This window comes from Manacus vitellinus, unplaced genomic scaffold (assembly GCF_001715985.3).
Source record: "Manacus vitellinus isolate BGI_N305 unplaced genomic scaffold, ASM171598v3 scaffold_1_pilon, whole genome shotgun sequence".
NCBI lineage: Eukaryota > Metazoa > Chordata > Aves > Passeriformes > Pipridae > Manacus > Manacus vitellinus.
The window spans coordinates 36014236-36158414 of record NW_021939396.1 but is presented as its reverse complement, the minus strand read 5'-3'; the positions used below and the strand labels follow the sequence as shown (position 1 = coordinate 36158414).

General features: G+C 39.9%; 1 protein-coding gene across 2 annotated transcripts; it reads left to right on the top strand.

Annotated features, from left to right (window-relative positions):
• The first annotated feature begins 41234 nt into the window (after window positions 1–41234).
• Window positions 41235–141534, top strand: CLVS1 (clavesin 1). 2 transcript variants are annotated; one of them, XM_029959460.1, is made up of 6 exons: window positions 41235–41391; window positions 51483–52101; window positions 75143–75317; window positions 124376–124486; window positions 125614–125849; window positions 140255–141534. In XM_029959460.1, exons 2-6 carry the CDS (start codon window positions 51713–51715, stop codon window positions 140340–140342), a joined length of 999 nt encoding a protein of 332 aa, XP_029815320.1. In that variant the 5' UTR covers window positions 41235–41391; window positions 51483–51712; the 3' UTR covers window positions 140343–141534. The 2 variants fall into 2 exon arrangements, with proteins under 2 accessions (XP_029815320.1, XP_029815319.1); XM_029959459.1 differs by having other exon boundaries at window positions 51480–52101.
• The last annotated feature ends 2645 nt before the right edge of the window (window positions 141535–144179 follow it).

The following is a 144179-nucleotide window of genomic DNA, read 5'->3' as shown; positions in this document are numbered from 1 at the left end:
AGTGAGGTGGGGGGAGGAATTAAGGGCAGATGAAGTCACAGAATCCATTATAGCAGCTAAACTAAGGCTCTTCACTGAATGGCCAGTGGTCCCTCACGTCACTGCCTAGAGTTTTGCCAGATCCCCCAGTGGACTCCTTCAGTTGCCCAATGGAGATGGCCACCTGGGACAGAGATGGGTGTGGATGCACAACCCTACTGTGCTGCTGCTGCAGCAGGACAGTGTTTAGGGCCAAAGTGGATGGCTTATGTGGCTGTTGTTTTCTGCTGGGGCCAAACTACATGGAGTGAGTTTATCTTTAGCACTATAGCATTGTGTACGCACTGAGAACAGATCCTCCTGCTGACTGCAGCGGCTGTCCAATGTGCTGGAACGCGGACAGCCGTCCTGGTGATTCTTGGATGCAGTGGGGAGCTTTACAGCCCGGGTATGCAGAGGGTCTGTGTGTAAGGTGGACTCAAGCAACACCAGTGTAGTGGTGTAGTTTCCCCCTTTCCTTCTTGTTCAACTCCTGCTTACATGCAGAGCACTGAAAATCCCTTCATGCTTTGGGTCAATTAGGTTTCCCAGGTTATTCAGTTTTCCCCCATAAAATACCAGTGTGGAGTCTTGCACTAGGACCCATGATAGGCAGCCAGAATATTTCTCTCAACTACCTTTGAGTTATTTTAATTGATATTAAACTAAGCTTGTGTAAACAAGGGACTTGTACAGTTAAATTATCCTCTGTGAGGTAGGTGTTAGCTCTTTCATACGTCTCTTTTTGAATCTGCTCTTACTAGCTAATGTTACAAATCTGCAACTTTTCCTTCACTGACATGATAACACCAATTTGTATGTCCTGCTTTTTCTCAGCTGCTGTCTTTCACAAAGCTTGTGAGAACATAAATATATTTGAGACTTCTACCCTTCTTTTAAATTGGCTTGAAACTAGTCAAGGGTTTCGACAGCCTTTAGGAGGGCAAAGTACAAAGAGATAATAGGACCTCTTAAATTTCACTTTCTAGGAAGACAGGCTAAAAGTGGTATTTCTTTTTCTTAGCAATCCTTAAGGGATTTCACGATGAAAGGACAGCCATGGAAAACTAAATAATGGGAAAGCCACTATGAAAAGCAATAGCATTTTTTAGAAAAAACAAGGTGAAAAAATTCTTTCAATTCTCTTCCATCTGATTGGTGATGTGTCATATTTATGCAGTGAAATAGGTCTCTGAAAAAGGCCACAGCCACACATATGAACCATTTTTTATAACCAGCTTCTTCTCTACAGCCTTTATGAGTAGATTATTAACTCTCTACATACCATAAAGAGAAGAAGATCTTGTATCTCCTAGGGAATCTCTCAAAGAAGGGACAGACCAGGAGACAAGCAGAGCCTGTCTGTATAAATTGTCCCCAAGCCTTAAATTTACAGTATTAACCCCTGACTGAAAGCATGTGAACACCAAAACCAGGCAAATGATTGAACCTTGGATCTGTCAGATATTTTTGGAAGATTTTTGACCAAACATTGTGTTTGCGGGTAATTATGTTGCATATTGCACAGTCCTCTCTGGTTGTGAAGGGAACAGCTGCTTGCTTTGGGTTAATTTCCTCCCTGATAGGGCTCTGGCTGGGGGGCCTTGCACTAAAGGATGTGTTCACATCACACCACACCAGTGGTTAGTGCCCCTGATCTAGGGCTTTGCAAACAGATCAGCCCTGGCATTCATTTTTGTTGATCAGGAAATTCAATCTCAAACCCAGAAGGTTTTCTTATATAGCTTGGTGTCTGTGTGCAGAAGTAAGGAATTTTGCTTGCCAGTGCATGTGACTATCCATGCCCCTGGGCAGATCAGTGTAGTCAGAGTAAGGGTACACTATCAAATTCTGGCACCACTCTAAGCTTTCATGCCAACGAAAAACTGCCCAGGAATATTGAACAACTAACTACAAGAGAAGAAAATAGATGTAAATAAAAATTCAGTGCTCAGCCATAGTAATTCAATTTGACCTATCCACAGCTTTCTCTTCTGGGATTTTTCCAGTTACCCCAGGACCACATCTTCCACTGCCTCTGCTTTTGAAACAACGTTTTGTGAGCAATTTGGTGCTGTAGGCTCACTCTGATTGCGCCCATAGGCAGGGCAATGCTCCTGGGGTTGGTGGGATTTGCCTACAAAATTGTTTCTAAACCAGAAGTAACATAAGAGCTTCCAAGCTGCTGAATCTGGATATAACTTGGGCAATAGGAGGAGAACAAAAAAACAACCCCCAAAAAACAACAAACACACAAACAAATAAAACAAAACCAAACAAACCCAAACCAAACCCAAACAAAAATAAAACCAAAAAAACTTCCTTCTTTTGCTCTTCAAGGGAAGAAAATGGTCTGAATAAGCCCAGCAGAGTCTGTGAGGTCTTCTGACTGAACCCACTGGATCCCAGGGATCAACAGTCCATTTCAGCTGCAGACGAAGGGCTGTCAGCTGTGGCAGCAGTGAACACTGGTGACTTCGCCCAAGGGTGGTCTTAGAGTTTAGCCTGACAGCAGCAACCACACCTCTGTCCTGCTGCCTGTGGTGACTTGGATAGCATATGACTCGTCCCCAAGATTCCTGTCTTCTATTGAAGCACCCAGACCAACTTCCCCAATTTTTCTGTAATATCTTGCTGTAAACATATATAGAAAATATAAAGGAATTACCTATGCCAGTACAGCTGCCATGGACCCTGAAGGGCCAGATGTAGCTCTGCATGCTGTGTCAGAATGTGTTTCAGACCTGTTAAAGAAAGTGACTGAAGTAGAGATAGGATGACCTACTCTTCATAGCAGGCTTCATGTTGGTCCCTGGTACTTTGTATAACTCCTAATTTTTAGCACTGATCTTTCCAATTAATTGGACAAGAGAGGACTTAGGGCAATGCTGAGGACCTGTTAAAAATCTACCTACAGCATTGTCAGGAACTGACCATTCAGTAGGAATTAGAGAAAGAAGGGATGACTTGAAATCTTATAGCTTAAATCCTATTAAGATATAACAATTCACTTTTCCTGTGCAGCTTAAGAAGATAAGAAAGATAGGCTGTAGATAGCAAAATATGTCTTGAAGTATTTTATCCTTTCCTTTGTTGATGCCATTTTACAAGGTCTAGAGAGAAAGACCCAGGAAAGCCCAAGGGGACAATCTTGACAGAACTCCAGCTACTAATTCTTTTAGGCTTTATACTTCAGTCCTGTTCTCCAGTGTTATCTCTGCACAGAGGCTGGGGAATTATTCCTCTTTCTTCAAATTTTACTTTTGCCATTTAGATGTATTGATTTTCTTCTCTGCTCTTCCATGTGTTTGAAATTATCATTGCATTCTTACCCCAAATCCCAGCACCATTTTCTTCCACACTTGCCAGGTTAGGGTTTACAGCACCACACTTTCTTTAATCTTGTCAGAGGTTACAGAAACGCTGGAACAACAGTCACTGATCTATAAGTAGCCATAGAGGTCAAGAGGGAGGGAGGAAAATATTGCAAGACCTCTCTTGTGGGGTCTGTATTTGGGGTGCAGCTGTAGGAGGCACAGAGTCTGACCTGCAGGGATCTGATGGCTGCTTTCAGGAGGGCTCACCCCCACACTGACACTCCACAGCAAACACTCAATAATCCTGTGGTGGCTGATGAGCTGCAACTGCTGCTAGTGACACCACTCATTATTAACTCCCTCTTACCATCTGCTGGTTTTATGGAGAGCTTGCCTTTTGCTTTCCACTTAGGATAGGGGTTTGGGGACCCTAATTCTTCTTTGGAACCATTCTCTTTAGCACCAGTGGAGACAACAAATATTGATAGTGCTTTTGTGGAAGGACACTCCTCTGATTTCCATGAGATCTTTGCCAGAGCACAAACATTACCATTTGACTGTTCTTCCTCAGGTTTGACCAGAGATCTGAAAGTTAGGAAGAGTCTTCTGCAAAGTGTGGCACTAATGCAAATCTCCAGGATGGTCTGTCCAGGACAGACTGCCCTGCCAGAATGGCTCTTTTTCCCTTACAGCTGGAGAGCTGCAGGCAGTAGCAGTTTTGTGTAGTATACATAGTATTATATATAGCAGGCACAATACAAAATGAATGAGTGTTTCTCTTAGAGTGAACAAATGAATTGTAATACCAGATCCAGAAAATTTGGACCTGGGGATCGTGCTATGAAACTGTTAATAAAGAAATATGTTTGTTGCAAATGGCATAATTGCCTTTCTTTAAAATAAAATGTTTGACAGATTTGGGGTTTAATCTGATTTCACAGACAGAATATATATCACAGCTTATCCTGTAAAAGCAGCTGTTAAGCCTGGCCACATGCATACATAGATACTGATTTTACAACACATGCAGTGAAAGGCACCTGAGAAACTGAGATCAGTGAAAAACTGATAATGTGTTCTTGACACTGCAGAGTGTGAAAGGAATTTACAGTGAATAGAGACAAAGTAAAAATGTAAGTGAATGCAGGGCTCTGAATTAACAGCCACAGCGTCTTCTGTCCTTTATTCCTCCGAAAGTAAGCAGGTAAGGGAGCAACAATGCAATGTTTGCCGTAGAGCTCATTAGCACTAATGGTATTATGATATCAAGCAGAGCTGAAAGGTGAACTTCAAAAAAAAGTCACAAGTGAAGGTGACCAGGAAGTAGTTTTATTTTCTGGAAGTAGAAAAATAAATGAAAATTCAAAACTGTTCTCAGACTAGAAATGCCAAGATATTTCCTTCTGGAAAGACAGGAACCTGTCTTTTCCAAATTAAAATGTGTGCACTGGGATCTCAACCACTTCATCTGTATGAGTGAAATAGAGCCAGGCAACCCAGAAGCTCCTGTTGGAAACTGTGTGGCATCAGTCATTTCAGTGTGCCACCAGCAGAACTATGGTGGATAAAAGGCATCCTCACCCACCCCATCCTTCTCCTGTCAACTCAGCAGGGGACAGGAGGGGTTCAATACAGAGCTGTCAGGCCTCCAGACCCCCAGGTCCTCCAGGACAGGGAATGGCTGTGAATGCAGAGACCCAGACACCATGGCATCCTTGGTGAAGGCATCTGGGCTCTAAGTGTTACAAGCTCACAGGATTTAGACACAGCTGCAAGTGGCTAGACAAGTAGAAGAAATCTAGAAAATGCCCTCTCTTTGGCCTGCCTATCCTTCAAAGCCTGTTGGAGGTTGGTTAAAATAATGCACGTTGATTTTGGTGAACTAGCTAATTCCAGTGAATAACAGGGTCGAGAACTGTGCTTGCCAGCTCTGCATTCCAGTTCAGTTTGAAGGCCCTAGGTGTGGTGCTCTGATAGCCCTCAGGAGTTTGCAATCAAATAAGATTAATGACTCTTTTTTTGTAATATTTTATTTAGGACAGGTGCATTCAGGGTAAAAATAGAAGCTTTCAGGATTTTTAGGGTAAAAATTAGAAAAGTATTTAGAATAGATTCTTGGATCTATAGGTTTAGAGATTTATAAGTTACAGGATCTGTGGGTCTAGAGATACTACAGGTGATATTTTCATTTTTGCAAAGCAATACACCCATAAAAAACAGTGCAAGGCTCAACTGAAGCAATACTAGAGACCTTAAAAGATAATTTAAGTACCAGAATGGCACTGGAATACTGGCTAGCTAGATATTGGAATACCTCTGAAAATCCAGGATTGAGAATGTGTAGGAAATTTTTAGTAGCAGTTTTTTGCTAAGAAAGGCAGCATCATGGATTAAAGGTATAACTCTGGTTTTTGTGGGTTGCTAGCTAGACTGAATTATTAAGGGCATTGAACTCCAGAGAAGAATGAAAATTACTTTGGAGTAAAGGTGATCTAAATGGAGAGCTTTAATTTTAAACCTTTTGAACTACAGGAGTGGAATAAGGTCATGTTTGAAAGATTAGATTCTGCTGCCTCAGTTTTGGCTTTGTTTCAACTGACAAACCCAAGTGCAGATAACTTTCAGCTCTGTGGTCCTCTAAGAAAGACAAGTGTGAGGTCAGACTCAGTGACTGACTGTAGCACATGCTGAAGAAAGGATGGACTGGCTGGCTCATCTCTGACCATGGCTAACAGGCAGTACTGGCCACCAATCAGTCCCCAGTATGGGGATGAACTCAGGTTTTTCTACCAGGCTGTTGTTTATAAAATGTTAAATAAATATATTTAATAGCTTCAGCATAAGCTGAAAACAACTGAAACAACCCAAACTTGCACATACTTAATTTACTGAAAAGAGAACAGGGAACAGTCCATGTTCTACGCTCTGCCTACAACCCCCATACCTCCCACCTTTCTCAAAGAGATGACAGAAAGAAATTCACCTTTGCATACTTGCCTTTGGCTCCAGGAAGTCATCAGACATCAGACTTTATGTTTCTATCATCTTCTGTAAATTCAGAAGGTTTTTGTGATGATTGTGTTTGTTTGCTTTCACTGGTATTTCCCAGTGTTAGGACTTTTTATCGAGTTTTGTGCTAGAGCTAGTGCCATGAACTCTTCCTTTTTTTTTTTTGACAATTGAAGATGTTGATTTTTATTATTTTAAGGAATGAGCTGGCCACTTTTAACTCCTGATTTTAATACTTCTGATTTGGTCTCCAGTAACAAGTTATCTTGAATGAAGTTTCTGGGGGTTACTTAGTCCCTTACTATGAAGGAAGTTTTCTAAAATATGAGTTAACAGTTAAGAGTTGGACTGTATGATCTTAGACATCTTTTTCAACCTAAATGACTCTATGATTCTATGAGTTGCTGTTCTGATTGAAACCCACTTATATTTGTTTCAATTTTGGTTTGTTGTTTTGTGTTGGTTTTTTCCCCACACCTTGGGAAAACTGGGTAAATTGACTTTGCTTAAATATATGATAACCCTTACAGATAAGCAGTTTTCTCTCAACTATGAAGAAAAATCTGAGTCTCTTTCAACCCTCTTGAATATGTGAACTAATGCATTTGATAACAGGATTGGATTTTAGGTGCTGAGACTTTGTACTTAGTTACTGTGTTGAAAAGGAAGCCATATTTGTTGGGGACAGAGAAAGGGACCTTTCTTCCAGACTCCTGCAAAGCCAGGGAAAGAAAGCACCTATCTGAAAAAGAAAGGAAATTCCCTTTCAGAGCATTTTAAAGTTTTTAGGCAATTTAAGAAAATATAGCAACCCTTAGGTACACACTAACAAGTTCTAAATGCTGCTAGAGACTATGTTCTGTCACCTTATCTGTGTGGTCTTTTGGCGGAATAGGGTGAGGAAGCATCTGTGTAAAGGGATAAAGTTTTTCTGTGCTACAACAATGCTTCGTGGGAGAGCTCTGGAGCCATCACCTGCTGAACTGAAATGAAAGAGCTCCCCAGCCCGGGAGGAGGAGGCAGGGAGGCAGTTTCCTTCTTAAGACATAGTAATCTGTAGTGATATATGTATTGGAGTTGAATTTCCTTTTTCAATGAGAAAAAAATTACTTGAAAGTCACATTGCCAGGACTATATGTAGAAGAACAATCTGTTTTTCCTTTCTGAACCTTTCCTCAGAAATCCTCTGTACCTCTACTGGCCTGAAAGTGAAGAAGGAATCCATTTCTTTTCAAGAAGTAGGGAAGAAATAAAACAAGATTATACAGGAAAGAAAAGAAAATTCTCAAGCATCCTACACTCATTCTTTTTCAATCCCTAGCACAGTTCTGAAGCCCATTCCAGCTCAGCGATACTTGTGCTTTGCTGATCCGCAAAATACTCTGTGTCCTTCCCACAGTCTTCTCCTTCACACTTCATTTGCTGTGAATGCTGATGCAACACAGCAGGCATCACCACGGGTACTTCTGTACCCAGCTCTGGATTTAGGGTGTGGCAATAAGGATATACAGGTCCCCTTGCATCCTTGATCAAGCAAATAACCAAAAGCCAAGCAAATTTTGGTGCTCTCTAGTCACACATGAGAACACACCTGTGCAGCCACATGCAGGCAGACCCCTCAGCTGCACACTGAGCTGGCTGCTTGGTTCCCCAAGCAGAAACGCCTCATACCTGGCCTTGGCAGAGAAGGGCAGAACAAGTTCTGTTGTATTAGCCTTGAACTGCTCACAATTTAGGTTCCTTCTGTTGCAGGTTCTGGAGTTCCTCTTCTAGTAGTTGTTACTTTTGTGGACCAGCCATTCAGCCCAGGGAATTCTGTACAGCCTTGCAATTCATTAACATACTGTGAGTTTTCTAAACAAATGCCACTGCTGTGTTCAAAACTGTCAATATTTCAAAGGGATATATACAAATGATTAGACTCATGGGCTCCATTTTTTTGTGGTGCATAATATGCAAATCCTTTCAGGTTTAGAAACTAAGGTGATATTCCTAATGCACTGTCTCTCAGGACATATGAGAGAATGTAACATCATTCAGCCAGTTCAATAAAAATCAACTGATGAAGTATTGAAATAAATATTGAACCTCGTTCCTAAATAGTCCATGAGGCTGTGCCTTAAAAGAAACTAATAATAATGCAGATATGCTGGACTTTAGTCAAGTGAATTGATTTTTACCTTAAAAATAACAAGTAGTTTGACTTGTGCTGCCTTAGTACAGCTGGAAAACTCATCAATATTACATGATCAATATCATATGCATAAATTAATTTTGGAATGCAAATGTGTTAAGTAAGCATGATATATAATGTAAATATTTATATTTATTGGACATGTTAGGAAATGTCATCAGGTAAGAGCATCTAGAGATACAATAAAGAGAGCAGCCCTGTATGCAAATATAAGAATAATTGAAACCTTGACTATATGTAACTATTCATGTTCCCCTAATGAGCTAAATTCTAGAAATTACTATTAGCTGTAGGACATAGATAAATCTTCATAGCCACATACAATTATCGGAATGTCAACACCATTTTTCTAGTACAGAGGATATGGAGTACGTAATAACTATCTCTCATTGTGACCTGTATCCTCAAATAGTTTTGGAAACAAAGCAAGGTGAATATACTCCTTTTCCCCTACAAAATAAACAGTATTGAAAAGAATTAGCAAAAAAACAGGATATATGTGCACGAAAAGGCTGCATTTTAAGGCAGAGTCTGACTTTAAATGCATGGACCATCCCTGCTAGGAGAGCACCAGCAGCAGCTTGAACGCAGCAGCTTTGCTCAGTCTGAGCTGAAGAGGCTGAAGCCTGTCTGGCAGCATCTGCTATTTCTGACCTTGATAAAGTTTGTCCACTTTCTACAGTCTAAGAGAAAAATTATTTCATTGGTAGCAGCTCTAAAACCTCGTGTTCCTGACACTGGTAATCTGACTTTTTTTCCCTACTTCTAATGTAATTAGAGAGAAGACAAGGCAGACATTCTTTGGAGGGCTGCTGAAGGATCAGAGCCCAGTGGGGTCACTTATAGGGTATGCTGGCAAAACAGATGCTCAATGGCCTCCTGAACCAGCTTTGAAATTTTTTTCTCAGTTTTTCATATCTTTATGATTCTAAAAAATATTTAAATTAACATCACAAAAAGAATGAGGGAGCGAAGTCTCCTGCATCCAAGTTAAGATATACTTGGATGAGGATGCATTCAGTTAGTCAAAGGCTCCTCCAAAACATAGTCCACACAGACACTTCTTTGGAAGTAGGGAGGCTTTTCTCTGTTGCAAACAGGATGCTGTGCTAGATGGACCATGTGTCTCATCCACCATGGCACTTTTGCGCTCTTGTCTGCTCCAGGGATGCCTCAGTAACTGTGTCATGAATCTGCAGCCAAAAATGACAATGAATCCTAAAAAAAAATATTCTGCATGGATATGCTACAGAATTTGCCTGTGGTCAGCAACACTGACCATGTTTCCTAACATGAAAAAGATGAACACTGGCAGTATATTAGAGAAAGAGGCTGATAGGGCTTGCAGAAGAAGCATCCTGAATAAAAGAAGCATGTGTGACATCTAAAGAGAATAAAAAAAGGAGAATGAGTCTGAGCAGAATTGAATTAGTAACAACAAAAGCTAAAACCTCTATTTTTAAAAAGATGTTAAAATGTCTGAGTGCTTAATGCATTTCAGACCTTTCTAATCTGTTTCCTTAGCTGAGTTTGAATGTTTTAGGTAAGTTATGTTGCCTCTGTTAATAGGGAGATGATGAAGTCCTATGTTCAAATCAAATTTTAAATTATTTTTTAACTGGTAGATGGCTCCAAATATAGATTATGCTTTCACATGTATTAATCTTAGGCTAACATTCACAGCAACTGACAGTATTTAACCCTTGCAAACAGCCTAGCCTAGTGCTCTTTATGCACTCTGGCCCTTCCCAAACTTTAGAAAATGGAATGTATCTTCAGGAAAACAAATCCAAACCACACTTTTCACCTCTGAATCTCCCATGTTGTATTTAAAACCTGCCCTCTCTCTTTTTAGATATAGTATGCTACAAGCAGTGGGAATCCCCGCTGTTACCCCTACAGCACTGTTCTGCAATAGGGATAAATATCCAGGTTCCCAATACAGTAGCCTATATGTTGTTTACTCTTGCCATTTTTTGCAAGTGGGGTAACCCCACACTACCTGGTATTATAGAAAAAGTCCTAGCTCCTGGATCCACATGGTTGTGCTTTAGCTACCATTTCGGACATAGAGAAAATATTCTCTCTCTCCTAGTCAGACAGCAAAGTTTCAAATTATGATTAAGTGTGTTTGGAAATCAAAAGGATTCAATAAATATAATAGGCATAAAATGTAGACCTCCTGAAATTTGAAGCACTCTCATGCTTATACATAATGGATGGTTGATAATTTTTAGACTGGTGATACCATATATGTCTAAGGATTATAGACAGTTTTTTTCCTTTGCCCTTTTTTCTGCACAATGTGACATTCCAAAATGTACTACATGCATGATTTTGGTGTTGCTGTGTACATTACCCTTAGTCTCTTACCCTGACTGATGATACATGGGATGGTGACTGAATTGCCCCAAGCATCTTCTCATGTGTGACTATCATGTGGGGAAAAAAAAAAAGTCTGTAAGACTTAATCTGTCAATAATGAGGCTCAACAGGATGTATTATGGAAAACTGGATGTGCCCATAACTATCTTCAGTGATCCTGCTGCCATGCACTAGACAACAGCTTCTTTGCTGAAAAAGCCACTTGGCACAATTAGCATGTTCAAAATTTTACTTAGTAAGAGTACCACAGCAAACTGACCTCAATTACATTTATTGTTAGTGAAACCATCACAAAACTACACTGTGGTGAGGAATGCACAGTATCTTGAATATGATTAGAGGGGGGAAACCCCCTTTTTTCACCATTCACTTTACCCTTTCCATGATCATTTGGTATTCTACCTCAGTCATCTGAGATTCCTCGTATGTGATGAGGTGGCACCATGCCCAGAAAGGCAGTAGCTCTTGTTTAGTCTTTTCCTTACATGTTTTGGAATGAGTCCACTAATGAAGCTTGCTAATTTGCATTTTGATATTTTACCTTCCCCCATCCCTTTCTCCCCCTCCATTCCTCTTCTACATTTCTTCCTTACTCCAAGAATTTCAAGATAGCTTTTCAGGGGGGGATTGTTATCCATGCTTTCGTCCCTACCTCCCTCAGCTGCACCATTGTAAATGGCTTTGTTTTTCTTTAATGGATTTTCTTGTAGTGGTGAATAATTGTTTGGTTCACTGCTTCATTTTTCATGCTTCATTTGCCTCATGTTCAAACTTTTGCACTCCCTTGAGCAATTCACTTTTGTTGCCTCTGCTTTGCTCTGCAGCCTGTGGCTAAGAAGAGTGCTCAGGCTGGAGTTCATGCTCAGGCTTCTCAAGGCTGCAGCTGTGCCATTCTTTAGTTCTGGTTTGCTGATTTCTGTAGCGTGAAAACATAATTTTCCTAGTGGTGTTTTGTACAGATAGCTGGTGAGAAGGAACATGGAGCAGGTGGGTCAGCAGGGATGGGTAGCTGGTAGCAGGAGAACAGGCAGAAATTTCTTACCTTTGTGACAAAAGCCAGGGCATGTACTCAGAAGACAGGTAAGACCTATGTGCTGATTGGGTCTTTCTTCAGCTTGTCTTTAGACATTATTTCATTCAGGTGTTACTCAGTACTTGCAGGTCCTTTCTAACATAAATGACCTAAAGTAGTATGTTGCCATAGGCATTACCGAACATGTGACAATTTCTACTTAAAAATGTTTTAGAACAGGAAAATATCTAAAATCATGCAGTAGTAGGGATCTCGACTTTCTTGATGAATTGAAAGGTTACATCTAGTTGGAGTGTTGGGAATGCATGCTCTTTCTGGCCTCCTCAAAGTGACCACATCACGGTCCTGGCTGGAGTTTGCACCTCCAATTCCTTCCAGACCATTTACTGAGCACATCTTCACATGAAAACCAGGGCAGATGAGTGGGTAAGAGTCGCCTATGTGCTTTGGTCTGATAAAGAGGTAGGGCTGGACCCCTGATGTCCACAGTCACCTGCGTCTTGGAAGGGTTTCACCAGGGGTAAGCAGTGTTGAGCAAATGTAGCATATCATGCCTTCTCTGAATTACAGTATTTTTTCATAAGGTCACTGACTACTTGAAGAATTTGGTCAGGTACTGCAAAACCAGTTACGGAATCATGACACGTCAATGCTTACTTTTGCCCTTTTCTCCACAGTGTTTCTTGTAGCAGATGCCAGCTCCAGGGAGTATACATGGATGTCAAAATTGCAGGCACATTTTGTATTTGCTTCTTTTCCAGATACCACAGATTAAATTATTGCAGTTTAATCATTCTGAAGGGAAACAAAATAAGAACAATAAGATTCCAGATGAACTTAGGCAAAAAGATCCAGTTACTTGACTAGTAATGTACACAATGTGCCTATGCATCACTAGCATGTGTGTTCACATCAGATTATATTCTTATACCTGTTCACTGTGCAACACAGAGATTAATATTTTCATTTTGTGAGAAATACTTTTATTTGAGCATTTGAATTCAATGTATATATACAGCTGAAAAACACAGTATTATAGTACTTGGAAAAAAATCTCTAATAAAAAAATCTCGTAAACTGAGCAGTTGACTTAGACTTGCTTGTTATAATTTCTACATTTCAAAGTAATGCTTTGGTTGGTTTTATTTCATACAAAATATAAAAAACTTCCCTCTGGCAATGGTGCTCCAAGCAAAACATCATGTTTTCAGTCTTCCAGAAACAAATGAAGACAACCTAGAGCTGGCCACAGCCTGGGTCTCACTGAGCTAGTAGAGCCAGCAGAGAAGTGCAGATGGTAGAGAGATCTCTGGATATTTACAGGACTGTGAACTGCAGGTGACTTTGGGCTGCTAGAAGGTAGATGGAAAGAAGAAAGACTAAGTAACTCTTCAGTCGCCGTTGTGAAATATATGGTTGACTAGAGAGTTTAAATTGGTGTGGTGGTTTGGCCTAGGCCTTCCTTGGGGACCAGTTTGTAACCAAGGAAGGGTCCAGATGTACCCAGTATTCCCTATGATTTTTACGTAAGCCAGATTATAAGAAGAAAGGAGGAGAGGCCTTCGCTCTCTTTCCTTCCGGCGGCTTGGAGGTGCAGGTTCCCTGCTGATGAGTCTGCCGTGTTGGGGAGCGAGGCCTGGTTAGGCCTTGCCGACCTTGGGAGACGGAGGTTGCTGGCGATCGTTCCAGAGCGACTCTCGGTTGTCCCAGGAGAGTAGTGAGATATTTTCTTTGCTAATTCTTTTAGTTGTTAGATATTGGGTCACTAATTGGAATATATATATATTTTATTTTAGTTTTGTTCCCTTTTCCCTTCCCTCTTCCCTTTCCCTTGTGAAATTGTATATTTTAATTGTATATAAGTGTAAATATATTTATATATCTCACTTTGGTTGTCTCTCTCTTGTTTTGGGTTTTCTTAGGTTTTTTTTCTCCCTCTTCTCCCTGAGGTTTTTTTGGGGGGGGAACTTCTGGTGGTAAGGTTTGGAGACTTGGCAGGGAGCCAGCTTCAAACCATATCAGTTGGCCAGGTTGTATGTGGCTTTAAACAACCCAGTCTAGTGGGCAGCATCCCTGCTTATTGCAGGGGAGTTGGACGTAGATGATCTCTCAAGTCCCTTCCAACCTGTTCTCTGGATTTCCCATTCCCATCTTGAGACATGGTCCATATTAAGCTGAACAGTGCCAAGAACCTTTTTCTGACCCTGAGAACAACTGCACAGGTCATAACTATGTAGCTTGCCCTCCTTCTTCCACCTCAAACCTAAAACAGGGAAGCTGCAGGGAATCTTCATCTGTATATAAATATGGAGTATCCCGTAGTCTGTGCCACATTTTGAAGCATTTCAGTATTGTATGAAGACCACAGTTCTCATGGGCCAAAGCCATATGTGGCAAGGAGAATCCTATTAAACAGTACAGATTAACATTGACACAGCTTGAGTCTGTGCCCTGACTTTTTTCCATTTCCCAGTATACACAAACCTATATGTCCCTGGCCAGTTTAAGTGGGTGCTTCCAGTCAGGATCAAGGAAACTCTGCAACACCCAGCTCTGACAGTGCATTGTGCCTCATAAGAGATTTGGTGAGAGGTGTAACCTTCAGGACAGTCCTCAGAGATGGCAGTGAGACAGTGGGTCTTCAGGAGGCTTTGCATGGAGCTGGTGAACATACTCTAAATTGATATATGAGACATTCAAGATAAAATGAAAGATAAAATAAAAAAAGCTAAGGTGAGATTGAAACAAATACCCAAACAAGGTTTAAGTATCACTTTAAATTAGGATATAGGCACATGATTGATTTAGAATAGGGCAAATTTACTATCTCTTGCTACAACTGCCCACCCCAACAATCACTATAGCTCTGCCAATACACCCTCTGGCTGTAACTCAGTTACGTATGTGCCTAAACTCCAAAACTGAGTTAGCAGAAGCAAGAACCCATGTATAACACTACCTATCTTCAGGGCTGGAGTTCTTTGAGATGAGCTTTATTTCCCCCAGCAGCATAATGCATAGAAGTTAAAGCCATTGAAAGGTTTCCTTTCCAACTCTCCTTTCCTGGTTTGTTTGGTTTGGGTATTTTTCCATGTTTTGCTGTAGAAAGTAGAAGATGAAAGGGAGGGGAGGGGAAGGACAGAAGCAAGAAGGAAGCCACTCTTATGGTTCCCAGAGTAAAGCAGCTGCAAGTCTTCTTGACCTTCACGTGGACTGTACAAAAGAAAGACAAAATTGCTCCCCCTACTCCACGCCCTTTCAATATTGTCGAGGCGCCGGTCCAATTAGTGCTGTGTGCTAGGCATACAGAATGGCAGGGTTTTATTTAGTCACAAACATCTTCATCTCTGCTGAATGAACAGCAGCTAATTCAGACTTCCTTAGACTGAACAACCAGGTCCTATTAACAGTAATTAGAGTGAAGTCTGTGCATTAAGGGAAAACAGATGTACATGATGAAGAGATGGCAAGCCTGGTCTCAATTCCTCCAAATAGTTATCTTCACCTTAGAGCTTGAAATATCTGCCTGCAAAATGTCTTCAAAAGGGTTTAGAACTTGCCTTTGAGGGGTACGAACTTAAATTACACCACTGCTGTTGTAGGACATTCAAACTGACCAGCTATATTAGGTCCAGGAGAACCTCTAGAATATGTCAACATAAGTAAACAAACAAAAAGAAAAAGCCCCTGAATAGCAGAAAAATCCATTTTTATAAGCCACAAAATAGGATCACGAAGTTCATTTAAGTAACCAAGACTGCATAGTTTCAAAAGTAACAGGATGGGAACTTAATTTTTTGGGGAACTTTTAGAAGTTACACTATGAAGCTCTCAATTAGTGGCTATCTTTAAAAGTCAATTCCAGTAAAAAAACTACTAAAATTCCTATTGCTATCGTTAGGACTAGTCAATGTTATCCAAATAATAAAAAGGTTGGATAATCTTCGCTAATTTATGACATGGTATGACAGAAAACATACTATTTTACTTTTTCTCTTCCCAGAGCACTAAAAAACTATCTTATTCCCTTATTCCAAACTCAAAGAAAAATTTCTACATCAGTGAGTAAAAAATTGTATTCAAGGCCACCATGTGATGTGGAAGATAGCAGCAAGGAACAGGAAAGCTGCTGGAGGTTTCACAGAAGGATTCTCAAGATACTTTCTTGTCCTCTCCACACTTCCATCCTCTTCTCAAACCCCAGCTCTTCTCAACTTACAAGAAAATGTTTAGAAAAGAGAGGATACTTACATGATGGAGAATACCTAGCACACAGACAGCAAAGTTCTCTCTTTTTCAGCTTTTTAACAACATGTTTTCTATTGGTTCTATTTATGACAATGTCTTACAACTCTGAAAATAGAGGAAAATTACTTGTCACACAAAATGTCCATGATACCTGCACAAATACAAATTTTAAAGGAGACATCAGTAAGTATTTTCATCAGATTTTTTCCCCCACATTACTGCTTCTGTTACCAAAAAGATTACGTAAAAAACAGTAGGGTAAGCAAAACTTCCTACCTTCCTATAACAGGATTAGCTTATTTCACAAGGTGTCTGTAAAAAGCTGAAAAATTGAATTAAAAAGTCAGCTTAATATTAACCAGCTAATTAAAAAAAAAACAGTCATAGATGTGTTTTCATGTCAACATAAGTTACGATAAGGATAAAGATAATCCCACCATGGAAGGATAAATCATCCTCTGGACATGGGAACTCAGAATTCATTCAACTTAGCTTTTAGTTGCTACCATTGCTTCAGACAAAACTCAGCCTAAATTTTTGGAAGTTGGTGTCACAGGATGTGCACATGTTTGACTTTACCCTTGACGAGTCTTTCACTTTGATTTTGGTTAACTTTTTGGGCATAGTCTTTGAAGGTCAGAGCCTCTGCATGGTCACTCACCTTGGAGACCACCAAGAAGACAATCTGACTGAAATACTAGCTGTATATTACCACAGAGATTCTTCTTGTCCTTTTGAAGTAAATTATCATATCCATTAATGTCAACAGGGTCAAGATTTTGTCCTAATCCTTTATGATGCTGTACCTTTTCAGGGTTAGCTTCTTCTTAAAAAAAAGAGGAACCAGCTGGTCCTGAGCCCATTTCTTCCATGCCTGAACAAGAAGGGAACATAAGCAGCTGTGCCAGACGACTGCACATGAATAGTTTTGAAGGGCACCATCTTACCTTGAGTAATCATGTGAGGTACTTGGATATCGTGTAGTTTTATAGATATCTGTTTCTAACCCAGTACGGAGGAGGTAATTTATAGATTAAATTTGCACTCACCTAACACTTGAATAAGAACACAGTCTTATATGAAAAAGTAAAACTCAGACCCGTTTTTGAAAAAAACCCAACAAAACACCATTGGGCTTGTTCTTAGCTATTGCTCTCTTCTCCCAAGTACTGTAATTGAACAATCTGTATTTTTACAAAAGTGCTGTTCCACACAAGCTCTTAGTGCTTGAGGATCAATGAGAGATGCTGGAAGGTGAAATTTAGACTGACAGAGGAAAAAAGGGCTTTTGCAGCACATTCCATTATTTTTAAATAAATGACCTTAATGCATGCGTTAAGCAGGAGCTAGCCTTGAAGAATGGCAATGGTAAAAGCACTGCCAGCTGGACTGGAACATGGGCTCTTTGTTCCAAATATTACGTATTTATTCTGGATCTAAATGAATATGGGATTTTTTTCCATGCTTTAATAATGAAATGAATGCCTGCCCTCCCCCAGGGAACTGACACTGACCAAGACGCAAGCAGTTGTCAGACACTGCCTGCAGCAAAGCTTACAGCTGCTCCAGATCAAGCTACACTGAAGAAAAGACTATTAGGTCTCTGGGGATGCAGATAATAGACAAAAATGATAATGTATGTGGACAAAAGTAGACGACAGTAGTGCTTTCTGGGATTAAGAAGCAGGCAAAAAAATGGTTTTGTTACACCCTGAAAAATGATTGCTGACTCTCATTTTAGGATGACCCCTGACCTGAAGGAAAATAATGGATGGCCCATCTGCTTGATACACAGGAATCCTCAGGCACCATTTTGTCCTATTATGTCAAAAGTGGTGCTAGAATTATGAGCGTGTTACCATTTGTCTTTCCTTTGTTACATGAAACAAAGGTACCAGATACTTAAAAAAACTCCCCCCCAAAAGTATCATTCCTTCTGAATAGGGATGAGATAGAAGCAGGTCTTCCTCATGCAGCCTTACTTCTCCCTCTGTTTTCATTACGGAGGAAGCTATCCATCTCAGCTCAGAGCAAGCATTTCTTCAATGAACTATGGATGGCCTGAGAACTGCTAATAGGATATGGAGGCTTTCATTGCTGTGCTAGTCATCTGAAGCTGGGCCAGCTGGAGAGAGACTGAAGGGCATTACTGTTTGTCAGCTGTGTGAAATAGATGAGGGAATCTGTTCCACTGTCCACTTCATATCACCAACAATGTTTCCAGCTCTCTCAGCATTTGAGCAAATGATTTATGAAAATCTGAACTATTTTCCTCTCAGTAGCTGCACTGTTCAGGCTGAGGTTGAACCAGGTTGAACAAGGAGATTGTGCTGGAGTTCCTATGTTATAACTGTTGTGCTAGATGCAATTCCATGCCTATCAATCCTGGAGCTTGCACAAGATATTGGAACAAAAATTTGAAATTGGTGCTTACGTCTGACATTTCTTTCACAAATTGGAGTAGGGTATCTATAACTCCGAGTATGCTGATGCTCACAAGGGGTGATTGGTTTATTTTTGCGGACATGAAAAGAGGAGCCTAGCAGTAAAAAAAACAATACTCCTTGGATCATAACATTCACAAAAAACAGGAAGCAGCTCTTGTATCTGTGTTGTTTTCCATGCATTTTTATTAGTTCTTTCACCTGTTGTGGGAAAGATCTTTCTCTTAGGCCTGATCCAGGACACCAGGAGGTGGCATAGAGAATGGCACAGTGATCTGTAGTTGCAGGCATCAAGTCACCATGCGCATTGCCTGAAGTATCCCTGTGTTTATACTTTCTACACAATCTGTTCCTCATGGTACTGTTGCTAGGAGCATTTATTCTGATTATCTCTTGCATGCAACCTTCAACCCATCCTTGAGCCTGCAGCAAGTCTGGGCAGCTAGAAGTAAATTGGCTCCCAGCTGTAATACCAAGCCGTGTGAGATTCCTCCTCATTGCCCAAATGCACCCTCCAGCATCAACCAGCCCCTGTAAGGAGGCAGGCAAAAATTTCTGTATAAGGAGATAAAGAGCCAGCATGGATGCAAAAGGAATGGCATAATCAAATCTGCCAAGTAGCACCAAGGATTATTATTTCAACTCCATTTTTTGTAATTGGTAGCAGACATGTTGCAGAACACCTTTGTGTGATGTACACTGATAAAATCATCAGCACTCATGTAATATCCCTCACTATTAAGGAGCTGCATTGGCTATTGTTGGGAAGGGAAGGCAGCGTAGGAATGCAGCTGCTGACCTGAGTTCAATTGGCATCCATGGTGCTGCTTCATGCAATGTGAAAACAGCAACTTGTTTTTGTGCTGTTTACTGTGTAAAAACAGTGACTGGCCCAGTGATCCCTGAGAACTGTTTCTAGATGGCCCAAGAGAAAGATATTAAGAAAGAGATAGGCAGAATAAACCCCAAACAAACAGAGCTTAAGAGAACAGTCCACCATAACTCCCACTATAAACCTGGATAAGTATGCCAGGCTGTATCTGGGATACCAGGCAACAGCTCTTTAGAATTTCACTCAAATAAATGTCCCTAGCTATGATGTCACTCTATAATTACATTTATTTGTCATGGGGTGACAGCTAGAGGAATCTGACTCATTTGTAGGAGCTTCAGAACAAAGCTCAGTAATAACATTTTGCATTTCCATAAAGTTTTCATGTCTGGAACACAGAATGCCCCTAATGATTCAGCAGCATCTTCATTACCCAGATCCATTTTGCAGGTGTAGGGAAGTTTAGATACATAGAAGTTTAATAACTTGTCTGAATTCACACAAGAGTTCTGACTCAGAGCTGAGAATATAATTTAGAATAACCAAGTCCTCATCTTCTTTTTAACCACTAACCAACAACCTGTTTTAAAATAGTTTTTGCTTTTAGATTAAAAGATAAAAATACAATTTAACTTGTGATACATAGCTAACTTGATTTCAATGCAAAATCTTCAGTGCCATTCAGTTGTTCTACTGCCTGAGATAAATAAAAAGCTAAAAATATTCCCATCATTCTAGTCATTTATAGGACTATGAATCACAAGCATTAAGAAGGCATGACATGCATGCTGACATTTTAATATAACATTTCTCAGTAAATACCAAATCCTGTCCTCCAGATTTGTGAAACCAGTAACAAAAGCTATGATGCCATTACAAAGCAGCAGTTCTTCTGTTGTAACATCTGCCCTTCTACCGTAGTGCTTCTGCTCCCTTCTCTATTGGGCCATGAAAGATCTTTTCCCCCATGACCCAGCTGGCCCTGGTTTGATACCTCAAAGCATGAGGACTTATAGTTCTTATCCCATGGTCATCTCAGGCTGAGCTGCAGGTGCTGGTCTTTTCAGGAATTTACTAGACTTTTTCTTTCTGTGGAATCTTGTGGCAACAATCCACACAAATTAACTATAAAAGGTAGAAAATGGAGAACTTGCAGTATTTTATGTCTGTTGCCTTTCAATATGAATTTTTTTTGTCTTTGTCATAATCTATAGGCCAAACCAGGTTCAAACATCTGGTTTTCATGTTATCTTTTATTATTTCATACACTTAGTACATTGACTCTTTCAATTGTAGCTTTTCCTTATAAACTGTGCCTGGTCCTCCTCATAGCTTTAACCTTTTTATTATTCTACCATAGACCTTTTCAGGATTTGCTAGGATCTTTTTGAAACAAAAGTGATCAATGGGGATTATGGTATTTGCTATAAAGCTCTATTCATACAATACTGTTCTAAAAACTGCCATTGATTTCAACAGAACTTTGACAGAAGTAATTGTGTTCATTGAAACTGAATTTCTCTGCTTTAATCATATCTGATTATTTATTTTATATTTAATTTTCTTTCGTAACTGTCCTTGCTAATTTAAATAATGACCAATATTTGTTAAATTTCTCTTTCTGCATTTATTGGTCCTCATTCTAAAGATGTTTAACAATGAACTCACAGATCCGGTCTACCGAACATCACAAATGAACTCTGGATCAAAAATGGTTATTGATTCTTACTCCAGTGCTTCGTAACCTTTAAGCAAACATGTCTTTTTCTTTCCAAAATAGTAGAAATCTTTGAACTTTGTGTGTAGGTGCCTTAAACATCAGCTAGTATTCAGCCAGCTCTATCCAATAGAACACAAATGTAAAAACGCAGAAAACTGATGACATCTTTATGTGACAGCATGCATCTGTTCTTCACTGTGTTCAAGATGCAACATTCACTTACCCAAAAGTAAAGCCTTTCTTGTGTCTTTTCAAATCTTGGCATAGGGTTCCTGTTGTGGATTATTGGCTGACTGGGATAAGTGACCTTTGCCTCAAGTATCAACTCTTCCCAGTTCTCCATCAATCCACTGAACCTGTCCTGCACTTCCTATATTATTATAAGTAGTAGTGATTCTTTTAGATATAAATATATATGACTACTCATTTACGATGTACTAAATTTATGACATGAGGCATACTTCAATTACTGTTTCTAATAACCTCACCATGAAAGTGATCTTTCCATAATAATTAATGGCTGAATAATTTCTATAATAAGAGATAAATATTGGTGTGGTAACATAAAGTAATATGTCTCCCTTTCTCTTTAAACATAAAGATTCTGCAAGTAACCGGTATGAGAAAATGGAACAGACATTCCCACCTTTCTGTTACCATTCACTACAGATTTGTGATCAAATCAGTCAGCCACAAGTGTAAAACTAGAACAACAGAGAAAAGAATTGACCTGAAATATTCAGGTTCCTCTTTTCTCATTTGCTTGTGTTTGTTTTGTTTTGAAATTATTTCCATCACCCCAAAAAGCAAAATTGCATAATGAAATCAGTTTGGTTTAATGCTTGCAAGAAATCAAGTTCCGTTAAGCAGTTTTATAGAAAAGAAGAAAACTGATATCTCTCAACATAAGTAGATTAATGAATGCAAAGAAAAATTGTTTTTTAAACCTCATTTCTATATTCAGTTCTTCTTGTACATTTGATACAATGTACTGTGCTTTAAGGGTTTGTGCCTTTTCCTGTGAAACTGTTCATAGCAGCCACTCTGAAACCCAGGGAAAAGGGTGTTCACTGCTGTTAAAATCAATTGGGAAGTTCTTTTGAATAGCCTGTGGGAAGTATTTTCTTCGTCCACTTCTCCCTGGCTGTGAAGCTACCAGTAATAACACACTGTGTTGAATACAGTCCTGCACAAGGATATTTTAGTACAACACATCAGAACATTTCTTATTGTAGCAGTTGAAAGATTGATAGCACTTGCTCTTTGGTTATCATTTATGGTGACTGAGGATGGAAAAGTAGCATTCAGAGGGTTGTAATTTATCTCAACTTAAGTGTGTCCTCAGTTTTTAGTGTCTCAGCTGATGCCCGGTTTTGTGTGCACAGTGACACACATCCCTGATCAGTACTCTTCTGGGGGTTATGTAAGTTTACACCATATTGAACAAGCATCCGGTTATTTGACTATTATGAAATAACTAAAACTATGTCATGAAATAGTTGTGACTATTTCCTACAGTAAATTTGGGGTTAGTTAACCCAAACTGGCAGCAAGCTTCTCATACTGGATTTTACTAACAAGATTTAACATAGAAGCAAACTGAGAATAGACAGAATAAATCTGGAACAGTTAATAAGGTGCTAACATGCCTATATGTTTAATATAAGATAGAAATTTCTAGTCTTCTTCCCATCAGACTTAACTCGTGGAATGTGTCAGAACTCATTAGGTTTGATTTTCCTGTATTTAAGACAGAGGTAGAGTAGTTCCATCTAATCATGGTGTTTATTTCTGTAGCTAGTATGCTCACCTTTCCATCATGGCTTCTGCTAAGGTGTATATGTTTGAATCTCCTGAATTACACATCAATTATTACATCACCCTGACCAGTAGGTTTAGTCAACCCAGTATTTGCCAACACAGCCATCTGAAATGTTTTCAATAGTTATACACAGCAGATACAGGGAGATGCAGCTGCTCTTTGGCTGTTATGAATAAGGATGTGGGACAGGCATTAGGTGGGGAGCAGCACATTAATGTGTGGTGTGTTCTAGTCTTAACAAAGCAAAGCCTTTTGAGGCAGACAGGAAGGGAACAAAGTATTTCTTCTTTGTCCAATCCATTCTGCGACAATGTCAGGAAAGTAGTGGGATTAAGTACATATTTTTGTAACAGAGGGAAGCAGCCCAAAGCTGCTTATCTGATCCAGTTTTTAATGTGTTCATGTCCTACAGTTCATTTGATCAAATGACACTGCAGTGACTGGTGCTGTGGCTGTTTTTAATGGCACCTCGCAGGAAATTTCTGAGCTGAAAGCTCATCGCCCAGTTTAATTTCAGAATGTGCTGTTCCCTTTGTGAATACACTGTCAAATTCTCCTCACATATTTTTTGCATGGAGGTATGTTCTTCCAAGAATAGATCTTAAAATGATCTAATAGATTTTATCAGCCCGTTCCTGTTTGTCCCTCACTACATTGGATCCTAAGAGGCCTTAAAGGGTATGTCTTAATTGAATGATTCCCCAGATATTTCAGAAATGTAGAATTCAGTCACAATTTTTAAAGTGAGTTGTGAGGGCACTTTACTGAGCAGCCTCCATCTGAAATCTCATGTTTTATCCATTCAGACTTCCAAACTAAGACAGTGCCTGCAGAGAGACCAGCCAGCTTTCAAAACCATCATTGATTCTTAAGGGTCTGTAGAACCCACAGATGATATCTTGTCTCCATTTTGGAGACTTAAATAAGCTGCATTGTTTCCATGAATTTATCATTTATAAGGATCTTTATCTCTTGTACCAGCTGCTATAGCAATAAAATAAAATAATCCTGAGGCAAGATTCCAGCTCTATTGACATTTAAGCAAAGACTTGTTTGATAAACACAGGTAGTAAATTCAAATACATGAGTGTAAGCAGAACGTTGTCAGTGCCCTGAGACACAGAGCCCTTATCAATCAATGAATCTCATTTTGTTTTATTTTGTTTTCAGGAAAAAAAAAAAGAGAATCTTCTAAGGTTTTTACTGTGGTCTTTTAAAAGATGTAGTTTTCTTTTTCTTTTTTTTTTTTTAATTGAATACTTCTGTGCATTATTGTACATCCATTGTTTTGCATGTTGGTAATGTTATGCTAACCAAATTATAGATGCTAAAGTCTTCAAACTCCTTTTAAATATGAGGATTTGATTAATAATCCTTCCATCTTGTGTAGTGCTATGTTCTTCAAGTTGTTTAACCATTGGTGTGCTCAGGAAGATTCTCAACCACTTCCTCTTTAATTTACATTATCTAGGCTTCTTTGACATGTCCTTTATCCAGCATATCATATTGGATGGAAACATGTGCCTGCTTTATTCCAAATGCAGAAGAGAACAGCTATCAAGCACTTCCTATCTCTCTGAGTCAGTGTTTATGATTCATTGAGTGCAAGAAATAAAGTAGAAACTCAATGTGCTTGTCTGAAAGGAACACAGCCTACATTTGGGAAACCCAGTGATAATATTAATCGTAAATGTCTATTATATAAGATTTTTAACAGTTTCTCACTCTTAGCAACAGTCTGACTGTCATAGTCTGAAGCACTCAATACTGTGTTTCTGCAGTAGCATTTTTTCTCTTCCCCTTCCACACTTGCTGTTTGATATTCAGTGCTGGTTTGATATTCAGTGCTGCCAGAACCTAGAGTTTGATAAGAATTGCCACTAGCCCCCCATGAGTGGTTTGCCTGGTATTCTCCAAAGCAGTGGAGTCTCCTCCTGAAAAAGCAGTTGTAAGCTTGATAACTGCCTTGAGAGTCCCTCATCAGGTTTTTCAGGTATGTTGATGAGGTCCTACAATTTCAACAAAAGCCATCTCTGCGTTATCAAAATCTGTCACAAAGTTTTCAGGAAGAAAGTAGCATGGAGAGCCCTACTCCGAATTTTTGCATGAGAAATACTGCATGGGAACACATCCACTGTTTTTCCCTTTCACTATTTTTCCCATGCTCCAAAACTCAGTCATACCAGTCTGCAGTAAGCCCTCATCAAAAGTAAACTCTGCAGTTCTCTGATCCCATCTGATTTCAAAGGAATAATCAGCATTATGGTATTTCTTTTACTAAATGTTTAATGGAGTATTTGAGCAAAATACTGCAATGACAAATTGGCAAAGTATGCCTAAAGTGTCACATGACAGAAATACAAGTGACACTTGGCCAATGCAGTCTTTTCACTCACCAAGAGATGTCAATCAAGATGTCTTGCTCCCTGACAGACTGTCCATCTAGTGGAAACACTTAAGAAGATTTGGATCACTCTTTTCCCTGTGTTAACAGCATCAATAATGAGCTCTTTATCTAAGGGTCAGCAGGTCACTAGCCAGTCAGCTTGGATTACTCGTTGTTTCACTCCAGGGTCCCGTTTCCCTGGTCAGCAGCACAGCATGCAGACTAGATTTGTCCTGGAATATATTCTGGAGGGGAACCACTGGGTATCTCCTAAACAAAACCATGAGTGGGTTGATGCTTAGATCAGCCAAAGGAGATTCCAGCTGGTGTTATGGCCAGGGCTATGCCTGTCTTTGTACCCAGCTCAGGCCTCCAGCAGGTACCCAGTATGATGGATCTTTTCATGTGCTGTAGTACTGTAGCCTGCTGTATGCAGTCCACACTCTCCTGCTGGAAAGGTATAAATGTACTGCAGGTGTTTCCTAAGTATATTTTAAAAGAAATGATCGGTCTTTCAACCTTTCTAAAATAAAAAAAAAATAAAGAAAAAAAAGAAACAAATACCAAACTAACAGTGAAGTGTCCAGGACAACAGAGAGTATTGACATGGCCCAGAGGAGAGAGAGTATTGACATGGCCCAGAGGAGAACTCAAAATTTTGTAGTAGAAGGACTTAAGTGATTCCAGAAATGAGGAACTGGAAGAATTTCAGGGGAACTTGGGAAATTTAAGTATTATGCCAATTGCAACCATAAATTATCACAAATGCACCTTGGGAGGTAGAGGTTAAGAGAAGAAAGAGAGTGATGCGCTGCTGAACAGGTTGTACAGACATTCTTCACTCCTGGATCTTTCAAAAACTGAGATAGACAAAGCCACAGCCGATTTGACATGATCTTAGCACTCTGAAGAAGAGACTGGACTAGACATCTTCAGAAGTCCTTCCCAGACAATGCTTTTGTGAGTCTATGATACGCTGCTACATTGCTGTTCTCATGAATCATCCACAGAGACTTAGATTGTGACCTCTGGGATGCTTTGGTATATATTTAGACCCATGAACTGTCCTTTAGACATCTATTTGCTGTAAAAAGGAATGTGGGTTTATGTTTTCCAGATGTCAGGGAGCAGCAAGGACAAGATGTTAGGCAACGGATGGGAAGCTAGGAGCAGAGGGTGACGGCAAGGCAGGCAGGGTGTGTGACCTCCTCAAGAAGAAGTCAGGAAGTTTAGCCAGTCAGGGTCAGGATCAGGTCCAGGGACAGTGACCAGGGTCAGCGTTAGTCCAGTGAATGCCCAGATAGTCCACTATATTCAGGCTGGTCCAGGATCAAGATGAGAAGTCAAGTCAGTCTGTCAGGATCAGGGTCAGGATCAGGATTGAGAATGTATTTGGTCTGGACACACAGAGCTGTAATAAAGCAGAGGCATGGCTAAACTAAAGAGCTGCAGCTTGAAAGCAGCTCCCAAGGGAAAGCTTGGTAAGCTGAACATTACTTCTAGCTTTCTTCGTGATAGTTCTTATTAGTGAGGAATCTGACTTTGGAGTCAGTCAATTAGGCTCCTGCAAGGATGGGGGAGTATGCTCGAAACCCTGACACTAGGGGACGTCCTACTCAGAGCTCAGTGATCCAGAGCCAAAAGGTGGAGAGGAGAGCTTCTCTGCCCCTTAGGTCCCTAACCACATCTTGGTTACATCATAAACACCAGTTCAGGTTAATAGGGTATACCTTCCCAGTGTGCATTTTAGCAGATTTAATGCCAAAAATCCGTTAGACATATTCCACACTAGAAAAGTGGCAGATCCAGCCCATCCAGCCAGATTCTGTCATCTGTGACTGTTTCATCTTTCTGACAGATCAGCTGGCTTGACTACCTCTTCTTTTCACAATAAATATAGCAGTAAAAGGTAGTTATCTCTGATATTAAAAGCATTTCCTGAATTTAACTGTTCTTTTCCTCTCACCTTTGCAGGAAGCAAGTTTTTGGGGTTGCATCTAGCTAATTTCCTTTTATGCATTTTGGAAGCCTTTCTCCTTGTTTTGCAATACAGCAGGTTCTATAATTTAAAAGATATATTATCATTTTGTACATACTTGGCTGTCTATACATGCTTAACAAAAATAACACAGTGAAAAAATTGGTAACAGGCTGCTGTAATAAAACAGCCTCCTCCCTTTCCCTTTTATTCTTTTTCTTTTTTTTTTTTAGGGTATTCTGTCACGATATCCAGCAGCTGGCATTCATAGGGTGCAGTCCTCAGGTTTCTAGACAGAGTGGGTACAGACAACAAGAGAGAGCTGAAACACAGTGGCAGCTGTGGCACTGCCCTTTACTGAAAGAGACTGATGAGATCTAGAAGAAATGCTGTGTCTTGTAGCACATGGCATTGAGCAATGCCTCAAAACTGGAAGTAGGGAATAAAACCCTGCATCCTAGCTTCCTCTACAACAAAGAGGTATCCACAACAAGAAGGAAATACAAAAGCAGTGATTATCTAAGGAACTGGTGCTGTTGATTGTTTTAGATCATTCACACTTCCACTTAACACATGTTCAGTTGGCCAGTGATTGCTGAGTTTGTGTTTGTGGTCATGGATAATTGCCCCATGTGATGAACTAAAATATCCCCATAGAGTACAACAGTATTGATCCACAACCTACTCGACATCATGAAAATATCTTTAAACAGGCATCAAAAAGCAGCCTTGTTCTGCAGGAATTTTTATTTGATTTGGCAGCATTAAAAGTGTTTAAAACTCACTCACTTTGCTCATCTTGAGGTTGAAATTTTTTCACCTAAGGAATAATACACTGAGTCTTCATACATAGCTGGAGATTAATCACCAGAAAGAGAGAGTGGGGCATAGGGATATATAAGTCAAAGGATGACTGTTTTCTTGCAGAATTGTTATTATTTTCCCCAAACCACATTCCTCCTAGTAGAAGTATGTCATTGTCTGCCAGGGCCAGTAATTCAAGGAGAGAAAAACCTCAGAGGTGCATGGGCTTGTAGGAAGAGCTGATTTAAGAAAGGTCCCTGTTTAGTCAAGAAACCTCATTTTGACTACACAAAGAATTAGACTATATGCAATAGACTGAAATAAATAGATTACATTTCATTTCAATAATAATTCAATAATTCTTGTTGCTTTATATATCTAGCCTTTATCCATTGCCCGCCCAACACAAGCTCAATAGACTTAAACTGACGTTCATCACTGTCCTCTCGGTGGAGCTTTAGCTTGACAGCATTAGTTTGAGACACTTTCTTCCATGCTGCCAGGTGAGCAGGGATGATATAAGGCAGCAGAAACTTGTCAGATCCCATAGCTAAGTACAACTCAGATTTCAAAGCCAGAAAAATAGACTCCTGAATGGCTGTCATGCTTCAAGGTTCAGAAATTCTCATTTCAGTTTAAAGCAATAGAAATTATCTTGGCTCTTTATCAAATCCTTGTTTTGTAGTGTCACTTCTGACTATTATAAGACACAAAAGCATTTGCTTAAGAAAAATTGTTATTTAAAAATTAAAATGCTGGATTTCAAAAAAAGTTACATATTGAATCCTCAAAGATGTGTAGCTTATTTGCCATTATAATATTTTGAACTTTCTTTACACCTTCTTTTGACGATTCAGAAATCGCATTAGCCCTATTTGAAGAATTAGGACCCATATAAGCTCCATGCTCTAGGCTATCATTGCTATTCTCAGTCTACAGAGCAGGAAAACTAAAGAAATCAGAGTAATGATTTTTTTCACTGTCATTCAGCAGATATGTGAGATAGGTGGGAATAAGATACAGACCTCCTCAATCCCAGGTCCGGGGTGTCAGTACACTAGGATTCTCCTTTTACTATTAGAAGTAGTAAAAATAGGCACTGAATTAACAGAAACTATACTGAGGACTCATATACTCCATCAGGCTATGGCAAGTTAACAGGAGATTGGAATAACCAGTCATTTGTGGGTCCTCAGAGCCCTTCATCTGTGAAGTGTTGTTCTTCCATTGAACTCTAAAGTCAGAGAAAACAGGCTAAATTAGTTGTGAGTATATTCATATCCCATATGTTAAGGTTTCTCTGCTGAGAGGTGGCAACTTTATATGTTCATGGCATATGTTCAGCCATCCCTTTGAGCCTTGAATATAAACCAGGGATTTAATTTTGTTCCCTCAAATGTGTCACACCAATGGGTTCTCTCAGCAGTTTCCAAATACTTAATGTAGTAGCTGTTGTACATAACATGTTCTCATGCCCTGTGGTGGTGTGCCTGTGATAAGTATCTTAATACCAAGAACAGCAGAGAGAAGATGTTGACTCTGGGGTGGACTTCACAATCTCAGATGTGCCAGTGCACATTTGAAAAGGTTTTGATCGATTTTAGTGAGACAACATTTTATGTCATTGCACCCTTACCCAGAAATTGTTGCTCACTCTGCCCCTTTCTGGAAGCCACAGGACGACTGATACAAAGCAAACTGAGGGAAGCCACAATAGTTCTGAGAGGAAGCAGGTGTTCATACACCTTTGTAGTTCCAGCTGCGTGAACAAGGTGCTGCAGACCATCGGTCTCAGGATTATTAATAAGGGGTGATGAAGAAAGTGCACTAGAGGTAACTGTGGAGAGAAGCATTGTACACCATTTGGAGTCGGCAAAGTACTGCAATTCATGCTTTTTCTAAACAACAAAGCACGATGTGTACAAACGGATTAAAAAAAATTGGATTTTGCAAATCAAATGAAAACAACTAGTGAAAATCTTGTCATGTAAATAAATAAGGAAGAATGTCCTCTGTGTAATGAGGACAGACAAAATATGAAACATAATAGTGATATGGCTCCAGATCCAAACTAATACTTTGCCTCATTTTTCAGTAAGAAAGACAATATGGATGGATGGGATGAATGAAGAGCACAAGTGGCTAATGCACATGAATTTACAGAGACAGAAATGACCACATCTGGCTGCAAGAAGGTTCAATATGCTCTTTTGAGAAACAAGGTGATTTACACACTGAAATTTCAAAAAGGAAATCTGAATTTTTAATGGATCGTGGAGGAGTATCATCTGACTACAACAGAGCAAGCACCCTACCCATATATATGAAAGGGAGAGGTAAAGAATCCAGAATCCAGAATATAATCTGAATTAGATATATGATTAGCACAGATATTGAATATTTAAAAGCAGGAAATTGAGTAAAAACCAGGACAAAATATAATATTGATTTAGGAGTGATAGTTTGATCAGATGATTATTTTACCTTTTAATACCAAGGACGATTAAATCTCTGTAAAATACAGGAAAAATTTCAGGAAAAAAACTACTGACCCCAAAACTAAATCTCATCTATCCATACTGTACCTAGCTACCAACACCTTACAGGAAATTACTATTTATTGAGGTTAGATGAAGAAACGAGCAAGAAATATGAGTTCAGAATCAGCAAAAGAAAAGAAACAATAATTAGTCTGGAAAGAACTGTCACTAGTGGAAATCCTTAAACATTTGGGATTGATTATTTAACATCTTCATTAATGACCCTGGGATAAGAAGCTGGTATGTACTGATGAAGTCTGGTGGTGACACAAAGCTCAACAGAGAGGGAGACTGTAATATCATACAGAAAAAAACTAAATGACCTTGAGACTACAGTATTAGAAATGGGATGAAATTTAATTGCATAATGTACAAAGTCATTCACTTAACAAGCTTATAACATGAACTTCTGCAAATTGGGAGTTTAAATGAAAATGACAGAGAAGGAGGGAGACCCTGGGCAGGAGGATTGTAAGCCACCAGTATAGCGTGGTCATGAAAAAAGCAAGTGCCACAACTGGAAAATGCCTTTCTGGTATAGTCAGGGATGTGTTTGTGTTACTGTGCAAGACATTAATCAAAAATCATGTGAAATATCACCTATTTTCTTTATTTGAAATGGGCAGTTTCAAATGAGAATAGATGTCAAATCAGCTACTGGGATTTTCTTAGAGCTGGAGACAGGAATTTTCTTCTCTGTAAATACAAAGGCAATACATCCACATAAATGTTCCTATCATGCCCATGGGACTGGACCAGCTCCCTGCATGGTGCTGTGCCCTAGTTGGTGGATTCATAGGCCCCAGACAGTGCAAGCCCATAATGCGACAGAGACATGTCCTCCCAGAGATAATTTTCTTGGCCTAAAGAAGCTAGAAACTTGATCACTCTCTATAGATAAGCACTGGCATTTGTAGCTGTCCTGTCCCCTGGAAGGACAATATTAAGCAAAAATCCAAAACAAAACACAACAACCAAACAGGGGTAAAATCAAATAAACATAGGTTGACAAGAAAGAGAGTTTTGTAACCACCAAAAGGAGAGATTTAGCTGTGAAATTATGGAGGAAAATAAACTCGCTTTAAAATGGAGCTCAAATTCTTTAACATCCTCTATTCATATTCTTTTCCAAAATAGTCTCAGAAAAAGCCCTCAGTCTCTAATTTGTTCTGTGACATCAAAGCACCAACTTCTTGTTTAAATCTACTACTCATTAGGGAATGTGCTAATTTTTGAGAAGTTATCAATTCTTTATGGAAAAAATACTTTTTTAATTCAAGTTTTGTGTGAGTGATTTGGCACAGAACTTTTGTTGTAGAAAATAAACTGAAATTACTGGAGCTCTTTTGTACTTTCTGCATCCTTTACAGTGATCTGTAAAGGATTTCTCCTCTGTACTCAGCACTGCTGAGGCCACACCTCAAATCCTGTGTCCACTTCTGGGCCCCTCACCACAAGAAAGACATTTAGGTGTTGGAACGTGTGCAGAGAAGGACAACAGAACTGGTGAAGGGCCTGGAGCAAAAGTCTTATGAGGAGCAGCTGAAGGAACTGGAATCAGTTAGCCTGGAGCAAAGGAAACTCAAGGGAGACCTTATAACTCTAAAAATTACTTGAAAGGAGGTTGTAGCAAGGTGGGGGTTGCTCTCTTGTCCCAGGCAACTAGTGATAGGATGAGAGGACATAGCATCAAGCTGTGCCAGGGGAGGTCAGGTTGGGCATCAGAAAGAATTTCTTCATGGAAAGGTTTGTTAAGCATTGGAACAGACTGCCCAAGGGAGGTGGTGGAGTCACCATCCCTGGAGATGTGCAAAAAAGTACTGGACATGGCACTTGGTGCTATGGTTTAGTTGACGTGATGATCAGTTAGAAGCTGGACTTGATGGTCTCAGAGGTTTTTTCCAACCCAATTGATTCTGTAATCCTGTGATCTGCCATGGTGTTTGATGAATCTTTGTAGGAAGAAAATTAAGTAAACTGAATTGTGCAATCAGACACACAGTGCTAATATCCAGTGTGTGGAAAGATTTTCTCCACAAACAGACTAGTCTTTTCACTCTAAAGATGGTGAAAAAGAGAAAACATAATTTTTCCACTAAGTATCATCAATTATTGTGCTTTTATTCACTAGGACAGTGATTATACTGACAAACATTTGTCATGAGGTCTCTTTTGGGATCACGTTTTACATCAGATGTCTCCCTCCTAGTGGTTTAGAGTAGAGTGATTTCTTCAGGTATCTAAAGTACCTCTCTTCCTTCTGATCCTGCTAGAGACAAGTTACTGTCTTGCAATGTATAATTCTGACAGCAAAGTCTCTCCATCTCAAGTCCCTGAGCACTTCTTTTTGAAGACATTTAATTTTTTTTTCTCCCATGTTTTCCAGATCTTATAATCATATGTGATTATGGGGATTAGTTTGGAATTCAGGGAGGGATTTTTTTAAAAATATATTTTGAGTCCTACGTGCTCTGCTGTTTTTTCTCAGGTTTTACACTGCCCTGTAGTTTTTCAGAGATGCCAAGCAGCACACGGTTTTCAACAACATCTGGGACAAGTAGATACTTGCCATCTCTTTGCATACTGCACTTTCATAGGAAAAGATAAATGTGAGAGGAGAGAAACTGCAACTCTGTCACACACAAACACCCACGTAGAGCCACTCCATCATCTGGTTATTCACCCATCATCTGGTTATTCACCCATGCAGAGTATTTGACACCTCCTGAAGGGTGCTACAGGTCTGTGGCAGGACTCAGCCAGCCTCTGTTCTGCAACGAGATGTCCAGTGCATGGAGACAGTCAATCCAATTTAATAACAGCTTCTAGGCTTTTGCCCAATGGAGGCATTATGTACACCACATTATAGGAAGAGTAACAGACCAATAATTTAAACTTAGCATTAGCATGGAGCAAACCCTGCATGCTTTCATGAGATTGATCGTAAGTCCTGTATCAAGGAGGGCCAGATTTAGTTTTCTGTAGAAAATCACAGCCTGTGGTTAAATCTTGACCCTTTACTAAGAGAGAAGCAAGACTAATTGTGTCCAGCTAGTTAGGCAACAGCTGAGCTTGAACACCTTAATAAAGAGTTTCTGGGATTTTATGCCTCTCCAGAGGTGATCTGGGAGCTGCAATAGATTCCAATATTGCCTGACAGTGAGGGCTTGCTTCCAGAACCAGATCTTTCCAGCACTTTTGTAAACAGTTACTGAAACCACCTTTCATGTGTACACATAGGGAAAAAAAGGTATTTGCAGTAGTGTATGTGAGATGTATAAAAGTGACAAGAGAATACATTTTCTCTCTCTCGTACAAGCACACACAGACACGCAAACACAGAGACACACACACAGACAGACATGTCCCAAAGCCATTAAAATCTCAGGCAAAGGGAGGAGATTTCTCAAAATGAAGTGGCAGTTCTTGGCACTCCTCCAGCCAGCCCTGCTGCAGATCCATGCTGCATGAGAACAAGCTGATTAACAGTTCTCCGCACCCTGAAGCTAGGGACACTTAAGAGAAGGGGCTGTTCCTTTTATCTTACAGCTGCAGAGAGGGTACCACCACAGACAAGGCAATGAGAATTTTCCAATAGTCTCACCTTTTCCTTCCCAACCATTTTTCTCATTCTTCCTCTGCCCCTCCTCTCTCTGTCTTCAATGTACTTGCCCATTAATGATTAAAAAAAACCCTAGCTGGTACACACAGAAGTGCAAAGCTGCTGCTGAACAGACTCTGTTTGCCTCAAGATTGGTTGCTGCATCTGCTTGTGAGGCTGCCAGTCAGGATTGCAGATGATTTAAGAGGCTTTCTTATTGGTAATTTAGTTAAACTTGCTGTGCACAGCTAAGTCTTGGGAGAAGGAAGATGAATGCACATTTTAATGACTGAATCAGCATATATCAGGAACCAGGATGGCAGGAGCCTCACCTCCCTGGGGGCTCACCAGCTATGACAAGCAAAAAGCCTCCTGCCAGTTAAAAATACATGATTGCTGTATGCCCCACTGCTGGATATATATTCTAGATGGATTATGCCAGGGCTCCAAGATGACATTAAAACATACCCAGTGTTTGCAAGATGACACTGATACTGTCTACACCCTGCATCCCAGGAAGAATAAAACCGTTCTGTAGAGTAGTTTCAGCAGATAGTTGCATCCTTTACACTCCTGTACAAAGTGGCAATGTAAAACATCAGACTGATGACAGCTGTAATAGTTGCTTTATATACACAGACTTACCCCTGTGTTGGCTAGTGTAAATTAGCACACCTCCGGCACAGTCAGTGGAGTGATGTTGATTTATATATGCTGAGCATTGCAGCCGTTGTTCTTGCCTCTATTTTTGTACATATATGGATATACATTCATATACTTCAGTTTTCAGCAGACATTTCAGCTATCCAGAACAAGAATCTGTCCTGTATCTTGAACAAAAATTTCTGCAGTTATTCAGTCACAAATATGAAATTATTCTATATCCTCAGTGACACTGAGATAATTGAATTTATATTGCACATATGCTTGTTTACACATGCAAGATCTCACAGTCATTATTACTGTTGCTGATTTATGTTAGTGCCATCCAAAGCTGCATGCATTTATGTACATCATTCATTTAAAACTATTTCAGAAATAAATCATCACGTAACAAATTAAGCAATCAGATGAGAATCCTATTATTCCCCTCATCTTTAACTATTCCAGTCCAACTACCAACCTTCAAATTCTTTTTTTGTCGCTTCTCAAGTTACATTCTTGCATTTTGAGCTCAGCTGTTAAAGCTACCTTGGACGAGTACATAGGAGCAAGTTTCAATTATTATACAAAAAGGAAAATATACAACAGACTTTGGAAAATTCAGGAACCCCGAAGTTAACACACTGGAGAATTGACATTTAACAGCTTATGTATTTCAAGCTTTTAACAAATCTTATCTGAGATCAGTGTGCTAGAATTCAGACTGAAGTGTTGCTCATGTGGAAAGCAGCTAGGTTTTTCCCAAGGGGATTTTTCTGAATTAGTTCTTCAACAGCCATCCAAAACCTTGATGGATTAATCTATTTTTTGGAACACTTACCTCCCTGCAAGCTTTTCTTGTCATTCCAGACTACCTTAGGTTGTCTTACCCCTGAATCAGGAAGAACATTAGCTCTGATATTCGCCTTCTTAGGCAGTATGGCAAAGTTTTGCCATGCTATTCTTTAAAGGCCATATCATTTAGGTACTAGCTATGCAAAACACGACATCTCACAATTTATTTCCCTCTGCAAAAGGACATTTAATGGATTAGCAAGACAGTGCCATTATTGTTCAGACAGAGTAGCACTGACTTTGTAAGTAATTGAACTCAATAGGAGCAGGTCCCCAGGTGATTTAAATCAGTTATCTCACTAAAGCCAGCACAGTCAAGTGCTGCCAAGTTAAACTGACTAAAGACACGAGGCCAAATCTGTGCCTGACTTTAACAGCACATCTGAGCCTAAAGTCAACATTTCCAACATGCACATGTCAGAGAGACACTTCTTGAATGCTTCTTGAACTCTGACAGGCTTGGTGCTGTGACCACTTCCCTGGGGAACCTGTTCCAGTGCCCAACCACCCTTGGAGTGAAGAACCTTTTTCTAATATTCAACCTAAACCTCTCCTGACACAACTTCAGGACACTCCGTTGGGTCCTGTCACTGGTCAACACAGAGAAGAGGTCAGTGTGTGCTCCTCTTCCCCTCATGAGGAAGTCGTGGACTGAGACAAGGTCTCCCCTTAGTCTCCTCTTCTCCTGGCTGAGCAGACCAAGTGACCTCATTCGCTCCTCATACGGCTCCCCCTCAAAGCCCTTCACCATCCTTGTGGTCCTCCTTTGGGCACTCTTTAATAGCTTTATATCTTTCTTATATTGCAGTGCCCAAAACTGCCACAGTACGCAAGGTGAGGCCGTACCAGTGCAGAGCACAGCGTGTCAGCCCCTCCCCTGACTGGCTGTGATGCTTTGCCTGATGCCCCCAGGACACGGTTGGCCCTCCTGGCTACCAGGGCGCTGCTGACTCATATTCACTTGTAGTTTTTGAAAGTTGATTGATCATTGGAACCAAGATACTCAGCCTGGACCTGCACGAGCTCCACAATCCCAAAATAACCTAGCTATGGGAATTAGACCATTTCAGAGTTAAGTAGGAGCTGAGGGGGAAAATTGTGGATCGCAGTTCTGAGAGTTTGCCTTTACCTGAATTCTGCTGCTGACCTCCAGCTATATGCTGGATCTCCTCTCCAGCGCCTGGAATTCCCATGGAAATGGAATATTTCAGCTTCACCCACCTACATGCTCGAGGCCAAAACTCTCCTTGTGTCCCAGTTACACGTTATTCTGAGAGTGGCATAAGTGGTCATTGTATGTGAATTCAGCAAAAGAATGAATTCTCTACATCAAGAGCAAAAATGGCAAAACTGGACCTTTCTCATTAAATAAGTCACACGAACAATCAATTTGCATATGTTTTGCATTCTTTGGTATAAATTTTTAAATATTTTAAAGTTTCAGGAAACCTGGGAGGATTTATAACATGAATCTCTCTGAACTGTGATCTAAGAGTTACTTCTCCCTTAAGAATAATGATTTATTGGGTCTAAGCTGTTTTAGAATTATTATTTTTTAGTCTACTGGGGCTTTCAATGCAGTTACTTTCAAAGGAAATAAAACCAGATGGTAATTGTAGATTAGAGAAAAAGATTGAGCTCCCAATTAATTATTAAAATTGACTGTTAATTTTAGAAACTTGCAGTAAATTTTTCACAAAAGAAAATTTAAAGATACAAGAACATCCTATACTATATTATTTCTAAAATTCCCTGTTCACAAGCTGTAAAGAACATTTTAAATTTTGGAGAAATCATACTTGGAAATTTAATGACACTAGGTATATACTGAATTGCATCAAAGATCTGTCCCTCTCCTTATATTGCAGAACCACAGAATGAATAAGGTTAGAAGGGATGACCAGTGGGGTCATCTGGTCCAACCTTTCTGCTCAAGGAACATATATGCACAGCATTCACATACCCTAACCCTATAAAATACTGAAGATCAATATATTTGTATGTTATGTAGATATATATCTCTGTTTCAGTCTTAAGGCAGAGGGAGAGCAGTTTTCCACTTATTTGGAATGGTTTTTCTGGCATTAAAAAAAATCCATTCCTGACTGTGACGAATTAAAATATTTTGGTGGGTTTGGGCTTTGTATGAATGAGACAACAATATCAGAGATGCAAAAATGTTCAAACTAGCCCCTAACTTCACAACACTTCTTGGCAGTCAAAAATACTGCAAGAGGCTGTGCGTTTCACTGAGTGAAGACAAAATATTTTGCTGCAAAGAGAGTAGAAACTATTTATCATACCTAGACTATGGAGCAACCAGCCACTCTGACCTTCCATGGCTTCCTTGATAGTTCAGGTACATGGATAACTTCTGCTGGTGGTGAAAATATGCATTCTCTTTCCAAGTTTGTGGTCTTTGTGATCTCTTTGCTCTTTGTTAAAATAGAGAAACAATACGTGTGACAACAGGGAAGGTCAGGTTAGAATAAATTTAATATTGAAGTTCTGTTTTACTTTCAGAAAAGGCTGTATAAAATATCCTCCCCTTCCATATTCCCATGGACTGATCTGTTCCCTCCATGTTTTCAGTCAGCTGTAACGCCTTCAGTAAAAAATTGTGATTACAGGCACATGTTTCTCCCCTTAACTCTGTGTGTTCAACACTGCTAGAGAGAAAGGGATGAAGCTCCAGTCTGTGCACATCAACAAGGGAGTTTCTAATGTCCCAGACATAGTTTTATGAAACTCAAAGTTTATATCTTCAACACTCTTGTTTCTGAGGTCATAACTTTGATTGAAGTGTAATGACTGGGACAATGCACAGAATGAGATGACTCGAAGCGTGCTCTCAGAGTACAGAGTAGACTTTGCAGAAAGGAAGGGATGAAGAAGTGATAAAGTGGTAATGAGAAAGTAACATGAGAATATTTGCAGTGGGATTGATATAAGGCCCTACTGTAATATGTTTAGAGAAATGCTTCTGCCATAGGACTGTGCAACACGTCAATCATCCAGTGGATCAGCAAGCAGTGGTCACTTAACAGCAACACTACAGAAGGAAAAAAATATGCCAATTAAACCAAATAAAAATATTAAATCCCCAAATATTAAGCATACATCAAATTTGGCAACTCATTGAACTGCCTAAGGCAGTTGGTTTATGGAGTCATGTTCTTTCCACTTAATATTATTAACAATTCCCAGGGAAGTACTGCATAGTTACAGCAGCTAGTACATTAATCTTTATCATATGTGCAAGAGTGGAAGCTTGCAAGAGGATTATGAAAACACAGTGCTTGTTTTTTATCTCCAAATTGATCTCTGTGCAGAAAATAATGATCTAATGAGACTACTTAATAACTGACTGTTAACTTCCCCAGGGCTAGAAATACTTTTATATCAAGTGGTGGGACAAATGCTCTTGTGAGGGTTCTGAGCTCTCTGCTTTGAGATGCTACTTCTTGTCTTCCAGTCAATGTGGTAGGGTCACAAGATACAAATACCTCATATACCTTTTTCAAACATGCTGTGGGTTAAATTAGTGGTTGAGCATGGAAATCATTCTAAAAGCACAAGTCATCTTCCCCACAGATTCCTTTTGCTTTTGCTCATTAATATTGGGGTGTTTCCTCTAAAAAGCAAGTGACTCTATCTGGATGTAAACTCTTTGAAGTAGAACAAAACCACTGAATACTCCCCTTTCAAGGGAAAGCAAAACTGAAATGGATCCTGTTGTGTTCACATCCTCAGACTACTTTGTCTATAAGAGAAATTGGTACTGGGTTAGAGCAAAGGTCCATCTAGCCCAGTGCCCGTCTCCAGCAGTGATCAGCAGTGGATGGTTAAGGTAAAGAATAAGAGCAGGGCAAGAATACAATCATTCTTTCCCAAATATAACCCCAGCCTTCAGCAATTTGTGTAGCAGGAACTTCCCGAGCCAGAGGTCATGACTTCATATTTAAAAGCCTTTAATGTTTTTTTTCTTCCATAAATATGTCCTAAAATTTTCTGAAGCATGAAGTCCCGTGGAAATGACTTCTACAGCTTCACTAAATATTTTGTGAAGAAGTATGTCCTTTTGTTTAAATCAAAGCTAGGCCCTAGTGGATTTCATTTCTCCTACTCCTAAAACTGGAAATAATACTGAGATATCATTCCAATTTATCTTCCTCATGCTGCTCATTATTATGAAATGTTATGAATGACAACCCCCCCCCATCACTGTTTTATCTACACTTACCTTTTTTTTTTCCATGCCAAAGAATCCTACTCTGTTTAGCCATTTTTATGTAGAAGTTGTTCCTTATCTTTATCATTTATCACCTAGTTCTTTGCTATATAAGATCCTTCAGTAACTGACTCAAGAGAGATGCCCAAAGCAAGCAGACCAGGACAATCAGCTGACTTTAATCCACTACTTCACAGGAATTTTACTCCACAATGTACAGGGGTAACAAAAGAAGAAGCACACATTTAGTTGAGCTTAGTGTGTTGATAAAAGCAGATGGGTGTGGATTTGGTTGCCAAGGTCATTACGTCACTCAAAGTCTTCCAAGTACAGTTTAATACAGGTCTTATGAGGCTTGTACAGAAAGTGATTTTCAGGACCTAATTTAATAAGAGTAGTTCCCTTCTTCTGTCCTTTCTACACCACTATCAAAAGCTTATAGATCACTATAATGAACGACAGGTGATTGTGAAATAGGTAGATGGCCTAGTCAAAGGACATTATGGAAGGATGTTCTAGAAATTTGTGAGTATTGTAGGAGAAGCTGTTCTCAAGGAGTAAAATTTCATCTGAAAAACACAGGTACTGCATTGCTGGGAAAATTCCTGAACTTGAAGTGCTTGGGAGAGGGGTTGAGAGAGTGCAGGGGTGAAGGTTGTCCTATTTTTACATTCTTGACCAGACATTTGCTGTGGGTACTGTTGGTGACAGCACGCTGAGCTAGATGTCCCTGCAGTCGGACTCAGGCAAAACTTCTCTTACAAACCCAGGCTGCCATGTTCATTAAAGCAGCCCATAGATAATACATGGTCCATTAAGATCACTCTTTCCATGGCTGCTGTAAATGCCGCAGGAGGCTGTGCTCTGCCCGACTTTCGCTGGGAAAGGGGTGATGCTAGAAAACAGGCGGTGAAGCCCACGCCGCTGGGTAGAAACCCGCAATGCTAAGCCCTCCCGGCCGCCAGCAGCCCCTTCCCACCCCTCCCGCGGCGGCACGGAGCACCTAGCCCGCATCCCAGGGGCATCGGGAGCGCCGGGAGGCAGCCGGGCGGGCGGCAGGAGGGCTTAGGACCCAGGGGGACGGCAGTGGAAGGACCCAAGCTTTGGCGCACACGCCTCCTACAAAAAAAAAAAAAAAAAAAAAAAAAAAAAAAATCACAGCCCCGTGGAGCTGGCGCTCGCTCATTCAGTTTTCTAGAGAGATCTGAGCCGGAACCCGGGAGCCGGGAGATCTTTCTCGCCCACCCATCTCAGCAGCAAGGACATCTACAGGGGGAAAACCCACCCCACGCAGCCCCCCGCCGCCCCACGGCAGCTGCTGGCGCTGTGCAGGTATTTGGATTTGCCTTCTTTGGGGTTGCGCAGGGCGGCTCTCCGCGCTCCCGGCATCCCCCGACCCTCCGGGCCCGGGGTGCGGCGATTCAGCACCGCCGGGAGGACAGCTCCGGCGGCGGGCAGGGGCCGCTCCCTTCCCGGCCTCCTGCCTGCCCGGCTCCCTCCTGCCTGCCCTGCTCCCTGCCTCCTGCCGGCTGTGTCCTGCCTGCCTAGCCTCTCCTGCTCCCTTCTGCCTGCCCCGCTCCTTGCCTCCTCCCCACCCTACTCTCTGCCTGCTGCCTCCTGCCTGCCCTGCTCCCTGTCTGACCTACCTCCTGCCTCCCAACCTGTCTCTCCTGCCTCTGTTTCCTTGCCTTCTGCCTGATCTGTTTGCCGTGCCTACCTCTTTCCCCTGTTTGCTGCCTTCCCTGTCTCTCTGTCCCCTGCCTCCACTGCTTACCTCATGCCTGCCCTGACTCCCTGCTCCCTTCCGACCCTGTTCCCTGCCTCCTCTGCATCTTAGCTGGCCTGGTCCCTCCCTACCTCCTTACCCTGATTCCTGCTTCCCCTGACTGCCTCTCCTGCCTGTCCTACCTCTCTGCTCTCTGCCTCCCTCTGCTCTCTGCCTCTGTGCCTCCTTCCCCTTCTCCCTGACTCTCTTCTTTGCCCTGCCTGCTCTACTTCCCTTACCTCCCCCTTCCTCCTCTGCTTCCCTTGCCTCCCTTGCCTCCCTTGCCTCCCTGCCCTGTTTCCTGCTTCCAGCCTCCTATCTATCCTGGCTCTTCTGCCTCCAGTCCTCCTTGTCCTGTTTCTCTGATTCTCTTATTCCTACCTTCCTGTTTTCTGCCTTCCCTGTCTACTCTCCTTCCTGCCCTGCTCCCTTGTCTCCTTTCTTCCCTGCCCATTTCCCCACATTCCTCACTTTCCTGCCCTCTTTCCCTCCTGTCTTCCTTCTCCATCACCAGTCCCAGTCTTTCCTGAAAGGGGGCATGGCACTGAAAAAAGCAGCTCAGCAGCCCAGAAGCTGGGGAAGAAAGGGAACACAACTTGGAAGGGAAAGTCCAGATCTAATTTGAGAGCAAGAGAGAGGTGAGAGGGATGTAGCGGAAAGGCTTAAAACTGAGATTTAAGTTACTGAAGTAAGGACTCCAGCCAAGTGTCGACATACAGAAGTTTACCAAACAGCAGCAGATACCTGTTTGCTCCTTAGCAAATTGATGCCCATTTTGACTAGGTGTACTTAACCCAAAGAGGGAAGAGGGATTAAAGAGAGTGGGGAATGTGCTCGGTCAGTCAAGTGTATTGCCTTCCCAGTGGCAAACAGTGATGGGTGCGGGGAAGAAGTGAGGTGAAAAACAGCTAGCCTGTGGATCCTTTGCTGCAGGAAGTAAAGAATTAAGCTGTGATCTCTGCAAGAAGTGAGGATGTTCAGACAGGGCTTCATGCATAAAAATAAATGCAAAGCAAATAACAGCTGGAGAAACCCCATGTGTGCTACTGGCCTGACTTTAATTCTCTTTGCAATGGTTTAATCCTGGGAGGGTGAGGAAGGTCATAGGAGAAAGAGAACTTCCCCTTTTCAAAACGCTGATTCCTCAGTTTTAACAAGCTCTGGGAATAATGAAGTTAAGGAGCAGATGGCTACTCCTTGTCCATCACTAAACAGTGACTGGATCCTATTTGGAAGGAAAAATTAAATTACAGAAAGGCGGCTTTCATGTGCTTTCTGAGTAATCAGATGATAACACGGATTTTCTGCAGTACTAAAAGTTAATACAATGCCAACATTTACATGACATATTATGTAACAGTATTATGCCATGCACTGCATAGCGAAGGTACTGGTTTACTTTTTCATATAATTATAAGTCAGATAACCTTATAGAGCTTTTCCTCATATGCAGTCTGTATCCCAACTTGAAGTTTACAGGGGCAGCTTATGTTGTCATATATCTGTTATAAAATGATGCCAATTATTTTAAGAATTCTGTTGACTCATCCAGCTCTAAAAACTATTATTTTCTAAAAATTAGACTTTTGTAAGGCATATGCAAAACATTGAAAGATATTGCAACTTATTTCAAAAACCTTCTTAATTTATTTAATCATTGTATATAACTTGAAAGCTGCTGCAGAGACCAGATACTATGAGTAGCACTGAGTGCTGCTGAGTAGTAGTGTAAGCAGTGTAATTGTGTTCAGCAATGGAGGGAATGCAGAATCCACCCCATAGCACTGGGTCAAAGCAGTTCAACTCTGTGTGCTTTGAACACAGAGGTCATTTCACTGAAACATTTAATAGCAGCCTCCTCATCTTCCAATAGAGGACTATGTCAGTTGTAATACAAATGATCAGCCTCATAAAAGGATGGAGAATATTTTCTTCAAACTAAGACTATAAACTCATGCAATTGTTAACTGAACTGTGCAATTACTGAAGCAATTGTGCTATTACTTGGCAAGTGAGTTATATTTTGTCTCACAGCCTGGTACTGTAGTGTGTCTCTGGCACAAACACAAACAAGATATGACAATTAGGTCTTACTAGTTAAAACAAACTAAAAAAAAAACAAACAAAAAAGAAACAACATTAGTCTTTTATAGAGTGGGAAATTCACTGAGCTGAAGTTCACGTGTTTTTTGGCACATGAATCACAATTCCTTTCCCTCATGATATAATGCTGCTTTGTGGATTTACTTTGAGAATTTCCAAACAGTTTAGTGGGGTTTTGGTTTGTTTGGTTTGGGTTTTTTCCTTCAAAAGCATTTATAGAAATAAACTCCTTTTTTCTGATATGTTCCTCCACTGAGAAAACAAACCCACAAGGTATTATCGAATTATATTAAACTTTATTTCTACAACTTTGGGAGAAGTACCTGTGTGCAGAACTTTGTTTTGTGATCATATTTCAACAGGAATGAGAGAAAGAAAAAACAACAACAGGAGAACTGCATGAATTCCTGGGTGCAGAATTTCTCCCTCTTTCTTGCCTCCCTTCCTCCCTTCTTCCTTCCCTCCTTTCCTTTCATTCCTTGCCTCCCTCCTTTTTTCCTGCCTTCCTTACTTCCTTTCTGCCCCTGACTGTCTCTCCTTCCCTTCCTTCTCCCACTGCCACTCCATGGAATGCCACAGATGCCTTTCTTTGGCATAATATATAAAGCAGAACAAAGTTAACACTCATACACCACCATTGTATTTCATATTTTTTAAAGGAAGTTAATTTTTCAAAACATGAAGCAAAAGAACTGCAAAATTAGATAAAGTTCATGTTATTAAAGATGTTATACCAAACATCTTGGTATGTTTTGTTCCTTCTCCTGTATATCTCTGTGCAGATGTTGTAACACAATTTCTACCACATTTAGAGATTTCAGACACCAGTATTATGATTGCATGCTGCCAGATTTCTACATATAGTTTAATTATGAGGCTTGGGGGTCAGAATTCATGTTTTGCATATTGCTGATAACTTCTGCTGCAAGAAGTTTCTATATTATTGGAGAAGTGACCTCTGTCCCATAGTGGCCAGGATGCTTTTTTCATGGAGATGCTTGCAATAGTTCATGACTGTCATGGAAGTTGCTCATAGACTGCTGTTTCTGTGGCATGCCACAGGTCCTCTTGTTCCCATAGGGATTTGCAGTATATCTGTGATTGATGAATACTTAAAAAAACTATGACTTGGAGAAAAGTTGAACCAATCTCACTAAGTTCACAGCTTTTTGTTTAACTTTTTTATTCATGAGTTAAGTTCCACTCCTCTTCCTTAATATTCAGGTAGGCAATAAAGTTTTGCACATTTTAGGTCGAAAGATAATTTTTTTATTTTATGTCTGTTAGACAACCTTGTCAGTCTCTCCTCATGCCTGGCAGCTTGTACGAACAGCAGGACAACTGCAGGTTGGTTGCAGTTGCAGATGTGCCTGCCCTACATACTGTGCAGAGAGCAGCAAACATCAGTTGAGTTGCTGTCAGGTTTTATGCTGTGCCAGGGTTAGATTACCAGCTCTGGACATTTAGATTTGGCCCGAGGGTAACCTGTAACTGACTCAAACTAACAAAAAGATTGTAGTAAGAGGGGAATAGGAATGCATGATGTGTTGTTTTTACTGAACTAAAGGAAATGTTAGCTTTTTGTAACTGAGCTGGGACATTCTATCCTGGGAAAGTGTGAGAAACCATCAAATTCCCCACACAGCCATTACAGTCACAAACATTCACTATTTTCATATTGAAGAGGAGCAACAATTCCCTAGTGAAGGTTTACAGGAGCATCAATACTTGGAGAAGAAAGACTTACAATATTTAACTCATTTATGTTTACTGAGAGGATCTAGCCCCCTAAGGAAGGGCTAAAGAGAAGTGGTGGTGAGGCCATACCTGCAGTATTGTATCCCATTCTGGGTTTCTCAGTACAAGAGAGACATGGACATATGGGATAAAATCTGACAAAGATTTACGAGGATGATGAAGGAACTGGAATATTGCTCACATGAAAAAAGGCTGAGAGAGCTGTGACTGGAGATGAACAGGGTCAGGGGGATCTCATTAGTGTGTACAAATACCTGAAGAGAAGATGTAAAGAGGATGGAGTCAGACTCTTTTCAGTGTTGTCCAGTGCAGGTCCAGAGGCAATGGGCACAAACTGAAACATGGGAGGTTCGCCGTGAACTTCAGGAAACACTTTTTTACTGTGAGAGTGACAACATAGGCACAGGTCACCCAGGAAGGCTGTGGAGTCTCCCTCCTTGGAAATACTCAAAAGCTGTCTGGACAGAGTCCTGGGAAAACAGCTCTAGGAGGCCCTGCTTGAGCAGGGGATTGGACCAGATGCACTCCAGAAGTTCTTTCCAATGTCAGCTTTTCTGTGATTCTATAATAATGTGAGCAGCAGCCAGGCTATTGAACTTGGAATATGAGATAGTCCTGTTGGAAAGCCCCATAGGGAGGTTGCTCTTTGCAAAATCTAAAGAAATAGTATACTTTGGGACTCTTGATTGTGCCTTCGAAGCCTAAGATGATTACTCTGGGGACATTGGGAACATTGCAGTCTACCTCTCCATTTCCCAGTGTGCAACATGGTTTCATATTTTTCTTATGATACAGAGCATTATGCATAGAGAGGAAAGATTTCCCAGGTGTTAGTGTGTAAGCTTGTGACTCAGAGGACATATGATCTGTTCCCAGCTATGTGAAATGTGTCCTCCATGATCTCAAGCAAATCAGTCAGGGCTGTGCTTCTCCCCACAATCTGTGGAAGATGCTATGATCTTGCCATCAAGGACAAGAGAGAATCAGTTTTTCTCATTGCTCTTTCGAAAGTAGTTCAGGGAGCTGGAGTAGTTCCCTTTCTATGTCTTACCAATCCATTTCCAGAGCAGGTTCCTACTAAGGTAACCCAAGGCCACGAAGTGCCATAGGAACCATTCCTATAGGTACAGGTGTGGATTCATCCTACCCAGTCCTTATGAAGCAACCTCTGTTAAGCAGAACATAGCCCCAAGAGGTTTTCCACAGTTAACATCAAAATATTTTTCAAAAAGCAATTTAATGAGATGACACCCACTCTCTGAGATGAAATCATTCTATATTACCATTTTTCCTCCCTTCCTGCCCACTCCCTTCCTCTCTGGCATGATTGTAGCAGCTAATATCTGTATGAATGCTAGGAGCTAGGAATTATATAATGAGCCAAACCTTAGCAGTGATGCCTCTTAATACCAGGTGAAGATCAAACGCTGGTTCCTTCTCCATTTGAAAACTGTGGTAATGAAATTTCACACTCCATATAGCTTTGGACTGAATGAAAACACTTGGTAGACACAGAGACAACTAAAATCTTTCTGGAACTGAACTGGATGGGGAAGGGCCAAATGCACATGAAGTGCTCAAAAAAAGCAAGTGATATTGCAGGGACAGCTAAGTGGGCAGGAACAAAATGATCCAGACAAATGTCATCATTATTGAGAGCTGGTTTTGGTCAGTCTTCCAGGGGATGTAGAGCAAACAGGAGTTGAATGCTGACTCAGAAACTGTCATTGAAGAGAGAGCAGTAAAGCATATAAAAATATTCCATAATATATTATTTTTATTTTTGTTTGTACAGTATTATTATACATTTTATTATTAAGTAATTTTTTTCTTTTTCATGGAGGGTCATGCAAAAATATAAGCTGGTTGTCTGAAAACTGTGTCCCACTTTCAGTATGCTACCCATCCTGAAGCCACTCTCTGTCCCTTGTCATTCTCTTGTTGGGATGGAAAATAAGTAAACCACAATGGTATGTGACACCACAGTTTTGGTGGAAATTTCCCTCCTTTTTGGGTATAAGTATGTTGTGTTTCAAATCTCTGTAAATTTTTTTTTTTTAAAGTTGGTTTTTTTTTTCCTTTGGAGGGATGATTTATTGCAAGTGGCTGTGAAAAGACATTAGGAGAGCAAATAGTCCTTTGGGAACAAAGAGTCACAAGACAGAAAAACAGCTGTTGAGATTATAACAAACAGTCTAGTCTGCCAACATGCAGCAACAATATTCAAGGTAAGGAAAAAAAGCCAGCATCTTCATTTGGAAGATAAACCAACCCTGAACCAAACTGAACAAAGATGTAAACATCTGACAAATTGGTAGATGGATGAGAACTGCACACAACACTGGAAGAGAAGGAGAAATTGCCATGGGTGGGAGGGGGTGAAAATGGTCTGTTATACCTTGGGAATCAGAATAAATCAGTACCATTTGAGAAAGTGCAGTGACAATTAAACTGGGTAGCTATGGAGCATTAAACTTATTGTCAAGGTTAGTAGTGGGAGTACAGACTCATCCACTGATGTATATCAGACTCCTTAAAGGCAATGGTGTGAGAGTGGATTCCTAACCTCATGATTTGTGTTACGATTAAAACAGCAACAAAATTTTTCACACATATTTTAGATTATTTTGCAATATATAACTTCACACCAATAAAATATTTCAGTGCAGTGTGTTCCGGCTGCTAATCAGGATAATCTATAGATAACTGTAATCCGTGGTTATAGCTCAGCTCACTATCAGAAAATTCCGAAATGCATTTTAAAATATATCTTTTGTTAGACTGAGTATTTGTAAGTTGCTTTTTTGGCAACAACATCTGACAGGAAAGGACTGTATCTCCCTCGCCTTAGGATAATTCTGGGCATTTAATTTGGTTAAAAGTGGTAGGCAACTTTAATGAAAATAAGTGGCATAATTTTTGACATTAAATACTTGGGGATCCAATAAGAAGGGCCAGATTTTATGTCCTTGGTCAAATCTCATTTTTCTTTCTGGAGCAGACTGTAGTTGACCTTTCAAAAATTTGCCTTATTTCGAAAGAAAGTATCTTGGTGGAGGTGGGAGTCAGAAAAAGAGCAGTTTTACTCCCCGTAAACTCCTACAAAATGGATGATTCCACTGGGGATTGAGTGTGTGACACAGTTATCTGCCACTAGTCCTTGCACATTTTAGAATAGGTCCAGAGAAGGGCCACAAAAATGATCAGAGGGCTGGAGCACCTCTCTTGTGAAGACAGGCTGAGAGAGTTGGAGTTGTTCAGCCTGCAGAAGAGAAAGCTTCAGGGTGACCTTACAGCAGCCTTCCAGTACCTAAAAGGGATTTATAAGAAAGATGGTCAGAGACTTTTTAGTAGGGCCTGTAGTAATAGGACAAGGGCTAACATTTTTAAACTGAAAAAAGACAGATTCACATTGAATATAAAGAAGAATTTTTTTTTGTGATAGAGGTGGTGAGACTATGGAATAGGTTGCCCGAAGAAATTGTGAATGCTCAATCTTTGGAAGTGTTCAAGGCTAGGTTGAATGGGATTTTGAACAACCTGATTCAGTGAATGATGTCCCTGCTCATGACAAGGAGGTTGGACCAGATGATTTCCAAAGGTCCTTTTCAATCCAAACCATCCTGTGATTCCATTATTTTGAGATTCTAAGCCATAGGAGTGCTGGGCCCTGAGCCAGAGCTAATGCAGACCCCAGATAAGCTTCTTGCTTCCACTCTTCTGCTGAGTACCCTTTAGCACAGTTTCCTTACTCTACTATTTGTTGTTTAAACTAGGGAGGGACCAATCCTTGTCCCACACTCCCCCAATGATATTATCACACCTAAGCTCCCCTAACTAGCTCATGGAGACAGTTGTAACTAAAACCGTGAATCATGCAAGAAAATGCTAGTGTCACCATTAATTTGAAATCTCAGTCACAAAATATTGGCTTAGTTTCCCTATGGCCTACTGCAATTTTACATCTGTGCAATTCACTTCATACTATAGGAGTTATTCTAATTTGGTCTAATAAAGGCAAGAGCAAAGCAAATAGCTGCTACTTTATTTCTATATGAGGAATCCACCTTTAATACAGCTCTTATTTCTTTCAGAATTGAATAGCCTGCACCCATAAATTATCCTTCAAAACCTCAGGACTTTTTTTCTGGAGTCATTTGCACTCTGTAGTGCCTTGTAAAAGCCTCCTATTCTGCCAGCTCTGCCTTTCCTGAAGTTTTCCCAGGCTGATCAATCACCAGATACTCTGCCCTGCAGGTAGCTCTTTTCAGTTCCAGTTCCACAGTGAATACAGAAAGAGGATGCTTAATAAACTCTCCTTTGTGTTACCTACAAAAAAGTCCAATTCACATTGCTGTTAAATGAAAAGCTTATCTCCCACCACAAATGTCCTTTAAGCAAATATGCAGAAACTCTCTGTATTCAAATTTTGGGATCTCATCCTGGGACTGCAGCTGTGCCATCTAAAATGTAGTTTTTATCAATAACATGCAAGGTCACAACACAGGGAACTGAGGCATCCCTTGTGCTGATTGACTTCCAGGTCCTGCAATGTAACTTTGAGCAAACTCTGGACCAAAAAATGCTTTGGCTTCTGCTCTCCCCTTTGTTTGATCTGAGAATGCTGAACCCAGGGGAGTAGCTGAGTGAAATGGTTGTTTTGCTATAAATAATTCATAACTTTCCAAACAGCTTTCTTCAAATACAAAAAGTATGTCTGTCACTGAGGGATTCCCTTTTAATTTTTAAAACCAAATTTTCAGAAATTAGAGAGAGATCAGTTAAGCAGTGGAGGGAGGGGTATTCGCTTGTCTGTTTCTGTGATGGCTGAAAAACTGTATGGGTCTTGATCTTTCTTCACACACATATCACACTGGGACAGACCTTGATCTTATTTTGCACAACTGTAACTACATAGACTTCGATGACAACCTCTTGCTTAATTATGTCACTGAAATGTAAGAGATGCTCTGTACCGATTTGTTCATACATAACGTCTTAAGCAGTTTTTCTTCTAACACCTGTAAAAACAAATACTAGGTAAAGTACAGAAACGAAAATGAAATTCAGAACTAGGTATTCAGGAGAGTTACAATATACTGGAAAAAAAGTTTAGTATAAAACACATCTCTTTTCAACTAAAACACCAGCCCTGTCTGTTAGATACATCAAATACCTTATTCATGTAGAGCTTCCAATGAAGATGTATTAAGTCTCAACGGGAAATACCTTCAGTGAGGTTCTACAAAGTAGAAATTATCCCTGGTGTTGGTGGAGTTTTTGGTTTTTTAAAAATCAGTTTTACAGTCAGCTTAGTGTTTAATTCAAGGAAAGCTACAAGCTAGTAGTACAATTGATAAAACCAAATCAAATAGTTGTTCTGCTTAGTATGATGAGGGTAAATCTGAGTACTTATGAAGCTGAAATGTTGTTCCTGTTGGGGTGGAAAAAACTTACTATTATTTTTGCCTTTGTCATTCCTGGCTTAAAATTATGGGATGCTGCAACTCCCACTTCTGTAAGACAACATTGCACAGTGTATTCCAATAGTAAGTTGATACAGCTTAGTATTTTTTGTCAATAAATCATATTACTTTTCTGAAAACCTGAATACATACATTCAAGATGTTAGTGACTGCCTTATCTTAAATGCACTCATTCTGAAATTGACTGGTATCCTCATACCTATAAAGCACACAAAGAAATTTTATGTCTATCTAAATTCAGAAATGCATTCCTGCAAGCTTTATATATGTATTTAGTCTTTCTTTTATATATTTTCCTTTTCTTTTAGTAGGTGATGGAATAAACAACACTTTCCTTTGGATGGATTATACTACATGTGAACTACCTGTCACTCTTTCCGCAAGAATAAGAAAAGCCCTTTGCTTTCATTTGTTAAATATCAGCTTGATGGGAAAAAGCATCTGAATGGCTCACACTCACAGCAGACCATCACTTGAATGGGATCAGCACCTCTACTAAAGCATCTGAATTTAAGGATTTGGAAAAGAGGTTTTTGCAGAGATGACCCACTTACAAGCTGGACTTAGTCCAGAGACTATAGAGAAAGCCCGCCTGGAACTGAATGAAAACCCAGACATTTTGCATCAGGATATCCAGCAAGTCAGGGACATGATTATCACGAGGCCTGACATTGGGTTTTTACGTACAGATGATGCCTTCATCTTGAGATTTCTCCGAGCCAGAAAGTTTCACCAAACTGAGGCCTTCAGACTGCTGGCTCAGTACTTCCAGTACCGCCAATTAAACCTGGATATGTTCAAAAACTTCAAGGCTGACGATCCAGGAATCAAACGGGCTCTGACAGATGGGTTCCCAGGAGTACTGGAAAATCGTGACCACTGTGGCAGGAAGATTCTTCTGCTTTTTGCAGCCAACTGGGATCAGAGTAGGTAAATGTAGATAGTGTCCTTATCTTTTTACATACACTCACGCTCAACTTGTAACAGAATGTTTGTGACCATCCTTTAAGCAGCAAAGCCATTTTTGATAAAAGTTTGTAACCATATACCCATTTTACTACAACTTCCATCTCATCTGATCACCTGTCATTCATCATTTTTAGGACATAAGTAGCTCATGTTTGTGGGGTTTTTTTTGCTAAATATTTCCATTTTTTAGCCAGATAATATCTGTTTGCTATAAATACATTAACGTATATTTTACAATTGTTTCAGCAATATCATAAACTAGCCAAATAGGTTGACAGAAAGCAAATGTCTCAAAACATATGGAGGTTCTTTTGGTGCAGAAGAAACTGACCATATTTGTTCTGTCTTCAGACTTCCTAATGGATCTTTTTTGTTTATTTATTTGTTTGTTTCTTTCTTTCTTTGAACCCTTTCAATAATTATAGCCTGTGCTGTGTTTCCACAAACTGCATTGTAATTTCTACACACTTTGATTACTGTATGACGTTATTCTGATAAATGGGAGATTCATGCAAAGTGTATTTTCTGTTCAGGTCATTTCTTTAACAGAATGGTATGAACAAAGATATCTCCCAGCCATTATTACAAAATGATGTCCCTAAATGTTAATATGATAAGTCAGCTTTCACCATGTATTTGAAGTGATACAGAGAAAAGGGACTGGTCCAGGAATATCATGTTCACATTGTCCTCTTCACAAGTCATTCCATTCCATTTTCCCTTCCTTCATGGTGAGATGGAAAAGTGTAATCAACTGTGTTTTGCTGATTTTTCATAAAAGTCATGCTAAAGTCATGCTAAAGTTCATATTCAGGTTTTAAGTATTTGTTCTGATGAGTTCCAGGCAGGATTTTGTCTTGGTATGATCTGAAGTTTTCTGTGAAGTTGTCTTATCCTTAGGAGTCAATAGATTGGAGCTTTGAATTTACATCATAGAAATTATTAGAGAACAATACACAGATGCCTGCAATTTTTCATGTTAGTTGTTTCTGGAAAAACCTTTTATCTGCATGTGAAAGCAGAGTTCAGAAGTGTTTCTGACTTTCATTTACATGTGAATAAATGTATGGAAAAGGATACAGAAATGTAACTTTACATAATCAAACGGATTTGGTGAAATCCTGCACTGAAGGGAGTAATAAAAGTTCTATTAACTATGAAGGGGCCAGCAGTTTATCTCCCATCTTTTGGAACTGTGAGTTTTCCTTCCTTCCAACTGCAAAGCTCTTCCTCTAGCAATTGGCCTGAAAAGAAAGCTGAATGCACAGGTATCTTGAATTAATAGAAAGTACCAGCTTTAGAGGACAGAAGTACTGTGGCTCTGCTGGTTGCATTAAGGGATTTAGGTATTATATAGAGCCAGCTTTGGGTTTCTGATCCCTCAACAAAATGAATCTTTGTGATTAACCTCGTACATCAAGTCCTGCACTTGGAAAGCTGAGAGTGCTGCTGTTTAAGGCTCCTGCAGTGAGATTTTTGACAGAGCAATGATTCCTGTCAGATTTGGACTCAAATTTTCTGCAAGTCCTTTAATATGCATCAATGTACATGTGTATGTGTGTTTGGATGTCTGTGTGTGCAAACCCAAAAGTGACCCTACATGATCCTGAAAATATAATTTTAACCCTCAAAGAAGAAAAGTCGAGGCAAATAGGGTGGGATGTACTTTCCTAAGACTCCTCAGTGAAATTAAAAATCATGTGCAAATTTTACCTCAGTTCAGCCACTGAAGCTCATCTCTTCTGTGGATTCAGATGACAAGAAGTGTTTTTTTCTGTGGGCTTTTGTAGCACTCAAAGTGCAACAGGGATTTTGGACAGGATTTCAGCTATAAGTAAATGGATTTCCTCTTCCTTTTTTACTGTCTAAGGGCATCAACAAGAGGAAAGCTGTTAAGGAGAAGCAAATGGTGAGTGCAACGTTTTATGAAGCAGCACAGAAGCAGGTTACTGATCAGAAAAAACATAACTGTCACAAAAAAACTTCAAATAGGCATTGTGTACATCTTACATACATGAATCTTGGGAAACCCCTCTATAGATGTGTCTTCAGTGATGGCAAGATGTTCACAAGCTCACATTTCAGCTGTATGCTAATGGAATCAACCAGGATGTTGGCATGCAAGAGCAAGAGCTCAACCTTCAGCATGCCTTTCCTAACTTTAATCTCATTGCCTCATGGCTGTTATTTATGATCAAATCCTAATTTATAAGGGTGATTTATAAAGAAATAATAATTTATAAAGGATCTTTTAAAATCAGCATAGATATAATCCATAAATTGATTTTCAGTCCAGACATTCTGGGATATTCATTTATACTCCTGAGAATATGGTTACTGTTGGGGTCACATGTCAAGGAGATAGAAGCAACCTTGAAACTATCTGTGCTTATAAATATATTGATTTTTAAAAGGAAATGTCATTATTTGTGCAATGTGACTGCTTGGACAAATCAGATTCAAGATGTTTCTAAGGTATTCCCTGTATCAAAGATAAAATTTCTATGTGAGCCTTCAGAAACATTTGCAATTTTAGCCTCAAGAACACAATTGATAGATGTAACATCTCTAGAAAACTAGGTTTTAATTTCCAGTCTCAGTGTTTCCAGCTTCAACTTCCAGCTGCTGGATTGTGTTAGTTTAAATAGACTACAAAAATATGACAGCTTCCCATGTTTGTACTTTTGTGTCTTGACCACGTCATATGTAACCTACTTTTGAATTCACTGAGGATATGGCACTGTAGGGTAAGTTACTGTCAGGTAACAAGAAGATAGTACCTTAGCTTCTCTGCAGCAGAGGTTCTTGTGTTCACCTTTAACCATATGAATGTAAAACAACCTTGTGTTGTCCACAAGGTTAAGAACTTGTGGGCAGCCAGCACAGCAAAGATAATGTTCTGCAAAGTAATCCACTAGCTTAATGTATTACTATATATTTAAGATGCCAAAGCTTAAATAGTTTTAACTTCCTTACTTGCAGAATTAGGAAGATTTTCCAGGTTGCTAATACTCTTCATCATTCTTTTCTGGACTCTTCCTGTCATTTTAGTGCATAAATCATCATGTGGTAATACCATCTCTTCTGTTCAGTAGTTCTCTCCTTTTAGATATAAGACTTCACTGTGTTCTTAGTTCTCTATCACATTTTGAGCTCATGTTCAGCTCAAATTTGCTTTCAAGTCACTGTTTTCTGAAATATAAATGCCACTGGTAAATGTGTCATACATTATCATCCATAATGTGGGCACAGTCTAGCATGTGATTCATGCTCTTCTGCAGAGCTAAACCTGTCCTCCTCATCAGTTATATTGCAAGGGTTTTGTGCTATATGCAAAGTTTGCTGGTAAGAATTTTATTTGTGCTTCCACATAGTTAAAACATATAATGATGATTGTTTTTACCAAAACCTCCTCGATGACTGGGAAAAAAACACAAGTTCTTATTGCCAAATCACTAGCTGATATCTATCATGGTGCCAAAGTTCCATTAATTTAGCATGTGCTGCATTGGTTCAGTTTTGCTCTGGTTTTTAGACAGGTTTCTTAGTGTTGATGTCATCACTTTCTCTCTAGGCCCTGCACAGTATATTTTGGATCTTTTAATTAATGTTGATTGCATATGATACAGAATAGAAAACTTCAGAGGTACTGAATAAATGAAAATGAGCAGACGGATAGAAAAGAGAGATAAGTTCCATAGTGAGGGAAAAGAAAAATGTTGAGCTATATCACTGTACAATACTACAGGTGAGGGCCATTTTTCTCTTTGATCAGATCTCAAGGTGTGAACTCAGTGAAACCCACAAAGACTTATATCATTTCTTACAGTTCACCTTATTTTTAAATGCAAATTGTGGAGTAACAAAGATAAGAATGTCAAACTAATTATGTAATGCATGTTTTTGATTAAATAATTTGTATCATAAAAAAATTCCAGTTTTTAAAACAAACAGGTGCACACATACAGTTTTGACGAGACATGAACCAGGATTTCACGTAAAAACCAATGTTCCATGTGCTGGATTACAAATACTCTTTCTCACACTTTGTCATTTCATCAGTCTCACCAAATCTAAGCCCTCAGTCCTCTGATGCACCTCTAGGGAAATCGAAGCTTTTAAAGAAGTCAGATAAAAGTGCCTTTTCAGCTCTTGGATTGAGGAAAGCCTTCACTAACTACCACAGCTGTTCCTACATGGGCTACTGCCTTCAGATACATGCTGCTTATATACCAAGGAGATGGAATTTGGGGTGAACAAGTAATTCAGCCGAAGGTGTTCATTAATCTTCCAAGTAAAAATATTTCCTTCAAGATAGTTCAGCCAGAGTAAAATTTATTTCTATGTAGAGATCCAGCAGAAGGACTCTATCCAATCACAATCCCCTGAAAATAGTGTCTTGGAGTAAGAGGGCAGAAGGTTGCCCATAGTCTTTTGTAGTAAAATGGTAATTAATTTCTGTCTTCATGTCTGTGCCTTAGAAGCTGTCACATAGCTCCAAAAATTCTGTAAGTCAGATGTAAAAAAACTGCTGCTTTGTTTACAACATATTATATCAAGTCAACTGCTAGCCATAAACTGTTTTTTATTAACCAAGGAATCTCAAATGCCAGATTCTTAACATTCTGTAGGAAAGTGTATTAGATAGGCTAAAGGGAAAGGAAGTACTCTGATACAGTGGTAAATCAACAGCTATAAATATTTTAAAGGATTGTGATAGAAAAAAATTATGTCTTTGCTGAGAATGCTCATAGTGGTGTAATTACAAGGATATTATTATCGCCAGATACTGTTGGTATAAATGAATATGTCTCAAGTGCTGATTATTCCAATATATTTCAAACATAATCTCAGATGCTTAATAGAATATGAAGGAATGAACATCTGCTGAGACTGATTTATAGTCAAAGGCAAACTGTGGCAGTAACTCAGCCTCATAGCTGTTTATTACGAGAGATTGCAGCTGAAGTACAGCCATCCCTAACACCAGAATGATTTTTACACATCAAGTCTTTGGGTTTGGTTAGGAAGTAATGATTCTGTGTTGGGAGGTGCTTACAGCAATGCAGATTGACATCGCAAGAAACCATTGCATTCACCAATAAGTAGCCTATAAAATTAAAAAAAATAATTTGTATTACGTTACTGAGCTATTATGAAATGGTAGCAGAATTTAGGGTAATAGAGGAAGGCAGCATAGCATAAGCAGAATACTCATTTCAAGGAGTAACAGATGCACAAATTAAATGTTGGACAAAGAAGAGGAAGAGGAGCTCTGTCTTGAAATGCCTTAATTTGCTTGCAGGCAGCAACCTAATTCGATTAGTACCATTTGTTATGGTAGCCATATTGGGAAGGCAGTTGTAGCCCATATGAATGACAGAAGGATGACATACACAAACGAGAGTCCTGAGTAGGGCTGAGAAAGGAATCCAGCAAGAGAGAGAAAATGTCTGAAAAAGAGAAAGAAAAACAATGGCTGGGAAAGTTATGAAGCGTATGTTGAATGATGAGAGAAGCCGGACTGAAAAGAAAAAAAAATCCATGGGAAGGGGTATGGCAATCAAACGCATATTGAGAGGGAAGAGGAGGTCACTGGATGGTGTTGGGCTGAGGGCTGAGGGCTGAGAGAAGAGCTGTGAAGGACAGTGCCTCTGGGTGAGAAACACAGTTGCTAGAGCCAGCCTGTGGGATAATACAGGAAAACGAAGGGCAGGCTAGAAAGTGGCTCTAGGCCACCTTCCTCCTCTGGAGAAAAGAAACCAAATCCAATCTTCAGGCTTTACAAATGGAAAGAAGGACACTTGATTAAGAAAAATGCAACCAAAAGCACATACACAGCAAACACATATGCACACATACATAGCCTCTACTTTTCCTCCTGGACAGTCTTAAAAGACCCAAATTTTGCATGAGGGTTTATGTCTGGGTGTCAGAAAAGAGAAACTGCATACAGTTGTGATAGTTTTTGTCCCAAAAAGAATACTCCTACATGAGTTGTATATGTTATCCTCACAGATGAGTTTTGCAAAAGAACAATATAACAGAGCTGTATTGACAGAGAAGTAGGAAGCCAAACAATATAATACCCTATTTAGCTCCTTGTCCTTCTGAACCTTGGAAACAGCTGGAAACCATGAATGAATGCTCTTATATATAGTAGCTTTTTGAGGTGCAACTTCGTAGGAAGATACCAGAATACTTTTTTGTTGGAGCACTTCCTAAATCAAGTTTTCTAAATATCTAATATTCTGATCAGTTTCTAACTTGCCAGCCTAATTAAAAGCAGCTAAGGTAAACTCAGGCATTGCAGCACGAACAGACTGCAAGGAGTCAGGGAAGGAGAAAAATGTAACTCTATGGTCAGCTATTTAATAGGCTGCATGCAGTAGAAGCATTAGAAAAAAGCGGAGATACTGAGCTGGAATCTTTAAATACATTGGAAATTTTTAAATTTTAATACTTGATATATTATTTCCCCAGTCCATGTTTCATTTTAGACTCTTCTGAACCCTGAACCCTGTATCAGTTGCAATTTACATTAAAATATCTGCTTTTTTCACCAAACCCTGGTAGGTAATCAGAGCAGTCCAAGGGATGCTTAGGAAGCGGTGTGATTTGCAGACTGGGTGATCCCACAGGAGGTACAGCAGACAGTGTGAATTTGGTCAGGATATGTATGGTGTGGGAGGTGTTCAGGTCCATGAAATGTCTGGACAGCACATTGGGGTATATTCTACCCTGCCACCACAGTCACCCTGCTTCAGGGTGCTTGTCTGACTTGGTGAGGCTGGAGGATGAAAGACACAAGGCTGGTCCTGTGGATGCACTGGTGAGACTGCCCTGACCGTGTATCTCTGGGGTGCTCTTGATGATGTGAGAAAAGAAGTGGTACAAGCACCCGTCTGTCACATGCTTCTAAAAATTTAGAGATGGAGGTCAGGGAAAAGGATGGAGGAGTAAAGTCACTCTAATAAACTAGACAAAAATTTGAATTGTTAAAGGTTGTCTGTACAAGATATTTTGCCTCCTTTGCCATGGGTAAACCAATAAAACAGTTGGAACATCATAATTAGTATGCCATGATTGGAGATTTGATTCCTAAAGACAAGAAAATGGAATAACTTCTTAAGACAAAGGAAATGTTGGATTTAAATTCTGATTGCCTTCTCACAGTTTTTATTTTTAATAAGTGCAGCAACCACAGAGGCAGTAAAAAGCAACTATCCTTTGTTCACAGACCATGATAATCTCAGCTCTGGAAACTTCCTGGAGGGTCCATTTGTAACAGGGACAGAGGGCAAAGCAAGCCAGTTAACCTCTTGCTGGAACTATTTCCTATGTAACTGCCTATGAAAACTACCCATTTATAATAGAAATATAATATGCAATTATCTTTTTCTTTATAGAGAGAAGGTATCTCTTCAACTTTTCCATTGCAGAAACACAGTGGGTGGTGCGTGTCTGTGCATACATTAACACGTGTGGTGCCAGTTTTCTTTCACATATGCAATATAACTCACAGCACCAGGTAATGTTATAACACTATAGGATCAATAACAATCTATTTGAAATGTGTATATGGATTATTTATATAATATCCCATAATACATCTTTAACCAATCAAAATCAGGATTTTATTGGAATTGTGAGCTATTGGCTACCATAAAAACATACATAAGAAGAAATATTTGTTTTTCAGTGGCAGATTAGTATGTTTTCCAAGTTAACCTTGCCAACCTGCTGTGTATCAAACTCTTAGTAGGGACCGGCAAGGAAGAACCTTTGGTCTGATCCACTGTCAAGTGTACTTTACAAAACACATACTCTTACATACTTTACCAAGCCCTTCCTTGTTCTTTCCTACAGATAGTCCTGTGCTCCCTTCTGCAAAGCCACAATTTCAGCTCCTCTGGTTTTAGACCACGTCAGTAGAGGAACTGGATTCTGTTCATTCAGATGTGAATGAAGTAACACAGGTGAAAGAAAGGGGTAATAAGACAAGGACACTGTTCCAGTGTGATTGGGAACATGTGCTCCCCTTGCCAAGGCCAAACAGTTCACTCTTTAATTCTTCCTGGCTGCCTTTCAGACAAATACACGAGATGCCAGTCATGCGAATTAAATATGCGCGGATCAATCTACAGAGTACGTGTGCTGCCTACACCCCTTCAGAGTCTTAGGGTGTGTGTTAGCGTGCAGAATTGCTTTTGCATAGGCATTTCTAACCAGGAAAATCCACATCACAGCGTAACAACCTTATCTAAGGCGTCTTCATCCTCTCCTATTATCTTGGACCTGTGATCCTCTAAGCTGTTCTCATTTTGTGAGGTTTCTGAATAAGTGTGCATTGCTTTACTTTCTCAGGGCTAATCCTACCTGTCTGTTGTATAGGTACAAAAGAAGAAATGTGATTTATATTGCAAGAGAAAGAGACTGTTGAAAAATCCCACTTCCAAATGCACTGCAATATTCATTTGAAAACTAAGATAAAAAAGGAGGAGGAATAAACTCTGACCTAGAGAGAGGTAGTGGGAAATCTTTCCATTTCTTAGGTTCTCATTTACATGTATGCCACTTCTAGCTGGCTACTGCAATTTAAATTCACTTTTACTCTGATAAAACCTTCAATTCTATTTGAATAGAAGAGCTTTGCAAGTGTGGGGGAAATGGCAACTTGTGTATGCTGTAGCTGCCACTGAGTGCCTTTTCTTTTTCCAGCATCTCGTTATTTTTCTCTGCTAAAGTGTATACACAGGTGCATGTACATTCACTTTCTTTCAGAGAACATTTTATATTACTCATTCAAAAGTAATTCAGGATCATTTGGGGATTTACTTAAAAAGAGGCATATCTGATATAGACTCCATGTTAAAAGCCAAGGAGACTTGTGAGACATCGGACATACCTGCCATTACTGGTTTATATGTCCTGGCTGACACATTTGTCTCTACTGGGCTTTTCTCACCTCTTGATTTGTTAAATAAGGTATTCATAGTCAATTAATGGAGAAAATACTGACTGGGGATGAAAAGATTTTTGGGTGAAGGATGGACTACAAGTAGAATGATACAGTAAGGTAATACTACTGAGGAAGCAAAGACTCAGAGCTGTATTACAGGAGTATTATTTGCAGGATACCAGCAGTTATTTGCCTTTACTCATCTCAATTGACCTGTAATCTAATTACTAGCACAAAAGACAAGTCTGAGCTAAGTCAAGAAAAGAATAACAAAACAAGAAGTCTGGAAAATATGACAACGTAATACAAGTTGAGGATAACAAAAGGTGGGATATGAATCTTCCTATATATAAGAGTTTACCTCAACAAAGGTGGTAGTAAAAAGTGAATGTATAGAATAAAAGTAAAATTATCCCCAATCTTAAATGAAATTAGATTTCCAAATATTAGAAAATATTTTGCAATGATTAAGATACTGTTGCCTAAAAGACAGAGGAGAAAAAAGACACCAGGCCAATTTAGTATAGAGATAAGAAGAGCAGAAGCTTTAATGAACCTCCAGGCCCCAGGAATATATACCAAGTGTGCCCCAGACACAGGTTCTATGATTTTATAATGATGTCCATCCAATCCTCGTTCGTCCACCCCCTGGTTCTGCCCCGTTCCACTCCCCAGCACACCCCTTCGGGAATCGGGTCTGGGGAAGTTTGGGAACCCTCTTTCATCATCTTCATCTTCCTTGCAGCACGCTGAGTCCTTAGAGGCCCTCCAAAGTTCCGGGCTTGAAGGTTACTTTGCCTACGTTTACATCTTCTGGAGAAGGCCTTAAGGTGTTTTTCTGCAATTCCACCTTGAAAAGAAGACTAAACAGCTAACAGAATTTTCAGGGATTGATATGGGACCTGGTTTGGCATGTGTAACCATTAAGCTACTGCCATTACTTTTACTGGAAATACTGATAAGGGATATAATACGATGAGACAGTAAAAGGTTGCATGTTAATTATGCTGGTAGAGAAGTCAGCGTCTTGTCAGAGGATGGTGGTGACTTCAGTGTGGAAATGATACCTGAGTTATGTGCTGCTGTAGTTACTTCTACTGGAAATACTGATACATTAAAATCTACATCCACTATGTAACTACTTCTAAAATCTATAAAAATTAAAAAATCAAAAAATCAAAAAAGTCTGAGGCATCAATACAGATAAGTGAGGCATTCTGCATCTGGAACGAGGCTATTGATATGCTTTGCATCAGACATTTGCTTAAGCACCTTATGGCTTAATATACTTCTCATGCAGAAATGAAACCACTGCATTTATTTGGCTGTTAAACACTGTTGCAAACTACTAAACAAAGCTAAGTCAACCTAATGCAAGGAAATGGAGTGATGAGTTCTGCCAAATCAGGGGGGAAAATCACAGAGAGCTTGAAATGTGTTTTTTGTGGAGTGAAACAAACTGCAGCATGTTGGGATTCATTTTGCAAAGACATGATCGTTTGTTGTTTTTCTTTGATACCGCCATAATGCTTTTTTAGTAATGATTTTGTGAAGTTGAAACATTGGTTAGAATAGAGAGCTGTGTACTACAGTTACTTTTAAGCAAATTAATTCTGCTGTTGCAACAAATGTGAGCTGAGACCTATGGGAGTGGACTCTCCCTGTCTAATTTTCTCCTGTCAATATAGTATAAATCGTGAGACAATAACATACAAAAAAAGAACACCCACTGTAGTACTAACAAACCCAGAAATTTTAACAAGTCATCCCATGATATGAAATTATAACTTTTATATATTAAATCTTCCAAAGGCCATATCTTCCCTGTAAGGGTGTCATCTCCAATGCCATCTCCTGAACAGTAGACTTTGCTACTTTAAAAAAAACTTAAAAAATAAAAAGTTTTAAAAAGTTAAAAGTTTTCTGGTTTTATAAAGGTTGGGTTAGGTTTGGTTTGGGTTTTTTTATGGGAAGAAATAGATGAAAAAAAATCAGGTGTTTCTCTGTAAACAAGTTTGTACCAGTGACTGCATACTACTGTTGTCCAGAAAATAAGAGGAAGTAAAAACAAGGAGTGACTTATGTGTTCAAGACTTCCATGTTTGGCTCTAATACTCAAGTTTTCCTTCTGGCATTTTTCTCAAGGCCCAATAGCTGCACTTGCAGTGGCAATGTTTGCTGATCCTTTTTCTGCCTCTATTTGGTTAACTTTTGATAAAATAGGGTCTCCCTGCTATGTGTATCTTTATTGTTCTAGTTATCTGGTTCCAGAGCTGCCTCCTCCAAATACCAGCATAGGGTCTGTTGGGACATCATTGTGCCTTGGGTTCAAAGGCACCAATTTATTTTTCTGTTATTTTCTGAGTTTAATTCTTACATATGCTGCTCCATGAGCAATTATTAATAATTGAATTAGTAGTGCAAAGTAGTGACTTCAATTAATCAAATTTCTTCAGTAATTCTCTGTATTGACTATGTGAAAATTCTTATTAGAAGGGTGAAAAATTATTTTGAATTAATTATATTAGCTTCATAATAAAAAGCAATGCAAACAGAAATAGAAGAGTATAAAAAATTACATTATCACTGTACAATTTCCAGTTGTTTAGAAACCTAAAATGCAAGTTTTTTTCCCAGAAACAGTAAGCTATGAAACAATAGATGCCAGAAGGTAGAGACTAAACATCCATGCATATAAATATACTCTGTTGTACAGAGGTTAGAGTGATTTAGGAGGTTGCTGATAACTTATGTAATAAGAAATTAATGAAACTTTTATTTCAGAATCCCTAATATTGCAATTCATATGAATTTCTGTTTTCAGCTCAACTGACTTTAATAGTTTATAAACCACTTAGATTGGTCTTTTCACCGGAAATTCCTAAGAAAAATTGATGGTCTGCCAAAATTATTATATAACATTACTATTCCAAGGTAAGGACCACACCTGCAACACTCCTCTCTACCCTGCTGGGAATTGCTGACATGTACCAAAAAATGGTACTGACTTCAGAGGAGTAAGGGATACCAGGTTGGGCTTCCTTTCTTCATTACCATATAGTCCATACAAGGCTCCACAATACTATTTCTGCTGCCTTTGGGATCTCAAACAGTTACTTCCACACTCTTGCTGTCAGTATGTTACACAAAAATCCACAGCATCACACCAAAAATCCACACCAAAACCTTCATGGTGCTAGAACATGGACTTAGAAATCTTAGTTAAAAGTCAGAGTTTATTTCAGAAATTTGGTGTTTCAAATACAAATAATGAAATATAAGTAAAGCATTAATTAATCACTTACTTGTTCTTTTTTTCTTTTCTTTTTCTTTTTAATGGAGAAATTATGTACCAAGTCACTGCATTCACATAAATTTAAGTACTCAAAAATTATGAATACTTGTCTTAGAGTTTTATTATAAGCCTAATTTTTCTCTCTGTGATTATCTAAAATCATACTTTAAAAATTGATTCTAACCTTTTTTGTCCACTGACTCTGCATAGGGAGGCATTTTGAAAACAACTGTAATCCTGGCAGTTTCTAATTTTCAATTTGCAGTCTCCAGTTTAATATTTTTGCTCCATAATTGCGTCATCTGCTTTAAGAAAGCCAGTCTAAACACTGTTATATTTCTAAATGAGCTGAGCCAGTCACATTAATTTGTTCATGTTGCTACTTTGGAAGAATTTCAGGGGAGTCAATCCAGGCTTACATCTTTTCCCTTTGTCCTTCAGTTCTCTCAAAAATTCTAATCTGCAACTTGAAGGCCAAAAAAACCCCAAAAAACCCCAACCGATTCCAAATGACTATTTTTGTCAAAGAAATCTTGCACATCCTGGGAATGTGCAAATGTCTAGAATGGTTCCTGGGAAAACTTACTTCCTCACCTGCAGAGCTTCAGATGGCTGTAGCCATCTCAGGATCTGAACATTTCTCTCCTTCCTCTTACCCAACCAATTCTGCTTAAGTGGTAGTAAAATACACAGAAAAAGATTTTTATCTTCCTTTAGGCTTTAGGTTTACTCCATTGCTGCCATTCACTCAAATATACACTTAGTGAAAGGCTAGTAACACCATGTAGCATAATGCTGATGATAGCTGGTTTCTGTATTCAGTAATTACTCTTCAAAAGGAGCCATTGCCTCACTTACTGGAGTTATTACAATAGTTGTCATTCATGCTGTCTATAGATTTAAATTCCTAAGGTTTCTACTATAATGTGGTATGGTTCAAACTGATATAATCCGTACGTAACTTTCATTTTCTACTAGCTGCTTATAAATTTCATTCAGTTATCAGTTTTTTGTTGACTGACATACCGGGAAGTCATGTGTCCATGGATCTCCCAAAGCAACTTCTGTCAGCTGTTGTTCACATGAGAGACAGACCTGGCGATGTGAGTAAAAAGACATACCTTTCTTTAATTGCATTGGTAACATTTGACCAGACTCGCTCATTGTTCAATGGATCACAATCTAGTTTTATCTTGTTAAAGATTCTGTAAAATCTGGAGACTTCTACAGATATGAGTTCTACAGATATAACTCATTTACAATTTCAGTGGATTTCTGGGGGGAAAAAATAAATCTGCTTTCTTAGGGGGACTGTGTATTGCTATTCATTCCTCACTTTCTTCAATGAAATTGCATGAAATATGATCCACTCAAAAGTGGCTAGGGTGAAAACTGCTTATTTTTCTTGATGTTCATGTATAAGATTTTCAGAGCAACTGTGAAGTGGTTTCTTTGTGGCTGGCAGCACCATGATTTGATACACTTTTAACAACCTTTACTTCATAAATCTACAGAGTTTCAATTTTTTTTTTGGTCCTTCTCTCCTGCTCGATTGAATCATAGAAGCAAATTTGCTTGATCATTTTTTCTGAACAGACGTGTAGGTAATTTTTTCTAGACTGTTGTCTTTTGAATCTGCATTGCATCTCTTTTGAGTACCCCAAAGATTATTTCTACATGAATAATATCAAATTCCTCCATCTTGTCAACTATATCCAAGTTGCCTATTGTTCCAGTGGGAAACCTCTTTGATATATAATCCTTGACACATTTTTTCATTTGCTTATAAGAAATGATTAGAGTATTTTCCTGTCTGAATTTATGGGCCCTGAAGGGCTCCAACTGAAAAAAATTATAAACCTTTTTGTGATTGACATCACTTCTGTACATATTTTTAATGTCTGCTACTTTTCCTGCCCATATTTAAGTACAGACATAAGTACAGGTATATGCTCTTTGCCCGATTTAACAGCCAGTTTAGACGTTTACTAAGATATACTTGCATTTCTATTTTTGCCACTTCTTGTCATGTTTTGGTAACCTTTTACTGAAGATCTCTGAAGAGATTCAGCTTTGATTGTTTACCTTGGATGATGATATCCCACATGGCTTCATCAGTCCGCTCTTCTCTTCTAGCAAAACCCTAATATGCCCTCCACCAGACAGGCATAGGGACCATTGAGCCTCTTCAGGTTTTTTCATAACATCATCATTTTTGTATCCTCCTCTACATTATTATAATTAATCCACAATTTTTCAAAGCTTTCTGGATTGATGATGACTGCTACAAGAGTAACCAGGTGCTGTTTAAATATCATCAAGCAATAATATGACTTTTGTCATTCTGAACACAGGTCTCTCAGAATATATGCATTGGTGAGGTTATTTGATTTTAACTTTGTTGTTTGATTTAGCCATCATTGGGATCTGCTGTAAAAATGACTGTTTGCAAGCAAAGGGACAATTAGATAATTTGTGGGAATTCTTTAGAGTAAAATATGTAAACATGACATTTAGTTACCTAAAAAAAAATCTTCCTATGAACTTTGTATTTTAAGAAAAGTTAATAAATATACAGCCGAACAACCTTGTACATAAAAGGGCTCCTGATGCTTTAGGCAGAGAGTAGGATTTGTGACAAAATTATGTTATTATAATGCCCAGTAATAATTTTCTTTTGGCAGATACAGGTGAGGTAAACAGTGGTGTGACCAAAAGTAAATGGAAAATTGTGTAAGTTAGCGAGGATTAGCAAAAATTGTGGAAAACTCTAGAATGACCTAGAAGAGCAGCATTATTGTACAAAGAAGTCTAAGAACATGTTTGATTTTAATACATGACCACATCTTGTATGCAGACCATTTATCCTTTCTTAACCCTGTGCACTTTCATCTGGATTTTCAATTACTTTAAACCTTTTAAGAAAAACATCAGGTCATTATGCACAGCACAATTAAGAATTGTACTTGTTGTGCAGTGGTGGTCAGAAAAGTTAATTGATAGGCTGCATTAGGAATGAGATGGAGAATAAATAGGAAAAGATAACATATTATTTTATGTATGACGACATTCCAAACTCACCTTGAATAAGAAATTCACTTTACACTGTATTATTTCAAAAAGAAGAGGATGTAAAAAATATGACTGTCTGACAAAAAAAAAGAAGAGCAATGAAAGGAATTCAGTAGTGTTATGAACAAGTGGAAAGATGTTGAAGGTGCAGTGGAGATATAGCTAGAGGAAACATAGTGGAATCACATAGAGAAAACATGATACCAGGGAGACTGACACGGTGGTACCATTTGTACTTTCTAATAACAAAGCAAAAGAACTGTATAATTGCTTTCAGTGATTAAACAGTAGCATCATAATGTTCAAAGGAAAATCCTTCCCCTTTCTGTAATGAAAAATTTAACTCGTGCAATGCAATGGTGCAAGAAATTGAGCAAATAGCTTAGTGTGATGCAAGGATGGATTGCAGTGCCAAGAGAGAATAAGAAAAGGCTATGCAATCAGACAGAATAAAGTAAACAACAGAATTCATCAATCTTAATGCTTCTAACTATAGCCATTCATGTACAAGCTATCCATTTCCTCATTATTACTACAGCTGTGCTTTGAAGGAACAGTATCACAACACCGGCGAGATCACAATAGGAGATTAAAATGTACCTCAAACAGTACCCTGAGCTGTGACAGTCTGTTCCCATGTGTCATCTCCTAAATTTCAAACAGTGGAGACCACTAACCTGAAACTATCAGAGACTCCCTGACTGTGCTCATGCTGGAATGAACTGTTTGCCAATCTTCCCCGAGCTACTCACAAGGGACATTGCATCTGGGACTAGTGAGGCAAATTATGGCAGTGGCTTTGTCAAACTGATTTATTGATTGCACTTAGAGGTTGTAGCATAGGTCGTTTAATAATTTCCATAATATCTTAACACAGTGACTGTGATTGTCACTTACTCCTTCTCAGTAGAGAAATTTGCACAGTGTGCAAACATGAGGAGTTTGCTCTGGGTAGTAAAAAAGTGAGAAAACCAGTAGTGTGTATTTCAGAAATACTTAACTCCTGAAGGAACAAAACAAAACCACAGCAAGAGGAATAGCCCTATTGCATCTGAGATTGAATTCCAGCCTTTTGTCTCAGCAGCAGGCTGCTAAGCAGAGATCTACACTGCTCATGGGAGGTCAGCCAAAACATTAACCTGATGTCTGGGGTGTCACAGATCTTGTGCTGTGATGGCTTGCAATCAGTTGCCTTCTCCATTTGGGATCAAGTTTCTGAGGGCTCTGGGAGGGATTTTTTTTTGAACTCTCAGGACTGAAAAAATTTTATGCTTTATCTTGGACTGATCCCCTGATAGATGGTATGACACTTCTGTGAGCTTAGGCAAAGGGAAGAACAGATACCACCTTCTCCTTCCCCTGTGTAGGTCTGTGGTGGAAGTTGGTCCAAGGGTGTGAAAAGCCCCAGCACCTGTACTCTCCCTTCCCAAGCACAGGGGCTGCAAAGGTCCCTGACAGCCAAATTACACATAAGAAAGGGTCCTTGCTCAGTCACATTAACATCAGGGAAAAAGTATTCATTTAGTAAGGGTGCCCACAATATGAATGAGTGTGTGTAGGAGGAGATTTGTAACACAGGCTTGACTGTGGAGTGTGTAATTCGTGGGCTATTGGTTGCTATGGAGTTCAATTGAAGTGGAAAGTGACAGCAAAATAAACCCTCATAATACTTTTATATGGAAGAACCTTCTTCAGGAACATAACAAGGAGAAAATTTTTATATATTTTAGATAGTCATTGAGAGGCAATTTTTGCACAATAAAAGAAAACTGATGCAGTTTTTTTCTTCAGGTTTGTACATTTCCCCTTCACTGGAAATGACAGAGGTTTCCAGCTCATTCCAAGCAGGAATTCAAAGCCAGACAGATATCTGTGTGTGGATGGCCTTTGTTCAGTTTTAAACTAAGCCATGCACTTCAAACATCAAATACAGTTCAGGTCTCAATCTATGCTATTCTTTGTATCCAATGCATTATTGGACTAAGTACTTCTGAAGAAAAAAATCAGTACACTTATCTATCCAGTCTGTTGTCCTGGATGTAAAGTTGCTTGTGAATTTTATTTATAGAATGACACAGATGCTGTGGGGAAAAACTTGCTATCTTTTCATTACAAAACAGGAGAGATGCCTGTTTGAAGCTGACTTACTGGAACAACTAAAGATAGCTACACTGGATGTGATAGAAGAATAATGTGGAGCTCTGACATTAACTTAATGTAACCCATGTTTTACTTAGAAGTTTTTTCTGCATGTATTTTGGTTTGACAGAGAAATAAAAAAAAAATATGTGATTTAACTTGGGCATGACAAAGAAGGGGTTGGTACCCTACAAAATAAGAAAAAGTCCTTGTATTATTGTGCAATAATTTTTCCAGTTTACATGCTGGTGAATTTCTAATATTTTTTGTCTATAACAAGTTTAAATGACTGAATTTTTCTATGAAGGAAGTCACACATAGCAGGTCAAAATATTTTTTGTGAATATTTTCTATGAATGCAACCCATTTCCTCTGTGAATTGCAGACAACCCTTGCTAGTTTCTGCACATATATGTGCTATTCAGACCTCAGGCAGATGAGACAAACAAGCCTTTTTCAGCACATGAGTCATCTGTGAGCTCCTCTGTTCAACAGTTCATCCTCTCCAGCGCAGGATTAGTCAAGTGTGTCACCATGTTTATTCATGATTCTTCATTTTAAACTTACTCTTACTGGTTATTCTTTAGCCAAGGGCTACCCTGCATTGTGTATGGTTCATATGAGGGTCCTTTCCTCACCAGAAGGTCATAATATGTGAAGATCAGGTCTTACAGAGGTTGCCATTTCCCTGTGATACCAAAGAGTCAGGGTAGTTACTCATGATCATGTTTGAATCAAGACAAGAATCCCCAAGGACTGTATGTTAGTAATTTCCAGTACTTATTTCAGCAGAGGTGAGGTTTAATCTTCTGAAATAAATGCATGCATTAAAAAAACCCAAATGTTTTTCCAAAAACACATTAATGGAAGTTGGGACTTTCTTTTGTTCAAAAACCAGTGCTGACTGGATTCCAAGGGTTTTTCCATGAATAGCATACCTTGGCTGTGTGTGGGAACAATTAGAAATAATTCTTCCTGGGTTGTCCCTCCTCCACCTGCATTGATCTGCTGTGTTGCTCGTGTCTCTCTTTCTAAGCTTTTCATAGAATAACAGAATCATTTAGGTTTGGAAAACGCCTTTAAGATCATTGAGTCCAACCATTAACCAAGCACTGTCAAGTGCACCACTAAATCATGTCCCTAAGCGCCACATCTACACATCTTTACATGTTTTTAGGGAAAGTGACCCAACCACTTCTCTGTGAAGCCTTTTCCAGTGCTTGCCAACCCTTTCAGTGAGAAGATTTTTCATAATATCTAATCTAAAGCTCCCCTGGAACAAATTAAGGCCATTTCCTCTTGTTCTATCACTTGTTACATGGGAGAAGAGACTGACTCCTACCTTGCCACAACATTCTTTCGGGCAGGTTGTAGAGAGCAATAAGGTGTTACCTGAACCTCCTTCACTCCAGGCTAAACACGCCCAGCTCCCTCAACAATTCCACACAAGACTTGTGCTCCAGCCCCTTCATCAGCTATGTTCCCTTTCTCTGGACATGCTCCAGCACCTTAACGGCCTTCTTGTAGTGAGGGGCCAAAACTGAATGCAGAACTCAAAATGCAGCCAACTTCTTGAGCTCTGATTAGCTCAAATAATTTTGGGCAATCTGAAGATGTTTTTCTGGTCTTTCTTTTCTGCTTCCTCTTCTGTGTTTTACTCGCAGTAGGAATCCTCCTTGCAGGGCAGTGCCAGCTCTCCCCACTTAGAAACTACGTGTGCATTTTTGCTCTCTGTTGGTGATTTTTTGTGTGGGAAGGGAACAAAGCGAGATGTGGTCTCTTACCTGATTTTTATCTATGCCATGTTTGCAGTTCACTAAATGTTATTGAGCTTTGTCCAACTTCTAAGTATTAGAGAAGAGAGGCTCTTACTGCATACTAACTTAGGGATGTTCAGATGAGTTGTCTGCAACCACCAAGATAACGGCAGTGGTCCAAAATTTGTTAGCCTGCTGTCTTGTGGGACAGTTGGTATTTGCAGTGACAGTTTGTTTTTGCTTACTACCAGACAATCTTAATGGCTTCAGCTGCCACTACTTCTGTACTTTCATACTTTTAACTGTCTGAATAATCCAATTAATTTCACTAGCATGCATAAAACAGAGCTTGTGCTTAACTATTCAGAAATAGCAATGTCAAAAGCCTTTACTGAAACTATCTTCTCCAAAATGTATCACTTTCTTTCAGCATCTTATTTGACCCCTTATTTTCCAGCCATCCCTCAGTTTTATTAATCATGTATCTCTTCAAAATGACTGGTGGTAGATACATGCAAATAGATCATTTAATTTTCCTGCAATGTCTTTATCCTCTTTAATTGTTCCCATTGCACCCTGGTACTCCACTGAGCCTTTTGGTTCTCTTACAGCCTGCTTACACCTCTTATAATTAAGTAATTTCTTCTTATTTGTTTTCATGTTATGCCTTTGGCTAATCTCCCCACCAAATCCCTCAGCTAAACCATCTTCATTTTTGCTTTACATTATTGTTCCATACCACTAGCTTCTGTTGGGCTAACTTCCCATTTTCCAAAGGGTATTTGAAGAGCCTCTTTTGTGGTACCTTTCCATTCAGCCAAGGCAGATAGGCACTCTCCCTCCCTCCTCCTTTTTGTCTTTCTGAGGCTTGTGCAAATCTTTTGTAGCTCATTAGTGGCTCACTTCAGTAAGCTCCATGCTGAATCCTTGCAGGACCTTACACATTTCCTTTTGTGCAATAGTAGTTTGTTTCACTTTTTTTTCTGTGTGAGAGGGTTAAACTGGTGAGGAAGGGGATTGAAGGAGGGAAGGGAACATTAAGCAAAAGAACAAAAACTGAAGCAAGTGGCTCTGTGTTCATGCATAGAAAATTATTTGGATGCAAATCAGTCACACAGCTGAATGATTTGTCTCAAAGCCCAAAGATTAAGGAGCAGAGGGCTTCAGCCTCAAGTGGCACTCCGTCTGATTTCTATCCAGACTCTGCATTCACAAAACAGTGTGCCTGCAAATAAACCACCTGGAGGACTTGTATGCTGCTTTCATGTCTCCCTGTACTCATCTGAAAAACAGCTTTGTGTTCACAGTGAGTTATTTACTACATGATGTCTTAAAACTGCAAATAAATAGAGAAGGGAGGGTTGTAGGCAGGGAGAGAGACAGATTAATTACAAACTAAGAAAACTGGGTGCCATATCTTCCAGGTAAATAATTTCTACTGAAAGTACAGGGAAGTTCAGGTGAGTAATTGCTTGATAAACTGGCAATATATGTAGACACACAAACAAAGACTGGGATTTCTCAGTATAGAGTCCAAGGGTAAGATTTTGAACTCAAATATTTAATTGTTACTTAGAATTTAAGTGGACTACAGAAGATGCTTTGTATGTACCATTCCCAGATAGCCCTACTGAAATAATTATGCAGGCTTTAAAAACATTAGAGGTAGCAGGATCATAAATATAAATTTGAATGTACTCCTAAGAAAATTTCTTCCCGCAAATGGAGAATGAAATCTTATCACAGTGTGGCTCTGTTTTCACACCTTTGGTAATAACAAACATCCAGGTCATTCTAAGGGTCACAACCTAAATCGAAGTTAGGATTATAGTTAAATTGAAGTCAAGATTATTCCATCTTCCCCAGTCTAGCCAGAAAGCCCATCCATGGGTGATGATATTATTCTGCACTGATGCCAATAAGAGTGCAAAGAAGCATGTGTGTGAGCATGCTTTTGGAGCTACTGCACACCTCTGGGAGCTTCTGTGGGACAGTTCTTATGGAAGGCTGACCACCTTGAAGAGGAATGCTGGGGTAGTGTAGGATATATTAAGTAGATAGGTCCAGGGGTATATTTGATTTTTTCACGTTTGAGAGTGTAGTCATCTGATGATGCTGCTTGAAAGACGTCATTTTTTTCAGCTGGGCAATAGGTAGTATATCAGAGTTTTTCAAAATAAATTTAGGCTAAAAATAAATGTCAAGTGCCAGTCCAGTCAGTATGCCTTTACCTTACATTGCTAAGGAAATACTTTCTCAGTTTTTCTGTTTAGCACAACTTCCCCACAGGATTTGAAAAGGTCAAGGTTGTCCTGTAACTGTAAATGAGGGAGAGGTGATTTGGTACCCAGCAGCAACAAAATTAAATATCTTGAAGCTCTATTTATTGTCTCAGCAATTATACTTCAGAGAAACTTCTAACTTTTACAGAAAGGCAGAGTTCAGAAGTAGCTTTTTCAAGGAACCAGGTCTTTAGAGAAAGAACTTACATTTCCACTCAAAACATGCTGAGAGAAAAGAGCAAGAATAAGAAAACACTTCACCTTTTTCCTCTGATAGAAATTTACCATGTGTTGATGCTATTCAGGGGTAGAGGTCTTGATGGCAGAGAAGTTAGTTTCAACTGCACATAGGTTTTTTATCTCAGGCAGAATTTGAAGCAATGCTCTTGAAGACTTAGAGGACTTGTTTTAAAGTAAAGAAAACAGCAGAAAAGGACTAAATTAAAATCTCCATGGGAGAACATGGTGTGAACCTTCCCTGTAAGATGCCTCAGGCCTCATCAAAACTTGAGAATTATGCAGAGGTTAAGCAGATTGCATTAGCAGTATGTTACAATTTCGTTTTAGACAAGGCTAAGCTGTAATTTCTGAAGCTTTCTTTATTTCTTGTTCTTTAAAAGAATCTATTGTTGTAAATCATCTGAATGGGAAGGACAGATGAGAAGAACTGCCTGATTCAGCTTACTCAGGTGTAAATATGGACTAAGTCATTAAAGTGTCCAACTGTTTTGTAAAATGTATGAGGGAGAAGTAGAAAGTGGCCCAAGCTTCCCAGTACGGACTTGGACATTAAAGAAAACATTTCAACATTTTCTTCTCCATTACTTGCTATATCCTTCATGGCCTCCAAGGTTTTTAATTATTCTCCAAGAGCTGAGGGAAGCCTTGCAGCCAGCTTATCGTAGCTGATAATTAATAAAGAGTTCCCATTTTAAATGGGTGTAACCATTTTTCATGTTGCATTTGGTTTGCAGAAATAAGGCAACAGTCAAACTTTATTGTGCAAAGCCTTGGATTATTCCCTCCACTCAAACAGGAAGGCACCTAGTTGTAACCATGTCTTTTATACTTTTATTGTACTCATTTATTCCCTTTTCTGAAAAGAAGGGAGACGAACAAGGAAAAATGGTAAAGTATATCCAAACGAGCAAGAGTTTAAACTGATAGCTTGAATTTGTTTCATTTCACCACAGACAAATAGTTTGCCAATGTAGCTTAACTAAAATCTATTGTAAGGAATGCCAGAAGAATTGAGGAGATCTCATTCAGTGTTTATTTTTTCCACCAGTGAGCGAGATTTATCACACTGAGGAGGGAAATGTGAGTTTTAGAGCAGGAGCTCTTTAATGACATCTCTGAAACAACTCTCTTTTCAGAAGAATTCTGCCAGAATGAGTCCCTGTACCTCGCTCATGCCACATCCACAGCAAAGCTGAGTATCTTGAGGTTTGAAGATAACTGCAACCATTGATTTTTTTTTCTACTTTGGCTTTAGGAACTCCTTCATAGATATCCTTCGGGCTATTCTACTTTCCTTAGAAGTGCTCATCGAAGATCAGGAGCTTCAGATAAATGGCTTCATTCTAATTATAGACTGGAGCAACTTCTCTTTCAAGCAAGCCTCCAAGCTTACACCATCTATCCTCAAACTGGCCATTGAAGGGTTACAGGTAAGTGGAGGGTAACACATGTACTTGCAACTTTTATTGCTACAGACAGTCATTTTTGTCTCATCAGGCACTGGGCAAAGTGAAGGGTATAGAAAATAATCCAGAATGCTTTCATGTCCCATGTACTTGCAGCATAGATTGATTTTCAGACATCTCCTTTTGTCTGTCTTTCACTTCTATTTCAGCCATAAATCAGTGTAACCAATATGTGTGTTACTTAATGCAGCATTAAAAGAAGGAGGGTTAGAGATTTGAGGTTTAATCCATCAGAGAATTTGGGGGGATTAAAATCCAGCAGTGTCTGCCTTCTGGAGCGCGCAGTCCACATGCAAGCACATATGTGTGCAGAGGGAGGGTGGTAGGAGAAGAGAGCAGCTCCCTGAGCAGATGGAAGAGTGCTGTTGTGTTCACGTGCATGCATTTGAGTTGGAGGGAAATGAAGAAGAGGGAGGACAGGCTCCCTGTTGTGCCCTCATTCTGACTGCCTTTATTTGTCACACAGGATCCTGTTACATTATGGTTCAGACTGTTCAGGGGCTGCACGTCCACTTGGTGCTTGCAGATAAATAGGAGCAAGCTTAAACCATGTGCTGTTACAGGGTTAGGTAGTAAGGAGCAACCTGAAGATGAGGCAACCTGAGGATGAGAATAAACTGTGGTGCTCAGAAAGGACTTCTTTCCACTAAAGTCTGAGCCCATTCCTGCTGTTAGACCTGAGATTGATTTTTAGGTCTAAAAGTAGTCTGACATAACCTTATTAATTGAGGGCATTTGATAGAACTCAAGGACTATTTAGGTTGTAAGAAGCTCTGGAGATCACTTTATCTGACCCCCTGCTCAAAGCAGGGCTGACCTCAGTCTTATACCAGGTTGCCCAAGGACCACATACTTCATGTAGCTACATATTTAAAAAGAGAGATTATAAGTTATTGAGTTTTCATTTTATTTTTAGTACTTACTAGATATCCTGCAGTCATAAATACCTCAACAATAATTTTCCATGGGGTGCGTATGTTTATTTTAACTCTAACTTATGTAATAGAAAGAACAGTTTGTTCAACTAATTTTTTGACTAACAAATAGTCTACAATTAGATAATAATTGTCTCTACTTCATGTTATTATTCAAAAATGAGGTAGAAAAATCTGCTATCAGTTTTAAGCCTGTGTTCCCCTTTGTGAGGAATTTTCATCTATTCTAACAAATTAGAAAGTCAAGCTGTGCAATTAGTCCTTTGGACAATACCTTGTCTTTTCCTGTTGATATTATCACTTCATTCTCTGGTTCAAAACAACCCCTCCAATCAGAAGGAAGATAAAGCCAAGTGACATCCACAAGAAAATCAAATTCTAGCAAGTCGTCCTTGTGCCTGCCCAAATTTTGCTTTTCCATCTATTTGGTAGGAGTCCAATCCAGCCTCCACCCCGTCTGATCTCTGGCCATGGCACTGCCAGGTTGCCTGCCTACAGTTTATTTGCAGTTGTTGGCAACAATATGTTTCGGGAAGTACTGAAGCCTGAGAGTACCAAAGCTGATCTTAAGATTGTGTCATTAGCCTTACATCCTGTGCTGGGTAATTTAAGGAGGCTGCCTTTCTCATGTCTGTGTGGGCATTTCATTTTTTATTTAAAGTCAAGTTACTGTTGTCTTCTCTGCGATTACTAGAAATATAACTCTCTTTAAAAGTACAAATTGGGATAACATGTCCTAGACTTAACTAACCACTGGATTGATGAGTTGTAGGAGTTGTGAATGCCGCACTCCAATTTACTAGGCTTAGAAGCAAGTCATTCATGCTCATAAAGCACATATTTAGCAAACAGTGATGGTGGGAACCTTTTAGTTTTGGGGTTTTTTGGCTCTCACTACTGCTGTTGAAGTATTTTCATTGAGACTTTGTTCTAATATTATTTTAAACGAACTACTGCTATCCTAGTGTAAAATTTGTGTAAAATGTAGTTGAAGTGGAGATGAGACTTACATACAGAAAAAGTGTCACAATATGAGTTGCATTGGAGGCCATTGAAAGTAAAAAAGTCAGGTCCTACTCTCATGAGCTGATGATGTTTGGAAAAAATTGAGATTGTTTCAGTTCCTGTTTATTTCCCACAGCTAAGGCACTGGGCGTGTACAGATCCTCAGATAGGCAGATAACATGGCTATCTCAATCTTCCTTTATAAAAAGAAATTTTGGGTTGCATTAAGTCCTGTGTAAGTCTAAGTGGATGGAAAGAAAATATTTCTCTCTTACAATTTCTACTGGAATTGAACCCATATGTTCACATGTGGATATCTGGGCCAGGAACTTTTAACCTCTCTCTATGTAATGGTAATTTTAATGCCATCGCTGAACCATTTTCCCATAGTTTCTTAAACTCTTATTCAGTGTCTCAGACCACCTCATTCTGAAATATAGAATTGCTTAAAAATAAATAGTATTTAATAATTTATGCAGTTGGGTTTTTTCTTATTTTCAAGTTGCTTTCAGTCAATTAATATATTGTCACTTTTGTGTGTGTATGTTTGTATTTAATGTATTTTTCCTCAAGTTGCTGATGCAATGCATTATCATTAAGTGCAGACAACAAGCATTACGCAGATACATATGTTAATTCATCTTGTGTTGTAAAACAAACACTAGTCAAATCTAATGAACTTGGCTGCAGAAATTAATATATTGCTATTACACCAGCTGATCAGTTCCAAATACTGTCTGTAAATACTTAAAAAGATGAAGTAGGATTGACATCACCACGTCTGAATGCACATTTTGCTCAATACTACTCCTTGTTCTGTATGGATTTCTGTATGTATTGCATTACACAGACAGTTCATTATAACTCAACAGGGCACCTACTCTGTTTCTCAATTATGCTATTTAATGACCTAAAAACAGCCTTATGTCTCCACTTTAAACTACAGTAGTTCAGATGCTAAACAAGTGTTTGTACAGTGTGGTAATTCTCATTATGTCACAGCAGTGCAGGGATGAATGTGTTCTTAGTGCCTTAACCCTCTCTGATTAACAAGCTTTGGTGTTTTATCACAAGACAATTGCTACTGTATGCTTTGAGTTCATGCCATGCTCCTTCCTAGACCTTACTGATCTTTTGAGTTTTACCACATTGAACACAAGATTGTCATGTGGATGGAAACATGGGGAAAGAGATGTGTGTAAAACCAATCTATTTTGCCAACAACTTGGTGAGTTTTGACTTCTAATCCTTATTCTTTTAATGTGAACAGCTTTTCTCCTTCACAGCATATTTTTTCCCCTGTTTTCTTCATCTGTGAAATTATAGTTCTCTGTGTGTCATGCTGAGCTTATAATTATCCTGTGATAGTAGACAAAATTTAATTATGGCTTAAGTTAACCAGAGACTAATATTTTGTTATTTTGTGTAGCGGTTTAGAGTTCAATAGCAAAGGTAAGAAGTCCATTTGCAATCATGAAGCAGGTATAGCAAGTAAGAAGTGGTCACTTCTTAGTATGCAGGATGTTTGCTACTAACCACTGCATTTGGAGACCTCTAATAATCATGGGAAGTGTTACAGTGTACAGGCTGTGTCCTGTGAAGTCCAGCCTTTTTTTTTTTTTTTTAATGGTTGTTGGTTTCTGCTCTTAAGATGTAGTTACTTTGCCTCCAGACAGGACTTTTGATTTTAGGGTGCTTCTACTAGTGACTATAGAGAAAGACTACTTCAGATTTCTCCAACACCATAGCTATGCACTGCAGTTTGTGTACATGCATGCACATGACAATTTAAAATTCCATCAGCTAGTACTCTGAACTGAAATGCAACAGTTTCTCTATCAGTAGCCAGAAATATTCCAAAACCTTCAAAACAGCAGGTTTGACCTCACCTGCCATTTTTTTGGTGAAAACTAAGCCAGAAGGCCATGGTCTACTAAGACCCAGCTGAGTGGCTTATGACACAAATCAGCCAGCTGGATTCAAAACTGACCTGAAGATCAGGTTTGCAATCCAGTGTACCTAGTACTGCCTCACATAAAGGTTAACTTTCCCCAAGGCTGTCTCAAGGAACTGAAACAACAAGTAGGGTGAATGGTTATTTCCTGTATTCTTTCTTTCTCTGATAGTTGTCACATGCAGTTCTACTCATATGTGATGACAGTGACTCTTAAAAAAGAAGCCCTATGCCTACTTTGTGACAATGATGAATCACTGCAGGAGTGCTCTTTAGGGTTCAATAAGGCTTTGATTTAGATGTCACAGTCATTACAGCAAATAGCAGTAATAACAGGGAACAACCAAGATCTGCAAACAGGAATTTGTCCCCAGATTTTCACTAGTAGTAGCTTGACAGAAGATTTGACCAACAAAGTACATTAGGAGATCCATTACATTTTTTTTTTTAAATTATCTTCAGTTTATCATAAGCCAGTAATTTCTGGGAGGAGAGGAAAATTAAAGGAAATCAATAATGCTTGACTTAAGAACACTTTAATCAGATACTGGTATAGAAAAAAATCTTCTGAAAAAAATCTTCAAATAAGGGAAACTTGAATATGCTTGTCTTAGGAAATTGTTCAAGATACATTTGTCCAGAATAGTTCTAATGTTCAGAGGAAGTCAGATAATCAAAGTAACAGGTTTGTTTAGACATTACCGGAGATTATCTCACTTCAAAATCTGGAATGAAATGCCAGATTATGGAAAACTCAATCTGTTTAGAAATGTACGAAGCTTTTTCATCTTTAATATGAGCAATAGATATAAAAAGTCTTTTTATAAAATTTCCTCCAACTGTAATTATGTGGGATCGAGAAACTTACTGTCAGTTAAATTGTAGAAGCAAATTACTTATCTTTTGACACTATCTTATACAATCAAATATTTTTCATTTTGTGCTTCAGAAGGAGGAGCTATAATATAAAATATTCTCAAAATTCAAAATAGAATGTAGAGCTTGAAGGAAAAAATGCAATTCAATATTATGTCAAAGGTGTAATTTTTTTGTATGCTTGTTTTTCCAAATCTTAGTAAAAAATATGAGCTTTTAGACCTGATAAAATTTTCAAGTGAAAAACTTTTTTTTTCTGGAACAATGTTTTTGGAACAGAATTATTATGGTGAAATATGTTTCCAAATTTGTCTAGAAAAAAAAAAATCTGGAAATTTGTTTGTTTCAATAATTTTCATCTGGAAATCAAAATACTTAATATTTGATTTCATTATGAGTGGTAAGAAGCACATGATTTCTGTCTTCATGGTTAGAATCTCTTGCTTTTTGAAATTTGAAATCAAGCTGAAGTAATGAAACAATATTTCAGGTCAGCTTGACCTGGGTTAGTGGGCATAATCTAATATTTGTTATGGTCAAACTGGGCATGTGAACAGAGCCCAGGCAGCCCTCATGCATCTGGAGACTTTACCAAACTCTCTGCTCTGCAAACTTGATGTTTCCTTCACCAGCTCAGACCCTGAAGCAAGGAACTGACTCTTCTTTTCTTGTTTAAACACATTTGTACTCTGAAACCCGAGGTAAACATGATCTCTTTGACTGATTAAGTACTTCCAGTTGAACTCTTTATGAGTCAGGTGAAGGATGTAGGCTATAAGATGTCTTGCATAGTAAGTACAAGATGCAATTAGTTTTTCTGTAAAGTTTCTGAACATAGTACTGCTGTTACTTGAAAATTTAAAGTCAGTGAGAATCCACATCGTCACAAACTGAAGAACACTCTAAAAAGTCTTATTCTTGCTCAGCCTTTCTGCAGAAATCTGTAGCATGAGGATGAGTCTGCCTATGCTATAAGTATCCTATGATGCTATTATGTCTCAACTGGAATATATAACTGGTCCTATTAACAGACCTATTAACAGCTCTCTGTCATTGCCTACCAAAGTCAGAACAGATAAAATCCTCAGTGACATAAGACAGGCAAGTAAACCATTTGTAAGCACATGTATACACTGGCTTGGACAAGGACAAGCTAAAAAAACCTTAGTACTAAATACAAAAAGCCCCTCAATGTAGATTCTAAAGCTGTTTATCTCTGGGCAACTAACTGCAGATTCAAAAGATTAGATTGTTTGGCTGATCCTCAGTTTTTGATGTTGAAAATCTGGAAGATAAGAGTGAGCACAGAGCTGAGACCAGTTGCTGGGACAGTGTAAATGGCTGGGGCTCTGTGCACATCTGCAGAATAATGCTGAACTGTGGCAGCTGAGAATCAGTCTTCTTTCCCTTCCCCTGTTAGAAAGAAACCTACTTGAAGGCAGACTGTTTTTTCCTTTTATATCCAGAATTTAAAGACTTCAAAAAATTAAGGAAATATTTAGATTTTGGATTTTGTGCAAAAGCCTTGTCATTATCTTTCCCAGGATCAGGAAACTGAAGAAAAGGGATTATTCTAGGTTGGGTCCTTGAAGATGGATAACTGGTCCTTTAGTTGTGTCCTACCAGAGGACAGGCAACTTCCTCAGAACATAAAACCAGGATGTTCCTGTGCCATAATCACGGTGTGTTGATGTGTCCAAAAGGCATGTTGTAACTTCCCAAACAAGAGTCCCTGCTAATAACTCTGGAAGACCTACTAGTAACTCAGGCTCATGTTCATAGAGGCAAGATAAGCTATATAAATGTGGGTTAACCTACAGAAGGGGACATGCAAATCTTGTCTGTGAAGAAAATATAGACCTCTTCCTACTAAGAATGGTTGAACTGTTTCTGAAAAGAGAAAGCTTCAATTTCTAATGATCTTCAGTGACTGGAAAAATGGCTACAGATCAGAATTTAGCAGATGTTGTAGGATGCAATTAGATATTCTGCTTCCTGAACATATGTAGCAAAAAAACTTTCTTGATTTCAAGTCCACTGCTCGTATGAGATGTCAGTCTGCATATTTACGCAGGTATTTGAATGAAATAATTAGCAATATGTACACATAAAAAATATACCTTTTTTTTTTTTTTTATTAAAGGCTGCCTCAGAAGTTCCCAAATCTGTTTACCTAGTTACCTTCCTCAATATTACAATGTGTTTCATATTAGAGGCCTGTGTTGGATGGCTGTACATGAAGTTACAGCTTACAATGGTCTTTTAGTATCCATTGAAAGAAGGTCAGTTTGAATCATTCTAGAAACGCTCGTGCTATCTGTCTCCGGCAGCTGTTGTGATATGTAGAGTGAGTACTCTCTGAGCTGTCAGTGAGGTGCCTTTGAAATTATAGGACACTAGAAGAGGGATTGACTCATTTTATATTAAAAAAAAAGGTAAATAAACAGGTTTTGCCCTCTGCAAAAGAAGACCCATTCATTGCGTGCTTGTTATCTCTAGGGAGTTGACTGCAACAAGGAAAAAGAAAAGCATAGTAGGCTGTAGACTCACATTTGTCACTTGAAAACTGGAATTAACTGCTTAGTATAATTGATCAGCCCTACCATGTTTACCAATTGAATGCTTTGGGGCTTTTGGCTGTGAGTAAAGGATAAGCTGCAATGTAGATATTTTAAGTGGAAAGTCCTTTTTAATGCCAGTTATTATGTTTTAATAAAGTTCTCATCAATTTGCTGATAAGCATTAGAAAGAAAGAAAATATTCTTTCAGTCCTGGCAAGGAAATGTGAAAGTTTATATAATTAAGTCTGCTTAGAACAGAAGGTAGCTGTGTTTTTACTGGTAGACAGTAAAAAGGCAACTAGAGCTAACACCAGTCGTGCTTGAACCTTCCCACCAATATATACATAAATAGATCATGTTGTATGTCGAACCTTTCTTCCTCTCATAAAATGTGAACATGGTCTAATGTACTTGCATTAATTTACATTATCCCTGTCCTCATTAATTTCATAGAATTTCAGGAGTGATGCATCTGTGACATTTGTTTAACTTCTCTGACAACTCCGAAAGCTTTTTTCTTTTTAGCATGGAAACTGAGTGAATGTATCCTGAAGAGAGTGTTTACTACAGATAACTTCCTGCTGTGAGAAATATATAGAGTGATTGTGCAAAAGTATAAAAGGGCTTACATATACAAAACTAAATCAGAAAGATACAGAAGTAGTGAAATTTCAGTGAGCTATGTGCCAGCAGAGTAGGTACTATTTTGTTTGAGATGGCAATGGATGTGGATAGTGAGATGGAGTCAGAGCAAGAGGAGGAGTTGTCACTCTGATGTGACTCTACACTGAGACATGTGGCATGGATTATCCCCTGAGCACAAGTAGGTAAGAACTTTGTTGTCTCTAGGAGAGGACTCATATTCTTCACTAACCACTGCAGGACTGAAATTCATGTTCCCTGGGAAAACAGCTGTGACAATATAAGATCAGTTGCCCCCTTACACCTCCTGCTCACAGTCCTCTCTTTAGCATGTGCCTTCAAGGATGTGCTGCACCGGTGGAACTGGCTGTGTGTCCCTGACTGCTGCTATGGAAGAGCCAGCAGCTCAGGTCAGTGCAGGAGAGGGCTCTTGGCAGGATTCTGTGTTCACTCTGCTTCTCTAGGCAAGGTAATAATTTCTGGTGTAAGTTTTTAACAAAGTGCTGCAGCCACCAACATTCTAAAATTCTGCAGAAAGGCAATGATTTTGAGAAACATTTACCTGCTTGTTGTTTGACTCAACTGTGTGCAGAAAAACAGGGTTTTTCTACAACACATAACAATTCTCTTTAAAGCCTCATCTATTATTATTATCTCCTCCTCCAAAAAGGAACTTATGAATTCCTCAGACTTTGTATGGTCATACCTATTTGTATGGTCAATATGTGTATGGTCAACATGGTGAAAAGCAACTACAAATTTTTCAGTAAGTTTGAGGTGAAGTCCCAACTGATGCAAATGGGACTTATGCCATTGCATAATTCCCAAATTCCAGACCTGTTACACCATGTCAGGAAGGGATTTTCCACTTCATAAGACTTTTCTAGGCTTGCAGAAAGTGTCCTTCAATATCCGAGTGCTTTCTGGAAATTTTGTACATCAATTAGAACATTTGCCTAGTGATCTTGAAGAACTCTGTTTTGTTCTCAAATGTTTTTATACCTCTTCTTAACTGTGTAAAACTTAACACTTGAAACAAGCATTCCTGAATAGCAGGGGTTCTTGGATGCAAAAATGTCAACCTCAAATATCACAATCTTCCAAGGAAAGATGAAAACATCAAGTGAAATGTTCAGCCTACTTCCTTCTCCCCTCATCTCTACCACTTGCCCCCCACTGTGATTTGATTTCAACAATAGGAATTTTTTGAGGAGAAAAGAATTTCATTGGAAATTCATCCAGTAGCTATACTGCTCTGTAATTCAAAACTTCCTATAACTATTTCAGGATGTGTTTTCCATCCCTTTCTGGTAGGCATGTATTAGACCTCTCAAATGTGCATTCTGCTTTTCACTCTGAGCACACTCCCACTATTTCAAATTATTTGCAGTAGAAGAAGCTTAAAGCATGACTAAAGTGTAATAAAAATAATTTCCATTTCAGAGGAGGCTTTCTAACCAAATCCAGTCTGCATGCAATAAAAATGGAGCTAAGAAAAAACATCGCTAACACAAGTACAATTACAATGCAAATATTCTTCAACTAGCATATACATTTAAAAGGTTATTAAATTGACAGGTTTGCAGAAGAAAGGCAGAAGTATGAATATATATGTGATGAGCAAAATACTTGATCACTCTGTAAGAATTACAGAGGGTAACAGCAGAACTTTCAATGAACTGAAAATAGAATTCAAGCTTACCTAGTTTTATAGGGTAATATAAATCTTACTATTCTATTTTCCAAGATTATTTAGAAGTAATTTTGAATTAGTAGGTGTGCTCAGTAGCATGAGCCCAGTGTCTGGAAAAGATGGTTTCTTGTGGGTTGGTGGGAGTACCTGTGTAAATGGACATCTGTGGTAGTTACAAAGGGTCCTTATCTAACTTTTGTGTGAAGGTTCATGAAGAGTCCCACTAACAATCTTAACTTGGTTTCGTGTCTCTTAAAATTACAGAGAAGCTGAATTTAAAACTATCTCAGGAAATAATATCGCCTCCATATAGCACAGATAACATTAACCTCCTTGATATGGTCCTTTCCTTTATCATATAATTTATCAAACTCATTACTAAGTGTGAGGAAAGCTACAAGAGGACAGTCCTGAAGAGATAAGGATTCCTGAATCTGTAGAGTAACTGAAATTAATTAATTGGTACAGATAAAACTTCTGACTTAATTAATCAAGTGGGCTTTCCACTAACATTGGAGACAATACCTACCACTTTAATCTCTTAAAAAACCCAAACATTTGCACTCAAAACCAACCAGTCAAACCTCAGTTTCTGTTGCTGGCCACTGTCTTTGCTTAAGCTGAGTCACCAATCACTGCAGCATGGAGACTGTAGTCATTTGGCACCATGTGTGAAAGAGCCTCTTGGAGAACTTTTCACTCAGAAATAAATAAATACTTTAGCAAGAAGAGCTGTGTCTTATTGAAAACGAGATAAACTCCATTTCCCTGCAAGAGTCTAGCTGATGTGTAACACCCCACATATTCCTACCTGACATGGATATGTGGGTTCAAAGGGTTTTCTGGTCACCTAATAACAATTGCTGCTCAAATAAGAAGGACTGCAAATATTAGAGCAGTTCAACCACAGCCATCAAGTCAGCTAGCCATTATCTACCTTTCCCACTTCCCAACCTCCCAGCACTTTCTGTACCTTTGATACTGCTTTCTCCTCTAAACATTAAAAAGATAAATAAAGCTGTGAGGTAAACCAGGTGCGCAAGGTGTGCATTCTGTGGTGCTGAGCTCATATGGCTAACAATGTTAGGTATTCAAACACACAAAATATAATTAACTATTCAAGAAATTTCCCTCCTCCAATTTGTTATACATGCCTGAGTGAATGTTAATGGGGTCACATAGCTCTTTGAACTGCTGCTGACAGAACAATAAAGAGTTCCTGTGGTTTTCAAGAAATAGCACAGTATAATTTTGCTTGCTTTGCAAGGGCATTTCTTAATGATATCATTATACCCCCTAAACTCCTAGTCCACTCTCAGAAGCTAGCAACACTTCAAATGACAAGTTACCTTCTCCCCAGGAGAATTGAATCGCAATTATAATTTATAATGTGTTACTTACTCAGTGAATATTCCTTTCCTGTGCCTCTGAGAGGTACCAGCTATGGTATTTTAATGAAGCACCCCTGTTTTATAGCCTCTCTCCTCTGAAACTGAAACAATAGCATTTAAAGAGCTAGACCCCTTATCCTGTGTGCTAAGTGAGGAAGGCAAATAAATTCCATTTCAACTGTCTTAAAGGACAATGAAAATAACTTAGATTTTCTTTGTTCCAGAGATAAGTTATACCTGAACAGTATTGCCTGAGAACATATAAATAACCTTCCTAGTAAATTCCTGCCATCTGTGATAAAATTGATTCAAATGTTTGAAGTATTGTACTTTGACTCCCTGCACCACTTTGAGCTTGTTTGTTTTGCAAAGATATTCTAGGCAAATTAGCTCAGGAATGTTTGTTAAACTAACAAAATACGTGAATGTTGCTATTAGCTTGGGTAAATTTATTTGGTATCTACCTCTAAGGATTGCCCAGCTTTGTGTGTGTGTATAGGAAAAAAAAACCAGAAAAAAACCCCAACCCTTTGCAGTAGTTCACTCCTTTTCTTTGAAGTTAATGCAAAGTACACCTGTGAGACACCAGGTTTAGGACGAAAGAAAAAATTCTGGAAATAAGTCTGCATACTTATAGAAGATTTTGCAAATTAGTCCTCTTTGATGTTTTTTTTTAATTGGAAATTTTACATATTACAAATTCTGTAACAATATCAGAACACAGTTTCCAGAAATTCACTTTTAACAGCAGAGTGATTCACTGGACATGCACACTGTTGAAAATAAAAACCTGAATGAAAGGTACTTCCATGCAGTTAGTTGTCAGGTTGCATTTTTCCCTCAGCAGCAGTATCTCAAATCTGGGTCTACTCAAATTGCCCCAGGCCGGTCAGTACGTATCCATGCCACTGGCATAAACAGGACAAACAATTAAGGATTTCAGCATAGTGAATGCTCAATTATGTCACCAGCATTACAAACATGATTGTGGTAACCCAAGGCAAAAATCATTGTCTCCTTTGTTTTGTATATTTGGGAGGAGATGTCCAAGCCCAGAGAGCAACTTCATGCCACCTCTCTCCAGAGGCTGTGTTTTCAAGGCAGACTTCTTTGAATCTGGGCTGGTGGGCATACTAAAAGAAATGTAAAATAACTGTTGGCAGGAATATTTTATTAATGATGAAACATCTGTTGATTTCTGCATATATTGCATCCTGTTGAGAAACCTATCACCTCAGTAGGGACAGCCCTGGAATATGTACATAGGTGAAGACTTTGAATCCTTCTGATTTCTTTACTGTTCAACTGTTGTTGCATGTGAAACAGATCTTACATCCTTTAAACAACTCAAAATGCTGTTTGTACATAAATGCAGCAAACCACCAACTTCAAAATTATTTGCCTTTTTCTTTTTATCAACCTTTTTGCGCTTTCAGTCATGAGCCAACTTTTCCACTGCATTTCTTCAATCAGTAACCAGCAGCAGAACTTTGCAAGTTAGAATGTTGTTGCACTGCCACGATGGGAGATCTTGTGAAGCAGAAAAGCTAATGCTGTATCTCGGGTTTTTCTGGCTGTTTTTTGCTTGTTTGGTTGTTTTTAGTTCAGCATCAGAACGATGTAAATGAGCTCAGCAGCAACATATCAAATGTTGATAAGCTTCCTGTTGGGAGGTAGTAGAAGAAATTTTGGAGAAGTTTGTTTTGCTAAATATATCAGAAAACTTACCATTTCACTTTTTCTTTTGTTGCCACATCTCCCATGTTCGTGGTGTTCTACCCTTTCTCATATAATTTCTTGCTGAACTTCAAGGTACTGTGTCTTCAGAGATTTTCTCTCTACAGTAAGCAAAGTTTAGATAGTATTTAATACTTTTACCATGTAAGTTTTGCAAAAGCTCTGACATGTGAATGGGTAGAAAGGATGGACATTTTTCAATACTAGACACTGTTCCAGGACTTGTGTATTATAAGCATATGCTGAAATGTTGTAAGAATACAATAAAAGTTCAAAAAACACCCATTCATTTTCACCCTGCAGCAAAAGATAAAATAAAAATGCAGACAAGTTAAATAAAAGTGGAGTTGGCCTTTAAGATACAACTTTCTATGTATTTTTATATCCTGAGGTTGCATCTAGTGGAGGAATAAACAAATTTGGACTTGTGAAGCCATAGCAATTCCAAGTGGGATGAGATTCCCGCAAGAAGTCCAGCTGTTGATGTCATGTTTAAAATCTAGATCCAGCAGAAGCAAAGCTTTAGACACAAATTCATGACAAATCCCCTCTCTGCAGGCTTGATGTTCTCAGTGAGGCTGTAATAACTGAAGTCGGGAACTATTACTATGAAAAAATAGAGGAGCACAGGGCTTATGCTTTACCACTGTCTCTAGTGGCACCTGGTACTTGTTACTAGCACAAGGGTGAGGAGGTAGCAAACAAACCAGGTTTGGAACAAATGAAAGGAAGCAGCTTTTCCTGCAGTGTGCTGCAGACCTGAAAGTTCTTACCTTGAAGGATATGTGAAAGCCACATGACTTCAAGAGACACTTGCAAGAGAAATACAGCAGCGGTGATGAAGGAGACAGGAATCATGTCAGACTCTAAAAGCTGAGAATAACTGAAGACTATGACCGTGTTGAGTGGAGACAGACTTACCTGTTCCTCCCCTTCCCTCAGCAGCTGCATAGGTCAGCTGTTCTAGAGAGAGGATACAGGGCCCGCTGGGTCTTTGGTCTGGATTGTATGGCCACCTTCTGCTCCAGAAACAGCAAGATTTGCATCTGTCCTCAGCGATTCCCACAAGTACTGCCGAGTCACAGTAACAGTTACAGAACATTTGTTTCCAAGAGTCCAAAGGCACTAAGCAGAAGTGGCACTAAATTTTCACCTTGCACATAACGAATAGGACAACAGACTGTGGTGACGGCTCAGGGGCAGTTCTTGGCACTGCAGGACTTGGTTCTTTGCTTGTCAGTGCAAGTCAGTGGCATCAGGCCGTGCATTACTGGTTTATAATGAAATACATGAAAACAAATTAGCATTGCCACTTATGAATATTGATCAAGCCCATTGTATAGAAAATACAGTGACTGTTAAATACAGTCAGTCAGTGACTCTGTTAATGATGTTACTGGCATGGCAGTAACATCAAACACCAGTTAATTTCCAATTTCTAGCATGTAGGAGGGATCTACAAATATCATCTTCCAGGTGTACTAAATAAAGAAGATTTGATTCTGTTCAGTATGGTTAAATGAGCAAACAAACAACTACTATGTCCCTGATCTCCCCCAGGAGAGGGAAAGAACAAATCCTGGAATGAAATAAAAGTGTCTGAGCCAATGCTGTGTAAGCTAACAGGAAATCATTATGTATATATTGCCCACCCCTCTAAGCTACATGTTTCGTTTTGAAATAAATCTGTACTGGAAGGCATCAGTAATTATTTCCATTTATTTTCTGCTTCAGTGATATGTAAAGCTGCAGTTTTGATATGGCTTGCCAAGTGCCTCCATTGATTTACAGAAAAGGTTCACAGGAGGCAGAAATATTTGCCTGAAGGATAAAAATGAATATATTCAAGCAAACAGGATGCTAGCAAAAATGTAGTAAATTCTGAAATTTAGTGGAAAACTGACGGCATTTCTCCCTGTGCTTATCTAAGCATGACCACAGAAGAGTTTGGTGGATCAAAACCAAGGAGCAGTTAGCCATCCCTGCTGATCTATCACCTGTTCCTAAATCTCACTGTCACTATCCTGGTGATAGTGACACCAGAGGACAGAGTGAAGGTCTGGTGGGTGGCTGGTCCAATCAAAGTGGGTGTGGGCAGGAGCTGCTGAGCTGAAGGTCTATTTCTCCTCTTGTAATGCTGGAGTGAGCACAGCCGACAGGAAGGGTAAGGAGGGAAGACCCACAGAACCTTTTCCTCCACTGTGTCAAGATACGTAAATGCAAAAAAAAAAAACTTAAGGCTCTTCCTGTGCATTTGCAGTCAAGGTTTTGAGTCTCTGAGGTGCTTTCAGTTAATATCAAGACTGTCTGCTGCCATGAAGGCTGGAACCTTTTTCTTTCCACTTTAATGAAAGCCAAGTTTTAATGCAATATCACAGTAACTTAAAGCTCAGTCTTTAAGGAAGTCTTTGAAAATCACAAGGTTGATTGTCAGTGCTGCTTCTGTGTCTCTACCAAATAGGTTATATATGCCCTCACTTCCTTGCAAAGTCCGCTTGGGATGTGGTTGTTTCTGCTGACCTTACAGAAGAGACAGATGCACTGGATATGGTTGTGATGGCAATGGGATGGTGGTTAGGATGGACAGAGAGGCACAACCTCTCTCAGCAGAATAACACATAGCATTCGTTGCCCTAAGCAAAATTTTGTGAGCAGCTCCAACACTTCCCTTCTCACCAAGTCCACATCTAAGTGTTTTCTCATGGAAATTATGTTTGTTTTCAGCTAAAATGGTTCATTTCAAAAGACCACCTCCCTTCTCCTTTGGATATAATCAAAAGAGCTCTTTGTGGTGTACAAGATGTACAGAGACTGTCATTGCTTGCTTTTGCACAGTGACAATGTTTTTTTCCCTCAGAGAGAAGGGTTAATATTTAAGAAATCATATTCTTCCTCTTCATATCAGAGAAACAAGGCTTACCCTGAGGATGAAGTGCTTTGTTGCCATTTGTTTACACTAACACTGAAGAATCAGACCAGAACAGGAAGCCTTATTTTATTGCCACTTGCACACCTCCTGAACTCCCATGAAATGGGGATGAGTGAAAAAGGAAGAGCCTTACATTATTGCTGATTTAGCAGGAAAAACAACCTTCATCTTGTCCATTGCAAAATGGGCACAGTTTGATGTGGAGACCATAAATTCAGAAAATTGTTCCAGTGATATTAGAAAAGCCTTACTCTTCCTGTTGAAAGACCAGTTCTGACCAGAAAACAGTGATGTGTGCTATCAACCACTACAGCATCTTGTCTAGGATGTCAGTAGATCCTCCACCATCTGAGCTATGCTGATGAAAGCTTTCAGGCTTTCTTGAAGTTCTGTGCTATCCCTAGCTAGATTTACTGTGCAGTTTGCAGCCAAACACTTGCTGAAAATTCAATGGCTTTTGCTATGCAATAGTCCAGGCTAGGTTTTCATCGTGCTTTATTCTAGCCTTTAAAGCTCTGAATGGCTAAAAAACAAGGACTCCTACTTGTCCAGTTCCACCCAGTAACTTTTGAAACCTACAGCCTACTTCTACTGCTGTAAGCTCTGTTGTACCCTGGATTTTTTATTCACCTCTTTCTTTAACACTAGCAGTGGTGTCAGCTGTGAGGAAAATTAACATGTATAATTTACAAGGAAGCACACATGTTCCTATACTGGAACAAGGAGATTTTGAATAGGAAAAGGTCTAAATGAGGCACCTAGAAGGGTTTTGTTATCCAGGTGGTCCTTGTGCCTCCTCACAAAGCTATTTTATTACAATGAATGGATTAATAAAGAGTATCTTCACAGTGCCTTGCAGGAAATACTGTGCTATAAATGGAGAAGAATGAAGTGGCTTTTTCAAAGGTAAAAAAAGGTTTAACAAAGTGATTTATCAAATCGCCTGCATTCTTATTGTGATGGTAGATCTCAATGGGAAAAAAAAAGGTTCAGTGAGAGCTCTGCATCCTCCATGAGAAAGGAAGAATAGATAAGCACCATCAAGGTAACATCTCTGGTGTGAGAGGAAAAGAAAAATATGTTTTAATTTGAAAAGCAACTGTCTGCCATCAAGGATTGGTAGTGAGTTTTTGCACTCTGTATTCCACCCATGATGATTTTAAAGACTCCTGCAAAACAAGAGAAGTTTTTGCTGACACAGCAGTCTGCCAGCAGGCAGCTGGGCTTCGGGGCACTCAGTCAATGGCATGGCAATTATTTACAAAGAAGAACAAGTAACCTCTAATTCTTTGGATCTTAGTCCCCTTTCACCTCCTCTACCTTCCTTTCAAATATAGGGCTAAAGAGAGGGAAATAAAGGTAAAAATGCTCTCTTTGTTGTCAGAGGTAAGGGGTGGAGGGAAGGAAAAAACTAACGTGCATTTTCGAAATCCTATAAAAAAGGCAGTTCCAGATAAAACTGTAGAGTAAAAGTATGGAAATAAAGGGTCTAAATACATCTGGTTTTCCTAAAATAGATCCTACTTTTAGTTACTTACATCCATTTAAAGTCCATTTCTGGGAACCACAGCCTGTCTTTAGGTTTTAGAAATCCCTGTGAGATGCAGGAGCTGAGTCATATCCTCTGGGGGCAGGCCGTAAGGGAGGAGTTGCTGTGGGTGAGGAAAGTGGGCTCAGAGAGCCATGGAAGCTCATTGCAGTGAGTGCAGATGTTGCCAGATGGTGCAAGCAAAGGTGAAGGATCCAAAACTGGAGAGCTGAGCAGCCATCACTGCTGTGGGGCTCCTGATCACAGAGCAGTGGGAGATAGCAGTGGAGAGACTGGGATTGAAGAGCGGGGAAGTTGGGGGATTTGGGAACAAGGAGGTTTGGAGCAGAAGGTTGGAAGAACTGGGGGGATTCGGAGTTGGGTGGTGCTCTGGATGGCTTTTTGGGGAAAAGATAATGGGTAGTCTGGTATGCACTGTGAAGTTTTGTGAAACTCTGATCTGAGATGGATATGTGGAATTAAAAGTAACCAGGAATGGGATTTTTGGAGTGATAAGAGGAGTGAGCTGTGGTGCAGTTGGGAAATGGACAAGGGGTATCCAAGGTTGTTAGATCAAAAGGGATGGTGAAAATTTAAGAGGTTGTTTGGAGATACCTATGGTGCATCACTCAGGAATTCTTGCAGTGATCCTGGTTTGAGACAGAGAGCGCACCCCTCCCCCCCCCCCGTATTCTTCAGCAGAGTAACCTCCTTGTCCCGTGTCACCAGGGCCACTAGGGCTTGTCAGGTGGCTTACAAGAAGCCTGCAAGTGCAATTAAGCATTTATTCAACTTTAGTGATTCATAATACTGCACAAGTTCTATAGCTACACCTCACTGATAGGCCTAAATATGTAAAAGAGTGTTGTTTAAAACAGGAGTGGGGGTGGCAAGGCTGGCCTTCCTTTATCACTCTCTCAATTAACATGGGAAGCCAGAAGGATCTGAACACTACATCCAAAGGAAAATACCAGCAGTATTTTAAGGAGGTAGCATCCATATGAACAGTCAGGTCTTTTCTTCTCACTCCACAGTACTTGTTCTGGCAACAGTCTTCAGCACTGTCTGGCCTCCATCACTTCTGGGAATGTCTTTCTAGTACCAAAAGCTCAAAGGACCATATTTTACTGAACCATCATTTTTTTGAATAGAGTTTGTGTGTATTCGTGCATGACAGTTCTTTAAAGAAAAGTCAGAGCTATGATTTTGAGTTCGTTAATTGGAGTTGAAAGCAGTGTCAGCTCCAGAACAAGTTCTGAGGACAACTGCATGTCTGCCTCTCCATTGCAGTACCCTGCTCTCCACTGGTCAGCCTCTTTGGGTTAAAAAGCCCAGAACTCCATAAGCCACTTAACATAACGTAGACACTAAAGAAGTGGTATTTGCTTATATGTTCCCTTCACTTACTATGATTGAAAGGATTTCCCCTTTGAAATCTCAAGCACCACAATAATTGGACAAATATGCTTCTCTATTCCTAAATTATTAATTTGTCTCACCTCCTGGGCTGGAGCCTTCTCCAGGTAGTGACAACAAGCAGGTTAAAATTTTAATCGACATATGTTTATTGTAGCTGCAGCCATAAAATGTAGAAACAGTATACTGGTTAATAGTTTAATCAATACCCTTAGCTCTTTATCTACCTTTGGATTTTGCAAATTGAATTGTCACTACTATGGTGCAGGTATATTTCTTAAAGTTCATCAGACGATGTGAAGCCAGGGGCGGCTATTTTAATCTAGACCCAGGTAATACTCCTGTGTTACAAACAAGTACTGTATTTATTTTGCTCCTTGTATCCTCCAACTCAAAAGTCCCGTTCCCTCCCTGGCTCCCTCCTTCCGTCCCTCCCAGCAGTACTCACTACTGAGATCTTCCATGAAGAGCTAGAAAATTACTTTACAAACCTGCACACATATCCTAGCCTGCAGAAAAGATGGTTGCCACAGGCTTGTAAAGTTTTTGACATGCCTTACAGCACAGGAGAGCAATCACATTTTCTACCTTGTGGATTAATAGGGTGAGGGGTAAAAAGCAAGACCCCTTTTGCAGTCATGGTCCTGCTGCTGGAGAGCTACACTGCAAATGTAGCATTAATCTTTTGTGTATTTCTAAACCCTCCTACACAGCTCATGAGATGACACTATATAACAGTAACCACTTTCCTGACAGCAGTATTTGAGGTACAAACACCAGTCTGTTTGAATATTTTTACAAATATAAGCATATGTTCATATATATTCATAAGGTGATGGTGGCTCTGCAGAGGTCCCTTCCAGCATTGATGTCCTGCTGCAGCTCCAGTGAGTTCCTCACAGACCTCTCTCTGTGTTACTGGAATTACTGTGTGACTGTCAGGAGGTGCAGATCAGTCCCCTCAGTTCATGCTCACTAGGAGCCTAAAGGCCCTGTGGGATCTGCTGTCATCTTCAAGTGGCACATCTTCACAAGTACACTGGTGCATTTTTGTCATAGTGATATTTGCATAAATGTAACGGGAAAAATTGTGCAATGAGAACTTTCCTCCTGCAGGTAAAACTGCAGGCAAGGTTTTACCCATGGCCATGCAGATCTTCTGTTTGTCATTAACTGTATGACAAACTGTATAACTGGGTTTTTTTCCCAGCTGAATAATTTTCTAATTTTGGACAACACCTGCAGACCATTTCTATTTATGTATGAATGTATGTTTTGTTTAGTAGAGGTCTTACTTAAAGAACTGCAAGATTTTTCCTTCTGAAGAAGCAGCAGAGTGGAAATTTTACAGTCAACTCTACAATAAACATAGCCAAATCTGTTTCAGACACATTTTTGGCATAGTTGTCAATGTTTTCATTGAATCACAGTTTTATAATTTTACATATATAGAAACTAAGAATAATAAGAATCATATGCAGCCACCTTTCTTCAGGATGTATACAATTCTATCAGTCATTTCCCAGCTAAAGTTATAGGTACTTCATAGCATTTGATATTTTAGGCAATTCTTTTCTCCTTCTTTGAATATTGATAATATACCCTATAGTGAAGGAGGCAAGATACTTTGATTCATGAGCTATATTTTACAATAGATGCAAAAATAGGAGCTTCATTTTCTTTTAGTTCAGAAAATCAAGGGTCATTTTCTCTCAGGCCATTTGTCTTTTATCCACTAGCTTAAAGAATTTGTATCCATTTGAATTTTGCCAACAGCAAGAGCTGACAAGTACATGTAACGTGTACATGAATTCCCAGAACTGACAACAAGGGCAGATCTTTTGCTGACTTCAGAATCCAGAATTTCAGCCCAGTGAGTCATTTTGAACTATTTGCCCTTCTGAGACTTTGCAATAATGGGACTGGATGCAAAAGTGTGAATCCAGAAAACTACTGCTACTGTGTGCTACTGTGTTTTTGAACTGCAGATACTCATTTATGATTTCAAAGAGTAATGCATTTATTACAGGAAAGAGTAGTAATTCACATCACTGAAGTTCATGCATTTTTCCTCTGTTGGCTAATACCCATCTTTCTTTCTAGCTGTGAATGACAGTTACTTGCAATTTATAAATAAACAAACACTTCTGAAATAATATTATTGTTATTTGAACTGCATTTACAGTTATTAAAAAAAGTGCAGGAAAAAAACCCAAACCACAAAGCAATTCCATATCCAAACTTTTTTATGAATTAAGAATGTGTAGCTCTAATTAAATAAATGTTCTTTCCGATGCAATGATGTGTTGTTTTTCACCGTCTTATCTACTACTGTCCTGCCAGGGCTGGGTAGAGCAGCAGGGCTGGAGACACACATGGGAGACTGCAGTGAAGGGGGAGTTATACAGCTGTAAACAGTTGTTTCAGGTGTCATGGGATTTCTCCCTTTTCCTTATCTGTGTTGAGTCATCCTATAGGAACTTGTACCTGTGTGAATTTATGTGATGGGAACATTGTTTTATTGAAAGGCTGCCTCCCAGGGGAGGCACGTTGCTTGGTGCTTATGTTCAGTACCACAGATTTTTAGCACCTCTCTGCACCTAGGAGAGCATGTGAGATCCAGAGACTAGAAGGGTATTGCTAGGAGAACAGATGTTACCAGTTCCAGGGTGGGCAACAGAAGGAACACCCTCAGAGAGACCCTGAGGAAGAGTCACGGGGACTTCTTGAGAGATGTCCATTATGCTTGCTGTCTCTCCAAGTCATTCTTTCTGTTTGCCAGTACACTTGCTGGGATAACTGCCTCTCCTCATAGATCTGAAGGACATGATTAAAAAACGTAGCTCTCAAGAACACAGATGCTCTGCTTTCAGCATCCAGTAGCTGCTATTTCTACCAAATGCTCTGTCATTTCCTGGGCAGATCTCGAGAGGGCTGAGTTCTGCTCGTGTTTGTGTTCAATACTCCTCTTCAGCTGGGCAAAATCCCTCATTTTTGCCTGAGGCTCATTAACCTGGGTTAATAAACTCTCATTATCCAAGGTTTCCTCAATCGACCACTGAATTGACGATGAGCCTTCCAATACATGGCTACATCAGAGAGTGCGGTTTAACATTATGTAATTAAAATCCCCATTATTCTAGCATGAAGGTGACTGAACTGACCCAGAGCAAACTATGCCTACTAATTCAGAAAATAATGATGCAGAGTGAAAGCGCTCAGCACTTCTCTCACCAGGAGACAGCTAAAGGAACTTCAGATGCTGGGAGGGACAAACAAATAATTTAAAATTGGAGACTGAGTCAGAGGAGGTACACAGTATAGCTTCTCAATACTGAAGGAGAGGGAGCAAAAGGTGTCTGAGATAATCAACTTAAAAACTAGTTGTGAGCTAAATGAGAAAGATACAAAGGAAGTAATACTGCTTAAGGTGTAATGTGACACATCACATTGCATTAAGGAGACCTTTTAAATTAGGTCATGTGTACCCCTCTGTGATGAGGTGTAGACATGACTTCTGTACTCTTAGCCTTATCTTGTTGATGTATTTCCTTTCCTTTTACAAGTCAAATTATTTTTCTAAATATCAAGTATACCGTACTGTCCTAGGCATGAGTCATCCTTTTCCTAGTGAGGTTTGAAAAAAACTTAATCGTTGATCTTTTTTGAGAATGCTGACTTATGAAATACATATACTCAAATAACTTACTTAACAGATACTTCTCTTGTATTTTTTCTCAGGATTTTTAGATCCATGTGTCTTAAGTGAAATACAGACTGTAAAATTATTAAGAGTATATTAAGTGTCCCAAGCAAAACAGTTTCAAGTGAGAGAGCCATGACAAGAAAGAAAATGAAGATGTTTAGGTATGTGTTCATTATGTCAGAAATTGAGCTCAACAGGGGATGGTACAATTTTCAAGTGATAATAACCAGCTCGATTAATTCAAAGTCTTATGATAACACTGTTACAGAATCAAAACTTTATCCTATATCTGCACGTGTCTGGGCAGGTGATTTCTGGCATAAACAGGCAATGATGGATTTTTAAGAGTAGATTTGCATTTATTTCCATCCAAGGTTATTTGCCAATGAGATTGCTCAAGTCAATTCAACTGAACAACTCTAAGAGTTTAGAAATTTAGATTAATTTAAGACTATCAGTAAATTTCAAAGTTAATTTGTCCAGATAACACAGTAAAGCTATGTTAGGACTACTAGATATTAAAACAAAAGTGAAAGCACCCAACCAGGAACAACTCCAACTTCAGACCAACCCATGCTATAACCCTCTCAGAGAAATGAGGGAAACAAAGATAAAAATCTACTGATAATTTCTTCTCTCAGTTGTACCCAGGCTTCATTTTCACCTGTTTCCAGACAGAAATTCAATTTCTATTCACGCTCACATTGTATGGGTCAGCTCTTGTTTAATGCTTTATTTTACAAAACTGCAAACAAAAAGAGGAATAGGATAACTTTCCAATTTCAGAGGTTTTCAGTTAGAGATGTCTACCTAGCACTAAGAATTCACAGCCTGTAGCTCCTCTGTGTTAAACAGCAGGAACAGCACTTATCCTCTAACATGAATTCAAGTCATATACCTGAATTGTGCTGAGGGTTTCTGGTTTCTGGATGGATTTTTAATATATATCAGCTATACAGGTGTGAACAATAGCTGTATTTTTGCTGTCATTACTAAAATCAGTAACTGAGAGAGCTTATCACAGAACACCAGACTAGATGGATTATGGGTCCAATCTAAGTCCCTTTGTGCTATTATGGAAAATGTGATCCGGAAATCAAATTATAATTTTATGCAGTACATATCACCTTTTTCAGGTAAAATATGTGCCATGAGTTTAATTATTAACACTATTCTATACTATGTCTAATTAAAATTCATTCTCAAGGTGACAATAGGGTGCCTACAACATCTTAATATGGGAGACATCTACATAATGCAGCAAAACCACATGGCTAGCAGGATGATGCAGACACTAGCTTCTGATATACCTGGTCATATCTATTTTATCCCCATTACTTTAATGTACAATTCAAAACAATCCAACAAGTGCTCCGCTGGCAAAAAGACATGTAAATCATTAGGCCACCTTGTCCAGATTGTTTTGTTAAGGTTCTGCAATAAAGAAATATTTTAAATGTTCAATAAAAGTAAAACATTATCTTGAATTTTGAAAGTAATTTGCACTGAAGACAGCTTACCCACGCTGCACAACAAGGAGTGTTATTGGGTGTTCATGAGTTCATAGGCCGAAAATGTTAATGACATTGAATAAGTTGTTTATTTAATGTGGCCGTGAACCACACTGAATGCTTCATTACACACTTAATGACTAGAGATGAACAAATTGATTTTCTAAGTCGTTGTCCCACTATTACAGCTGGAAAAGCAATTGTTGTGGGTCAAACCAAAACAGAAAACATCCAGTTCATTCATTGACTTGCAAAGGGAGGAAACCTGAAACTACTGAAACTACATATCAAAACAAAAAATCAGAGTTCAAAATAAAACTTGAAAATAGCTCAGTTTGTGCATTTGCTTGCTTCTTTTCCTCATTCATTTTTTTCGCAAGATGCGTCATCAGATAAATACTAGTAATTTCAATCAATCTTTTGTTTCTTCTGTAAATGAATTACTTTCTTAACAAATTTTGACCACTTGGGTCTTTTCTCTACAGTTGAGGCAGACAGATTCTCTGTAACCTCACTTGCTAGTGGTAGTCTGAAAAATGGATAACCACTCTGGTGACAAACACCTGAGCATCTTGAGATGTGAGTACATACGTTACTCTAAATATGTTCACATGTCAGTGTAGCTGTGCAGCTTTCTTGAATAACTTTTGCCTCAGACAGAAAATGCTTGATGTTGCTAGAAATTGTCCTCCAACAGAAATGCTTTTTTTTTGTTGTGGTTCAGCTCTTACTACCTGGAACAAATGGGTACCAAATTGTATCACCTTGCAGTGTTAAAAACTAGATAACACTGGATGGAAGAGTAGATGTCCTTCATCCTGAGGTGATGTAGGGTTTCAATTTGGTCATGTTGTCAGCAAAATCATTTCTTGTTTACCTATCTAAATGATTAAATGGTCACTTAAGAATGTTTAAGTGCTTATAGAAGGCTTCCTATAATTTCCCAGTCTGGAGCTTGTTTACTTTGCAGAACAGATGGTATTCCAAGGGCCAAGGGAGAGGAGTATTTAAGTGCTCCCCGTGGGCCAAGCAACAGAGAGAAATCCTGAGGCAGAGGGTTGACCTATGATGAGGGTATTCATATCTTGGGAAGGTTGTGCAGAGGCCCATACACCCTATGTAAGCAGAGGAGACTATACCGCTTTGCTGCTTTTAACTAAGCACTGCAACCCTCCAGCATTCTGGGTACCTTCAGTGAATTGCTTCCAGTAGGAGGCTGAATTAAGCTTTATGGATGCTGTGAGTTGTTGTTTTTTTCCTAAACCCAAAGGTTTTATGGATGAAACATTCTGTTTTACAAGAAGAGATATTTTTTTTTAATGACTGCTTGTTTCTATCTTCACCTGTTTCGGTACTGCACAGAAAGTATGTTGAGTAGCTGTAGCTGCACAGTGTTTATTAGTCTGACACCATGGAATTTTTAGAAAACACACTTCATTGCATTCCCAGGAGTAAAGACAGCTACAAAAATAAAGAGCACTGGAATGAGGGGTGTGTTGTATCTTCTAGAAGTTACTGTTGTCCTCCTGACCTCTTCAGAGTCACCATTTCCATCTGGCACTCTAGACTGCTATATAACAAGTATACAACAAAATGTAAAGGATTCTTAAATATGTCATATTTTGGTGAACTGAAATAGCCTTAGTACCCTTTTTAACCCTTCTACTCTATACTGAGTTCTACTAAACAGTTGGCAACATCAGGAGATCCAGAAGTAGTGACAGAATGTCACAGAAAAACAGGTGCTGAGCTTTCAAATGGCAAGTGCTTCTGGATGAACTGACATGCTGTTGTTTTCTCTTTCCTTGCAAATGATTTTCTTACAATCAATCATCACCTTTTATTCAACCCTTTTTCACCTTAGAAAGCCCACATGCCTCAGGCTTGGAAGTGAATCTAAAACGGAAATGTCAACCAAATGAAAAACAAGCGTTTTGGAATGTCACAGTTGGTACTTGTAAGTGTTCAATGCCAGAGTGCTGAGCCAGATCGGATTCTCGGGTATTCCAAGGATATCCGCTGCCATTGGGTCCTGGGATCATTGTCACACTGCAAAATCTGCTCAGCAGCTCTCAGCTCCGAGGATGACTTGCAAAGTTACCTGCTATATATGCAATGTGATCATAAAGATCCTGATTTTTTTAACAAGTTTTTAAGCCTTGATGCTTAAGACCTGCATGGGAGAGCAGAGTTCTCACAGGATTCACTAGTATTTGAGAAGTGCATGTAAAATTTTCCTGGTTAGCACTGAAATGTTCCTGGAGCACATATGGAGTTACACACAGGATGGTACTTGATCTGAGATGTGGAGAGGGGAGTAACTGGAAGAATATTGTACTGCAACATTGAGGATGCTGATTCATGCTCTCAGCATAACAGGCTTGACCCCTCCCAAAGAAATGCTTTTTGTTATTTTTTCCGTGGAAAATTCTCCCACAATATCCTAAAGGTCCCAAAAGGGTATTTTAGTGAAACAAGTAATTACCTACTGACTGGCAAATGAAAATAGAATTTGCTAAAAAGGCAAAACCAGAGAAACAGAAATCTTGATGGTGTCTCCTTCCCCTTCTCATAACAAACCTGAGACAGCCTTGCAGCTGACTGGCTCTCTCCTGTTTTAGTAAGGAATGTTTTGATAGGAGAAAGCTAAACCTTGCAATCTATTCCCAGGTGGGAAAGCTGAACTCCTAGGGTATCAAGAGTCTTCAAAATTCCCAGCACTTCAGTTCATTCTTTTTTTTTTTTTTAAATCCATAGATAGGAGAATCATGACTGAATTGTCATTAGAGAAAAGATGTCTTTGGAGACATAAAAAAACCTTTCAGGAAAAGAACAAACATAGGAAGCTGTCAACTGGAGACTGAGGGTACTCTGGGAACATACCAAATCTTATACTGTTTTTGTACTACTTCCTGGCTTTCCATCTGTAACCAATACCAGGAACAGGATATTGGATTTACTGGATCTGGTTCAACAGGACCCTCCTATGCTTTTATGAAAGGTACTTTCAAAAATCTAATTTGAGCAAGAAAAGTGTTGAGATCCTGAGTATTTGCCCTGTTGTTAATTACTCAGAGACAAAGAAAAGGCAATTAGACATCACACTGGTGTCAGCAGTCCTTAACACAAACAAGTAAGGTCAAAGGATGGAACAGAAGGAAGCAATGTTCAGACCCAGTTGTAGGACTTGGGGAATTTCCTGCTCTTGTATTTTCTACTTTCCTGACGGCAAAAATACCAGGTAACATTTTTGAACCAAACCTAAGAGCACCTGGGTCATTGATCACCTTTAAGTGTTGCCAGAGCACTATGTCCTTTGAAGAATATCCTTTTTCTTTGAAGAGAAAATGAGGGAGCGTGAGGGAAGAAGAAATTGGTAGGCATCCTCAGAGATGAAAGTAGCCTGAGAAGCTTTCCAAAACAAGGCCTCACATGAGACTACTGAGTCAATAGAGAAGGGTAAGGACTGCACAAATGGCAAGGAAGAGTTTTCAACCTTTATTTTTATTCAATGAAAAGTAAAGCAAAGGGTAAGCAGATTCTCGTGCAAATGTCCAAGCTGTCAAGCCATCATGAGACTCATCTGTCAGGCATGTTTGATGCCCTTTCATATTGCCTGATGATTATTCCCTCTGGTGGTCTCACATTAAGGTGAACTGCCAACTCTCTTTTGTGGGCTTCTACCAATAAATCCAGTCCTTCAAGATAAAACACAGTCAGCATTCAGTGTTAGTTCCATTTAAATGTCAGATTATTCATCATTCCAAACCTATGACAGTGAAGGCAGCTTTTAAAACACACCACCCTGATATTGCAGGAGTTTCCTCAAAGTCTAGTACCACAAAGTATGAAAAGAAATATCAGGTTCTTTAGGGGAGGGTGTGTGAAGTTCTTGTACTCATGGTCACTGCAATATGTTTAAAATACAGTCATATCTGCCATCTCTCCACCCATCTACTTGCTTGCTGCATTGCTTAGTATATCTGGAGTCAAGGCACATCATGCTGAATGGCACAGCAAAAATGCATGGCTGAAATCTTCCCTCTTGTTTTACCACCAGTTTCACAAAAAACATGGGTTTAATAAATATTGTAAAATAAACAAATGCAATACAAGGCTGAAGCAAATCTTATTGTGGAAAATCAGATGGAAATTAGAATTAGATGGAGAAGTTCCTAATTCTGCTCAGTGGAGTCAGAGCCTTGAGGTCAGAGTCATTCAGAACTTTGTCATTTCGACAAACAAATCTGTAACCTGAAGCCAGTGGAGCTGGGACTGTACTTTGGAGCTACAGTTTCTACTGACATTAAAATCTGTCATAAAGCCACGACATTTGTCAGGTAGAAAAAAAAATACACAGCAAATTTCACTTCTTCATGTACTAACAAGTGTCATATTCAGTTCCTCTTCTAAATGGAGAAAGCACTGTGTATACTTCTGTGTGTAAAATGAGCAAGTGCTAGATGTTAATTTTTATTCAGTTACCTGGCTTCTAAAAAACTCAAACACATGAGAAGTTATTTTCTTTCAAAGATTTAGAGAATAAACATATGATTGAATGCTATAAATTCATAAGACTTTAGATGTTACCATATTATAATTGGAGGAGGTGAAAATTGACAGTGCATCTGTTGTTAAACCACCACAGTTCTGCAGAGATTTGTTTGATGAACTCAAACCTCATGAGTGTATTCTTGGAGATGGGCACATAGTAGTATCCATGCCTCATCTTGTAGTTTTCCACAGCTGTGGAGCATAAATACTCTTTGGTGTCTCAGGGTAGATACATCAGGTTCAGCTAAGCCATCCTGGAAAGGATAATATGTAATGTTATAGGAACCCTCACAAGACCAGGTACCACAAGGGATGGAAGCTTCAAGGAGGTCATTGGCAGTGATGGAACTGTAACCTCTCTTGCTTTTTCAGAATTGCTTTTTTTCCCATGTTGAGTTTCTCTTCACAGTAAATTTTCCCATGTCTCAGCAGAGGCAAGGCTTTTCATTTTGTGTCTGGAATTATGCAGAATTGCTGTGCAAAGGCAGGTGCTGATTTCTTCAGCTTCCAGCTGGCATGGTTAGCTTCATGTTTTGCTAGTCTGATCAGATGTGTCTGTGGTATGTACTATTTGTTTAGAAGAATACTTTTTAAAGCAGCAGGAGACAATGAAGCTTTTGACCTGTGGCTCCAAAAACACATGGGAAGTCAATCAAAATGAAAGACAAAATGCACCCTGAAATATATCATCACAGATTTTGCTTCAATAAACTTAGCTGAGCCAGAAGAGGACTATGGATGATGGGAAGTGTGAAGGAATGACAACAATGGCAGGGAAAAATGTGAGAAAAAGGCGTGAAAACAGCACAAAAAAATTCACTTCATGAACATTAGATCAGGTCCTGATTTGCAGTCTGAATCTGATACTTATGACAAGCTTTGGAGCATAACAAAACCAAATATTCCTTATCTACTAGACAGGGATTTTCTCTGAGGAGTAGAAAAAGGCAGAGCAATGAAAGGATAGTGTCCCGCTAACCTGCACCTCTGACTCCAACTTGTCCACGCTGGCAGCTCAGAAAGAAGAGGCCAGGAGAGGCCAGAGGGAAGGTTAGAGAGAAAATGTAGGACTGTGCAACATGCACGTGTATTATGCATCCATGAGCATAGGACAGGTCTAGCCACACAGGGTGGAGCTGGCCCTATGAACTTAGCCCACACAGGTCCATAACTTGAGATGCATCCTAGAGAGGAGTTGTATCTGCCAGAGAGAGCTGAGCCCTGCATCCCTGCTGTAAACACCAGGGTTTTGCATATCCCTGGTTGTCACTTGTATTAAATATGTTTGATGCTCCTATTTTAAAGAGTCTATGCACGCTTTAAACTGTCTTTCAGAGTATCTGATTCCATAATACTTTAACTGCAGTTGTACTTTATTGTTACTGCAGTTTCTGGTCCTACTAGCTATATACTTTCATAGGATGCTTGATTGTTTATCTCATTATGTTTTTTTAGAAGAATTGTCAGGTTAAATTATAAAAGCAACATCAAATTTTTTTTGAATGAATGGAGAAACAGGATTAAAAATTAAAACCTTTTTACTAGAATAAAAGAAATCCTGCAGAGTTGTGATGTGACTGGGTGACTAAGCCAGATATCCTTTCTTGAAGTGTCCTCTTTCCATGAGCAGATGGTTTGCTATTATGATCAGGAGATCTGAAGTCAGAGAAATTATCCTGTTGGGAGAGTGCCACTGGGGAGAACACACTTACTACCTCCTCCTTCCTCCTTGTTTTCCTTACTTCTGCTTCCTACTGACCTGTTTTTTGTAAGCAGTGGGGGGGACCTTATCCTATCCCCTGCAAGGGAAAAGAGGCTGTCCCTGCCACTTTTAAAGGAAATGCAAAGAAAGTGCTGTTTTGTGTTTCCACTCCAAGCTGAGAGCACAGCAACAGAGAGGGTAATAAACTGACCATGGCTAGATTGATGGAAGTGGTAAAGGGACCAGTAACCATTTATTACCAAGTGGTTATTTTAAGGTCCACTTACAAGCTCTTTATTTTCCCACAATTCCTGCTCCTAGGCATACCATCGCTGATTTTTAATGTAATCCAGAAAATTAAAGACCATTAGTTACCAGGGCTCAGTTAAAAGTCCTAAGTGTGCCATAACGTCACATGGATCCTTGAATCTCAGTTATAATACCCATGCTGTCATTTCTGCCATGGCCAGGTCCTTCAGTTCCTGGTGTTGCATATCCTGGAGCTCAGCTGTCTCAGATGAGAAAGTCTGTTCCACCTCTGCTTGTGTCCATCTGGTGCAGCAGTGTTGCTTACATCCAGGACGAGTCCACTGCACATTGGCATGACTGCTTCCCACCTTTATCACTGCTAGCATCACTTCACAAACCATACTGGACTTGCTGCTTTGCTCTATCTGTCTCAAGACACCTGTGAAGCCAAAGTGACCCTGACAGCTGCCTGACAAGAACAAGCATCTTGTCTTCAGAGTTCACGTGACCTCCAGTGCACCACTGGTGCCATGGTAACTTCACACTGTTAAACACAGATCGGGTTGTGACCTACCCTTTCTGTATCTTAGTAGCCCTCTCTAGTTGCTGCTGCAGGCAGCTTGATGAGGTGCAAATTTCCTTACAGCTCCCCCTCGTGAGGAGTCTGATGGGGGAGACATTCCCATGGGGGTTCTCTGGAATATATCTCTACATTTTGCATCTTAATTTGTTTAGTTTCTGTCAGAATTTCTGAGTTATTTGAGGCCTCCAGATAGGATTTTTTACACTTTCCCCCCATATCTAACATAATTTATGTGTAGCTTAGTACTGTTTACACTGTCAAATATTTCATATTTCCAAGTAAAAGCCTTTTGGCTCCAAGCACAACCCAATGGCATTCAGAGGAAATAATTTCCTGAAGAGATAATGATCATGCATATATGGGTGCCCCAGTTTCATAAGGTCGCCTCCCAGAGTGTTACTGCCTTTTCAGTTTCTCATTAGAGACACTGCAATAGATGCCATTTTTAGGTCATTCTTATGCAAATGAAATATTTCAATGTTTTGCTTGCTTTCTACATGATCTGTAAGCGCAATACCTTCACTTCTTCTTCTTCATTATATTTACCTCCCTAGAGCAATAGGCTTCTCTTATTGTAGCCAGAATTATGACAAGAGAAACTTTCCTGGGTAGATGAGCCATGGACCATCTTGACCCTTTCATCTCTATTCTATACTCTGTTGAGAGTTCCTTTATTTCCTGGAAACATCCTTGGTTTCCTTTTCGGTTGGTGTCAACAGTTGTCTGTCCATGGAACTAATTCAGTCTCTGAATCTAACTGTGATCTTATCACAAACTGAATTCCAAAATTTTAAAAACTTTTTAAAACTTTCTGCAAATCGCTACCTTTTTTTTTACCATCTTCATTGTATTGTCTGTCTAAAAACAAACACCTGACATGTTTCCCTTTACCTTGAGTGTAGTGCTCAAATTGCTGAAATAATCTTTCATAATTAGCCTTCTCTTCCCAAGTTAATGGGAAAATATTTTTAACCATCAGAGTGCTTCACAATTTCTCTGTCAGAAATTAAGCTACCTTTCCAGTGGCACTTCTGGTTTATGGATATAGATTGAAGTGCTGGGCAAATTACTCCAATTATCTTCTGTGGTTTGAAAGAATGTTGGTGCTGGTAAGTTGTTTAACTTCTCTATTTTTCTGTTAGGATACTTTCTTGCTGTTTATCAGTGGGAAAATTAGTTCTTCAATAATCACCTTGAGTGAATGCAGAAAATTTTCTGCATTCAGTGGTGGATTTCATGCTAAACAGGCTTTCATAACCTGAACCCCTTCACAACTCAAACAGTTCAAATAGAAGAGTCTATTTAAGAGAGTAGTCCTTCCCATATTGTACAGCACAGTGCACCTAAGATTTGTTTTGAACTAAAATATTGAAACAATATAGTGCCTAGAGCAGAGAATCAGGGAAGGAAAAAAAAATTTGCTAACAGTTTGTTCCTAAAATTTCAGAGAGGATGGTATCAATAAAGGGTGAACTGACTGTTCCAGCCAGATCCTAATAGAAGTGGGGAAATATATTAGTGTAGCCTCTGCATTATAAGTGTGTTGTCACTGGACCTTATCTTCAATGTTTGTGCAAAGAAGTACTGTACATGCACATTACTACACATATATGATAAAACTGTGTCATTGCCTAAAGAAAAAAAAAAAAACCAACAAAAAATGCCCAGATGAAACATTTGCAAAGCATCCAGCATGGCAATTAACTTCTCACTAATGCTTGCAGACAAACATTGGCCTTGGTTGCAATCTCCAAATGTTTTTCAAATTGCTGTATATCCAGCAGAAATTGTTACTTCCTACCAGAAATAACCTAGCACTACTGGAAAGCTGTCCAGTGAACTGCTTAAATGAACACTCTTTCCTAAGATCTGATACCTTTCTATGCCAGTTATAGATTTCAATAATGGAGAGGTTTTAATTAAGTTGATGGACGTAAGTGGGATTAATATGTATTGGGGCATGTGTGAAATTCTGTAACAGTTAATAGGGAATGCAGCTTTTCTGATTACTTCTATTCGTTTGGCACATTCCTGATAACAAGGAAATCATTCATTCTTGGAACAACAGTTCAATACAGGGAGTTAGTGACATAGATTTTCCTCTGATCTGGACAGATTATTTTCTTTTGTTTATTGCTGTCATTTATGCTCATAATACAGATTTTGCAGCAAAGAATATCATAAATAAGCCTTACCTTCCTGCCTATTTGTCTATAATAAAATCTGTGGCATATTTTCAAGATGATGAAAGCTTCGACTTTAAATGGAAACTGTAACCTGAAGCCCTGAATAAGCAGTGATCAGCCAACATAAAGCATGGAACATGACTAAGTAAATTACAGGGCAGGAACAGTCTGGCAACTTCAGATGCACACATATCTGCACATATAAAATACCATATAATTGTGAGATAATTAGGGTTGGAAGGGATCAGATCCCATTCACAGCTTAAAGCAGAGCAAACTTTGAAGTTAGAACCAAGTTTGGGTTTAGATCAGGTTGTTCCAGGTCTTTCTGGCTGGAAAATGAGCATCTCTGGAGATGGGGTTTCCACAGCCTCTTGAGGAAATGCACTTCAGTGTTTGACTGCCCATCATGAAACTCTCTGCTGGTATGTGGTTTGGCTTTCCACCTGTCATGTTTTAACCCCAGCCATCAATCAATTACCACACAGCCTCTCACTCACACCCCCACCAGCACTGGGAAGAGAATCAAAAGGGTAAAAGCTAGAAAACTCATGGGTTGAGATAAAGACAGTTTAATAAGGAAAGCAAAAGTTACATATACAAACAAAGCAAACCATTGAATTCACTACTTCTCATGGTCAGGTAGGTGTTTAGCCATCTCCAAGACAGCGGGGCCCCATCATACGTAATAGTTACTTGGGAAATCAAACGCCATCATTCCAAATGCCCCCCTCCCTTCCTTCTTCTTCCCTGTCATTTTATATACTGAGCATGATACCATGTGGTATGCAATATCCCTTTGGTCAGTTGGAGTCACCTGTCCCAGCTGGTTCTCCTCTCAACTTCCCATGCACTCGCAGTCTCCTCACCAGCGTGGCAGTATGAAAAGCAAAAAGGCCTTGGCTCTGCAGAAGCACTGCTCAACAGTAACAAAAGTACCCCTATATTATCATCACTGTGTTCAACATAAATGCAAAACACAGCCCCATACCAGCCACTGTGAAGAAAATTAACGCTACTCCAGCCAAAATCAACACACCGCCACAACTGTAACTCATGTTGATCACCTAATCTTTTCTCCCTGAGAAAAGTCTGGCAGTTGTCTCTGTAGGTGCACATTAATAATTTGGAGGAAGCAGTGAAATTCATCCTTAACCTCCTCTTCTGTGGCTGAACAGACCCTGTTATCTGAGCCTCTCCTCATATGTCATGTTCTCCAGCCTCTGGCCATCTGGACAGTTTGTGATAAACTCACTCTAGTACGTGAGCCTCTCCTGCAGTAGGAAGCCCAGAAATGGACACAGCACTGCAGATGTGTTCTCTCACAGGTGCTGAGGAGATCCTCACCCGCTTCTTATGCCCTTGCTAGGGCAGCCTATAACACAGTTGGCCACTCTTGCCATATGAATACACTGCTGTCTCATAGTCAACTTGCCCACCAGGACGCCTAGGTCTTCTTCTGTCCTACCGCATGAGATTATTCTAACATCACAGAATCACATAAACATGTAGGTTGGAAAAGACCTCCAAGACCATTGAGTTCAACCTTTGATAGATCACCACTTTGTCAACTAGACCACAGCACTAAGTGCCATGTTCAGTCATTTCTTTAACAACTCCAGGGATGGTGACTCCACCACCTTCCTGTTTTTCCTCTCTTGTCCACCACTTTTTCTTATCTTCTGAAGATGAAACACTTTGCATTTGTCTATGGGGTTCCCAGGGAGTCATCCCTCCATCCTGTCTGGATCCCTCTGAATAGGGACTCCAAACTCAACCTCCAGTTTATCAGCTCTACTCCACAGACTGGAACCATCAGCAAAGTTTCTGAGGGTTTGTTGCTCCGGATCATAATTCAGATAATTTATAAATGCATTAAGTTGTATTGGCTCCAGGATCAACCTCAGAGGAAAAAACATTAGTAAATGACCATGAGGCAGACTTTATACCTCTGATCTCAACACTTGAATCCCAGCAACCTCATCAATTTTTCACCAACACCATATGCCACCTCTAAAAAAAAAAATAAATCTCTTCAATTTGCTGGAGACCAACATGCTAAACTCAAGGTAAATGACATTGATTTGCAAATGCCTTGTTACTCAGACTGCCCTATATCTACCTAGCAAATTTAATGATGTCCAGAGTTATGACAGAAGATACTCTAGTCCTCTGGGTGGAAAAAGCCTAATTCATTTAAGACTTCATATAGCGTTACTTAATGCACAACTTTAACCCAATATGAGAAGAAAGAGAAGGATGAAAATTTGTATGGCTTTTTAGTCTGAGGTGGCTGGGAAATGGGGTCACACACAGGATGTAAGTTGTAGTTTTAGCATATTCAGAGAAGTCAGGTTTTTTTAATGCTCTTGGCCCTAGAGAAAATAATCAGAACAATTTTTTAGGAGTAGAGCTGGAGAACAGAGGAATCATTAGCTTGCAAACTGATGCTGTAGCACCTGAAAACTCAATTGGGAATAACCTTTTTGGATAGGCAGTGCAAGCACTACTTAGGTAGTAAACGTCACTGGTAACTCTCGAACTCTTCTTGTTCAGGGGTATGTAGGTGGAGCGGGTGACAAATATACAGGACGTCAAAGGGCTGAAACAGTGTCCTGGTATTATGTCCACAGTCTAATATCCATGCTTGGCTGCTGATGATGGAAAGATTGGGAAGCTGAGTTCATTAGTGCTTTGCTTTCCTTGCACCCACACAGACAGCAGAAAGCATTTTTCTACTGCTATCTTTTAAAGTTGTTTTGAAGTCAGAGTTAAGGTGGCAGTAAAGCAAGGTAGTGAGGAGTAAGAAGTGTGAACTGAAGGGAAGTTGTATTACAGAAATGAGAGAGCTGTTGCAGAGACTATAACCATGTATTTTGTGTAGCAAAAAGTACAGAGTTTATCTGGCATTTAATGCTGCCAAACTGACAAAGGCCCTGATTCTGAGTGATTATGTGATGAGCAGCACTGACTGTTGCCAAGCATTGCTTTAGGTGGTGAGCATGACACAAAAAGAACATTAAAATGGCAAAGTCATGTACTGGAAAAGGAGAAATCCTAGTATCAAAGTACAGCTTCAGGGGCCCTGACTCCGCCTGTGGTTTGTGACATCTCCAGGAGAAACCACTACAGGGAAAGTTCTGCCTCCCACCTGTGGGTCAGGAATGCAGCCTCTCTGTTGGGAGAACACAGCTAATGAACTCCAAGGATTTTGACTCATCACAGTTTTTAAGGCAAGAGGGTATCACTATGACTAGTCCATCTTATGAAATATCTCAACCTCCAAAATTCCTTGAACGAGTTTGGGCATATGCACACAGAGACCTTCAAAATCTCACTGTGTCAGTAAAATTCTGTGCACTAGGAAAACCACATGTGAAAGGTTGGGTTCATGCCCCAAAGGCTCTGAGCTTTAGATCTCCACTCTCCAGTAATCACAAAAATATTTTGAAGTGCAGAAAATATTCTTTGCCCACAAGCCCATGGAGATACTCTCAAATCAATTCCTCACCCCCAGCCTCCAAAACTGTTCCCATATAAGCACGTCTAGCTCCTTGTTGAAATTTTTGGACCCAAAATGTGTAACTCCAACAAAGTGTTAACAAAGTGCAAATGGAGTATCAGACAATCTTAGCTATTGGTGGTGCTATTAGCAATGCCTGTTTTTATGACCATGGGGGAAAAATACCAGTGTGTTCTCTGTACTGCACAGTACAAGGCTCTTCCCTGCAAAATTGTCTCCATAACTTGTTTCTTAAATGCAGGTAGTAGAAAATGTCATAAAACTTGAAATGCTATCTTTCACTGTAAAAACAGTTTTCCTAAAAATATGTTTTTCACAATGTATCTTTAAATCTTTGCACATGTATCTTTAGTATTACTCATATTTTTTTGTTCTCAAAACTTATTTCAAGGACATTAAATTATGCTCAGGTTTCTCATTACCAAGGCACTGCTCTGTTATTAAAAAAAAAATGTAGAGAAATTGATCACAGAAGGGCAGACACAAAGATATTATATTTTATTGCAGAACTGACATATTGGTCTGGTCCTGTCAAATCAGTCCTGTGACCACGTGGGACTTTGTGAAACACAAATACACAAAATAGTTTTCCCTTCAGCATGAAGGCATAAGAAAACGAAGCAATCTCACTAAGAGACTGGAACAAGGACAGAGAGTGAATCAAGCAAATAATATAAGGTGGGATTTTTTTCCCCAGGCTTCTATTGGTCTGAAGAATAAGGGGTTGTATATGAAGAAAAAGTGTTGCTACTATCAGGTGTTTATCTAATGCAGCATGAGTTGCCTGGTATTGCTGGGTTTCCAGCACTGAGCAGGCATTTAGCATTTTGACTGTCTTTAAAACAAGATAGGTCATGGGGTTTTCTCACACACACAGACACACATATGCACTCCAGCTGAAAGAGAATAAAGATTTGAAAAAATATCTTCACCATATGACATTTAACAAAGAAAATTTGTCAAAGATGACAGGGACTATAGAAATTGTGTTTAAAAGGGGTTCTGCAAGAGCCAGGTGAAGGTAAACCTTCCATTTTAAAATGAGGTTTCAATCTCAAAAAAATTAGAGTAAAATTTGAAATCCTTAGTGAAATAAGATGAGAATCTAGCTTCTGTTCAGCAGGTAGCCCCGAGAAAATGAGTGTTGGGAGCCTGTGATGTCTTTAAGGAGCTGTACAGAGGAGTCAACACAAAGGATTTTCTTAACTTTCTGCTAGATGCAAAGAAATTTACTGGAAAAGGAATAATTTCTATCAAATACTTTGTTTTAGTCAGTCAAAAAATGCTAATAAAAAAAAAAGCTTGATCATTTTCTTCTGACCATACTAGGTTATAATCTCATCACAATGATAGTTTATAATCTCCTTTCCATGCATCTCTAATGTGAAAGCAGAAGCTTTAAGATGGTTCCATGCTTTGTTCAAGCCAGGCTAGATCCAACTTCTGTTCAGCGCCAAATAGGTTGCCTAGCACTATAAATAACAAAATCTCCTTTTCTCCATCTTCAGCTTTCAATCACAATGCAAGTGTAATGCAACTGTAGGAATTCTGTTTAACACCTCGGCACTTCCATAGGCAGAGATGAGAAACTTCTCTGCAAAGTCAGTAGGTCTCCTGAGAAGAAATGCAAGTGCCACAAGACCTTTCTAATTGCTTTTCTTTGGCTGACTTTAACTAATGCTGTGGGCATTTGTCCTCACCATGGGAGTTTGGCCTTCATTGCTCTTTGCTCAGACAGAAAGCTATTTTGGCAGAGAGCATGTATATATATATATATATATATATAGCAAGTAGCAATGTGAAGAAAATACAGAATAAATATTTTACATACATGATGTAGCATTCTCAGCATAACAATGCAAATCTAAAGAGGCAGTCTTTGTATATCTTTTTTTGTTTAAAATCTCAGTACTGGACAAGAAATAAAGTACTATACATTATGCTTTTCAGGACTGACTTTTTGAATGCATTCAGCTCTCTTCTTTCAACAGCCTTTTAAATCCTAGCGGATTTGCCTCTGTGTCATCTTGTTCTCTGCCCCAACTCTTTCACTCCCTGTGCTTTCAATCACAGTGCCCCACAAATCTACTGCACTTCAAGATGGGTGCAAGGCCTGACTATGGAGATAGACAGGAGAGAGAGTTTCAAATCAGGTCAGCTAAGAAAAACAACAGTGTTTTTTGCTAGAGTGGTTAACAGTACTAATTAATTTTGTTTAAATCTTAGCTTTTAAAAATTACTTTCAAAAAAAAAAATCCCCAAGTTATGCTTTTTTAAAAAGTGTATATTAAAAATAGAACATTTTTTTTAAGTCAAATTATCAATGCCAAACAAAGCGCTCCTGGATGGATTCTTTTCCAGGTGCAAGGGAATTAGGATGCTCCTTCATTAAAACTGTCTTAATGCTGACCATTACTTTCTTTGGTGGAGGTGCTCATTCTGCTGGTGGGCATTTTGCTTCAGAAGGCCCTGCATTAAAAACTGGCTACAAAAAAACCTATTTCTTTATCACATCCCCAAAACTGAGACTGACTCACGCCCACAAACAGCCACCAACAGCTCAAATGGAGACAAACAGCGCTGCTTTATCTCCTGGTGTCAAGGAAAGGAGTGGAGGGAGGTCACTTCTCTCAGAAACCTAACGTTTGCACAGGGACTTTCTTGTGATGATAACTTTGAGCGAGCAACCAAAGCTTGTCAGTCACAGTTAGGCAAGGGTTTGGCATTGCAGGGAGTGTGAAGCATCCCAGCTGACCTGAGGTCACACACTTCAGCCAGCACCATCTGTGCTCATCCAGTAAGATTCCAGGCCAGGCTTGCTCTGCACTCAGCACATTTTGCCATTTCTAATTAAGCCCAAAACTACTTTCAGCTTTGATGATCTTCCTGCTGCTTTTTCCTTCCCCCACAACTAATTTCAGATGTTCACATTCAGTGAGATACAGGAATAGAAGCAACTCATCTTGCAGTCACCCTCACTTAGGAAAGCTGAATATAAACATCTTCCTGAGCTACCGTTTACACCAAAAATCAGGACACTGGAGACAATTTAGCTCAGTTTGCTGGAGCTGGCTGCAAAGATCATAGCAAGTTCTTAAACTAACTCTGAAAAACAGCCTCCAGCTAATTCATGTCCCTTCCCATGCTGCCTGTGACCCAAGATACCCCTCCTTAACTTAGTGAGTGACTGTCACTCTTCCTCCACCACCAGGAGCATCCTGATCTGGCCTTTCCTAATCTGACCTAATCTAGAGCAAACTGCAGCACCTCAGTTACAAACATGGATAGGCTACTTCCAAATTAGTGTGTCACTGCTTTTTGTTGCACTATTTTTTAATCACATTTTGAATTTGTCTCTTTTCTGTGTACCTCCTCAACCAGCCCCCTGAATTAACCTGCTGTTTCTCTGTCAATGTAATTTATTCACCTCTTTTTTTTGTTTGTTTGTGGAGGGAGGCTTAGTCTATAGCTTAAGTGTGTGAAATAGGGGTACATGCCAAGTAAAAAAGTAGCACTAGGGTATGGTGTCAATCCAACATAGTCAATGCTTCTGGGAAATTTTCTGTTTCTAAATTATTCTGAGCGGATTCAGTAAAGGGTTTCTTGTAAAAAGGTTGTGAAGAAATCCCCTTTTTGCCCCAAGGTTACAAGTATTTTGTTAGACCAGATGACATGACAGCATGATTCTATCAGGACAAATCAAAGTTTACTGAGCAAATCTGTGTTCTATAACCTGATTTATTGGTGCCATCTGCCAACACCCAAGAACAGATGCTCTGTAGGACCTCAATAGTGTGTAATAATGACTGGGAGAAACCCACTGCAAATGACTGAATTTTAAAAGTTACCAAGTGTAGCAGAAGAGATAACTAACATAATGAAAATGTTTAGGAGAATGCATCCCAATGTTCATTTTTAGTTCTACTTCTCTGGCAGAAATACTTCAGAGCATCCTCATCTACATATGTGGGCATGCGATGTAAAAATAAACCAAGCACTCACGATTTCCTGTGATTTTGCTCCAGTCCTTTGCTACTGTGTGCTTCAAAGAAAAAAGAGCATTTTGGTGTGAGCAGTTACAGTCACAACTTACCCAAAATCAATTAATTGCTCACGATTGCAATAATTCTTTCTACGATCATATTCAAGCAGGTCAGGACTGCTACACTGCTAGCACTAATGTCTTTTTTTTTAATTCTTTTCCCCTACTCTACAGCTATTTCCAAGCCCTGTGTACTCTGAGGGCATGCCAAGGTAGAAGCAAACGATTTGCAATCATTGCCATCGGCAACATTAATTTTGCATTCCCATCTCTTCAAAAACACAGGGGAGTAAAAAGAGATAACAGAACGATGAGCAACTTGTCAGGGTGGAGATTGGAAACGTGCCTGGGATCACAGCAGGCACTGCAGAGGGTGAGAGGGAGCAGCCCTGGCTCCTGTAGCCCCGGCTCCTGCAGCCCCAGGGAACACTAGCAGAGGTGCAGGAGCAGCCCAGTCCCAGGGTTCTCATGGCTCCCGGTCCTGCCTCTTCCTCCCACCGCCTCCTGCCAAACTAAACATCCAGCTAGTAGGAGCTGCATTAAAATTAGAAACTGAAGCTGTAGTAGTGGAGGGACACTTCGCCTTGTCTCCTAGCAGGCACTATTTGACAGCCCTCTCTGTCCATACCTAGGGTGTTACATGGAATTCAGTTAAACATGCTCAAGAACAGGTTTTTGATAGAAACAACCTACCCAATATCTGACAAAGTCATAAAATCAGGGAACAACTTTCAACCACTGTCACTCTTTCAGAGGCTGAATTTGGATGCAGAGGTGGAGAAAGGAAAGCCTCCTTCTCTTATTGCACCAATCCATTAAAATCACACACTCAAGGATATTCTCCATGGAAAAACTATGACTGAACTATTAATAAAATCTTCCTGAACTATTAATATGGTCTGTGGGAGCTTTAATCCACTATGGAGACTGATTATGTAAGTGCACAGGCATGAAGATGCTGTTTTTATCCTCAGTTTCCATGACATTTTGCTTTGAACAGTTTTGTTTATGACTGATATCTTCCTAAATCTGAGGGAAATTATTTTCTTTCAAGGGGGATTATATTTGGATTTGCAATAAACTTACAAGTGTAGTTGAGATTGCAGTTCAATAGGATGGCAAGGTATGTTTTCTTTTTTATTTGCAAAGGGCAAAGGTTATGAAAACATTTTACAAATGCTTATTTCTCATAATTCAGGTGTTCTATAACCTAGAAATATACTATAATATGGATGTTGAGCTCAGGTCTTTGGTCTATGATGCCACTTCATGCAGTTTGAAAGCAATGACCTTGAGCATGAGGTTGGATTCATTAGTTTTTGTATTCCAAACATTGTTTTACTTTCCTGACACACTTTGGTGTGAGGAGATGATTGAAGATTATGTTGATTTTTAGCTTTCAGGCAGTCCAGAACACCATAGTAAAAGGTTTCTAATGCAAACTCATGCCAAAAGAAATAGATGTTGTGATGGCAAGAACAGGCAGAAATAAAGAAAAATTGTTTCTCAATCACCTCATAGATATCACTCGTGAGCTATTTAATGGAACATTATTTAACAAGAGTTTTCATTCCCAGACTCATTTCAGTTCAGAAATTTTCCTGCACAGGAGGTCTGAGCAGAGAAGGGAAACACTGATCTCTGTAACATTTTGCTCTATCCTGCAAGGTTGGAGACACTTCTCCAATCTGAAACAAAAGATATATTAAGACCTGTATGGATTTGGGGTGCCTCTGGCAGCTCCACTGTGGCACTCAAGTGTTCATTTCTTTCTCTTCTTTGGGGATGATAAGGGGGAGAATAACTGAAAACAGTAAAGAAACAAATATACAAAATAAAACAGATTAGACAAAAGTCCCAACGGTGACACTGGTTTCATTCAATCAACTCAAACCCTGTGTTTGGACAATTTTCTCTCTCTCGGCTTGCCTACACTGCTCCAGGAAGGCGCCACTGCAGCATGGTTAGATATATTCCTTGTTTTAGCTCACTTCAGGTCCCAATTAAAAAGGCCTGGTCTGACTCTGGACGAGCCAGCTGCCCAAGAAAATATCTGGAGCCCTTTCACTGAAGTGTGAGGTGAATGAGAGGACAGTGAATTGGGTTGAGAACTGGCTGAATGGCAGATCCCAGAGGGTCATAATCAGTGGCAGAGGGTCGAGTTGGAAGTCTGTCCCTAGTAGTGTCCTCCAAGGTTCAATTTAACTTATTCATCAATGATCTGGATGAAGCAGCAGATGCCTCCTCGGCAAATTTGCTGATGACACAAAGCTGGGAGGAGTGGCTGATACCCCAGAATGCTGTGCAGCCCTTCAGAAGGATCTCAACAGGTTGGAATGATGGGCAGAGAGGAACAGTCTGAAAATCGACAAAGGCAACTGCAGGGTCCTGCATCTAAGGAAGGGTAACCCCAGGCACCAATAGTGACTGGGGGATGACCTGCTGGAAAGCAGCTCTGTAGAGAAGAACCTCGAGGTCCTAGTGGACAACAAGCTGTCCATGAGCCAGCAGTGTGCCCTTGTGGCCAAGAAAGCCAAAGGTATCTGGGGTTGCATTAGGAAGACCATTGCCAGCAGGTCGAGGGAGGTGGTCCTACCCTTCTCAGCTGTGGTGAGGCTGCATATGGAGCACTGTGTCCAGTTCTGGGGTCATCAGTGTAAGAGAAATGCAGAGCTCCTGGAGTGGGTCCAGTGGAGAGCTACAAATATGATTAAGGGACTGGAGCATCTCTCTTATGAGGAAAGGCTGAGGGAGCTGTGCCTGTTTAGCCTCAAGAAGAGATGACCTCATCAGTGTATGTAAGTATCTGAAGGGAAGGTGTCAAGAGGATGGAGTCAGGCTCTCCAAACAAGAGGCAATGGGTAGAAACTGATGTACAACAAGTTCCACCTGAATATGAGGAAGAACTTCTTCACTGTTCAAGTGACCACACACTGGAACAGACTGCCCAGAGAGGTTGTGGAGTCTCCCTCACTGGAGACGTTCAAGAACCGTTCAGATGCAATTCCATGCCATGTGCTCTGGGATGACCCTGCTTGAGCAGGGAGTTTGGACCTGATGACCCACTGTGGTCCCTTCCAACCTGACCCATTCCCTGCTATTGCTGAAAAGCAAGTTAGCTAGATTAGTACTGGGTTAGATGTGTTTATTCACACTGCAATTTCACCACTGAGCAACATGCTAATATGTCCAGCCTGGTTTTCAGATAAGAAGTGCCCAAAAGTAATTAGACCAATTCATATGCACTATATTTCATTTACACCATTGAAATAAAATGTTAATATATCCTCAGAACTGGGTATTTTTGTCAAGGAATCAGGTCAAGAAAAGGCTCCATGATCCCATGGTCCATTTCACAGCTGACTCCAAAAAATGTACCTCATTATAAAATACACCTTCCCAAGGAATCACAAGTCATGAGAAATCAAAAGAGAATTCCTAAAAGCAAAAGCTCTCCAGCAGAAAATCAATTTCAGCTACTTTCACCTTGCCCCAGGGAAAGCATCAGAGACACTGAGTGGGGTGTGGGAAATGTCTCATACATCTTCCTGGAGCTGCACAAGGCAGACCTCCAGACAGGAGCTTTTCTTTCCAAGACAGCTCTGCTCTAATTAGGGACTCGTGTAAAATTAGTATGTTGCAGTTCCAGATAGTGTCTGGATGATTCCCACATCAAATTTCTTTGTTTTTAAAAAAAAAAAAATTGTCTTTGTCCTTGCTCTAATTGACAGCCTTACAAATGCAGGTGGACTGAGGGATGAAGGTCAAATTGAGCTTATTGTGCTTAATAGGGGAGGAAAAAAATTTAGCAGAAATTTACCCAGAGAAAGAAATGTTCCTTGATGTTTGTTATTTTTCCTGACCATCATGTTTCCTTTTCAAGGGTCTTCATGCATTTTTGGATATACCTTCAGAACGAAAAGAAAGCAATTGCTTTTAAATAAAATTGTTATATGACGGGCTTTCCTGTAATACTTAATCTACAAATGTATCAGACAGAATCTAGTTTATAGACTCAACAATCTGTATTGGGTGGACATAAAATTAATTTTCTATATAGGAAAATACATCCTGCTCCATAGTTGACCTTTTCCAAAGGCAGGCTGCCAGTTTAAACCTCTGGCTGGTTCCTGTAGTTCTCAGTATTTAGACCTTTCTGGGTAATATGGTATTGTTAAGGCTGGTCAACATGTTCAAAAAACCCCACATTCTCCCTTGGAAATGAAGTCCAAATGACATTTCTCACTGAAGGTTGTGATTAATATAATTTGTGCATTCCAGCAAGAAGGCAAAACAATTTTCTTTTTCGGGTCCATATAAATTTCTGTGTCTTAAAGTTATTTGCTTGCTTCCCATCTCTCATTTACTGTTTTGTGCTTCAGACTCAGACTGTGTCTTCTACACTGACCTGTGCTGCTACAGTTCAGCCTGGGAACAGCTATGGCAATTTACTCCCAAAGAGCAAAGGTGTGCAGAACTTCTTCCTTAGAGATACAAGCTGTGAGATGGCAGCCAGCTTGACAGACACAGAATTAATAAGAAACAAATAAATAAATAGAGAAATAAATAGAAGAGATTGGTGTCTGTGCCTCTTTTTCCCCTCATGAGGAAGTTGTAGACTGCAATGAGGTCTCCCCTCAGTCTCCTCCAGGCTGAACAAACCAAGTCACCTCAGCCACTCCTCATATGGATTCCACCCAAGGCCCTTCACCATCTTTGTTGCCCTCCTTTGGATACTCTCTAATAGTTTATTTTCTTTTTCATATGATGGCACTCAAAACTGCACACAATATTCAAGGTGAGGCCGCACCCATGCAGAGCAGAGCAGGACAATCCCCTCCCTCGACCGGCTGGCGATGCTTTGCCTGATGCCCCCCAGGACACAGCTGGCCCTCCTGGCTGACAGGGCACTACTGACTCATATTCAACTTGCCATCAACCAGGACACCCAGGTCCCTTTCCAAAATCTTATTCCCCAGTCTGTACATACCTCCGGAGTTGCCCCATCCCAGGGTCATAATCTGGCACTTTCCCTTGTTGAACTTCATATGGTTGATGATTGCCCAGACCTCTAATTTGTCAAGGTCTCTCTGCAGGGCCTTTCTACCTTTGAGGGAGTCAACAGCTTCTCCAAGTTTTGTATCATTTGCAAATTTGTTTAGTGTCCCTTCCAGTCCTGTGTCCAAGTCCTTTATGAAGGTGTTGAAGAGCACAGAGCCTAAGATGGAGCCCTGCAGGACCCTGCTAGCGACAGTATGATGTTACCTCATTCACTATTACCCCCTGTGCTTGACCTGTGAGCCAATTGCTCACCCACTGCATGATGTGTTTATCCAGCTGTGTGCTTGACATTTTGTCCAGAAGGATCCTGTGAGGGACAGTATCAACAGCTTTACTGAAATCCAAAAATATTACATCAGCTGGCTTCCCTTGATCAACTAGGCGGGTTACCTTTTCATAAAAGGAAATCAGGTTTGATAAGCAGGACTTTCCTCTCATGAAATCATGCTGACCAATTACTGCATTGTCTTTTCAGATATTTTTCAGTACTTCCCAGAATAACCTTCTTCATAACTTTCCCAGGCATTGAAGTGAGACTGACAGGCCCGTAGTTTCTGGGGTCCTCCCTCTTGCCCTTCTTGAAAAGTAGGACAACGTTCACCAGCTTCCAGTCAACTGGGACCTTTCTGGATTCCCAAGACTGCTCAAAAACCACTGAGAGAGGTTTGCAATGACATCAGCCTGCTCTCAGAGGATTCTGGGATGAATCCTATCAGGCCCTGTAGATTTGTAGGGATCCAGTTGGACTCAATAATCTTTGTGGGTTCCTTCCAACTCAACATATTCTGTGATTATGTGATTCTGTGAAATAAATAAATAAATAAACAAAGGTAAACAGGGAACATTCCAGTTTGTCTTAAGATTTTTTTAGAATAATCTGTGAAAAGTTTCAAATCTTAAAATTTTCATTCCCATGTGCGAGAAAGGCACCCGAATATGTGAATTTTACATGAGATGGCCATTTTATGACTCTGGTCTGCTCTAAAACACAATTTTAGGTTATCACACGGTAGAAAATCACTTTGGACTTCATACTTCTGTCAGGCCATGTTTTTTATAGGTGGGCTCTGACTCTCTGCAGCTGTTTCTTGGCTCAGCCCAGTTGAAGTCACTACAACTTGCAGCACTGCAGTAACTTATCTCAGTCAGAGATGCATTCCTAAATTCTAATGAATATTCCAATAGCAGTGGAAATACAGTCATCTTTATTACAAATGAACACCTCAACAGAACATCCTTAAAAAGAATCACAGAATCATAAAATAGAATCATAGAAAGTCTTGGGTTGGAAACAACCTTAAAGGTCATCTACTTCCAATCCTCCTGGTCATGGGCAGGGATGCCATTCACTAGATCAGGTTGCTCAGGACCCTATCAAACCTGACCTTGAACACTTTCAGGGATGGGGCATCCACAATTTCTCTGAGCAACCTGTTCCAGTGCTTCACTACCCTCTGAGGAAGGAATTTCTTCCTAGCGTCTACTGTAAACCTGTCATCTCAACCCCTCTTTTCCCAGCTCTCTCAGTCTGTCTTTGTAGGAGAGGTGCTCTGATCCTCTGATCATCTTTGTGGTTCTTTTCTGGACTCGCTCTAACAGGTTCATACCATTCTTATGTGAGGACCCCAGACAAGGTGGGATCTTAAAAGCTCAATTCATAGTTTACTAGAATTTAAAATGGTATCACTTGTGATGTTGCACTGCTTGTCCTCCTTCAGGATGGCCTGATGACCCAACAGTCTTTCACAGAGCATCTAATATTGAGACTTGTAATGATTTCAGGTCAACTGACCTGAGTTGGAAGCAGCTGTATAGCAAAATACTGTATAGCAAAAGAAAAAGGTATCAATGCCTGTGGCTGCTCACAAACATTACCTGAGTATCATTTAGGATGACTGCCAAGGCAATCCATGGCCAGTGCTAAAAAGCATGGAGAGTCCTGCTGATTTGCACTGTATGACAGGAGGTGGTGGACGCATACATAATGCTAACCTGGGGAAAAAACTGACCTTGAAGCAGCGCAGAAACTCTACCAAGCAGGTGTATAAGAGGATTTTTCATATCATCTCACAAATCCACCCTGTATTCTCACCAGCTGTGCTCAATCTCTGATGCTCCAGAGGAAAGCGAGAGAAAACCCCAGGACACCCTGTGCTAATTGTGGGGGGAAGGAACCTACCTGCATCTCAGAGCCAAAGCCCTGAAGGAAGAGACCTGATTATGCTTTGCTTTACATGCTGAGCTGTACGGGTTAGGAGCACACACAGGATGAGGACGGCTTCATCAGAATCTCCTTTCACAGTGGAGAGACGGGCCTCTCTCCTCTCCCTGGAAGCATATTTGCACACAGGAGCAGCAGTTGTCCCTTTATGCAATGCAAAAAAATTCCAGGGTCTTCCCTGACTGACATTTGTTAGATAAGATCGTAGGTACAAAATACCCTTCACAATATACAATAACCTTCAAAGACACGCCAGCAACCTCCTATGAAGTGTGCCAGGCTGGCGTAGCGGGGGTAGGATGCTACAGCGAACACCTCGCCAGCAGGACGTTACCTGCATACTAATGCCGAGGGTGTTTGAGCTCAGCCTGGCAGCGAGAGCGAGCGCGGCTCCAGCAGTTTCCATGGTGCTGTCATGGTGCGCTCTCCCTACACCTTCACTCATCAGCATTTCCCACCCATCCTCCTCCCTGTAATAAGCTGCTTGCTCACCCTGAAAGGTCAGCCATTGTAATGATGATTTTAGCAGGGGGAGGCAGGGAGGCCGAAGGGTGAAAAGGTGAGTGCTGAGCAGCGATGTGCGTGGGAACTGGGGGCTTGCCTTGCGCTGCACAATGAGAAATTAGAAAGCTTCCCCTCGAGGGAGCCGTGCTTATCAACCCCCTCTCACTTCCCAGGCCAGCCCAGTCAGATGCCCTGATGGAGTTAAAAAATGTTCATGCTAAGTGGCTGGAGACTCTACTCTAAATCATAGGCATCTCATCGGCAACTGATGCATCAGCGTGTGGAGGGGCGAAGGGACTGCCTCTGCCAACAGAGGAAACTGATACAAACGTTTCCAGGCGTCTGTTTCTGGTTTTGTTGGGTTTTTTTCTTTCTATTTTTCTTCTGTCCCCTCCCAGCAAGCCCAGCGCTCGTTTGCAGATGGAAAGAGGCAGATTCTTCCTCTGACTTTCATCCTATTGACTGCCGGAGTAAAGCACTACGACTCTTAACTGCCTTTCTTTCTTTCTATAGGACAGCTTTCCTGCACGTTTTGGAGGAGTCCATTTTGTCAATCAGCCCTGGTACATCCATGCCCTGTACACGCTAATCAAACCGTTTCTCAAAGACAAGACAAGGAAAAGGGTAATTAGATGGGGGTCGGGTGATGGAGGGTGGATAGGAAGCTGCAGACCTGGAGTAACAGAGTAGCTGCCTGCTCTCTTCTTTTTCTCTCTGCATTTTGCATATAGCCTCAGAGAACTGCTGCTGTTTTTAAACCTTAGGGTTTTCAATGGTCTGGAATAAATCAATAACTCTGCTAGGGACCAGAAACCCGTTGTCACTAACAAAGTGTGGATACATTTTACTGGGACATGCCCAGGGATAGAAGAGAATCATCAGTGTGGAGGGATTATTAGGCCTGACTGAAGTTGCTTGCAAGTGAAGGAAACTTCAGCTCAACTCTTTTTGTTGGAGTAAAAATTCCTATTTCATTCCTTCAGGAACTTGACTGTTTTCACATGGTGGTAACTCACATGTTTCCTCAAAAAAATGCCCATGCCTGAAGGCTGTTTTCTGATACTGCAGAAGAGGCAGATCTTCTCCACTGAAACCCATGTGAATTGTGGTCTGGCAGTCATCTTAGACATTTGTTCTCTGCAGTCTATCAACCAATGACTGGATCATCCCTCAGGAGGCCCCAGAGCCCACCCTGAGTTATGCCTGACTAGGCAGGACAAGGGTAGAACCAGCCTGAAAGCAAAGAGGGATTAGAGAGACAGATGGTGCTGAAGCAGCGCAAAGTGGCAACACAGCCTGGTACACCCCTGGGAAATGTCAGTCCTGGAGTGCAGAGCTGGTTACCCTCTCAGATGCTGAAGACCTACTCTTCACATCTATTTTCAGTAAGATCTGCTGTCACCCTTTTCTTCTCACTTCTCTAACCTCTTACAGTAGCGATAATCAGTCATAACTCCTGACTTCCACTTCTCCTGATCTGGCACTTAAGAAATTGAAAGTGTCATGCGCTAAAAGCAAGGCAATCGGAATTTTCAGAAGTATTTATAGTGCCAGGCTAACTCTTCAGCTGCCCACCCCAAAGCTAATACCCACCTCCTCATCCACCGAGCCAACCCTGAGGGCTTTAGAAATTCCCACGTGAAACTGCACTGTCAACTAATGAAACTCCACACGTCATTAGTGCTGCTATTATTGTGCTTAATGAAGTAAGGAATCGATGATGACTTTGAACTTTCTTTTATTTGTTAAAGATCTTTCTTCATGGTAACAACCTGAACAGTCTTCACCAGCTAATACACCCTGAATGCCTGCCCTCCGAATTCGGGGGGACTCTTCCTCCCTACGACATGGGCACATGGGCTCGAACGTTACTTGGTCCCGACTACAGCGACGAAAACGAGTACACCCACACCTCCTACAACGCCATGCACGTGAAGCACGCGTCCTCCAACCTGGAGCGGGAGGCCTCGCCCAAACCCATGAAAAGGTACAGTACTGCCTTTGAAATCATCTCTTATTTGGCTCTCTGAACAGGTTTGGCATAAGTCTCACAGGAAGGGCTCATCTGGCTCAAAGAGAAGCTGTAATTTGGCAAATGTTGATGGTAGGGAGCCCTTCACCCTGGACTGCGCTCATGGTGTGGTGGGAGAAAGGAAGCCTCTCAGTGGAACCGTAATTACTTGTCTGATTACTGTGCATGAAAATGAGGGGAAATTAATGAGCCTCTGCACAGAACATTACAGAAAGTATATCAGAGTGAGACGCTGTTCTGTACGGTGCAGTGCAACCAGCAGCACTGCTTCAGTGCTGGTCCCTATTACTTGCCTCTGCTTTGCTGCTGCTGACCCAGTTGTTATCGATAAGGGATTTACCTCCTTAGAAATGTGGCTGTTGTACGATGAACACTGCCCTCTAAAGGGAAAAGGGGTTGGTTTTCTCCCTCTGCTTCTGCTCCCGCTGGCTTCATCAAGCCCTGTAAAGGCAGCTGCAGAGCTGTTCTTTTAAGAGCTCTGATTTTAGTTCTAGTGATTGTGCATTTAGCTCTGAATGCTCAAAATAACACCTCTGGAGAGTATCACCCTCAGCAGTTTGGACTGATTCCGGGGATGCAGTCAGGAAGTTGGATACCTGGCACAGGGCTGTGGGTGGTATGGCTTAGCCAACACCAGCTGCAGTGAGTGGTGGCCAGGTCAGCTCCCCTGTGTGAGTCTAACATCTGCGCTCGCCTCACCCTTGGCATCCCACTCCGTGAAACTGCTTTCCATGGAGATTGCAGTGATGCTTTCCTCGCTGCTGCCACTTGATGAGTGCAGTGCTAACAGGCACAGCATCACTCTCTCTGACAGGGAACGGCCATCATTTTGTCACAGCAAAATCAAAGCTGACAATACAGACAAGCCATAATGTCATGCAATTAATTTTAAAAGTCTTTCATCTTCAGAGGAAAAAGAAATGCATTCTTGATTCACAGCTCCCTCCCAGGTCAGAGGGATGCCACACAGCTGTGTCTGCAAAGTGAGGCCTCGTGCAGGAAACACAAACACTTATGACCGACATCAAGGGCTCACAGGGCCGCAAGACTGAGGGGCTATGAACTGCAGCCATTGCACTGTCAGCTGCATTGTCAGCAATTCTTACTACTGACTGCCAGCCAAGACTGGGAGCTGGGTTGAGTTTACAGAGCCTGTCCCAGAGAGCTGATTTTAATTTATTTTTTTTTTAATATTGACAGTGAAACAGAATAATCTTAGAAAAATACTGACTAAATATTTCATTGTTATTAAAACACATCTCAAGAGTATACATTTTAGCTTTATAGAAAGAAATTTGTAGGTTTTTAAAGCTCCAAAGTGTTAGGAACTGCTCACAGGTAAACCCTTGCTGAGGAGAGGATCCGTGACTGCGAAGGAGGGAGGATCTTATCATGCCCTTAGGGAAGAACCTCGGCTTGAAAATTAGTTCAGTGCCAAAAAACCCTGCCTTGAGGCAAAGCCTTCTTTTATAATCTGTTCACTAATACAAAAGAATATTAATACAAATATGGGGAGTGGATGAATCTAATTTGTCATGTTGCCTCTGGGCAGACTAGATCTAACTTTTAGCCTAATTTTGTTACTCAGCAGTTAAGTCAATCATCTGATCTTGCACCCTGTGGTCATTATTTGTTGTTAGAGGTGAAAAGTTCATGGCTTCAACAGATTTTCCCCTCTGAGTATTTGCTTTGATTCTTCTTCCCCTGAAATTATGGTTTGGCCTAAGCATAGGTAAAAGCCTATGCTCAGAAAGCATGATTGTGTGCTTTATTAGATTTGTTAGACCAGATTTATATCTAAGGCATCTTAAAAGGTCTCCAGACTTCTACCAGCAATACTTGTCTTTATATATCTCCCCTCCTTGCCTCTTTAGGTTCATATATCTCTAAGACAATGAGAAACTCAGGCTATGGCTGAGATTCCTGGTTACTCCAGGGAGGTTTACACTGTACATAGGTGATCTCCTAACATTATTCTTCATCTTAAATATAAGTCCCTCACAATTGTCCTATCACTTCTCCCCTTATTAAAGCAATTTTGTAGTTTCACTGAAAATCTCTCCTCTACTCCTCCACTCACAGCATACATTTTTAGGTAACACGTTAATTTTGTGTTTCTCTGGTGAAATGTTGGGTTTAACAAAAAAAAAAAAGGTCAAGGTCACTGACCTTTTCTTTAGCAACTTATTCCTCTGAAAGGGATAAATATATAAAGACTGAACCTTCTTAGGTTTCTACAATTTAAGGATGAAAAGCCTTGCTGAACAATTATGGGTCCTCTTCTCTCTGACTTCCCAGGTGTCACTGCAGGTTTACCTGCCCAGTAATCCGTTGCAAGGAAGGGCAGTGCTTATGGGAGGTAGATTTATCCAGAAGTCTGGAGCTACAGTGGTTTTTCCCCTCTATGGCACTGTCCTGCTGCATGACATGGTGCAGAGTTGCAGCCCCTCCTGACTCTGTGGCCACTTGATGCAAAGCCACGCAAGCGCATCCTTGCTTGAGCTGCCACTGGACCAGTACTGTATGAAAGCATTCTTAATCTTTGAGCTCAGTGCTGCTATAGTAACTGAGTCTTGCACTGTGACCACAGTGCATTCCCTGTGGAATGAAGTGCTGCCATCCCCTACAACTAAATATTGTTGTCACCCTGGGCACAACCTACTCCAAATATAGTGTGCAGAAATTTTAGTAGCAGAGATGCTGAGAAATCAAGATATGATTTATATATCTTGAAGAGAAGTGACAGGAAATGGAACCAGAGAATAACTGTTGTAACCACTTAATCTCTGTTAGCAAATGAATGCAGAGTGGGAGAAAGAGGGAATTTTCAAGAGGTGTCTGAGACCAAACTGAAGTCACAGCCTGAAAATTAAAATAAACCTCAAAATGCAGACCAGGAAAAAACACAGCACCAAGCAGCAGTGGGAGGGGCTGAAGCTGGAGCAGGTACATGCCTGTATGTTGGGTTTGGGACTGGCAGCAGTGCTTTGGCTCCCATCATCAGGGCAGGTGCATATAAATTGAAACAAGTTCACCTGAGAGTTGTGGGAGACTGAGGAGGGTGGAGAGCGTATTTTTTCAGCAAGAAGCTATAGGAGACAGTGCTTCGTTCAGTCTCTCAGAGCAAAGGTTGAAATGGATTTGAAGGGAATAAAAACTGGGGACAGAGAAACAGGTATTTGAGAAAAAGGACAACTCAGGCACGGAATCAAATAGATATAAGCTGATCAAAGTATACCCTGGCTGCAAATGAGAGTTGGTTTGCTAGTTATCATAGGACTGAAACAGCGTGCCAATATGACAGTCTAACTGATACACAAGTGAAAGGTCTAATATGAACAGTTGAATATGAAGTGGCTACGGGAGACTAGACTTGCCTGTCAAAGTCTCATTAGGTTCCAATTTCTGGGACCAGAATGCGACCTTCTTCCTATTCACAGGCAGGAGTGGTTTTTCCCTGTGACTTGAACTTGCACAAGATTTATTCTCAAAAAAGAGTCCTTGTTGATTTCAAAGAATGGAGGCATTGTAGACGGGGATAAGGGTTGATAATCCTCTTAGAAAAAGACTGCCACTGACTCTAGCCACTGACATAGTCTTAAAAATTTTGAGATTGACAAGTTTCTATAATATGGAAAATCTTTAATCAAAACCATTGCAATTTTTCCACCAGTGGCCACATGAAGCCCCACTGGGGCAAAATCAAAACAGTGGAAATTGCACTCCCATCTGCAGTGTTATCTCAGAACCCAAGGACTGTATGAACAGATGGGAAACAAAGCAAAACAGCTGATGACTCCACATAATGAGTCTTAATGGCCAGAGGGAGGGGGAGGAAGCAACAATAACAAAAATTCATTCAGAATATATGTTTATTAAGATTCAGCTCAGTGAAGTCTGAAATGGGCAAGGTAGTAAACATGCAAACCAGCACTGATACAGTAGTAGCAAAGTTTGTTTAATCCAAGGGCTTGGCCACATCCATTAGACAGTCCTGCGAGCAGCAATGGCAACAGATCCTTCCCCTGTCTTGGTCCATCTCTTCTGAAGGGCCTGCATCCACACAGGGAGCCTGTCACTTATGAGCTTTGAGATTTGAGAGCAATGTAAATGGTGTGGCAATTTGGCGTACAGGGAAGAAAGTCACCTCCCTCTGAGCTGTGGCCAAATATTCTGTGAGCCCTGATGGTCAGAAAGGGGCCTTGGGTTGCTTTAATCTACAGGGAGCTCGCACAAAAGCAAAGCGTTTGCCTGAGGCGCTCATGCTGGCTTTTGTTGATGAGCTGTTGTTTTTAGGAACAGCTGGAGGTTTTATCTGGATGTGCAGTTTAATGAATAGTTATGGTGGGTGGTTAAGCCTAGCAGTTAAAGAGTCAGGGACTGCTCTCTACATATCACTGTGCCAATAGGGCATAGTTTTTTGGTCAGCCACAGTTGGAGAAGCATGCCTGTAGTTATTCGAGTACCTAACCGCAGTGGGTGAGCATCCCTAGCTGGAGGGATGGATTCAGTGACGGGGGAAGATGTGAAGGAGCTCAGTTCTTTGAAGAGTTTCCTTTTTTCCCCAGTGTCACCCTTGCTCTTACACTCAAGTCCAGCAGCAAAAAGTAAATTGCAGCAGCACATTACCTCCGTGTCACTTGCTTCTGCAGCTGCATCTGGGTCACTTCTTGATGTCTGAACTGGGTCTTCATCCAAGTGACAAAGAGTGTTCTCTGCCTTTGCTTGTTCCCTGTGCAGGCACCGAGCACAGCCTGTGAGCTGAATGTTCTTTCTCTGCCTTCCCAGGCACCAAAAAAGTGCTTGCTTTTAGCTTGCTGCTGGTGCAAATAGGCCTGAAAACCTACTGCAATTTACAATTGCCCTTCAGAGAAAGGAAATTTTACCTAACAACTACATATTTATTCTGGCCAAACAGTCTGTGCTGTTTAATGAAATTTATTTAATCAAAGTTTAATTAATTATAACTTTAATCAAATTTGGGGGTAAAAATTATTCTTAGGATAACATGGGTTGCAAGAACATTGCTACCGCTGAGTCAACCTTATTAGAGACTCAGTAAATTCAGAGTTAGGGTAAAACATTTAAAGTAGATCCAAACACACTAACTGTGAAAATGTACAATCTGTGTATTAAGACACCATTACATTTTTCTGCTCTGAAGTAGAAACTAATAGAATCATAGAATTATAGAACCATTTATGTTGGAGAAGATCTTTAAGATCATCAGGTCCAGTCATTAACCCAGCACTGCCAAGTCCACCACTAAACACTTAGGTGTCCCTAAGAACCACATTTACATGTCTTTTAAATACCTTCAGGGATGGTATCTTCACCACTTCCCTAGGCAGCATGTTCCAATGCTTGACAACACCTCCAGTGAAGAAACTTTTCCTAATATCTAATCTGAACATCACCTGGCATATTTTAGGCCATTTTCTAAAGGACTTGTGCACATAAAGAGGCAATGACCTTCCTAGTGGTTTATGAAAAGCCCTCATATTAGGCATTTTGAAAATACAGCAAAAAAGCCTGTAAGAATGCATTGCATTGCATTGCATTCTAACTCAGTGCTATTGAGTTAGAGCATGTGGATTTTTATGTCCTAGATTAGAGTGAAAGGATTTTAAAGTACAGATTAGGGTTTGCCATTATTGCCTCCTGATGTGTGCATTTTCAAAAGCCTGATATTCAAATGAACTTGCTGCTGAAACTAATTGTTGTTTCTCAGAAACAGGATCCTGCTTCCAGAAGGAAGGGTATTACAACTGGTACACACTAATGCCGACTGGAACAGTTTTAGATCCAAAAGGGGCCATTCATGGGGGTGACTTATGTAAGGTTTTTATTTATTCAGACTGGTTCCTCCATATGCCCAGCTGGGCTGTGCAAGGCAGACCTTTCTAGTTGTTATCCTTAGTGCGACCTTAATGTTCCTTCGCCATATGTTTCTGCTTTTATGGGTCACGTTTTATGCCGGTTCACAGTCAGCACCAATTAACTGCAGAAGTAGTAAAATACCAGCAAATAAAAATCAGTATGAAAATGTGTGAAAACTTCCCACTGCCCGTGGATGGCACCTAGGTTGCCCTGCTTGTAGCTGGGGTGCATTTCTACTAGTTTTGGAGGAAAAGAAAGAAACTCCTTGTGATAAAATAGCTCTATAATACGCAAAACCTATGGTGCAAGGCTTACATTCGTTATTTTATTATAAATTATTTTAAACAATGGAGAATTTATAAATACTTCCACAGAAATGCTTCCCCCATACAGAGATGATGAATGAGACTCATCTTGATAGTAAAGCAGGTGTTCCAGGGACATGCATATCATGTAATGTATACATTACCTAGTAATACAGATTATTAGCTGTTGAACAGTTTTATAGCTTTTGACCAGAGTTCTGCTCATACATCAGAGAGAAATGGAAAGGAATTGGTGGATCTGGCACATTAGGAGGTCCTAGGGAAGCTGCAGGAGAGATGGTTCAGAATACCCTCAGGAATAAGCAGTGAGAGAAGTCAAGGAGATCCGAGCTGCAAAGCCACAGCTGAACCAAGGACAGGAGGGACAGATAGCTTGGTGCTAGGGATGCCCTGGGGCAAAGCAGGAAATCAGTTGCTTTCTGAGGACACTGGCAGCATGGGTTTCATCTGTTTACAGCACTCAATTCCCAGTGCATGGGTGCACAAACACAGGCTGGAGGTGGGAATGGCAGAACCAGTGGTGTTCAGTCTGCCTAAAATATTGCATTGTAAATTATGTCTTCACCTGGCTATAAATTTGCCAAAAGTTTAGTAGTTTAGATTAGAAACATGACACTTAATAAAACAAATGGTTTTACACTGCTTATGTCTTTTGCTGTCCTGTGAAAAATCCACCTACATCTGGCTGAATTACTAGCCTTTGAAAGGGCAATTCACACATGCCCTGTAGAAACATATTTAATTTTAGCATTTAATGGCCCCAAGGATTGCCTCATGCTTTAGCTTGGCCTCCCATCATAAATAAACTTGTTCAGCTTTGGTTGATGGTTCATGCCTGCAATGTGCATCTCCTGTCTAGGCTATGGGGTGCAGAGGGCTTTTGCAATTACAACTTTTACTTGTGATCGCTATTGTCCCTGCATTAGGCCATTCTATAGCAAGACATGGAGCCAGGATTTGGAAGACTGACACCCCTTGCTCTCAGGGCTGCATCCTCTCTGCTCTTGGCAGGAGAATTGGAGAGATGAGGATTTAGCGGTGAACCCACCTGGGATACTGGGCACTTGGATCACTGGGATGGAAGCTGTAGGGCAGACTGAAAGATGAGGTAGGCATAACAGACTGGAAGCAGCTGGGCTAGGGTGCACACTTGGTGGGCAAGCATTTGCTTGCTGATGGAGACCAGGAGTGATCCTTTGGTTCAGACTGTCGGGTGCAACACTGGAGAAGCAGATCCTGCTCTCACTCTCCCCCTGAGCCCCTGTGTCAGGCTGGCAAGTAGCTTAAACCAAATTTCACACAGATGGTGAGATTGCATGTTGCTTATTTTCAACCTGCCAAGCTATAGACTTTGGGGTATAGAAATATCCAACACGTGCTTTGAACATTCATGCTGTCATTTAATGCTGAGGACTCTGCAAAATCAGACCTTCAGCACTGGGAAATGGGCACCCCACATTAGAGGAATACTTGTACCCTAATCTCACTGCACTTCAGCTCTTCACGTGCAAAATGAAAATTAAAAGAAAACCAACTCTCACAGTCATGCTATGGCAGTAAATGAATTAGCATTTAAGAGGCACACAAGTGCTGCATTGATGAACTCCACAGAAAAGCTCAGGAGGGAATTAACAAAGGCTATCTTCAGAGCAGGCTTGGACTAATATGCAGCAAATGTGTCACAGAGCCACACGCTGAACTGCTACAAGAAAGCAAAATAAATAGCCACTTACAGCACAGCACTGTCTGAGCTGAGCACTGAGGGAGGAAAGAGCTCTCTGAGAAATAAGTGTGTGCCCTTGGGGCCAGGGAGCAATGCGGGGGTCACAACACCCCCACACACCTGGCCAAGTGACTGCTGCTCCCACAGCCTATATTTTGGTTTTTCACACTGTGGTGGTGCTTGACTTTTCAGCCTAAATAGTGCATCTGCAGGGCTGCTTTCATGCTGTAGTGCTGTTCTTGCTAAGAACAGGAAACTTCTGATGTATGATGCGGAAGTAGGAAGACTGGTCCCCTCTACTCTCAGGGCTCCATCTGCCCTGTTATCGCCACACAGCAGTGAAGAGACTATGATTCAGTGTCTGAGATTTTGAGAACTGGAGTCACTGGAATGGGAGCAAAAAAGGCAGGCTGAAAGATGAGGCAGGAGTAAAGGACTGGAATGTCTCAACAAGGGAACTTGAAGCTGTTGGGCTAAAAAGAGCATTTGGTGGGCAAGGAGATGGGGATGAGCAGAAAAAGCATAAGTGGTGATGACAAGTGCATGTGTGCGTGTTCATGAATATTCATAAAGTTTAGGAAGAAATTTTTTCATTAGCTGGCCTGAAATTCGTTTTTTAAATATCAAATTCTGCATACTTTATAGTAGCTCTGCTGAATCTGCTGTACATTGGTGTTTGCTGCTGCAGTGTTGTCTTTATTTGGTCCCACTACTAGGCTTACCTTTTGATAGGTGACATATGGGACTCCAGGGGATTAAGTGTCTTCCAGGAACTCCTGTCTCAAGCAGGTTCTCCTATTCCTTCTATGTGACAAAAAGCATGTGGAAGACTCAGTCTATAGCAGAGAAAGGAAATGAAGAGGCCAAGCTCCCATCCGTGCCTTTCTCCTGCCCTGGACTTGGGATTGTGACCTAGGCAAAATTTTGACACAGAAGCTCAGAGCACTTAGAAGTGGGAGATATATGGCAAATCCACACTGATGAAGGAAGACTGAGATGTGCACCCTAGTTCCCAGGTTGGTGGCACAGACCAATTCCTGTCTGTATTACCCAGGGATAGCCTCTGCCAGAGGAGTCTGGCTGCATTTGCCCTGCATAGTGCCTAGCACTTGCTCCCCTCTGGGTCTCAGTGTCCTGAAGATATGAGACTATATGTGCTGTGTCAAATACTTAAGCATTTCTGTATGTTTTCATGATTCAGAGTGTCTGCAGCAAGCTGAGAGCTGTGTCATAGCCCACCAGAGAACTGGTTTTACAGCAAGTGCCAAAGGGTATGCACTGCACCCCAGGGGTGTGGTGTGGGCTAAGGGACAGGTCATGACTGGGTGCCCAGCTGGCCAGGCCACGGTTAGAGCCGAAAGCGGTACAGTGTCATCCCTACCCCTCTCTGGTGCACACCCTGCAGTGAGCTGTGCAGTGGAGACAAGCAGCCGTGGCCAGATGTCAGGAAAGGAAAGGCATGGAGAGAGCTGTTAGGCATAGGTAGGATGAGGGGTTTTGTGCTGGGCTTCACTCTGCAGCAGTTGCCTCTTTAGCAGTGCGGGCGCACTCACAGTGACTTCTTCACACAATTAGTTAGTTAGGCACAGATCTGGGCCAGGGTTGCCCCGACTTTGATGTGCCAAGGCACTACTCAGAGACCTCTCCCTAGGGTGTGCTCACCACGAGGGAGAAAGGTGATCACTGCTGTCACAGTGGCCACAAAGTCAGCTTCCATTTGGGAAGTGCAGCAGCTTGCCACTGCTGTCCTGTTGGCTAAGCCCTGGACTGGCAGTAAGGTTATGCCACAGTTTTCATGCTGCTTTTCCCCTTGACTCACAATGCCAGTGGATCACTTCACAGCCCAACTATGCCCCTAGACATTGATGCTGCTGCATCTCTTTGCAGTGCTGTGGTTGGTGTACCAAAGCTGCCAGTCCAGGCAGGTCTCTGCAGCACAGTACTCTGCTATCTTCATGCAGAGTTGTGAGCCAGCACAAGGAGAAGCTGCAGACTTACACTGGCAAGAGATTTGAGCAGGGCTTATGAGCCTGGGCAGAGAGCCACATGTCATGGCTCCTGTGCTGGGGTTGTGCACTGCTGAGCAGGGCTTGTGGCATCTGCCCACACCACCTGGGAAGCATTTCATTTTTAAGTGCTTTCAATAACAAAAGAGCACCTTTCACACTCGTACATCTGCATTGTTTCTGTGATACTGGGGAATAAGCCTTGTTTTTCCCACTTGATAAAGCCAAACACTGAAGGTGTGTTGCAGAACACACTCTGAGGTGCTGCACCACCATCTGCAATCTGATGGGAAGGGAGGAGGGCAGAGAAAGAAATGCCTGTCAGACCTTGTCGATATAAACATTCATGGGTGTGATTTTAAAAAAATGCTTATTATGTTTTGTAGAGGGAATGAATAATTGGGAGATGAAAAGCACTGAGATACTGGTGAAATGTGAATGGAAGTTGAGGAAAATGAGCAGATGGAAGGTGAGAGTTAGAAAATAGAGTCATACTGTGATCTGCAATGTGTCACTGAGAGTTTGAAGCCTCCTGCTCTTAGGGAAAAAAACATGCCACCCTCCTTTTTCCACCACAAACACCCTGAAAGGAAGGCCAGCACAAACACATCCTCACTCCTGTGGGCTGCAGCACATCAGCATTGCTGTGATGAAAAGCATAAAATGAGGGATCAGAGAACTGGAAGATGTCTGTTCAGACAAAAGTGCTATGATATTCTGGTAGTTACTGTTAGCTCAGTGCAGGATTTTGGGACTGTACTTTTTATGGGAAACAAAACTGATGCCCAACACACATCAACTCCTGTGAGCTGAACGACAGCAGCTATACTCTGACAAGAGCCTCCTTAAACCAGTGCAGCTAGAAGGCCTGCATCCAGTCTTCTTACATGTTTTTTGACTGAACGGCAGACAGTTGCATTAAAGTGACCACACACATAAAGCCATCTGTTCTCTTAGATATTGATGTACATACCTATGCAGTGCTGTCATTTGAAATATATGGCTGGCCTGCTGGAGAAACAGCTGGGTACTGTTGATTTTCCAGATTTCCAAATATTCTTGCTGAACAGTATAACAACCGTGGGGGGGTTGATTGACGCTTTAAATGGACCACACTCAGATGGTACCTAGGGTTCAGAAGTAAGACTTGGAATTCATTTCTCTTTACATTTTCACTTTGCTCTCCTAAGCAAGGTTATCCAGCCTTGGAATCTAGGGTAGTAAAGTCTATGGGCATTGACTTGTCTTTTAATTGCTTTGGATTTAGCTCCCACCCCACTGTGATCATGTACTTTTACAGGAGTTAAGTCTCCTGCATGGATCATGTTAAAGAAAGACAAGCACATTGTCTGCCAGCTTAGGGCAGTGACCCTATCCATGTGATACAAACAGTTGTCTACTTTTGCTAAAATTTAAGTCAACCAGATCCTCCACAAACAAGCATCTTTCAAACTGGTTCCTGAGAATTTTTAACTGAAAAAGGAGGAAACCAGAAGTCTTTGAATTCAGTTATGCTCATTTAAAATTCCAGAGTTGCAGGACAAGTGTCACATTTCTGGTGAGTATTGAAGGTAATATAGTGAAGGTGAATATTGAAGGTGTGAGGCAGTCCAGGCCATGATATGTAGGAAACATTGCCTCACAAGTCATGAAACCTGTTCTTTCTGGTGTTAACAGATGAGAACTCATCAGAACAGGGACTTGAATGTAGGTAACCAATGAATCATAATGTTTAGACCATATGTTTAGAACAGGTCAGATGAATAGCACCCTGGGAATGTTTATTTCTCTCTGTCATTTATCACACAGTGACCATAGATGTCTGATGGTGAGACACATCAAAACACAAGTGACTAAAATGTATTGATAGGAGGAGGTGGCCAATGCAATTTTTGTTTCCTGCTTAGATGATTAGTTCATTCCTTGCCTAGGTCAAAATGACTTTGACATGTCTTGAACATTAGAAACTAGCTGCATTCATTCTTCTAAGTGTAATTAAATTGCATGATTTTAGGCACTACGATGGCCTCTTGGCTTCCACCTGTTACTCCAGAAGGACAGGAGTCCTCTACAAGTCTTATAAAACCCAGAGTCACAAGCATTTTTCAGGAAAAAACAAAAACAAAAACAAAAAACCCCGGATGTATTAGGAAAATGGAAATCCAAACACAAGTCCTTTTTTTGTGGTGTCTTAGAAAATAGCGATGATTGTTCAAACCATGACTGTGCCCTTCAGACAGATGTGAGAATTGCTTATTTTAGGATATATATTTCTGCTAAAAGCAGCTTTTAGCAGAAACAGAACAGAAATTGTTGCTGCAGAGCTTAGCAGATACGAAAATCCCAATTTGATCCCTCTTCACATTATTCAGAAAGGCTGGGCATAGCATTTGAATCATTTGGCATTTTGAATTTGGAGGTCAGGTGGGTTACAATGCATCTACTTGATGCTCTGGCTATTTTGTCTCTGTGTGAAAAGGAATAGCATGGGACCTGCACACAGAGCTTGGCATTACATTTTTCCCAAGGTGGTGTGAATCCAAGTACCAGTATGGAGGAGAAACTGGTATCTTGCTGTTCTAGATGCAAGAAGTTTTGTGTATGTAATGACATGAAAGCAGAGGTGATCAGCTGTGACCACAAAAGGCAAAATTGTGAGATTTTTCACAGTTGACTTAGAAAGGAAACTTTCTGCTGTGTGCTGGCAAATGCTGCAAAGGATATGAAACTTTTTACATCCATTGAAGGGCAGTGGATCAAGCAGAAGCAATACAGTGGTGACAACTATTAATCAGTACTATTTAATAATAATTTAATCTGGTAATCCAGAAAAGAAAGTAAAAACCTGCTAATGTTGTGATTTAAATCCATTCTGTATCAGTTTTGAAGCCATATGATTAGTTTTTACTGCCATGTACTAGAAATATGTAAATTGCCATTTTGCATAATGTCCCAAAGCAGTTGCTTTTCTATATTAAAATGCAATCATAAACATTATGCATGTCACATATTTGTAAAAAATATGCAGAGAAAACATTTGGGCAAACAAAATTTTTCTCTGAAAATTTTGGCATAAAATCTTCCCATTGAGCAACCAGTTTTTATTATCTTTCTTTGGAGATTTTTTTTAATGAAATTTTTTTATTATGCTTTAATGAAAGCTCCAGGCATAAGTATAATTATGATATAAGTTATTCACAGTCATGGTATTCAATCCTGATCAAGTGCTAGAGTTCCAAAGGATGGAATTTATTAAGGATTCTTATCAAAAGAGAGGTGACATCTAATTTCATGAAATAGCTAAAGCTTAAATGAACAACTGGGAACCACAAACACATCATGTAGGGAGTGAGAGCTACCCCTAATTATAAAAAGCTAACAATGAGAAAACTGGCTCCTTAAAATCATACTATGCACTATGTGAATGACTGGGCTGGATGACTCTACCCCCACTTTTGAAAAAGATCCCTTTATAAAAGTTCCCGAATCACACAGTGATTTTGTTCTAAAGCTCATTGTTCACTCCAAACTTGCTAAGAGGTAACTTCTAGCCCAAAGCGGAGAAAATGGAAGATAACAAATCTCTGTAACAATAAACTCATCAGATCCTCCTTCAATAGGCAAACATTAGAGCACACAGACCTCAGAAAATGAAAGAGTCTTGAATTTTTCCACCATTTTAAGCCCATTCAGCTATTGTTACTGCAAGAAATCATGATGTTCTACTTTCTCTAGCGTTTACTCATTTTTTTACATGTTGGAGTTTTTTGGTCCACTAATAACAACGGTTCAGTTATGCTTCCCACCTTGAAGACAGAAATGAGTATAAAATAGACTAACCCTGAATAAAGTTCTCCTTCAGGGGTGTAGACAGGAAGAAAAACTGCAGGACTGGGCACTCCAGAAGCTTCCTCATTGTCATATTAACTCTGGCTTCTTCATTGGTCTTGTGTAACTCATGGTAGCCCTGCCCCTTAAATTCCTACATCATGTGATTTGTCTACTTGTATTTCTTGAGATTTGCAACAAGCATGAGCTGAGACTTGCCCCTGCAAGCACTTGTGCAAATGACTGCTTTCCAGCAGTCAGCTTGCTTCACACAAGCAGTTCTGCCTAGGAAGACATCAAGCACCCACAGACCTCATGGTTTTGCAGGGTCAGGTCTTTAAGTTGGTGAGCACGTTCAGCATTATGGATAGTAGGTAAGCATTAAATATTTTGACAGTGTTTGAGATTTCCAGTGAGTCACATCCCTGTTTGTATTTAAAGGAATGTTTCTCAAATTCCTTATGCTTTCCACAGAAAATAATTAAGAAGCCATAAAGATGAAAATGGACTAAAGCAAAGAAAGATCATAAAACAAAACCAGGAAGGTGAGTGCTTCTGCAGCAGTCCTTGCTAGCACGTGTGTCTTCTTGCTTTCAGGTCCCAGTCCGTGGTGGAAGCTGGCACACTGAAACACGAAGACCCGGGGGAAAGCGAGAACACCCAACCACTGCTGGCTCTGGACTGAGGTCCCACATGCCCAACAGACACAGATCCATGAACAGACTTCCACCGTACCAGAGACCCACAGAGCACACCACACACAGACACATGCACACACACATGTGTTTTGCTTGATGGCAAGTCCTTCATGTTTCCTGACCAAGTAACAACCGTCACCAGTCATCCGTCCGTGCGGCCGACGCTGAACAAAAACTGAGAAATTTCTATTGACACAGGAATCTGTCCATATACAAAGAATTTCTTTTTTTTTTTTTTTTGAGTTATGACATTAAAATATTGGAAATGGTGGAACTGCATTCTCTGTTTAAAGAAACCAGGGTATGTCAGTAGTTTTCCTGAAGACTTCATCAGGGATGTTCATTTTATAGAAGCTAAGGGGTTGAGTTTTAAAGAAAAGTATCTCGAATTTAAACTTTGCATTGTAATCAGTAAGTGTAATCTGTGTCAGAGGGCGGAATCATCATTTACACAGTATTTGAGTTTTACAGAAGGATTTTGCATTTAAAAAAAAAAAAGAAAAAAAAAACAACCAAAAAAAAACCCCCAAAAACCCCAATGCCAGTATAATGCCATTCAACATGATACTTTGTGACTGCCTCATCCGTGCTGCTTATATAGGGGGGAGGTCGCATTTTACAGTATCTAGCAAAAATTGTTCTTAACTTTTGAAGCCCTCGTAAAACTGTCAGCTAAAGTGGAACGAGCTGTGTGGGCAGCAGACGCGCACAATTTGAAATGCAACTATTTAACTTTAATGTGTTTTTCCACAGGCAACTCAGGAGCCTATTAGATATGTGCGTGTGCATGTGTGTGCACATGTGGTGGTGGTGGGGTGCCAGGGAGACCCATTGGACACATTCAGCAGTGATTAATGGTTCAATCCAGATTGTTTTATTCAGGTCACAACAACAAATGAAAGCTCTGCAGAGCCATTTACCCCCTTCCCTCCTGCAGTCAAGGAAAGGTGTAGCCAGAAGGGTATGCTGATCGCAGATACAGGCCATGGCTAAAATGGAAAAGGACAACTTATAATTAATTATTCAGTACCAGCTTCTGCTAGAAGGAAATGCTGAAAAATAGAAGAACTGAAATGCCAAAGATCAGTTTGTTATTTCTCTCTTTGCTCTAGCTGCAAAGAATACCATCCCTTCATTGAAATGGAAACCAGATTAAAGAAATAAAAGAAAAATCATTATCGAATTGCATGTTCAGTGACTTTATTTCCTAAAACAGTTACAACCACTGTGCACACCTTTATTCTTCAATTATACTGCCATATATTGGCAATTTACTAGAACAAGTGGTTAGCAACAACATATCAAAGGTAGCAGAGTAAACCATACATACAAAATGAGATGATAATAGGCACAAGGGTTTTTAATGTGCCCCTGGAACATTCACTGAATTTTTAAGTGTTACACTGAAGTGACAATATAGTTCAAGTGGACACGGTCAGCCCTAACAGATGGACTAACAAAATACTGCCTTTATCTACAACAACATTTTATGCCTGCACAGGGCAGAAAGGACATCCTGCCAGATCCTATCAACACACCTGGGACTTAAGCACCAGTATTTGTACAGAATAACCTCACTCAGACTAACCTCCTCCTACAGCAACACGTTATTGATACAAAGCCTGGCCTCCATGATAAAGAGTGAGTCTTTAAGGCAGTGGATGGTCCACGCAAGGCAACACAGGAGTTAGAAAAAGAAGCAGAAGCTTGCAGCTTCCAGGAACATTAAACATAGAAGATGATTGAGCCCATTTATCTTTGGGATTTCTTCCATTCCCAATCCCCTGACGTTACCACCTATTACAGGATGTCAAGTCCCAGTAGAAGGATATAGCTCCCTTCCCTTCCCTGGGCTCACGGACACTCAAAGGCATTTGGATTTGTCAAAGAGAACTTGCTTAAAGCAGAAAGTAAAAACTTAGACAAAAAAGACAGACATTGGCTAGTATACTGCAGCATTAAGGAAGAAATACTTTGGTTTGTGATTTTTCTCTGTTAATACAGAGAAAACCACCTAATCTCTGTTACCCCCACTGCCACTGAGTCTTTGTGATGATCTGTTACAATCACTGTTCATTGAAGTGGGTCTTGTTCTGTCCAAGAAGTGCAAATATCACTGAAATCCAGCCCTAGAAGATCAAACCTTGCAAAGGATTAGAATTATTTCTTTTCTATAACTGTGATATGAATAAATACATATGATGCCTTGTATATAACTGTATGAAGCTTGTATTTAACCGTAGGATCTTATAGAGACTGTGCAAAAAAGGTAATGACAGGCAGGATGGAACCCACCTCCTATCATCATGATGAGTATATACTGCCTTACAGACTACATTGCCCTTGTCTGCCATTTCCTTCTGTAAATAAACCTAACTAAAAAAAAAGTTAAATTGCAATGGATCTCCATTTAAAAAGCATTTCCATTCATTTCTTCTCTTGGTACTTCCAATGCTGAAAAGCTTTTTCAAGACAAAATACCAGTTGGCAAACAGGAATACCTAAAATAATATACCAGTTGTTCACTGCATAATTTCTGTAGTCTGCTATATGTATCTTCCCCATGTATATAGCTAATACAGTAACTGTACCTAACAAAACAACATGCTCTCAGCTTCCTGCCTTGTAGGCATGGAGTAGATTCACTTCAGTGTTGCAGGAGCTATTCATAGTATACCTTGTCTTATTAAAGGCACTTAAGATTTTTAAATGGCCAATGTATCACTACACAACCTAATGAACAGTGCTACTCCAGCACACACAAGGTTTGGGTAGATTACTTTTATCCATTTGCCAATTTTATCTATTTGTCAATTGCAATTGGAAAAGATAAAGTATGAGTCTTCAAAAGAACAATGAAACAATATGAAGGATGGCATGGATTTTCATAAATAAAACTCCAAAATTTTACCTTTAGCATTTAATCTGAGCTATAGAAACTAAAATGCAATATCAATAAAAATATTCCTAAACCACCAATTTTTGTTTCAAAAGTTTTTGTTTCTTTCTTTACAAACTGCCTTTATTTAAGAGAATTACAAAATAGTTTATAATTTATACTGCTTGATCACTTCACAGAGATATAAAATGCAGCCTCTGATTTAACAACTACCAGGAGATTTAAAAAACACTTTTACTCTTTTATCCCTCACAATAATGAGTACCTTATTTCCACTTTTGCATAATTCTCCTAATAACCTCCAGAAGTATCTTTAAATTTTCTAAAGTGTGAAACATATAAATCTTTTCATTTTTCATTATTATTAACTGAGAACTGTTACTTTCTTGTACATTGTGTATAGTCTCAGGATTATTTTTGATATGGACAACACATTAAAACCTAATTATCTTAGCTGTCTAAAACTGACTCTTGATCAGAGACAGTTTTTCAGTTTACTATTCAAAAAGGAAATTAAAGTGCACACTTCCAGAAACTGGTTACACTAATTTATGGTGTAATCACCATGTGTTATATGGCATTACAAAATTTAATTACCTAGTAAAATACAAAATCTGAAGAGCATTCAGCTTATGGGAATGCAAAGCTCTTATCTGTATTTTGCTTTAGCAAATGCAGCATTCAGGTCACAATATTTAGGTACCACGACATAGTCTCTGCAGTAATAAACCACTGAGTATTACACAAATAAGATGACTGTTCAGTGTCCTTTGGACAACAAAGCCAAAGCTGTGGAGACTAAGTAACTTCAATGCCTCCTTGCTTAGTGTTTGTCTCTTACAACCCTCAGAAGTGATGCCACTGCTCTGGATGAGTCCTGAGCATCCCAGTACAACTGTCCACACCCAGTTGGTGTTGCAAGTGA

Coding starts and splice junctions, on each gene's coding strand:
- CLVS1 (XM_029959460.1), top strand. CDS start 51,713: ATGACCCACTTACAAGCTGGACTTAGTCCAGAGACTATAGAGAAAGCC. Junction 52,102..75,142: donor GCCAACTGGGATCAGAGTAG/GTAAATGTAGAT, acceptor CTTTGGCTTTAG/GAACTCCTTCATAGATATCC. Junction 75,318..124,375: donor TGGCCATTGAAGGGTTACAG/GTAAGTGGAGGG, acceptor TTCTTTCTATAG/GACAGCTTTCCTGCACGTTT.